Below are 121,785 nucleotides of genomic sequence, written 5' to 3'. Positions count from 1 at the left end.
TTACAGTGGAAAGACAATAAAAAGTTGTATTGTGTGAAATGGTATGAAATCAGTACTCAGGGTGAATTGTATTAGGAAAAGTATTGTAACACCTACACATTACACATACCGGAGCTTTTATCCCATTCTAAATCCAAAGACATTAATACGGAGTTGGTTCCCCTTTGAATAACATATATAACATCTTCCACTCTTCTGGGAAGGGTTTATACATTATTTTAGCGTGTTTAGCGAGCATTTATGGGTCAGACGTTAATGTAGAGAGACTGGCCTACAATCTCTGTTCTAGTTCAGCCCAAAAGCGTTTGACCACCACTCTAGTCAATGCTTGGCATTGTGCTTGGTGGTGTAAGGCTTGCATGCAGCTGCTTGTCAATGGGAACCCATGCCATGAAGCTCCCGATGCACAGTTGTGCTAATGCCAATACCAGGAGAGGTTTGGAAGTCTGCAGTTATTGAGTCAGCAGAGCGTTAGCAACTATGCACACTATGTGCTGAGCTTAGCACTCGACAACCCACTCTGTAACTTTACATGGTCTGCCACTTGTAGATCCTACAATTTTCCACTTTTCAATAATACCACTCACAGTTGTAACCAGCTTACTTGTTACAACGGTGATATCCCCAACCTTGAATGTAGCACTCCTTAAAAGGTGCACCATTAGACCTTTAAGTCCCTCACGTGCCTTTAGTGGGTACATTTACAGTGGACTGCAAATTCTGGGCACCTCTGGTCAAAGGTGTTGTTGCTGTGAATAGTTAAATGATTAGAAGATGATCTAATCTTCAAAAAGGAAATTAGTACCATGTATATATTTGGGCCCCCTAAGAGATTCCAGCTCTCAGAACAACTTTATTTAAGTTCTTTTGATTAGCTAACCTTGATTAGCTTTAGCAGACTCTGTAGCGACATCTATAAAAATATACCCTTCATTCAAGACATCAGAAAAAACGTTTGATCTCACCACAAGGTTTGAGTCAGGTTAAGGTTTCAAAGGAACATCTGAACATGCCTGTTTAGACGGATGAAGTTAATATAAATGATAAAATACGTGTTAGTATTAATAAATAGAAAAAGGTCCAGGTTTTCATGAAAATAGCACCTGTCTAACCGTAAAGCACGGGGTGGGATTGACCGTGCTTTGGATTTGTGCTGTAGCCAGTCACATAGGGAACATTTCTCTGGTAGAGAGAAGAATAATGAATTAATACCAGCAGATTCTCACACATATGTAAAAACGCTGATCATGAAAAGAGGATGGCTTGCACAGAAGAATGATGATCCTAAATGTAACAAAATTCATAAAAGCTCTAACAATCTGAAATGTCGAACAAACTGAAATGTTCTGAAACAAGCTTTGGTTAAAGTAAATATAGTAAATGTGTTGTGTTGGTTGTTGGTACATATTTTTCCCAAAATTAAGTAAAATTTTTTACATTTACTTAACACAGTGGCTTCAAGTAATGTTATCAAATATCTATTAAGCTAAATCCAATCAACTTTGCAGAGAGAGAGAGGGAACAGTTCTATCAACAGCCTGCTTTTACGGCATAGTTTAACTAATCTTTTGGTTACAGTAATTTCACCATAGTGTGTTTTTTCATATTTTTTAAAGCTACTTTATTATGTCTGTGCATTATGACAAATCAATCTGAGGAGTCTTTTAATAATAAGTACTGGCTAATAATAAAAGTCTTATTTTACTTTTTATACAACACAACCTCACAATACACATTTCAAGTACATTACAAGTTGTGCATTATAATTACATTATAATTTATACATACACTGTACAAATAGATTTGTGAATCAATAAGAAATGAAGCTGATTACTAATATTACTTTCTTTGTAAATTGTTGAAGTTTAAAAAAAAATCATTTTAAAAGCAAGGGACACGTGTCCACAAGCATTTTAGGCAGTGCAAGCCACAGTTTCTTTGTCTTTGAGTCATCCTGAGTAGCATGAAAATCTTCCATTGGGAATAAAGCCCGGGCTTCATCCTGGATTAGAGGTTTAGAGACTTGCTGACATGTGTTGCTCCTCAATCAGCTCCTCCACAGCCTGGACTGCAGCATGGCTGACCAGAACGGGATTAGAATCCAGAATATTAGGAATAAACTCACTTTCTATGGAATATTTTGACAGAGGAGTGCCAAAAAGCCAAACCAAAGAGACAGAATTGTTGGGGTTGGATGAAATCAGTCAGATGCCGATCTATAACACTGAGGTTTGTGATTCTGAACTAATGTTGGCTGACATCTTCTATAGTAGCATTAGTGCCACACATTAATTACAGATGTTCAAGTTTGATTTTAGTTTTAAGCTGCAGTTTTGCCAGGTATCCAAACTGTTTCATACAGGTCATAGCACCGTTTTAGTGTTGACACTGTGATAGTACAGTATCTATATTGTCAGATTTCTAGAGACATTTTGTTATGACAGTGATGACTTGTGATAAATGTGCTACTGCTTTTTATCATTATTGCTCAGAACTAGGCTAGACTATGGCTGGTTAAAGTGGTGGAGGATAATGACCTGACGAGCCAGCAGGTGGTTTTAAAGCTGTACAGTGATGAACACTTCTACAGCAATGGCACCGCTGTCTCCAGTCATTTTTTCACCCTCCTCTCAATCCTGGAGCCCCCATCGATCCCCCACCCCAGCCATAATGACCTCACCCAAACTCTGGCAGAAAGCTTCCATATCCCGCCTAGCTGAGGAGTTCTTCTGGATTGGTGGGAGCATTGTGGCGACGCCAAAATGGAGAATGGGCCAATTCGGTAAAGTTTTTGCATGTACCACACATTTTATAAAATTTATGTACGCTGTCCAAACGTACGCACCACTTTGAGCTAAATCCATTGCTGATGCAGACATTGCAGTCAATAAGTAATCATTGCCTGTTGTAGAACGTGATGGTTTAAAGCAGCCATGTGATAAGTTTGGGAAGAGTTGGAGTGGCGTTTGTGACCCAGAACTAATCATCTAGCATCCATACCTAAACTCAGTACTGCCCTTTTGGCTTACTTCTGTCAAATTCTTACAGCAGTGGTCCAACATCTAGTGTAAAACTTGCTGTACTCTGAATTATTCAGTAAACACTGAATTACTCAGCATCTATTCTTAATGGTTCAGTATGTACTCAAAATTATTCAGCATCTACTCTGATTTTTTTTAATATGTACTCTAATTGTTTCAGTGTCGACTGAATTATTCAGTACTACTATTCTAACTTGTTCAGCACATACTCTGAATTATTCAGTATCTATTCTGAATTACCCAGTATGTGCTGTGAAAGATTTATCTCTGAATTATTTAGTATCTATTCTGAATTACCCAGTATGTGCTGTGAAAGATTTATCTCTGAATTATTCAGTCACTACTCTGAATTATGCAGTATGTACTCTAAATTATTCAGTATCTATTCTGAATTGATCAGTACATACTCTGAATTATTCAGTATCTATTCTAAATTATTTAGTTTTGACTCATTATTCACTACCTTCTCTAAATGATTTAGTATCTATTGTAAACTATTTAGTAACTACTGTGCTATGCATTAATCAGTATCTACTACAAATTATTCAGTATGTATGAAGCTTCAGTGCACTCTCTAAACTCTCTTTACATGCATAAATAATGCAAAAGTTGATCCTGTTAAAAACAGCTTGTGTTTCTCCCCTGCGAATGCAGTGAGAAGCCTGTGGGCCGTTTAAATGGCATATGGACTCAGACACAATCCCCTCAGATTAGATGTGGGGAAACATCACATGACGTTCATGCCCCAGATCTACTCACACAGTGTCTGTAGCAAAGACAAGCTCATTTTCAGTGAAAATGTTGAAAAAAAATACTAACAAACTGCAGATATTATATGAATTATTTTCAGATTTCTGAAAAGTTGCTTTGCAAGAACAAAAGATGCAAAACCAAGACATTTGACCTGACTTAATAATTAATTTTAGTCAGTTAACGAACTGTTGTAGGCATTCCAATAAATATTGAGCCTAAACAAAAATAAATGGTTTGATTAGTAAAATTGCTTGGAGCATGTTTAGTGTGGGCATAGCTAAATGTAAATGAAAGACACTATTTTATAGACAAGTAGTCATTGCATCATTTACCCATGTATGTCTTTTAACCTTGTATATCTGTACTTTCTTATTCTGTATATGTTTCTTGACATAATTTGATGTTTCTTTCTTTTAATTGTTTTTTTAAAGAGCTAAGCTATACTAAAAAAAACATAATAATTATGAAAGAAAGAATAATTTCTGTCTATAACTTTGACCACAGTAGCCCATCTGTGGGTAGCCCAGGCAGGATAGCGTTCTTCATTGCTGCCCCTTCATTTCCATTTCTTTAACAGAGTAATACTGACTGCACTGCTGCACTGAATGTATCCAGATTAATCAAATATAGTTTCTATTTCTGTTTCTATTTATGTGTATATATATATATGTGTGTATATGAGAGAGGGAGAGAGAGAAAGAGAGATTTTTTAAAGTTGTGTGTTTGTTTTTACCAGAAATGTATGTAAAAGTAAAGGAACATAAAAGATTTCTCCAGCGCAGCATGCCAGAGTGCTCGTAAATACAATCACGACTGCTCCATCTGACGTAGCCATGTAATCTGATTGTCAGGTTAACCTGCACAAACAACGACACCAGAGGACTCAAGGACATGATATTTTGTACAGGAAATTACACAAACCCAAACAGCAACAACTGCAACTGCAACTTACATTGTATATGTAGAATATACAATGTAAAATGGTTTGTTAGTTCCACCTAAAAAACTATGTTTTTTGTTTTTTTTTACAATTTAGTTGGATTTGTTCTACGCAGATAAATACAATTTTCACATTTAACCAGATGTCCTAATATTTTGACTGGTACTGTACATCAACAAATCTCACTTTAAACTGTGAGTAAAATCTAAACTTCTGATGCTTATCAAAAAAAAACAAAAACGTAAGCAGTTGTAATTGCTAATCATGATTTGCTTTTGGCCTAAAAGACCATTCACTGTGGCTGGGTACATGCAGAGTGTTGTCGGGCAAAGTAGTCCCCAAACTTTTTTCTTCTTCCCACTATTGAACCCTTATCGATATTATATATAATAACTTTAATTTTAGTGAGGTCAGGAAGTTAAATGATCATACAATGACAAATGAAGAGGTTCAATGAATGAATGTATTTTACATCAATTCAAACCTTAAAGCCACTTCAAATCAACTTCTGCCCTGTCCTACTTTTTACAGTATACTTTCCTATCCTTCTTGGGGATTATGCCATTTTGTCACAAGCAAAGGTTCACAGTATAAAAAATACATAACAATTAGATCATTATTTTAATATTGACCTTTGTCACATTATTGTTTTGCCAATATGTTGTAAGACATATTGTGTATGTAGAAATATGTTGTTTGTCACAGTACAATGACTATCATGCCGTCAGTCATATATACCTGCAGTCACATTTGAATGTAGATAATTATGCAAGGTTTGGTTTGATTTTGTGTTCTGTATAGTGGAGAGATGCATGTGCACCATGCAGACTGGCACTCAGATGATTAAACTAAGAGGGAAATCAAAGACGCTTGTGCGATTTTTCTACCTGGACGAGCATAGGTCCTGCATCCGCTGGAGACCATCTAGAAAGCATGAGAAAGCCAAAAGTGAGTTTCTCTTTCTATTATTCTATTATTACTCTTATTAGTGTTAAATATTAGGATAGCAGTGGCATCCATTTTTGCAAGACTGGTTATCCTATACAGTTCTATGCAAAAGCTTTTGGAATGGTACCACACACCCCTTTCTTAACATCACAGAATTAGAGGATTTGAATTTGCACAGGCCACAATGATGTTTTACATTTGTTATGAAAGATAGAAGGTTTTACTGTATAAAAGTATTCTTATAGTCTTTTATGTTTGGTTAGTGTCATTTGGCCAAGGGTGTTCAAACTTTCACATACAACTATGTATTTCTACAGAAAAATCAACTACAAGAACAGTCATTGTAAAATTAGCTTTTGGAAAAAGCTACAAAACTAAAGAACAAAACTGCCTTGGGAAAAAATACCAAAGCCCATCTCCTTCTTGTCATTTACATTTGGCTGACACTCTCATCCAGAATGACTTACATTTTATGTTTATGTTCATGTTACACAGACAGTGTTAGCAGTCTTGCTGATGGTCTGTTATTTGGCATTTTGGCAAGGGAAACTTGCCATATGAAAGGCACTACACCATTTATTTAAAGCACAACTTAAACAGCTTCAAAGTCATTGCGATGCTCCACTGACATATAATATTACGAATAGCTTTGGTGTCGTTCCTACTCTGGGTTCAGCATGCCACAAACTGCACATTATAAATGTGTAATAAAGTGTTTCTTGTAGGGCTGGTTTAAAGCACAAATTACACTTTGTATGACTGTTGGTCCAGGAGCACGAAATACAAATTCTTGTATAATAATGATGCTTTAAACAATGTTTTAAAACAGCTTAATGCACATGAAGCTATATGTTGAAGCAAATTATCCCCACAGTATGTTTTTTTCATTAAAAAAAATCAGTAAAATAGATATTTTCAAAGCAAGGCAAGATGAACACAAAATTCTTGCTATCTGTGTGTAAATGTATATTCATTTTTTGCTTTCCTAATTCTCCAGTCTCCATAGATTCCATCCATGAGGTTTGTGAGGGAAAGAAAACTGAGATGTTTCAGCATTTCTCCAGCAGCAACTTTGATGAGAACTGCTGCTTCAGCATTTATCATGGATGCCACATGGAGTCCCTGGACCTGGTGACCACAAATGGAGAGGAGGCCAGGACCTGGATTACTGGCCTTAAGTACCTCTTGGCCGGCATCAGTGATGAGGACAGCCTGGCACGAAGACAGCGGACGAGGGACCAATATCCTTTACTTTCTGACATGCAGGACAAACACCACAGCAGTGCCCAGAATAATACAGGAAACATTTTTGGCCTGTCGAAGCAAACTTCAGAATAAAGATAGCAAAGAGTGGTGTATTCAGGATTAAATGAGTCATAGTGCAAAGCAAAAACAGCCTACCTCAAAAAAAAACAATGTATAGAATGCAAATTGCTTGTTTATGTACTACTGCTATGTCTCAACTAAGTTACTTCTGTAATGTAGGCTGATTGTTGAAGCACATTACGTTTCTGTAGCTATTTATAGGTCTAGGTAATAATATAAGGGGTTCAATAAAGATGTCAGAGGGCCCAGTATCCCAGCGTGAAAACCCCATCTACAGGATACTGCTAGTAGTCTCAAAAAATTATGTTTAAATTTTAAACATAGCTCATCACCCAAGACATGCTTGGTGTCTGAATTTTGATGATTCCAAAAGTAATGGAAGCTTTCAGTCACTTGCTTACATAGTTTCTGATACTGTTATCTATATTTTTTTGTCCATTGTGACAATGTAGGAAAAAAATTGTAAATTGTATTTTTGCAACCACTAGAACGTTATACCTTTTTTGTGTAGAACTGTCTATACCATTGTAATTATTCTGCAATAGAGTATCTTGGCAGTTGGCAACATTTTGGCCTTGACTCCTGCTGCAGGTGGTTGAGACAGACATTTTCAGAAGCGGATAAAAATGGAGATGGAAACCTGAGTATTGGAGAAGTTCTACAGCTTCTCCACAAATTAAACGTCAACCTACCCAGGCAAAAAGTCAGGGAACTATTTGAGGTTGGATGCATTTTCACTTTTTTACCTAAAAGCTAATCCAGTTACTGTGCTTTGTTTGTGAAAACTATTAAGGACCACCTGAACTCGAAAATGTGCTTTTTTAATGCAAACATTTTGTGGTTGGCTTATTATGAATATATAGATTGATAGTTCAACAATTACCCATACACCATGTTTTGAAAAATGCGTGAGTATAAAAATATTTATAAAGTTGAAGGTTTTAACTGTCACATAATGTAATGGTTAGGAATAGAACATAAAATGCTATCTTTACATTCTGTGTCTTTTTACAATAAAGGTTCTTTACACTTTGGGAACCAAAAGAGTTTTTATATGGCATCATTTATTTAAAAAGTGGTACTTAGCATTAATAATATATGGTATTTACTTTGTCTTTTCAGTAGTGTATGTCAGTAGTTGGAAGATTCTGAAGTGGTAGTCACAGTCGCCTGACTTAAACCCTATAGACAGTCTTTGGTGAGATTTGAAGAGGATGGTTGCAGCATGCAAACCCAAGAATGCTAATGAACTGGAGGCCATTGCCTATGAGGAATGGGCTAAGATACCTCAGGAACACTGCCAGAAGCTGGTGTCTGGCTATGCATCAAGTTTGCAGCAGATCGAAATAGGACTAAACAGATATTTTGTTAGTTATATTAGTTGTGTAGTTGTGTTGAGCTGTTTAAATTGTTCTTGTTGGATTGGTTGATTGCAAACAGCTGAAAGTTTGCATGATCTTGATTTTCGTCTCAAGCTAAGCAATGTTTAAATAGCTTTTGTCAACAGGAAAATGTTTCCATGCATGAAAATTAACCCAGATGTTGCCAATAAATCAGAAGCTTCCAAAGACATGACATCATCATATGGGCTGTCCCAAATTGTTTAAAGACATTGTAATCTTAGGGTATTTACTTTTGACTTTGAAGAAAGTAATAAAAATTGCCTCCTTTATTATTCTGGCATTTAGCAAATAGAAATCATTTTGGTAATCTTAATTTACCTAAAACGGGGAAAGTTTATTCTAAATTCATGACAGACAGTGAGAATAAATGGCAATATGTTTCTCCTCTAAGCTATCTTTCCATCTTCAGTGTCTTTTTTATTTTCCCATAGAAATCAGTGCTAGTGCTAGTCCAGCTGTCAGGCAGTTAGCTGGTTAATTATATTATTGTTTATCATTTCATACTGTACTGTTGTTCACATTAACAGACACTCTGAACAAAGGTCTTTGCCGTTTGGTAATTTCTAATTCTAATAAAATGGGCATAACATGGTAAATGTGGTCTAATTAATTGTTAGCTAGCCAGCTAACATTAGCTTAGGTAGACGTGCTGAACTCAGGAGTATTTGTACTTGGTCCCGCATAGAGCTCTCACCATTTCCTTTCTGGTTGGAAAAGGTTCTTTTCCTTGTAGTAACTTTGGTTCATCTCAGTGGCAAACAGAGCTGAGCTATGGTACTGTAGCTAATTTGATGGAAATGTAAATATTTTTTAGTACAAAATGTTTGTGAGGCCACAGTGGGAAATAACCTCTAACCTTGCTCCCTTCGAGTTCATTTGTTTTTGTTTTTTTTCACTGTACATTTAACTCGTTGTTCGTCTAATTGCAAACCCTGTAGGTTCTGTCATTTCTGCCAGTTCATGCAGTTTTAACTTTTTAACAAGTGGACTGATATTCATTCAGTTACATTTGAAGTAATTTGAAGCATGGATGAAATGTCTTCAGCTGAGACTATTTAAGCTGTGGACTGAAGAACTAAGGAGATTTTGAGAATGTGACCACATTAATCTGATTATTTCTACCACTGAACTACATCACTGGAAAGTAACAATCCAGTAACAATCATGATGAGCTTATATCAACATTTACAAATTGTTGTATCCTAATATTCTTGTGCACTGTGTACTAGTTAATGTACTTTTGCATAAGTATTTGGACAGTGACACAATTTTGTATCTCCATGATATGTTTTGGATTATTATCCATCTGTACTATGAAAGGGGCATCATATTAGGTTTGCAGCATTTTGCTGAATGTAAGCAGAAAGTATAGCTCTGTAAACTTCAGAACTCATCCTGTTACTTTTCTTAGCAGTCTGGCAGCCATACATGCCCATGCCACAACAGTGCTTCCATCATGTTTGACACATGCATCAACACCCATTTGGACCACATAAGGAGATTTTTCATGAACAGCCAAATGCAAATTTTTCTAATGTAAATTAAATACTTGGAATCAACTCTAGGTTGTTGACTTTTTTGCTAATGAAGAATGAGGTTAATGAGGAAACAACACATGCCTGACTATGACAATACTTATCAGTCAGTGATCAGTCTGATTACTTTTTGAGCTAATGAAAATAAAGGAAGGAGTCAGGTAGGAAGGATGTTTCAATTAACTAATCAGATTTCCTTTAGCATTTCTAAATTGGAAAGCAACTAACTCGCTGTAACCTTTTTTGAGAAATATAAAACATAAATATAAAATATCATTGTACACTTCAGTACAGTCTGCCTGTTTGTTTTACCTATTTGGGGTGAAAGCTGAATGATTGCTACATCTTAAAGTATAATTGTGAATTTTTTCCACAGGAGGCCGACACAGATGATAATCAGGGATGTTTAGCTTTTGAGGAGTTTTGCAACTTCTATAAGATGATCTCAACCCGACGGGACCTTTATTTAATAATGCTGACCTACAGCCACCGTAAAGAGCACATGGACTTAAACGACCTCTTACGATTCCTAGAGAGTGAACAGAAGGTGGGTAAAAACTAAAAACTGCTAACAACCGCATTCATTCAAAAACTATTCCAACCATCAAAATGTTCATCACATGCATTTGGATTATTTATGTATTTAATACTGTTGGCTATAAAAAAAAAAGTTAATCAGTTTTTTATTGGTGACTACTGGTTCAATGGTTACTGAACATGCCATAGCTGCACCCTTAAAGGGGCATTAGCCAAGATTTTAAAAACACAACCTCCAGCAGTTAGGTGGCAATGAACACAACACTGGAACATTTTCCCCTCTAGAGCATATTTCTCACTATGATATTCATTAACTATATTTTCTAATGCAATGTTTCTCTTTTTAAGATGGTAAATGTATCTCGAGAATACTGCCAGAAAATTATAAACCAGTTTGAGCCATGTCCTGAAAACAAAGCACATATGGTCCTGGGAATCGATGGTAAGATATAATCCTAAATTCACTGTATTTAGGAGCAGCATGAAGATGACTTGTTTTTACTTTGGCAATTTACATTCATTTACATAATGTCCACCTCAAATGCAGTCAGCTGATACATACACTACATAGCTAGAAGTATATGAACTTGTGCTTGTTAAATGTCTCCTTTCAAAACTATGGGCATTGATATAGAGTTGTTTGACCTTCACAATGCATACAACTTCCAATTTGATTCAATTCAATTCAAATGTATTTACATAGCACTTTTTACAACAAATGTCACGAAGCAGCTTTACAGAGATCCGGGTCCGAGTCTCTTTTGAGCAAGCTAGAGGCAACGGTGGCAAGGAAAAACCTCCTCAGGTTGAGAGGAAGAAACCTTGAGAGGAACCAAGACTCAAAAGAGGAACCCATCTTCCCAAGGTTGACACCGGATAATAACAATGATAAGCAAAACAGGAATAAAAACAACAATAAAACAAAACTAAATTAAGAAAAACTGGTAAATGTGGCATCAAGCTATACAAGCTGAAAATGTGAGTGAGATAATAAAGTCCATGCAGATAGACAATCAGAAGCATAGTCATGCAGTGAGGTGAGGATCAATCAACTTCTACACATCTCAACTTCCACACTTCTGACACCAATTATGTCTCCACTTATCAACTGCATTTAGGAAGTCAAGGGGGAATTTCATATTTGTGTATATTTGATTTTCCACTGAAATGTCCTTCAAAGCTTGAACGGTACAAAAATTCCTTATGCTTCCAAAGGGTTTACTAACTACATGCGAAGTCCAGCTGGGGACATTTTTAACTCAGAACATTACCAAGTTAATCAGGACATGATGCAGCCACTCACAAACTACTACATCGCCTCCTCACACAACACCTACCTGACTGGAGACCAGCTACTGTCTCAGTCCCGAGTTGACATGTACGCGTATGTCCTGCAGGCCGGCTGTCGCTGTGTGGAAGGTAAGTACTGCTTAATCTGTTATTAGTCTTCTATGAAGTATATGCTCTATAACGGGACCTCGTATCATTTATTTACATGATATGTAACTCAATATATATCTGTGTATATATCAACGTCAGTAACTTTACTGACAAAAAACACATCCTGACAACTGACCACTATGTTTAAAATCACTTGTCATATCAATCAAAAGTAAAACATAAAAAAATAAATATTACTCATAGTTATTATTCCTTTAACACATTTGTTAATTAAGTCTGTCTCTCTTTGCAGTGGACTGCTGGGATGGACCTGATGGAGAACCAATCGTTCATCATGGCTACACTTTAACCTCAAAAATCCTCTTCAAAGACGTTGTTGAGACGATCAACAAATATGCTTTTGCCAAAAGCCAGTAAGGTTATAAAGATAATAATAATAGTACTGTTGCAGTGAGACTCTTTAGTGAGAATATAAACCACTATTTGTGCAGACCACTATTATTAATATTTTTATAAATATTAATACGGACTCACTACAACCATGACCAGGAATAAGAAAATAATAATGAATATTTAATGAACACATTAAATAGAAAAAAAACTGTTTAGATGTAGCCATTTATTGTTGACAAAAACTGAACAAATTTGAGAAGTCCTCCTGCAAGGGGCTACCCACCACACCACACCCACCACCAGTCAGTCCTGCATAAAAAATTGTAGCTAATCTATGTGATTAGAATCATGTAATTACAGATGTTATGAATACAAAACTTTGAATCATTTTGAATCTGAAAGTGAATTCTGAATTAAAACTGAATTTTAAGGTTTGTAGAGCAATTTAAAATCTGAAACTGAGTTTTGTGGTTGGTCTGGTGCAATCAAACATTTTTAGATTAAACCTCAAAACAGACAGACTTGTCATTTTTAACTTGGCTACTACTTTTTAATGGCTTCCTGGCCATTGTTAGGTCACCGGCATGTAAGGCAGACTGGTACTTACTGAGGCCTGTGCGGACTGCCATTATTGTGAGATATTGGTACTCATAGCATGGTTGGGACCTAACCGTGGTATAATCAAAATGAAGTAGATTTTGTAGACACATATGTTTTTACTTTTACTTTTACTATTCTTTGTAAAAGCAATTTTACTTCTACTATAGTCAATATTTCACTAAAGTAAAAAAAAAAACTAATTAGGGAAAATAATTTAAATTTAGCCAATTTTATAATTAACAGCAAAATCTGCTCTTGATACCAATATGCATGAAGTGTACTTCATTGGAAAGTAACAGTAAAAATTAAGCTTTATCATTCACAAACAGAGATGAATTACTTTATTGAAGGGTTTCACAATGAATAGTGCTGATAGGATTTTTCATAGAAGAGTGTTAAAAGTGTGGCTAGACACTACTGATGTAATAATTTAATGATGTATTTTTTTTTCATTGCAGATATCCTGTAATCATCTCCATAGAGAATCATTGCTCAGTGCCTCAACAGAAAAAAATGGCTCAGTATCTCACTGAGGTGCTGCAAGACAAGCTGGACTTGTCCAATATTAACATTAATGAATCCCGACGACTTCCTTCGCCTGAGGTCCTTAGAGGGAAGATTCTTGTGAAGGTGAAAGTTAATGTGTAAATGCAATGTAAATGTTAAATTTAAACCCTAAAATGTATGTATGCAGTCAAATCGAAAAACAATCTATTGGATGTGTTGTGTGTTCTTCAGGGTAAGAAGCTGCCTGCTAATATAGACGAGGATGCAGAAGAAGGAGACGTGTCTGATGAAGATAGTGGAGAAGAGGATGATGATGATGAGGAGGAACAGCCAAATGAACAGGTGACCATAGACAGTGTTGATATAGTGATGAGCATAGCTGCCTTCTTAGCAGTTGACCCGATTCCTGGCCAACGCAGCGCTTTAGGGCAGTGGTAGCTCAGTGGTTAGAGCACTGTGCTATTGATGGCTATTGATGAGGATTTGGGTTCAACACCAGGACTTGGCAAACTGCCACTGTTGTGCCCTTGAGGCTGGTCTCACCCTCCCAACAATGGCTGCCCACCTCTCTTGGCACCTGTGCTTACTGTCACTGTGTGTGTTTGATCACTAGTGTGTATGTGTGTTTACTGCACGGATGGGTTAAAGGCAGAGGCTAAATTCCATCTGTGTCCAACACAAATGGTGAATATGATTGTCTTGTCTTGCTTCTTTTACATTAGTGTGACTGGTGAATTGGAAGTCACCAAATTCTCCCTCTAAATTTCCGAAATTCAAATCTGGGATTTGTTTTTAATTCATCTGTATATAAACAACATACATTTTTAGAATTTTAAAATGTATTTTTTAGAAACATCGTATTAGAATTCTGAATTTTGGGAAACAAGTGGTGAAGTAAATTAAAGAATAAATATTAAAATTCAGTACTTCAGGGTAAATGCAGACATTTATATGAATGTGAGACCTTTGTGAAGTATTTGTAAAAGGGGTATTCCTGATATGCAGTGGTCACCTAAAAAGTGATCCAAGAAAGGACAACAGGTGAACCAGTGACAGGGTCATGGATCTAATGCTTATTGATGTGATCCATGAAGGTTCCACTTTACGACTTACAGGATCTGTAGCTAACGCCTTGGTTCCAGATACCACGGAATGCCTTCAAAGGTCTTGTGGAGTTCATTTCTCCTATCAGTCAGATCTGTTATGGTGGCACAAGGGGGACCTACTCAATATTAGGCAGGTGGTGCTAATGTTATGGTCTTGCATCTAAATGTCCCAATAGATAAAATGTGATTTTATTTATCTCTGCAACAGAGCAGGGTCAATGGAGCCGAAGCTGGAGACGAAACGAAAAAACGCTCAAGGAGATTCTTGGGCAGCTTCAGACGAAAGGTCAGCAAAACTCCTACAGCCTTCAGGTTCTTCTCATTGTCTTAACTAATGTTGGACTTATTTACAAAGTTATTCACACATGTATGTTTGCAACTATTTTATTGCATACTTATTTTATATACTGTGATTATTTTATAAAATGTTTTGTCATAAATGATTGTATTGACTCCAAAATATATGTAATCTTTCTTTAGCTTGATGCATTTGAGCAATCTGAGAAGTACAGAAAAATATCTTAAAATCTCTAAGCATTTGTCTAACAATTGATATTTTAGAAAAAAATGGTGAAATTAAAGAAGCGGCCAATTCTAAGTGACTCAGACATGGATCAGGAAACTTCCAGTGGTAATCCCAACAAAGTTATCAACTATGGCAAGTGAGTACTCCAGAATATTTAGTAACAGTTAAAGCATATGCTTAAATGTTTGGAATTTGTTCCAAATAAAAAATGCTTTTAAGACCTACCTATGACTGCTGAAAAAAAAAAAAAATTAAAAAATATATATATTTCTTTTGCAAATGCACCTCTCCCCGACAGATAGCTTGTATTTAACATTTAGTGAACTGTATGCCTTGGATACATTTGAAAAAGCTAATCTTCCACACTAAAATATTGTTTTCCCTGACCAACATTAAAAAAAATTCTCTCCATAAATAGATTTGAAAATATTGTTTTTGGTGTATTTTTTAATAATATGGATGTTTGCTGTAGGACATGATTTAAGTGCTAATGTGGATTAAAAAAAACATATGACACAAAATCCTTATTTAATTATCTTTATTGAAAATATCTTTTTAGTGTGAATAAGGTGTTACAGTGGGAAAATGTTAAACCACAAGAATTGTATAATACCTTATTAAAAATAGTTGAATAGCTGAATGTGTGTCCTCATCAATGTGTTTAAGCCCAAAATATGGAAAATACTGATGGGAAAAAAACATGTTCCCAAATTCCTGATTGTGACTGTAGATAATGAAAAGTGGGGAAATGGTCTGAGCTCCTCGTTAAGCACCTGCTGAACTTACAGCAATAAGTATGTGTTTATGTGTTGTTTGTCATGAAAATCTGCAGAAGAAGGAAGACAATGAGACTTTCTCGGGCCCTCTCTGACCTGGTTAAATACACAAAATCAGTACGAGTCCATGATATTGAAACTCAGGGTAAGAGCAGAATTATTCTACTGCACTGTTCATTTTTCCCCTAGATAAAGAGATATATTTCTGTGTTCTACAATGAAAAAGTTAATTAATTAAAATTACAGCTACAATAAAAGTAACATTAATAATTAAGTTATAAACAAATTAATATCTAGACTTAAGCTAAGCCTTAATGGATTTTTGTGTGTGTTATAGCATACATGTCCAGCTGGCAGGTGTCTTCACTGAATGAAAGTATCTCCAACCAGATCCTGCAGTTTAAACCAGGTCAGTTAGTGCGATTCAACCAGCGACAACTTCTGCGAGTTTATCCTTCCAACTACCGTGTAGACTCCAGCAACTTCAACCCTCAGCCATTTTGGAATGCTGGATGTCATTTGGGTATGATTTATGTTTTATGTATTGATGCATAAACATTTTGATTATTTGTTTATTTTGCTTTCTAAAACCACTACTGATGCATATTGACAAGCCCTCAAAATTCAGCAGTCATGACCTACAATCAGTATGCTTGTATACAAAATGAAATCAAATTGATTGGATTATCTGTTTTTATCTAGCTTAAGTCTTGCCCAAGGACTCTTATTAGTTTAGCGCAGCACAGTCACCCAGACTGGGAACCGAACTCTGGTCTCCCGCATGGTGTAATAGCTCACGGGCAGGTAGTGGTGTTACCTGTTGTGCTACACCAACCACACAATAAGAGCAGGGCCATACTGAAGAGCTGAGTGAACATGGTATTCGCAGAGGATGCCACATTTCCTATGACTTAGTTTGAATTCAGTCATGCACTCCCAAACACTTGCAAACAAAAAAAATTGAAAAAGGTTTTTCAACATTCAACTGATCACACTGCACCACATTCATTTACCAGGACTAAATATACTCCCTTGTATTAAAATATACACTGTTAGTGGTTCTAGAGGAAACAATATAGAAAAAGCAATAGAGTTGGATAGAAGAGTGATGGTTACTATAGGGAAATCTTAATCCAACAACATGCAAGGGGCAACATCATGATGTCAGTTCTCCAGAACGGTCAGTTTGCATGTAGCATGTGCTGTGTGTAGCTACTATTTAATGGCCTCATAATTCAAATAACAGTAATATCAAGGGGGAAAGGTCTGGATGCTAATGATGAACTATAAAAGTATAACACATCCACATATGTCTATTTTGACTTTGCAGTTGCACTAAATTACCAAACAGAAGGTCGAATGCTGCAACTAAACAGAGCCAAATTTGCTGCCAATGGGAACTGCGGATACGTGCTAAAGCCTAAATGCATGTGCAAAAGTAAAACCTTCATTTACCTAAAATATTTTTCTTTAATTTCAAATTATTTTTCTGGAACACATATTTGCATAATGTATTACTGATATGGTTGATATATGTATGTTTTGCCCATCTGTGGGAACACTTTCAGGTGCCTTTAACCCCATGTTGAGTGACCCATTACCAGGACACAGAAAAACACAATTAGTGCTGAAAATTATCAGCGGCCAGCAGCTACCTAAGCCAAAAGATTCCATGTTAGGTGACAGAGGAGAGGTAAAGTAACAATACCTGGAGCAATATATTCATTATATACGTAAAGAATAAATATCAATATCTGCTGATACATTCTGTTACCTGCAGATTATAGATCCCTTTGTCGAAGTGGAGATTATTGGTCTGCCTGTAGACTGCAACAAGGAGCAGACAAGGGTAGTGGATGACAATGGTGAGTGTTGGACAAAGTTCACAATTAGTTGAATAAGTAAATCATGAAAATGTCACCTTTAGAATTTAGCATTTCTACATTTTGGCAGTAAGTCACACTGACTTTGTCACTTTGTGAACTATTCATCTCCTAGCTAGTCAGCTATCTCTGTTAGAATTTGCCCCTACTTCATATATAAAGAACTCACAACTCTTTCTAGTTCAAGCAAGCAAGTTTTTAAAGCAGAATGCACCTGGTAGTTCCTTGTGAAGTCTTATTTGCCTATTTATCATCAAGTTCTAAGCTGTCTTTGCTACTCTGCTTTTTCTTTTATCATTTGTCCTGTTCTATCGATTATCATATTTGGACTGTGTTTTGCGTTTTCTTGCCTGTCTCGACTTGGATTGTTTTACTTCCATTTTGGAATTAAAATCCCAGTCAAATCCTGTTTGACTCTAGTGTCTTTAAATTGCAAGCCCTTTGACTAAAACAGAAGTCTTTTAAATAATCAAATCAAATCTCATTTTTGCCACATTGAGTAGGTGCACATTCCCTCACAGTAGTAAAAACACAAATTTAATTTAAAAAGCACAGATTTAATCTGAAATGTTTTATTTACTATTTACATATAAACATTGGATAAGGATAATTGGATAATTGACCCTCTCCACAATGGTCCAATTGATGTGAGCTGTGCACTTTCTCCTGCTTTCTAAAGTCCACTACCAGCTCCTTGGTCTTGATGACATTTAGAGAGGTAATTTTCCTGTCACCAAATGTGTCAGGAAGCTAACCTCCTTGCTATACCCTCAGTTGTTGCGCCATCTGCAAATTTAATGATGACACTGGAGCTGTGTCTGATATTGCAGTAGGTGTACAGGGAGTACAGGAGTGGGCTGAGCACACAGCCCTAAGGGGCTTTGCTGTTGAGGGTCAGTGAGGAGGACATGATGCTGCCCATCCTTAGCACCATTAGGACGTACAGAATTCCACTGCACAGTGAGCTGTTCAGAACCAGATCCCCAGCAGGGTGGGCGGAACTTAGCAGTGGAGGGGCTCCCCTGGGAGTGCAGCTTGAAGTGCCTCGAAATGAGCTTGTCTGGAAGTGCAGAACTGGTGTTAACCACATTGTGGTTAAAGTCCATGATTGTGTATAACCATTGCCACATGCTTTTGACATTGGTGGAGTTGAACTGTGCATTTGCTCTGGCTCTGTACTTATGATGGGCTGCTTTCATGTTCTTACGGAAAACATAGCTGGCTTTTTATATTCCTCCTAAAGCCTGGATCTGAAAGCAGTGCTGTGTGCTCAGAGCTCTGCAGACTTTACAGCTGAGCCATGGCTTCTGATTGGGGTAAACACAAACTGTCTTTGTGGGCACAACATCCTCTACATAGTAAACTACAGGAGTATAGATTCTCCCATTTCAGATTCTTCCAAGGTTGGGGTTCTACCATGCTCTCTGGGATGCCTGTCTCATCACTGAAGAAAAAAAAGAGACCATTGTAGACCATTCAATTGGATAAAGTAGTAGATAGATTAAAGTGGATACTTTAATCTAAAGTGACTTGTTTAGGAGTGTACTAGTACACACAAAAAACATGGTTCAGTTCATATCACAGTTTGGACATTATGGTTCGATATGAGCTTGGTACAACAAATAAAAAAAAAACAATGCCCTCACTTGCAAACATAACAGTTAGTGATAAAGAAAAACAAAGAAAAAGAAAAGAAAAACAAATGTGAATCGACAGCGAGAGGGAGGAAGAGAAGGGGGGGAGCAGGGAAATAGCAATTTAAAACCATACTACACCATACAAACATTTACTACAAGTCAGACCATGTAGCACCATGTAAATCCAAAATTCACTTCCTAATGGCTTGCATCGTGTACCATTACACCCTTATTGTTGTAATTTTGTAACTGTTGGTCAGTAGAATAATACAGACATAGTGAAGAAATGTGTGAAGTATGAGCTCTCAGAAGTGATTGTGGTTCTTGTTTTTCTTTTAACAGGCTTTAACCCTATGTGGGAGGAAACCTTGGTGTTTACTTTACACATGCCTAAAATAGCACTGGTGCGCTTTATGGTTTGGGATCACGATCCAATTGGGCGAGATTTCATCGGACAAAGGACAATAGCTTTTACAAGCATAATGCCAGGTACTTTACAATTCGTTTATACCAGGTATTCCAGACAGGCTGTTGTATTTTGAATATGTTACATTTAGGATACACAGATGACTGGATTCATGTTGCAAAACAGTGTTAGGTTTGATGTACCGACTTATTCTATGCAGGTTATCGTCATGTCTATTTGGAAGGTATGGAAGAGGCCTCAATTTTTGTTCATGTTGCCATCAATGACATCACTGGAAAGGTAGATCTTGCCTTGATTTTTTTTATTATTATTTAGAAGGGAGGGGTTCAATGCTTGATGGTGCATGGATATTTGCTAACTACCCTGTTATACAATATTATCACAATACCTCAGCAATGACAGGATTCTACTGTGGAATGCCACATATTGCAAAATGACATACAGTCACGTTTAAAGTTAGAACACATCATGAAAACCTTTGGCTTATATTTAAACATATGAACATTTGATATCCATTTAAACAATATTTAGAGATGGATGTAATATAACTAAACCAATATCACTGAAGAAATGAAGAAATGTAAAAAATCATTTGTAAAATGCAATTAATAGAAATGTAATTTCCTTGTGAGGAAACACCCTATTTCCTAATAGCTGGTATTTGCCCTTTTAGTTAGTGTTTCTTATAATGATCTGCCAATCTCGCTGTGGTACTAACACTCACTTTTACAACTCAAGAGCAAACGAAACTTAATGTCTAAAGGCTCCTCCAAAATCATCTCTAACCATGTTCTAATCACCTGCAGCTAATGTGATCCACCTGATTCTAATCTTTGTCATTTTAAGTAGTAACTAACTTAAACCTAACTTTTTTCTCACAGGAAGATAAGTATTTGTATTTAATTATATTTCACAAATGTCTTCAGTTTTATATGTTTATGTGTAAAGATCAAATGTACATATGTTTAAATATATTTTAAAAAACAAAGGTTTCAATGGGGTGTCCCAAATTTGTCATGAAATATTGAAATGTATTACTTCTTGACTGCAAATCATGCCTCTTTTTTGACAGAACAAATCAAGTAATGCCATGAAACAGCTCATCCAGAAAAATTTAATGCAAACATCTGAGGATGGCACAAAAACATCATTTGCTCCAAATTTCCTAAGAAAATCTGGAGCCAGGAAAGATCAAGCAAAAGCCAAGCAAGGATCACAGGAATCCTATAGCCCAGAAGATCTCCTCAACAGACGTTACAGTGATGATGTAAATTCACAGGATAGCAGGACTGCATCTCAAAGTCAGTCTCTCTACAGAGGAGCTCAAAGTGAGCCTTTGAAAAGATCTCACAGGGTGTGCTTCCAAGAACCCCAAGAAAATCTGGGAGTATCCCAGAGCCGCTTGTCTTCTACTGACAGTTACGGAGAATCAGAAAGAACCTCAAACAATGTCAGTTTAGGGTTCAGTCCAAGAAGGAACCCAGAAATAAATCCACCAGCACAAACAGACCAAAGCAACTTGAGGGTTGAAGTAAGTAGGAGCCACCCATCCTCTACCAAGATATGTGAAGCGTCAGGAAAAAGAGAAAATTACATTAATTTAGGGTTTGATCCAAAGGAGAACCAAGAAGGGAGTCTACCAGTTCAAATGGACCAAAGAAAACTAATGACTGGGGAAAGCTTGTCAAATGCAGAAAGCTGTGTAGCACCAGGAAAAGCAAATTACATCAACTTAGGGTTTGATCCTAGGGATAAACCAGAATTAAGCCTAAACCAAGCCAATTTAAACCATCAAGAGAGTGTAATTTGTAAAGGCAGTGACTTGCCTCCATTAGCCCAACAAGAGGATACTGATTCTGACCCAGCAGACTCACCTGAACTTGACATCAAAATTCCAACTCCCCAACGACCTGACCGGCCTTCTCTGTCTAAACAATCTTCAATTACAGAAAAGGTCTCTCTGAGTCCTGAGCTTGAATGTGAGAAATACAAGCCAATACTGGCTCAAGCAGTGGATTCTTCCAGTAGACGTTGGACTTTTAAAGACCAAGGAATGTGTAAACCCTTCGAGTATCAACCTATATTGGCCCAAGAAGCCAAGACTTGCACTGAGATTTGGACTCCAAAAAGCCCTGGAAACAGCCCAGGACACCTCAAAGAGAAAAAGTCCTTCATATTTGACCCAAAACCTGACAGATATCATAAGCACCAAAGTGAGCAAGGGACTCCAACAAGCCCAAGGCTAACAACTGGCAAAAGTGAGTTTGAGCTAAGGGGTTCTGTTGACCATCAATCAAAACTTTCAAACCAGTCACTAGCCATTCCTGCAACTCCTGCAATGAACAGACGTCTCCTGCAGAGCCCAGGTGGTCCATCTTCCACAGACTTACAGCTTAGGCTACGCCGATCGTGCAGTGTCCCAAGAAGGCAGCCTCCTTCTCACCCAAATTCCCCACAAAAATTTAGGATTGATGCGGTCTGTAAAAATCCCATACCCAAAAACCACTTCAGCCCTGTTCTACAAGATAATACTGGTTTAAACATTGCCCATAACCATGGCCTTGCTGAAAGCGAGTCCAGCAGCCAGGACAGTCTGGAAAGCATCGATTTGAGCACCCTGCCCTCTAGGGTCCATGACACTCAACAACAGACTGTGGGAACATTGCAACGAGAAATGAACGCTCTGTTTGAGCAGAAAATGAGGGAGATCCGCTGTCACTCACCATTATTTTTCAGTGGTGAGTCTTACAGTTTTATTCTATACATATGTACACTAATCAGTTGTAACAATAATATCCTCTTTCTACACTCATTGTCCACTCTATCAGATCCACGTACTATATAGGAGAAGGTTGTGGTGACATAATTACAAAATATAGGTGTTATTTACACACGTGGACAAAATTGTTGGTACCTCTCGGGTACTGAAAGAAAAACCCACAATGGTCACAGAAGTAACTTGAATCAGACAAAATTAATAATAAATAGAAATTCTATGAAAATGAACAAATGCAAATCCAACATTGATTTTGAACCATGCTTCAACATGCTTGTCTATAATTTTCTTTTTTTATCTCCTAAAACAACTCTTTCCTTCACTTCCTCTGATCCATGTTGAGTGTGGTACACACCATGTCACCAAACAGAACGGTGACTACCTACAGGTACAGCCCTATATATAGCCCCTCTAACTGATTACAAGACACCTGTGATGCTAATTAGTGGACACACCTTGATTTAACATGTCCCTTTGGTCACATTATTTTCAGGGGTACCATCATTTTTGTCCAGGCCTGTTTCATGAGAAAAAATAATTATAATTCTGTAGAAGCATGGTTCAATATCAATGTCGGATTTTCATTTGTTTCATTTTCATTTCTTATTACTTTTGTCAGATTCAAGTTATTTCTGTGCCCATTGTGGGTTTTTCTTCCATTAACCAAGGGGTACCAACAATTTTGCCCACGTGTGTAGGTAGTGGGCTTTCTCAGCAATGCAGTGACGTGTTTGAGTGGATCAGACATAACAATGCTGCATCTGGTAAGTGCTCCTATTTGGTAAGGGGAGCTGATGAAATGGGCAATGCATGTATAAACAAGATGGTGGTGTGAATGTTATTGCTGATCAGTGAATATGTGGTCGGTCATGTGAATAGCTATATAATCATAATAACCATGGTACATATCAACATTGTCATATCAAAGCATTTTCACACCACTTTACTTTTACAACATCCACTGCTCTTTACATTGTGTATACATTTAATAACTGATACCAAGGCACAGTGCTCCACAATTTTTGCACATGCAATAAATTCTTGTAACATTAACACAAAGCTTGTGTCTTTAAAAGTTGCTGTGTCTTAGATGATAGAGGGTGTGACAAAGATAAATTGTACCCTCTGTTTGTTTTCATAAAACATTATAGTATTTTCTCATTTTTGTATATCCTATGATTTTTGTAAAATAGATATTTATGTAATTATGTGATACATATACATATGTGTATTTGTGTGTGTTTCAGATCACTCAACATTGTAGAAATGCATACAGGATGCAAAGAAATAGAAAGGTAATCCTGCAAAACTGCACCAACTGCCTGAAGAAAAGCAGTATTAAATACTTGGTTTAGGCATAAAAACTGGAAAACAACATTTTGTTTACATTTTAATGGTCTGGAATACAGTACGCCATTCTAATCCACTGTTGCTACTAATATAATACAGTGAACAGCAACTTGCAATTACGCATGTCACCAGTCTGCTTCAGTGATTGGTTCTACAAAGTTGAAGCTTTAGTGGTGTAATAGAAGTACATGTAACAGATTCACAGGTTTTTTGGTTAGATTCTGTTTATTAATTCATTTATAACAACGTGCCAGAATTGTTACTGTAAGGACTGAGGATTTCTCCTTATTTTTACATGATCTTGTGTGATGCAAATGTGCAAATGTTTTTAAATGAGGAGTTTAAAATGTTTTAGTTTCGAACTTAAGTTGAAAATTCACAAATGAACACATTAATTTATGAGTAATTTATACATTGTATATAGTCACTTTTGATAAAGGTCCAGACTTGTATAAAATTATTTGAATATACAATTTTACTGCTGAAGTGCATTATATTTGTCATTACAAAAATTAGGTAATAAGGATAGGCACACAAGATTAGAGCATGTGTTTTACTTCATTTTAGTAGCTCTTGAATGTTCATCCAGGTCTCAACGATTCTAATTAGCAGAAAAGCTCTTCACACAATGTAGTTTGCTTACAAAGGGTATAAACAGTGGTTAAAACTATACAGTTTGAGGTATATACTGTTAATATAATTCTATGCCAGAAAGTTAAGCTTTTACCTGGTATACAGTTTCCATTCTATACTGTACCTACTGGCTTGAACAACTGTACGTGATAGTGTTCATGTGTTTTCCATGGGAGAGATGCTACATAACTAGATAGGAGTTAGCACACTAAAGACACAATACCCTTCAAGCCTTGCTTTTTTCAGAGGTTTCTTGGTCTCTCTTGTTGTTCGCTCTCAAACGCTGATTTAGCTCCTGGGTCAGAACGGAGCAGCAAGATTTCTGTAAGGGACACAAAGGACAGGGAATCAGCATCATGATGGAAAAATGGTGTTGTGAAATGTGATTTTTAAACATTTGAGGCTAGATGTAAACCATACTCATATCAAAGACTTTACCAAGTACACTAAGCCAAAATAAAGAGGCAAGAAAAAAAAGAAAGATACTCATTGAAATATGAAAATCATTACAAATCATTTAGTCAGAAAGGAACATTCACGGGAGAGCAGCAAAGTAAAAAAAAACAAACAAATCCATATTTAAAAATACATAAAATGAAGCAAAACAAACAGTTCATGTTTGAAACACTATCAGTATACTATCTCCAAATTAAAGCAGATCTGCAATGAGAAATATGTACAAACTCTCAATGTGAAAGGCTGATATAAAATTACAGATAAAGTTTGCTCCTTGCTTGTGTTTGATATGATTCTGTTTAATACCAGAATCAATACAGCATGGGGGAAACAACATTTCTGAGGACAATGTACAACTGAACATTTGTGAAATCGCTGTGAGAATGTTTACATATTTTTATTTGCATGCACCTGGTGGCAAGTACCACACAATGTACCCGAAGTTTATAATTGTGGTTTGTGTGTGGCTCCTGGCGTGCTTCTTGCAGTATGTGGGTTATACAAAAGGCTACACTAATTAACATCTGAGTGCATCAGTACAGGAGGAATATGAGCATGTAACTCATGTGTAGCCCACTGATCCTGTTGTGTAGTTGTAGTGGTGCCGATAAGATTTAGGGTTCCAACCTCTTTGATATCTTTGAAAGTAGACTCAAGTTAAAGGGGGCAATAAAAACAGTGGCAACTGCACTTCTCAACTGATGAATCCTCTCAAATGAGCAATGCAACTTCTTATATATATTATACAATATATATATATATATACAAACTTATATATATATTATATTATATAAATAATATCAAAAAAACACACCACCATGACTAGTTTTCACTAATTAACAATGAGCTTTAGTGACTGAAAATCCTTTCATAATAAATCCTGCATGCGCTTGCCTTTTGCTCCTGAGCACTGCTCCGGGATTTGGAGGTGAGCTCTAGCAGAGCCAGCAGCACTCCGAGCCCCAGGCCCACAGCCAGCACCAGGAAGATTCCCTTCATGCCATGGGCCCTAAGTGATGAACCTTTTGCACTATGAGCCATGCAGCTGCTGGCCCACCATTTACTGCGCAGATAGGCCAGCTCACCAGCCTCACTCAGCTGCAGGATGGCCACACTCAGGTTCTTCAGCATGGGGGAGTCTGCAGGCATGCACAACATTCATATTCAACTAATTTCAATAGTTACACATTACATGTTTTTTTAAATGCATACCTCTGTGGTTTCTGACATTGTATGAGATACTGTTAAAATGGATAAAAGTAAATTGTAGAAATAAAACAAAATACACAAACATTGGTCTCCAAAGAAGCTCCAAAGAAGGTACTGTTGACTCACTCAGTGGGGTCACAATGCTGTAGCCTCTCATGCCAATCACCTCATGGGCTCGAATCAGCTCACAGTAACGAGCTACAGCGAGGTCCAAAGACACAGACTCCCCGATAAAGGCAAAGTTTCCTTCCCGTGCCTTTTGGACACCCTCATCCATTGAGGACACAAAACTCTTCCTTCTTTCCATGTGCTCATAGATGCGGCGGTAGGAAGGATTGTTTGAATTCTGTCAACCCAACACAAAAACAAGAGAATACAAAACCAAATAAAGTGGGGATATCACTGGAACGAAAGTGACTAAAGCACTACTGAAGCTGGATTAATTTTAGTAGTGGTAGTTGTGTAGTGTAAGGTAGTCATCCGGCCAGCTCAGAGATAAACCTTCCTGCAGGCTTCAGAAGTGACAGAAGTGTCTAAGAACTGCAGAAGGGCAAGTGTGCAGGAAGAGGGCTGGTGACAACTGGTTTAATGTAATGTGTGGGATTTGATAAGCGGACTGGTTTGCAAATCTGGGTAATTTCACAGGCTCAATAACAAGAACAAGAAGCATAACAGTGTCCAAGAGCAGGTTGTTAAACTGTGTTCACAAGATAGTTGATGCGTTTGGTGTGGCGCAACAGATAACACCACCACCTGCCATTGAGTTAGAACAACACCATGTGGGAGACCAGGGTTTGATTCCCGGTCAGGGTGACTATGCTGTGCTGCACCAATAAGAGTCCTTGGGCAAGACTCCTAACACTACATTGGCCCACCTCTGTAATACGAGTAACCTTGTAAGTCGCTCTGGATAAGAGCGTCTGCTAAAATGCCATAAATGTAAATGTAATGTGTGAGAAAAGGTTTGGGTTTGCGTTTAAGTTTGGTAGGTGTGTTTGTTGACAGAACACATGGAAAACTCCTTTAACCATGAAAGCTGATCAGCAAAAACTCCAAGCGATTGCTGATTTTTTCTTATCAGACAGATTATAATATTGATGTCTGCTGTACGTTGAAAAATGGCAAGTGGTGCATTTATGGCTACAAAAATCTGTGAGCACATCATTATCCTAGTAGTGTCAGGTGCACTAAAACAGAACTATTAGTGATAACACTTTTCTACTAACACCATGCTACTGCCAGTACCAAACTTTTAACCACAACACACCATTTCATCACAAATATTCCTCTAGACAAAGAAAACCGGGACAAGTATTCAAAGGGTGGGGCAAAGCCATCACAATGTAAAGTTTAAATGTTTCTACTATTTTTTGTAACAGTTTAGCAAATGTTAAACAAAAACAGTGAAAGCAACCATCAGGTTGTAAAAAGCACTATACAAAGAAAACTGACTTGACTAGTGCCTCCTCATGTAAAGCTACTTTATCCCCAACATGGATTATGGCTTAGTGACCCAGCTTGGATTCAGTAATGAGCATACAGACCTTAAAGAAAGCAAGTGTGGAAGAGCCAGACAGTGTTCCATATTCAATTATATCCTGATTGGCCAGGTCCTCAAAGCCTTTTATCATGAGATGAGAGGATTCTGAACTTTGGTTGGAGCTCAGGTTGGAGAAGTAGCAGGCCAACATCACCACAGCAAATAGCCACCACGTACAGCTGACCACACGGCCAGATGCAGATTTGGGGTGAGGGCCCGCACCTACAGGGATGAAGTTACAGATTATTTACTAAAACATATATACAGTGAGTGAAAGATTGATGTATCACTTAAAAAAACTTTTACACTTTCAAAATAAACATAGGGCAAGGGAAGCAAAAAGTTTGGTCACAAACCTTGATCATTCCCTTCCCTTATAATGGCTTAACAAGCTAGGGTTCCAGACTTGGTAAAAGTGATCAGAGTGCTCTTGGGATGCCCAAACTTTTGTATAGTGCGCTTTGCTGTTTTCACTTTAAAGTTGTAAAAAACATTAAGAATAAACTAGTTGTTTGAAACAAACTTTTTGTAAATCAGGTCACCTTTTACTTAACTATTTAAGTGACCAGTGGTGCCCAAACCATGGCAAATATGAGGTAAATAATTGTTGTTGACCTTGCAGGCTGAGTGCTCCAGCGATATACCACAGGCTGTGCAGGAGTGTAAAGTGGTTCTGTTCACTCTCAGGCTGGCTCCACTCACAAGGGCTCACTCTGAATACATAAACAAAACATTACAAATAAATGGTCACTTTAGTTTGAAATAGAGTAGATGATGACACATTTAAAAAAAATAACTAACTGATTAAAAAAAGGACTACGGTAACAAGATGTAGTAAGACAGCTGAAAGCAAAAGCAAAAAAACAAAGACAAAACCAGGCAACCCAATCCAACATGGGCTAAAGCAGCAATCAAAAAAGGATAGACAGCAGAGATCAATACACTAAGGCCACAGAGACTGCCTGCTCCATATGCAACTGCACATGCACATTTATTCAGTGGGAAAAATAATTATTTTACATTAAATCATGTGTGCCACAATTATTGGCACCCTTGATTATTCAAAGTTAATACTTTGAACATCCCCCTTTTGCCAAGATAGACAATTTCTCTAAATCACCCTGGGTCCTCTCTTACAAACTCCTTTTCAGTTCACCCCACAGGTTTTTAATCAGGTTGAGGACAGAAGACTGAGCTGGCCATAGGAGGAGCTTGATTATGTGTCTGGAGAACCATTTATGTGTAGATTTGGCCACATGTTTAGGGTCATTATTTTGTTGAAATACCCAGTGACGACCATCTAAGGCCAGCAGATTTTGACTTAAAATGTCCTGGTATTTCAAAGAGTTCATGATGCCATGCAATCTAACAAGGTTTCCGGGACCTTTGGAAGAGAAACAGGTACAGTCTTGTTTGCTACTGTTCCAGTTGTTTTAAACTTCTGGATAATTCCTCTGACTGCAGATATGGGCAGGTGTAGGCGAGTGGCCATTTTCTTGTAGCCGCTGCCTGACTTATGAAGGTAAACACACATTTGCCTTACTTGAATGGTGTGTTCTCTGATCTTTTCGATGTTGAAGAGTGTCAGCCCTGCGGCGCCGCGCCGCGCCCCCCCCCCAGGGGCGGCTTCGGGCCGCGGTCCACAGGCTCCTTGGGACTTTTCAGTCAATGTTGGGTTGATTTCAGTGTTCATGTACTTTCTGTTCCTCCCGTTGGTTTTCTCACTAGGGACTTTTATGTTGACAGCGGTCGAAGTAAGGCGCCATGTTTTCTGTTTATGTCTGATTTGTTTCACCTGAGTGCTGGGGTACAAAGGGAGCAAACGCAGATGCCTCTGGGCCGAGAATTACTCTTGCGATGCCAAGCTGTAAGGTTGGCTTCATGTTCTGGGGACTGGTCTACGAGTTCAAGTAGTATATGCTCTATCGGAGCGGTTTCACGTTCAGGAGTTCACTGTGTGGTTCACCGGTTGGTCGCCAGGGAGATTTGGCGTCCGGTTCCCTTGCACCCTAGTCGAGTAAGTTCATCAGCGCCTGACGAGCGTGGTTTTGGGGTGAGGCTTTTGTTTGTTAGTTTCATTGGTTCCTTTGCGTTCTAGCCTTCCTCCCCCCGTTTGATTTGTCCCCTCTCGCTTTGCTCCCGGGCTACTTTCCAGCCTCAGGTGGTTTTCCAGGTTAAGCCCCATTTCAGTTGTCACCTGTTTGTTTTCTGTTTCTGTTTATTGGACCCTGTACTTTGCTGCCTTGTTTTGGTTGTTTTGTTTGGTCATTAAAGACTATTCCCCTGCATTGCTCTGTCCCTGCGAGTGTTCCCTTGTCTCGCCTAGCCAGCATGACATAGAGTGGATATGAAAAATAAGCCCATCTGTCAGGTCATATACCCCAGGGAAACAGGAAGTGATGAATTACTAATTAACGGTTCCTAGATACTCTGATCAACTTTATAAACTGCAGTAGAACTGACAGAAATGTTTCACTTACATTTCTTTTCTAGGAATTGTTAAGGGTGCTAATAATTGTGGAACAGGTGATTTTATTAAAAAAAAAATATTTCTTAGTTTTTTATTATTCACTTGAGTTAAAGGTTAAATTGTTCTACAATTTTCTATTATGAGATCTCTGTGTGAGATTATACTTCTGCTATCAACTGTTCATGATTGGCTGAGGAGGGTTGTGTGACGGTGAGACATGAGTCATGAGACAGGGGATCATGGCATTTGTAGTTGCTGCTTTCCACAGAAGTGGAGGGAGAACACGGTGGTGTGTCATAACCACCATAACTGCTTATTTAGATAAACAGAACTTAAAGCTTTCCTGAGGTGTTCTGAGAACAATGGCTAACCATGCAAAAGAGGTTGCTATGAGAATAAGAGAAAAAATCCAAAAGCATGTTCAACCAGCTACCTAAAATCACCCCCCCCCCACCACACTTCTGTTAAAATGGTTGGATAAGATTCATTTTTAAACAGACATGTGTCCTCACCGTGCTACGATGTAGATGCAGACTGCAGTCAGGATGTAAGCGATGAGGATGCCGAACCAGGTCTCTCCAGAGAACGGGCTGAGGAAATCGAACAAGCCGGAGTCCTCTGAGATGATATCCCGCCGCATGAGGATGCTGATGCCCGTCTGCATGTATGGTTTAGTCATTCCCACTGCCTTTTCTCTGGCTGCTGTCAGGGTGAGAGGAGCTACAGCAAGGTCAGCCTCCTGGGGACCACAAATAATAAAACAATATATAATAATAATAAAATAACTGCACTGTTTTTTGTGCAGACTGCACTGTTGTGTCCAAATTTTCACACCATGTACAGTGTACACTAGGTTTGGGGACTCCTTGTTGTCTTTGTTTGACAATTTTCTCCTTTTGCCCATTTATAAAGTTTTATACAGTTAGACATAAACATATTAAATAATAATTTATGATTCTACAAAGTTACACATTACAGTTTCTTGTAATCGCATTTCAGATACTGACTGAATAGAAATTCCATTCCATTATTTTTTATTCAGGAACAGCACTGTAAGCGCTACAGCTCTATAAGCTATCCACAATACTACTACATGATAATATAATAAATTTTCTCTAATTTTTGCATTTTTATTTTATTTTTGATTCTATACAACCATACCCAACCTGTATATTCCTTATATTTTTGCCGTAGAAATAAAGGATCCCTCCTCTTCTTAATGCTAGTACACTAGAAACACTCTTGCAGATATAATATGGCACCTGGTTATTGGTGCCCTATGTACCACCTAAAGACCACCTAATATCCTACAATATGCTCTCATCTACCTGGAATACCACAGCAACTGCTTAGCAACTTCACAGCAACCATCTAGCAATTGCATAGCAACCACCTGGAATGCAATGCTGCTGCTTAGTAACTGCATAGCACCTACTTAAATCAGCATAGTAACTAGAGACAATTGGTGTTCTCTTAGTAGCTGTTCATATCTTTTTCTTATTGACAATGTCTGAGTTTTAGAAAGTAAGAAGTGAGAAGTAATAAGCAATTTTATAATGAAATAATGCCTTACCTTTTAAAGTAATACCCCAATATTGACATCTATCTATCAAGCTGTCAGTCTATCTACACTGATTAGCCATAATGTTATAAACACTGAGGTGAATTGAAAAACAATAAGGGGTGATACATCAAGGCAGCTAAACATATTAGGCAGCAAGTGAACAGTCAATTCTTGAAGTTGATAAGAAAATCTTTTATTAGTCCCACAATGGGAAAATTCACAATGATGTGTGATGTGTTGGAAGCAAGAAAAATGTGTAAGCATAAGAAACCGTGATTTTAAAGGGGCCAAATTGTGATGGCTAGATGGCAGGTTCAGGACGTCTTCAAAATATCAGGCAGATCTTGTGGGTTTTTTCTGGTATGCAGTGGTCAGTACTTACCAAAAGTATTTCAAGGAAGTACAAACAGTGAACAGACAACAGTGTCATGGACACTCTGTGCTCATTGATTTGAACCTATAGAATATTAGGCAGTTCGTTTTAATGTTATGGCTGATCTGTCTTTCTATCTACCTATTGCACTCACTTACCCCTCTTACGACTTCTCCAATCATTCCATTCCAGCTTCCACTCTCGTCCACCCTGCCATAGGCGCTGTCTTTCACCAGATGGACTTTATACTTGAAGCCCAGTTTTTTTGCTAACTCAGACAGCAGGTCCATGCAGTAGCCCTCTAACTGAGAGCCCTTCGCCATGGTATATGGATCTTGCTAAATTTGAAACATAAACATTACTTGTGAGAGAATACCTACAATGCCTAATGATAATACAATGTGTGTGTGTGGATGTATTCTTGACTTAAACTCACCTTTATTGTAGTTACTATCAACTCTGACTTTGCTGGAGTAAGAAACAAAGAACCACAGTAACAGTATCCAACCACAGTATCAAAGCTAACTTACAGTTTCATTATTCCACATGTGGAAGCTTGTACCTTGTATGTTCATGTTAAAAAATTATAAACTTTTTTAACACATTTGAATACAATTGTATACATACATTAGAATGTTTCTACATTTATTTATTTAATATTTTTAGATGATATAATATTTTTTTTATATTATGTTTCGATAATGTAGGCGGCAGTGTACTTTAAAAGTGGCCTTGTCAATCAGTATCACAACATCACTGGAAATAAAGATAAAAAATAAGAGCAATTACTTTTCTTTTTCTTAGATGATGCAACTTCCTTTTGAAAACATGCCTACAAAAGGGTGGATGTGTTTAGGTAACAGGGTTGACTGAACGAAAAATTACATTTTACATAATCTGTAATGGTGGTTTCACTAAAAACTAGCATGGGACGTTAAATTGATCCATGCTCTAAAGATGCATTATGTCGGAATTGGTCTTTTTTTGCTACTGCACTCCCCCTACAGGTGGGAATGTAGATCAGTTTTACACTACCTGTATCATTTTAAATCGCGCTTGGGGCTTCCTCCAAATGGACAGCTATTAACACGCATTTGTTGATAAGCTGAGAGATACAGACCCGAAATCTAAATTGACCAACATATGTTAAGTGATCAGTAATATTACCAGATTTTACACATATATGAATAAAGTTATCCAGTGTCATGCAGTTCTCACAAGAGGTTTCGTGCAGATCCACCATATTTCCATAGTACAATAGCAGAATTCCAGTGGCTAACTTCAAAAGTCAAGTTTCGGGTTTGCTAAAAGTATCTGGTGTAGTTTTTGATTCCGCTTATTAATGCTGCTTTTTGTTAGTTGTTGTGGTTTATGTCGAAATTGCTAGCTCTGTACAGGCAGTCACTAAGCATTCTTGCATTTGCGCTGATTGCATGTTTGTGTTAGGACAAATTTTGTTTAGTGGTAAAGTTAATGGGGGGGCCCACTTTCAAGTTCTCAGGGCACCACAGGACCAAGGGGGGAAGTCAAAACCATTCCTCCAGACACAAAGGTCTGAATTCAGCAAGGATAAATATTTTACACCAAAACAGAATGTATAGAAGTATGTTATTTATGTAAATCATTTATGTCAAAAACGGAAAATTAAAATCCCACTTAATACTGTAAAGGTTAAAGAAAGATTTCTTGTAATGACCTCAGAGTGAAAGACAGGTTAAAATCTCATGGATTGCTTTATGCATCTGCCAACTTAGTGCTGCTGCTATTTCTGGCTCTGTCCCATCACTTCCTGCTTATGCAAACACAAATAGAACCCCTAGCTCAAAGTAGGCTCAGCCAGCACAGGCCCTTTTTGTACATCATCCATAATAAGCCACATCATACTGTCACACGGAGATAGTAAGAGGGATGCCCTTTTTGACTGCATGGGTTTCCGGAACCAGTGGCTTCCTGCAGTCCCTGCCACATGCTAAATTGCTCAGAAACAGGGATTTATTTACCCGGGCTGGGCTGTGACTAATTCTGGTTGCTGTTGTTATTGAACGGATCATAAAAGTGGGGGTGGTGAGGGTAGAAGGGCAGTCAAAGACCATCAAAAGCCCAGAATTTGGCTCCTTGGAGTGATCTTGACACCCATCAGCTCCTCCTATTGAAAAGTATTATAGACATCAGTGTGGTCACTGCTTGGCCAGCCTTAAAAACACTGGCCCTCTTGTTCAAGGCATTTTGATTTTATAACTTTTTTATGTGAAAGAGGCAGTTGGCTAGCTTCCTCTCTGTCAGAAGTGTGCCAAGCAGGATGCAGTCTCCAACTTTGAAGCTCTGCCCAGTTGACAGTTTTGGCCATTTATTATATGACAAGCCTGTAAAACTTCGGCATGTCCTGCAGGGATAACAAGATGGACTGGCCGAGAGATGCTCGTAACCGCCGTTACTGAAAGTGCACATAGACATCTGCGGACGGACCAGAAATAAGTGTTTTGTATAGCCTAATTTATTGATGATGGCTTAGAATAATAATAAACATAATAATAATAATAATAATAATAATAATAATAATGCATTATTTTTACATTCACAATACATTTGGTTTACAGTGAGTCTTTTGGACTATTTTTTTATTATTATTTGTTTTTTTATAGAGTGACCTAGAGCTGTAATACATGATATAAATAACTATAACCCCTAAATTACACTTTGATGCAGCAGTGCTTATAGAAAAAAAAATTACCTGCAGTGCAAGAGTGTGATAGCAGGAGGACTGCAGTGGATGCAGTGAAGGCGAGTAGAGTCAACATGCTGTTAAAAATCACCTAGAATAAAAAAAATAAGAATGATTTTTTTGGAAAAATTAAGTAAATGATTTTCATAGCTTTCATAACTCAGGAATGTAAAAATACAAAGGGCAATGTACATACTCATACAGAATATATCAATGTTGATATTTTGACTTGATTTATTACTTCAATACAAATATTTATAGAAATAGTAAATTTATGTTTATCTTAAGCCTACATCAGTCTTCATTTCAAATATTTAAATACGAACAAATTAACAAATTAACGAATATAAAAGACTAGGACACACCACAACACTCACCATATTGCTCGTAGAGTTACTCCACACTGGGTCAGTCTCAAACTGGTCAAACTGCGAGAGAACACGACCACAGAGAATATAAGACTGATGAGGTTTACAGAAAGCCAATGATTTTAAGGGGGTGGAGTAAGTCAAATACAGTGAGAGAACAGAGGAGATCCCAGAAATGGACGTTTCACCTACAATGCTAAATTAACATTTTAGCTAAAAGACATATAGTGCAAAAAGCTAATAATCTTTACTGTATGTATTTTTCCATTGTTATTTTCTTGTGTAAGTGTTTGTTTGTTTCATTTTTATTTTTCAATGTGTTTTTTAACTTTTCTGTATTTTTTGTGATTGTGATTTTTGATTTTATTATCTTTTTTCAAGCGTAAATAAAACCCGGATCCTAAAAGGCGCGCGAACACAACAGGGAAGTATCGCGCGCTGTTTTTGTGCTCGCGCTTGCTCCGCATTGGCTGAGGGCGGAGTTCGGTAGAGGGTTCGACCAATCAGAATGCAGTGCGAGCGTGGCGCGCGGTGAGTCCGCGGCTCGAGCGGTAAAGGGGGCAGGGAGAGGGGTTTTCTCCCTTTTTTCACTGTCTTTATACCCTCCTTCTTCTCCTCTTTTAGCGCGGCATTGGGGGTGCCAATATTAATTCACGGCCCGGGTAACGTGCGTCCCGCACAAGTGATGCTGGTGCATAGGGACCCGCGCGCAGAAGCACGGCGTTTTCTAGGCGTTCAGACGAGAAAAGGAGAGACTGTGCATGTTGGACGTTGAAGAATGGCTGGATGGCACGAGCGGCTTTGCTTGGTGACCAAGACACAGTAAGTGTTATTCTGCTCTGGTGCAGCTTTTAAACGCTGTAGTGCAAATGCATTTTATGCAACTTGCACTTGCATTTGCATGGCGTTCAGTGCATTACACACACTTCCAGACACAGGCACAGGCGGTGTAAGTTACATGAACGGCCCCTTCTGCTCTTTTTTCTACATGCACTATCACAGACACGCCATCTACAAGAGCTGTGCACGAGCTGCGCTGATTATGCCTTTGTTTGCAGTATTCAAGGCCACTAACGGGTGGTTTGTTCTTGGTGATGATGTTCAGATAGCCACTGGCTCTCTGCGCCCTTAAAATGGCTGACTTTCACCCCGTCTTGCTCCTGGATTGGTATTTAGCGCTCTGCAACCAAACTACGTCAAATAGCAGGGGAAAATCAGACATCGCTACACCATGATTGGTTCACACGAGTCACATGCATCGTTCCCGATTGCGGATTGGTTGGCGCGGGAGGAAGCATAATTATTATGTTACTAGGACTACTGGCTGAGGGACATGGAGCTGGCCAGGTTTATGTGGAGATATGTGTTTCTCCAGCTCAGTAGTGAACATGTTATACATTTCATACATTGCAGCATTTCATGAAGTTTACATTTTACATTTGCATTTTGCAGACAAATTCACTGTAAACATTAAAGTAACAGCTACTGGCCAGTTATTTTCTGTCCCCCTTTCACAGGATGTTTTTTTTAATATGCACCAATATATCTAATATATGAAATCTAATATCTGCTGTCTATTAGCATGTTACTATATATCTAATTATGTACATTGTTTAATATGTATCTATGCATCTGTGTCATATGTCAAGTCATAAAATATAAATACAGTATATGTATTACAGAGTACACTCTCAGAAAAAGGTACTTCTATTATAAAACTGTGGTACACCTTAAGAATACTCCTAAAGATACGGTAACTTTTCTTTTTTTGTTAGAAAGTTACATTGCCATCATACACTCTGTCTCGGCTCCAGATACAGTACATATATTCACACTTTTCCTTGGAAATTATGTACCTCCAATTGTGAGCTGTGTTGTACCTCTGATTAGGGTTGGACGGTATGACTGTAATACTGTACGTGTCTAATGTGTCAGATTTCTGTTCTATGTCCGTCTAGTTCACAGCCAAATAAGCCTATTCCCCCATGTGCATTTAAAATAGCCACAGAGTGGAGGTGCTGTGGGAGCTCACTGATTGGTGATGTCATGCTTTAAAAAGTTGGGACCGTTGTTGTGAGTTAACAACGCTGTGAGTTTGTTTAAAAGGGAGAATCAAGCAAACCTGAATATCAAATGTGCCTAAAAACAATTGACAGCACTCCTAAAACCATTCCCTCGACTCTGCACTCTTAGCTATGCTGCTATATCCTCTAGCTGTCTGATATTTGGTGAAGCTGTAGCTGAGCTAGCTCAGCAAAGTGAGCTATACAATTTTCTGTCCTTTTAACAGCAGTCACTCAATCAGAAAGTTTATAAGTAGGCTTTCTGTCAGCCAGACCTGAATTTGTTCTGTAGGGAGACAATGACATTGTTATCCTGCTAACTGAGCTAATACTAACCAGCTTCTCTCTTCTGATTCAGAGCAGTTTAACACTCGCAGTTGTCAGACTGACGCTTTAACATTTGTTCAGTGACAAATAAAAAAATGTGCTTGTTTTTCACTCTGTGAGCAGACTCAACCTTGTATTTGATCATTGTCAGTTTTAAAATAAGGCAGGTTGTGGTGGTACAGAAGCCACATAAATGTAGACAGTATGATGGTATAAAAAAAGTGGATACGGCCCAACCCTACCTCTGATGGTACATTTACATCAGTTGTACTTTGGTGAACCAAAATATTTACAGTACCTTTTTACTGACAATGTAGGGCCAAACTGATGAACCATATTTTCAGCCTATGTATGTAAAGGACTTCCATTCTGTTTAGCTGTTAAAACTGTGAATTATTACAGGGCATAGCCCGTTAGGCTACAATAGAGTCAATTTTTACGGACAGTGCAGTGATGAGAGAAGGCCATCTTACCCATCCACAGAGTGCCCTTTCATGGTTTCCGTCCATGAACACCATTCTTGTCCAATGTTTATGTAATAGTTGACACATGAACAAAGGTTTTTGCAGTTTTCAATTTTGCAGACAATAGTTTATCATCATATCCATACACCAAATCTCACAGAATGTGATTTTAGAATGAGAAAAAAAACTTAGTTTTTGGGTTTTTAGTTTTATTTTACATATAAATAATATTAGCCCACTAAAATTGTGGTCTTACGGATCACTTTCAGCAGTTTGGGGTGCATGTGAACAGCAGATGTGAACAGCCAAAGTGTAACCATAATTATGTGGAATATAGTTTTACTGCCGCCTTTTCTTTATACAGTAATACTTTCCTAAATCTTGATGCAGAGCAGCAGAAAACATGAAAACATACAGGCTGAGTAGTTCTCTGTTAGGTGAACGAAGCACATGGATAGAACTGTTATGGTTTGTAAACATTGTGCCACGAGAGCAACACATTAAGCAAGGCTACACATCTGCAGTGACATTACTCTGGTGTGTAGGTGGAGAGCAGAGCTATATTTGTGTGACGTAAGGGAGTGAACACAGGCTGAAGTTTGAAGTATGTCAGCCTCCAATATGAATTTTTAAAGTGTAATGTAGTGAACAAAAAACAGTTCAGAGGCAATCTCTTTACTTATTTTGACCGTGTCAATTCAAACAGGCAGTGTTAAAATTAGTCACAAATACAGCAAACAGATTGTGTCAAAAAAGTCACTAATACAAAAGTATCAGTAACACAGATTGCCTTCAAACTGAAAGTTAAAATTACTGTCTCCCCCATTATTTTTCTAACCCAATTAATGACCTTTATGATAAGTTACAACAATACAAATTTTATTAGCCACACAATGTTTATATTGTCAGTCCCTAAAATATACTTCATTGATATAACAGTAACAGAATAACACAGAATGTGTGTATATATAGTTATTATATTCTATGTTCTTCTGCTACAGCAGCCAAATCAATAAAGACATTTTTTTTTCTTTCTTTTTTTTTTAGGTAGACAACAAGAAAAAAATTCAAATGAGGAAGCTAAAGAGACGTGGGGGTCAGGCTGCATCAAGCAGGGGCAGAGGAAGGGGCAGGGGCAGTGCTACAGCCTCAAGTCAATCAGAACTGGACATTCTACTTCGTCCACCATCCCCATGCAGGGTGAACTTCTCCGTGACTCGAGAAACGCTAACCTATGCTCAGTCTCAGAAGATGGTTGAGGTGGAACTGGAGGGGAGGATTCACCGAATCAATATTTTTGACCCACTCGTGGTCATTACTGAGGATGAAATGCTGGCACAGGAAGTGCAAGAGTGTAACAGTAACAAAGAAAACAGTGAGCATGACAACCGTGGCCGTCAAATGCACACTTCTTCTAACAAAGGTAGGAGGAAAGATGGCAAAAATGGAGGTGGCAGGGCAAGACGTTTTGGTTCTCAGCAGTTTTCTCACCCCCAGATCCACCAAACTCAGCTTGAAGGACCTTTGCCTAAGCCCACTTTTCGCAAACTAGACACTTTCACTTCTTCTGAGGCTCCGCCTCTTCCTGTGGCCTATTACCGATATGTGGAAAAGACATCAGAAGAGCTAGAGATGGAGGCAGAGTACGATATGGATGAGGAAGACATGGCCTGGCTGGAGATGGTCAATCAGAAGCGAGTTTCAGACGGCCATGCCTCTGTCCCACCCAACACTTTTGAGTTGCTGATTGACCGGCTGGAGCGGGAGTCTATTCTGGAATCCAGGAGCCAGGCCCTGTCTCAAAATACTATAGATGAGGATGCATACTGTTGTGTCTGCATGGATGACGAATGCCTCAACAGCAACGTTATACTATTCTGTGACATCTGCAACCTGGCAGTGCATCAGGTTAGAATAAATAAACGTTGTTTTCATATCAATTATTTTCCCCATTAAAGAATGCAGAGTTTCAGTTTCCGAGAGATTCAGAGTATGTTTCACTGACAAAAAGGTCCATATTTTTCCTTTTCATGATGTTGGTTCTGTACTATTTTATATGATTATATTTAACTTCTTTTGAACATGTTGTTTTACTCTGATATAACGGGTAAATCGTAACATAAAGTTTTTCCCTCAGCTTTTTCCAAGGGAAACCAGCTGCAGGTGTGTTGGCAAGGGATAGGGAACAAGAGCTGTCTTTAATGGCTGTTGTGGCTGTTGAGGTACAAATAATAGCAAGCGCATACTAGAAATATGCACTAATATAGTTAAAGTCAGGGATTTTTTGTGATCTAAAATTCTTTTTGTGTTTTTGTAAGTCGTCAAATTATGAAGATTAACAGGAATGTACAGAGTTACAATTATCATCAATTAGACCTGTATCAGTAAGAGAGTGCTCTTATTTAAATTACCGTGTGGAAAATTTACAGCATTTTTGCTAATGATAAAACTCACACTGTATTCCTTAGCTCCATGTTCTCTTCAAAGTTGGGGCTCATTTAAAAGGTTCCAGAAGTAGAAGTGTGTTGTTATCATTCTGTAAGTCTATCTCTGTAAGTAGGTATATATGCTGACTCTTTCAGAAACACCAGTGATGCAATAGCTGATGACTACTACAGCTAACCATAAATGCTGAATAATAAAATAAATAATAATATTAATAAAAATAAGTGCAAATCAAATGGTAAAGTATGAGGCCACTGATCAGCTTTTACTTTTAGTCTGCTGTGTGAATCCTGATGCTGAGGATGTCCTAAAATGTACTCTGTATCATAGGCGGCTCTTTTTATATCTGCCTTTAACCAGCCAGTGGAACTTAACAGCAATGTTTTAAAACCGTCTCATCTATTAGGTATGATAAATTTGGTAAATAGGGATGCACCGATCCGATACTAGGACTAGGATACCGATACTGTCCATTTACTGAACACAATTCCTGCTCCGCCGGTGTTCTAGGCTTCATAAATAAGGATCAGACAGATTGTGATAACACAAATATTGTAGTAGACAGCAGGACTTATCCTTGCTAACCAGTGTGCCCTCAATCTGTCATCAAATATTAGCAAGTAATCCTGATCGGAAAAAAACACTAAAATCCACACACCTCGCCTTTAGCAGCCTCCTCTGTTTACTCGAGCCTCGCAGGGAGGAGAGGCGAGAGGGGGGGGACTCTCTCACACACACACACGGGCACACATGCAGGCAACAGATTGTTTCTTTACTAAATATCAGTATATTTCAAATTTAAATCCCTTGTCCCCAATTTTTTTTTTAAAAGCAACAGCCTTACTGAATCAGAATTTTTCTGTGATTCAGAGAGACCAGAGCTAAACTGTTCGGTTGGAGACTTACGCTTGTAATGGAGGACAGCCGAAAGGGAGGAGGAGGGGTAATAATGTTAATAATGTTGCATATAAGAAGAACCGAAAAGGGAGGAGCTACTAGCTACTTTTTGGTCTCACAGATAACAAATTTCAGAATTAAAGTCCTGAGCCCAGACAACACTGTACCATGGTCCAGCATATTGTTAATTTACTAACAAATAAATAAAAATTGGGTTAATTTATATCTATGGTTATATTTTGTTTTACAAAAACATAATCTCTCCCACATGGTGGTATATGTTTTCTTTTTATTCAGTAGTGGTATTGGATCAGTATGGTATCAGCCGATATGCAGAAAAAGTCGGTGCATCCATAGTGGTAATGTGTAACATTATTTCACCCAGCATATATTAAACTTTATTTTTTGTTCATATTCTGAAACACTTTTAGTTTGAATGAAATTAATAAATAACAGGTTTGTGAATGAACAGTAAATTAGTTTCTACTGTCAGTGGCTGTTACCAAAGTAACTATTTAATTTAATTGCGTAAAGCTGCTTACTCACCCCAATTCAGTGACTTCTGTGATAGTAAGGCACATCCTCATATTCTCATACTCATTCTCATTTGCACCGTAGTGTTAGGTTGTTGACACTCTCCTTGTCTTATTGATTAAAGAAAGTGTTTTAACCAAGATAATAATACCTTGTTAAAACAATAATGTATGATTTCTTTTTACATTCTTTATGATTATATCTTTTTGAATGTTACAGTGTTTTTACCCTTGCACTTAAATATATCTGTCTAACATATTGATTCTGTTTCTGATCAGGAATGTTATGGAGTGCCCTATATTCCAGAGGGTCAGTGGCTGTGCCGTCGTTGCTTGCAGTCTCCATCCAGGCCTGTGGACTGTGTTCTCTGTCCAAACCGTGGCGGTGCCTTTAAACAAACAAGCGATGGGCGCTGGGCACATGTGGTGTGCGCCATCTGGATCCCTGAAGTGTGTTTCGCTAACACAGTGTTTCTAGAACCAATAGAGGGTGTTAATAACATTCCCCCTGCGAGGTGGAAGCTGACCTGCTACCTGTGCAAGCAGAGAGGGAGGGGGGCATCTATCCAGTGTCACAAAGCTAACTGCTACAGGGCATTTCATGTGACGTGTGCCCAGAGAGCTGGACTGTTCATGAAAATTGATCCAGTGCGTGAGACGGGCACCAATGGCACTACGTTTACGGTGAAAAAAACAGCCTACTGTGGTAGCCACTCTCCAGCTGCAGCTGAAGGGGATGAGGATGGAGGTTTTGCAGGGGGTAGGAATAACAGAGGTCAAAGGTCATACACACTAGGCCCTATAGTCCAGCAGAACCAGCGCGGGAACAAAAAGGCTCCACCCACACCACAGCAAAAGAAGACAAGGAAAAGTGCTGATGGAGTTTCACGTAAAACAGGAGTTCCGCTTCTCCTCGTTCCCCAAATTCCATCCTACAGGCAAGTTAAACTGATATTTTGGCCAAAAAAACACATTTACATTTACCTTTCAACAAAACTGTAGGCACCAACTGTAAGCTAGCAAACAAAATACATATTTCATGTCCTTCTGTATTTATTAAGGATTGCCCTCCCATCTGATACGAGTCTCTTAATCTCCTGAGTATCAGTTTCTATAATAAGGCATTCTCTACTGATTTATTTAGTTTAGTAGCAACGTTTCTTACAATGACTCCCACTCAAATTCGGTTAAGCTACCATACAGTGACATGCAAGCCTAGAGTGCCTGAGTGTTTTTGAATGAAACTTTGAAACTTCACTGGTAGAGGGCCCAATGCATCAGTTAGAAAATGAGGAGGTAACCACATTCAGATTTCCATTTGGTGGGTCAGATACATTTTCTTAGCCCCCGATCTGTTCCAAGTACCCTAACGCTGATTGTTAGCCAATATTAATCTGATCCGATCTTTGTGTTTAAATAAAAATAATATTACAGCCAAACAGCTTAAGTAAGATATTCTGTTAAGATTAGTAAACCCTAGTAAAATCACTGTATTTTAGAGAACAGTTTCTGTAATTAGGCATTCTAAAGTTAGTTATTTAAAGTTTTTTTAATCATTGTTTTAAACTTATAGTATGTTTAATATCTTATAATCCAGCCTGACCTCCCTGACTTTTCTGCTCCCAGTTCCCTTAAAATGCTTAGCTAAGCTAAGTTAAAGTAACTTTTTTGTTCTACCTTTCCACCTGCTGTAGGAAGAAACGTATTTTCCAACAAATAACTTAGACAGCGTTAATTTGTGATCTTATTGGTCAACAAAACAAAAAGGAGCTGATAAGAGTGGTGATGTTACCAGTTAACAGCTAGAACAAGGTTGAATTTAACCTCTTATTCTAACTCTTTATCCCACTTTACTGCTGCATCATTTATGGTAAAACGGAAAGATAGAGCAAGAGGACAACTTTAGCCTTGTTGTGGCTGCTAACTGGTAACTGGTTTCCTTCACTGCAATAAGGCCACAAGTGCTTAGGGTAGTTTTCGGGTTCTAAATCCAAGGATCAGAAGTTGATTGGGCTTTAAAAGCCAATACCCAATCCATTAAAAAATCACTGGATTGGGACATTCTTAGTGTACACCGCAAATGCTGTCCATGTACCCCTTTGCACAAAGCCAAGATCTATTTGAATAGAAAGTAGGAAAAAGATTTGTGCTCTGTATCCTTGCAGGCTGAATAAGATTTGCACTGGCGTGTCTGTTCAGAGGAAAAACCAGTTCATGCAGAGGCTTCATAATTACTGGCTTCTGAAGCGTCATTCCCGTAATGGAGTACCACTCATCCGCCGGCTCCACTCACACCTGCAAGCACAGAAAACTGAGCAGGTTTGTTACGCTTTAAAGGCTTTCAGGAAACATATAGCAAGTGTAAACAAAGTGTATAGCAACACCACACGAAAAATCTGATAGAACTATCATACTCAGTATCACTATACAGTAGGGGGGTTTAAATGTATGCAAAAGTCCCATTTATGTTTACACGTGGTTTGGAGACATGGTTCGGTACGTGTTTAATACAGTGGGGGGAAAAAGCTTAAAACCCATTAAACGATTTGCGTCAAACATCACTTAACTTTGTAAAAATGGCCAGTGAGTTGATGTTTCTGTTCTGCATTATTGTCTGTTTGGAATCACTTGACATAATAATTTTACTACCTTTATTAATTACATTTGATTTTTTTAATATTGTAGGAATTTACTTCATTTAATGAAAACAGAAGACTACACCAGAACATTTTTCTCATTTAATATTATGTTTAAAACCAAAAGCTTGCTTATTAAACTATTAAAATATGTCATCTATTTATCAGATTTCTGAACACAATTTATTTAAAATTTTACTGTAACGTCATTCTGCATATCAATAGTACTATGACTCCATGTTGGATAACTGATTTTTTAAAAATATTTTATTGTTATAACATATTTATGGTGTGTACTAGAGAGAGCCGGATGCAAGGCTGCAGGCTGTCAGGGAGGAGCTAAAGTACTGGCAGAAACTGCGGCAGGACCTGGAGAAAGCTCGCCTGCTCATCGAGTTAATCCGCAAGAGAGAGAGACTCAAGCGCGAGCAGGTACTTATTCTTTTGTTGAGTTGGAAAAATGTAGGTAGGTATTAGGCAATTTTCAGCCAAAATATTCAATCAGCTGACATTTCTTTTATTAGCCGATATGTAAAACTAACATGCCTTATTGGGTAAGCAGAGTAAAGACTTTTAACACCATTAACCGGATACACACTGAGAGTACATCACTCAACCCAGTATGGTGAATGTCAGAACACAGCACAGCTAACACACGATGATGAATGACCAAGTTTGCCTGGAATGATTAACATGGCATCACCCACCCTTGGGGCGTGCTGAAACACAATTGGCGATCATTCTCGACCCTAAAAACACTGTAATTATTACTATAATTACTATAATTATTTCCTGATAGTGTTTGTCATCTTGGTGTCCTGTCAGCACAGTGTGTGGTTAGTTAGCCTTAGCCAGTTGGCTGGCTTAACTTTCAGACTAGCACCCACTTGCTTCACCAGACACCCTCCCCGCCGCCCCTTTTGATTGATAGTTAACTTAGTCTGTGGTATTCTAGTTTGTTTTTCGAAGAAGTGGACCTTCACAGACAAACTTCTCATAGTCCCAGTCTGAGAAGATCTGGTTCATATTATTGTGCACTTTTGGGATTAGGACACATATTTAATACCAACCTATCCCTTTAACCCTATACTTCCACAGTTAATTTTTAGCATTTCTGATTTGGCACTGAATTATCTTTTTTGTCATCAATGTAGATGAAGCTGCAACAGGCGGCAATGGAGTTCCAGTTGACTCCTGCTCTGGTGCTGCTGCGCTCTACACTTGAGCAACTGCAGGAGAAAGATACTGCCCATATCTTCACTTCACCTGTCAACCTGAAGGAGGTAAGGAGTTCCAAAACAATCATCTGTATTGAACCAGAAACAAGTTTTCTTCGATTTCATCAAATAAAACAGTTCAGAATAGTATGTGAACATTATTATACTTTGAAAACACAAACACCAGTTCAGACTGGTAAATATAGAGGTTTCTGACTAAGAAAAGTGTTGCTTGTTTTTGTTTTTTTAGGTTCCAGATTATCTGGAGTTTGTTTCTGAACCTATGGACTTTTCCACTATGCGAGACAAGCTGGAGGCCCATAAGTACTGCTCAGTTTTGGACCTTGAGGCAGATTTTAACCTCATGGTGTCCAACTGCCTGAAGTACAACTCCACGGACACCGTGTTCCACAAGGCCGCCACACAGCTACAGGAGGTAGGGAGCGTTATCCTGCAGCACGCCCAGCGCCAGGCCGTTTCTGTTGGATTGGACCCCAAAACAGGAATGCATTTGCCAGACACAGCCGGAAAACCGAACACAAGCCAGTCCTGTTGGGACGAGGGTGAGTCTCAGACCACAAGTGAAAAATCTTTCTTTGATCTAAGGATGGGCGATGAAGCCAAAAAATGTTTTTTCATGTGATGTTCAGTGTGGATAGATAATAGCAATAGATGTTTAAATGTATATATATTTTTACTTTGCATTAATTTACTTTTACTTACCCATATTGCGAGGAATTATTATGTACATATTCTGATGCTGAAGTGTAGGTCTGAATAGTATTTTATACTTTAAGGGAAGAGATTAGGAGAAATAAGAAGGCAAGAAGTATGTTGCACTTAATTGCTCTCTGGTTGATCTGACCGTAGAAACCGAAACTGAATCATTTATCTACTGCAGAGAATATATTTGAAAGGCAACACCGTATATCACCTCTAACACTATAGCGATCTGCTAGATACACTAAAAAAAAAAAAAAAGTATTAGGACACACCTCTTCATCATTGCATTCAAGTGTTTTATTCAGTCCCATTGCCACAGGTGTATAAAATCAAGCCCCTAGCCGTGCAATCTGCCTTTGTGTACATTTGAAAAAGCATGGGTCTGTCTAAAGAGCTCACTGAAATTGAGTGGGGTACTGTAATAGGATGCCACCGTTGCAACAAGTCAGTTGGTTTAATTTCTGGTGAATAGCTTATAAAAGTCACCAACATTCTGCTGACTCAGTAACTGCCGAGTTCCAAAACTCATTGGCATTAAGATCAGTACAAAAGCTGGGCCGGGAGCTTCATGGCATGGGTTTTCATGGCCAAGCAGCTGCATGTAAGCCTGGCATCACAAAGCACAATGCCAAGTGTTGGATGGAGTGGTGTAATACACACAACCACTAGGTTCTGGAGCAGTGGAAACATGTTCACTGGGAAACCAACTCCATATAATGCCTATTGATGCCTTTAGGTGTCCCAATACTTTTGTCCATATAGCATACCATACCATAGCTACCACCTAACAACATACTAGCAACTGGAGCAACCACTCCAATCTACTCACCCTATTAAATAACATATGAACTGCTTAGCAACACCCTATCAATACCATATCATAATAATCACCCTAGCAACAATCTAGCCACTATCAGCATAACAATCACAGAGCAACAACATAGCAGTTACCTTAGCAGCTACTTGGAAATATGCTAACAACCACTAAAGATTCCATAAAAAAGTGCATAGAAACACCAAAGCAACCCAAGGGAACACTGTATCAGCCACCTAACAACTTCTGGGTTTGCAACCCAGAACACCATAAAAACCAATTTGCAAGCACCTGGCAACCACCTAGAACATCATATACAGTGGTTTAATAACACCCTAGCATTACTAGAAAACTGCCTAAGCAGCACACTCTGTGTTTCCTTCACGAAATCTGTATCCTCTTGTTCTGATATGTTTTCTTCAAACTCCAGATGTCATTGTCCACCGTTAAAAGCCACTGAAAGAGTTAGTTGTTTAAGCTTTTATATTATACCAAATTCACCATGGACATGCATTGTTCGTCCGGCAGTTGTCTGTGTTCTTTGCAGTTACAGTTCTCTGTGACCTCTTTGTGTAGTGGACCAGCTGCTGGACCCAGCAAGTAGAGTCCACATGTCTTCAGAGGACCAACTGAAAGAGCTGCTGAACAAACTAGAAACAGTAACGTCCATGCGCACCAGTGGGGGCCGCACTAAACGCATGCGGCTGCTGCGACGGGAAATCAACAGCATCCGCCACAAACTCAGCCACCAGCGAAGAAGATCAGGACTGCTCAACAGCAACACCAAGGAAAAAAGGGAGGGGGAGAAGAAAGGACACAATGAGAAAATGGATTATACAGCCATTCCAGGTGATTAATTTTATTATTACCAAAGTAAGCAGTTTTTGTTCCTTTTAATTACAGGGAAACGTGCATTGAACATGCCAACTTTTACAAACTGTACTTTTACAAACTGTGGAACAAACTGTAACTTGCACATCTGTCTGATCAAATGAAAAGAAACCTGGTGTTATGCATTTGAGGGTATATGTTTAGGTTTTTTTTTTCCCGTTGTGTCAGACTTGTGTAAATTGTGTAAATTGTGTAAAAAGTTGTGTAAATTGTGTAAAATAGGCTAGACATATTTTTTAGCATTGGTCAAACAAAATATTGTTAATTTCACATAACAGTATTTTTTGTTCCTCTTCCTTTTTTAGAACCTACAAAATCCTTGTCACAGAAACCTCCAGAGCCCACATGTCCCACTTCCTCACCTTTACCTGGCGATGCCCCACCAAATGCTCCAATATTCTGTCTGGAGACAGGGGGGACCACTACGCCCAGCCAGTCCAGGAAACGTCAGGGGGGCAAGGGCCGGGGGCGTGCAAGGGGGAGAGGAAGGGGTCACAGTGAAGCTGCTGGACTGATGAACATGGAAGACGATACGTCAAAAGAAAATGGACAGACTATGGACGCAGGACCTGTTAACGGGGTTTCCTCTTTAGAGAGCCCCCCTGCCTCACCCAAGCACGGGGTGGGACGCCGCACCTCTATTCTCTTCAAAAAAGCTAAAAACGGAGCTAGACTGTCTAAAAGCAAGCCGGTTTCACTCCAAAACAGAGGAAATGCTGGAGAAGCAGCTGAAAAACGTCTTCATCCAAGTTTACTGTCTGCTCCGCCCACCCCAAAATCCTCCCCTCCCTCACCGCATCACCTACACTTCAGAGGCATCAGCTCTGACAGCGAAACAGAGCAGTCCCACTCACCCCTTAAACAAAATGGTACAAGAATGTCTGCAATTTAAAGGAGTCATAACATGCCTAAGTGAAACCGTATTGAGTTGTTAGTCTCAAATAGACCTGAAATAGACTGTATAATTCTTCCTCAGGAGTGAATTTTACATAATGTTCTAGTAGCATAGTATGACTGTGCTCAGTACCAAACAACGGTATGGCAGAAAATAAAAATCGTTATTGTCTGAAAGAACTAATGTGCAGTGTGAATCACCAGTGACGTGTCACCAGAAACGTTAATTAAAAAAAGTCTGTTTGAGATTATGATGATTTAGAGATGTTTACATTGGGCTAATTAGTGGGTTATACATTTGCATATTACTTGTAGGCTATATTTGTGCCGAAGCTCCAGTGCAAAAGGAAAGGAGTGTGAAGTACATTTATTAATATTTCTTCTTATTATTATTATTATTCATCATAATAATAATAGTAGTAACCGCAGTGTTAAATAATTTTTCTAAATACTGTTTTATTTTAGGCTTGACAAATGGTCTTAAAAAAAGGGATAGCTCACCAGACTCTGAAAGTTCCTCTCCTACTTGTCAAAGCCTCTGGTAAGGACACTTAACATTGGTTTGGTCAATGCATATACATGAAGATATCCTAACTGTCATCTGCATTTTTTTGTTTACAATTTTGTTACAATTTCAATAGTTCTTCGCCTCCCAAACGCAGTCGTGGAAAGCCAGCCCTAAGCAAAGTCCCAGCAGCAGAGGGGGAAAACACAGAGGCTGATTCAGGTGGGTACAGAATAAAAAAAAAAAGCTTAATTAAGTCCTGAGGACCTGTCCCTAGTCCATCAAATATTTACATTAAATAAAATTTATTATTAATAAATAAATTATTTTTATCTCAATTTTATTCAAATTTGAATGATATCAAATATCAGTACCATAAGAAAATACATATACGTATGTTTTGTTTCCTCATTAATAAATTATTAAAATATTTTTTTAAACTGTGGATAAAGTGGATTAATAATATAGATTTTTAACATTATTTAAAAGGTTTTAGGTTGTGCTGTTAATATAATGTAGAATAACGTATTCTACATATTAGGCATGTGCATTCTAACTCATTTTAAAAAATAGAGTAAGAATTTAGCAGCAAGCTGATAGATACATTTGAAAATAAAAATTAAGATTTTTACCTGCTGCAAAAAACATGTGATGTCTGCTAAAGTGGATGCAAATCCTGACATTGTATGGTGCCTAAACATTTGCATAAACCACATTGATGATTTTGATTCTAATTACTCATTTTGGTATTAGAAAACTGGCACCTTAAAGCAATAATCATAAAAAAAAAAAAAAAAAAAGATCTTATAATCTCAGATATTTCATTAATAATCTCAGAGTTCATTTGATGTCTAGGAAAGAACAGTTCCCTGCAAGGTGACAACCTGGAGCCTCTAAGTTTGGTTTGGGCAAAATGCAGAGGGTATCCCTCATACCCTGCGATGGTAGGATTAATTATGACCCACTCTTACAGTAAAAATAATTGTAGTCTTTTACACATAAACTAATGCTACTTTTCTGTAGACGGTAGACCCAGATATGCCTAAGGAAGGAATTCTTCATAATGGCATCCCAATCCCAGTGCCACCTAAAGAAGTGCTGAAACTGGGTGAACGCCGGCGAGCTGAGACTGAAGATAAACTGTTCCTTGTGTTGTTTTTTGACACAAAGCGAACTTGGTAAGAAAAACAATTTTTATTTATTGCTGAATGTAGGGGTACAAGCTTTTATTACTTGTCCACTATGTTAGCCTCGAAACTATCACTAAAAACTAACAAAGCACATATTCAGACATCAAATATCTTCACTTTTGAACTACATTTGGGGTAAATTGGGGAAAGTGTAAATTGTTTTTTTAGATTTGACTCATTGTCAGGTATTTAACTCAACAGGCAGTGGCTACCGCTGGATAAACTCCATCCGATGGGAATCGATGACACCGTTGATAAGCTCCGTTTGATGGAGGGAAAGAAACGGAATGTCCGTAAATCTGTGCACATGGCTTACGAGCGTGCAATGACACACCTCAGCCATATAAGAGAAAACGCGGACTTCAGCCCGTCGTCTTTCATGTAAATCGCTTCAGGGTGAGACACAGCTGCATAACAGTGAAGCGAATGTTGATAAATGATTGGTAAACTAATTACAATAATGATGACAAAGTAATTTGAGCTCTATTATCTATTAATAACAAACATGATGGATTTATTACCATTAAATTTTTGACTCATTTATATAGACATTTTATTCTGTATTTGTCAGTATGATTGTAAACGTTTCATTTTTCATGTGAATGAAGGCACACAGAGGTACATTAAATGGTGCAGAGTTAGTTGTTGCAGTTTAAAAAACCTCACCAGTATCCATACGCTATCCCTAGCATTACTATTTATTTATTATTTATTAGTCATAGCACTATACATTGCTGTATCAAAACAGGTTTCACCATACAAATAGTTTTATGTTAATCTCATGACCAATATCGAACCTACCCTAACCTGCTGAACATATGGCCCGATAAAGGTTGTCATCTGGCCCCCCTGTGCATGTGGCTGCCTAAAAAATTACGAACAGCTAATTAAAGCACTATAGTCCCAACACTCAGTGACTGAGCTGGGGACAAAAAAAAACTTTCCCTAAACTGCACAGATTACTGGCATACAGGCATGAACAGACAGTCAATCTTAGAATCAGTTCAGTTACTCTTCTAATGGAACCCACCAAAGTTTCTATCTTTAGATGGTTGGCAAGGCATTTCGCAAACTGTAAACCTGCATGCTTTTGGGTTCAGTTAGAGGAACTGAAGCCCACTAATAATATTGCAGTTTTTATCTTAATAAAAAGTTAATGATGATTATGGGATGTTGATTCAGTGGATCAGAGGTGTAATATGATGTAGTTAATCCTTGATCCATACAGATTCCCCCCATGGTTTCGTGTGCATGTAAACCCGATGTTAACCCAAAGTTTACCCATAATAGTGTGGAGTATAGTTTTACTGTCACTGTTACTTTTTAAGGTAATAATTCCCTAAATGTTGATGCAGTGTGGGTCAGTATATGTATCATTATTGAATAATTTTCAGCCAAAATATGCGATCCCTGATTGGATATTTCTCTTAACTGTTTCTGATAGCTTATCAGTTACGTAAAATATATGAGGCATATTTCACGATTTAAAGATTGCTGCAGCTCGGTGTAAGGCCCCGGTTACAGGACCCAACACCAGACGTTCAAATGCCAGATAGAAATCCAGACCTTTTGGCTACAGTGCTTATAAAAAGTGTTTACCACCTTGGGATATTTTCCCCCGTTATTGCTGTTATTTTTTACAGTACTTTGTCTTCATACTAAGGTGTCTTTATACTACAATCACTTAAGACACATTTACTTCACTTCAGGTGATCTCCATTTCACTAACTGTGAGACTATTACAATCAGTTGCCTGGACCTCCATTTAATTAGTTCAGTCACAGTCACAGTCAAGAGATTTATTATATATATATATATATATATATAGGCATACTTAAAAGTATACAAAAATGTTTTCTTGTTGTCATTTATAAGAGATACAAGGGGAACTTTTTATAGGCACTGTATGGTACTGAAAGTACTAGCCTTACACAAGGCTGCGGAAACCCTGTATTGGATTTTGCTTGTGCTGAAAGTTTTAGTAGCCCTTTGTCAAAATAAATTCAGTTGTTCAGGCAGTCAGCCCCTGTTTCACAAGAACCCTTTTATCAAAATGATTGATGTTCCATTAACAAGCTTAGCTTATTCAAAAATAATTAAAAAATAAGAAGAGATGAGGTATTGAGCTGGTCCATGTTGAGCTGTGTGTCATGTGTCCTTTCACCTAAAACACCCCTGTTCTAGACTGTTGTTGCTGCTGTGTTTAGACAAAAAATGTTGAAAGAAAATATAAGACAATATTCAGTTATATTCAATTTAAAAAATAATACACCAGCCATCAGCCATAACATTAAAACCCTATGACTAAAATGGTGTCTGTTTACCTTGTGCCTCCAAAACAGCTCTGACTCATGTAGGCGTGGGCACCACAAGACCTCGGAAGGCACCAATACATTAGCAGCAGATATATAAGTTGCAAGGTGGGGACTTCATGGACTGCATTTGTGAGCCATGTGTGTTTGTCCAGCTGTTGTCCTTTTTTTGGGCCACTTTTAGTAGGTACTAACTAGTGCGTACCAGGAACACTCCACAAGACCTGCTGTTTTGAAGATGACCTAGCAATCACAATTTGGCTTTTGCTGCTTAGTCGCTCAGATCTTTATCTTTTCTGCCTAATATTTCCAACCCCTAGACAGGTGCTATTATAACAAGGACATGTTATTTACATCACTTGTCAGTTCTGTTCAATGTAGTTTTTCTTTTCTGTCTTTGAAGCTGATTGTTAGGAGTTTTACATTGTCACTACAACTACTGTGCCTACTCCCTGTATAGGATACAACAAAAGGTATGTTTTGCACTGTGTGTCTTACAGAAAGCCATTTAGGATTCAGCATTCAGAGTTATTAGCTAAATTTTAATTGTGGACTTGTCATAATTGAACTGAATAAAATAATAATTTGACTAATTTACTTGGACTAAATAAAAAGGTCATATAACCAGTAAAAAAAAATATAATTTGCAACTCGTGTAACAGGAGCCTTTACAAAAAAATGGAAGGTAGGTACTGTTTGTGAAACAACTGGGTCACTGAAGTGCATGTTGAAGCTATAATGTGTATGTGTGCTTTTACTGTTCCTTATGTTTTACCTGCTGTTTTATTTTTTATTTATTTATTTTTTTAAAATGTAAATTATGGACCTTATGGATCTTACTTATTAGGCAGATTGTTCTTATGGTTCTATTGTGTGAAAACACCCAAACACTTGCTTTTATTTTCTGAATGTAACAAAAGTTTATTTACTGGAAGGGTCTGGTGAACGTTACAGATGTTACAGATGCTAGATTTTGGGGGCACCCCCTACTTTTGTACATATGAATGCATGTATGTAGAACATATGCACATGTGGTTTTTGAAAACTAAAATGTAAATTAAGTAATGCCAAGATTTGTACATTTCATTTTAATTTATATTGTGTGGTTATAGAATTGTTATTTAATAGTAATTAAGGAGATTTAATTTATCAATGCTTTGCTGAGCATTATAAGTTAAGTTCAGAAAGTATCACTGCATATATACAGTTTAAAGTGGAAAAGTAATGAAGTAGTCCCTTGGATAATACATACACAGTAATGCAGAAAAAAAGATATGGTTTTTGATTTTTTTTTTTTTTTTAACCTGTGAAAACAGCTGATTGTACCAAAAACATGTCTAAAACAGTATTTTCTCAGAAGGGAAATAAATACACTGTTGAGTCTATAATGTATTCTGATTTTGTCTTACTGTATCCTAGCTTCTGTTTAAGTAACGAAATGAAACATTACAATTAATTGCAATTAGTTGTTAGATTTACACTTTAATTAACTGTGTGGCAAATTACGTTTGTAAAAATTGTAACATACAAATGGCACCATCAAAACAAATTACAAAAGAAATTACTAAAACTGAAACTCTGAAACTAAAATAAGATAATTGCACAATGTAGTGCCATTCAGACAGCTGATTGTTATGAGCCCAATTAAAGGAAAAGTACTTAAGAAGGACATTCTACATTATTATAGTTTACTGGTGAGTGCTGTGCAACCCTGGGTGGTCCAGTTGTGAGTTGTGGATGGTTGTTAGGCTGGAATCATGGGGAAAGAGCTGGTAGGCCCCTTTAGGGTCCCTGAAGATGTGAAAATGGCTGTGTCTTCCGTCACAGCTTCATACACCATCTCATGCTGCGAAGAATACCAAAGTGTCATTGTGGAAAATAAAAGGAGAGAGACTTGGCCACCATTCTTCTCTGACCTGAACCCTGAGAATCTTTGGAGTATCCTGAAACGAAAGCTGTATGAGGGTGGAAGGCAGTTCACATTAAAATAGCAGTATATATATATATGTATATATATCAGTATATATATCGTCCAAAATGTCATGTGACTCATTAGTGTTACTAGGTCTTAGGAGTGCATAGGGAGCAGGTGTGTTCAGTTTTGTAGTACAGCTCTCAAACTCTCATACTGGTCACTGAAAGTTCCAACATGGCACCTCATGGCAAAGAACTCTGAGGATCTTGAAAGACAAATTGTTGTGCTACTTGAAGATGGCCAAGGCTACAAGACGATTGCCAACACAATGAAACTGAGCTGCAGCACAGTGGCCAAGATCATCCAGCGTTTTAAAAGAGCAAGGTCCACTTAGAACAGACCTCGCATTGGTTGTCCAAATAAGCTGTGTACACGTGCTCAGCGTCACATCCAAATGCTGTCTTTGAAAGATAGGCACAAAAGTGCTGTCAGCATTGCTGCAGAGATTGAAGAGGTGGGGGGTCAGCCTGTCAATGCTCAGACCATACGCCGCACACTACATGGCTGTAACCCCAGAAAGAAGCCTCTTCTGAAGTCTGTACACAAGAAAGCCCGCAAAGAGTTTGCAGAAGACATGTCAACAAAGGACATGGATTACTGGAACCATGTCATATGGTCTGATGAGACCCAGATTAATTTGTTTGGTTCAGATGGTCTCAAGCATGTGTGGTGGCAATTAGGTGAGTACAAAGATAAGTGTGTCATGCTTACAGTCAAGCATGGTGGTGGGAATGCCATGGTCTGGGGCTGCATGAGTGCAGCAGGTGTTGGGGAGTTACAATTCATTAAGGGACACATGAACTCCAATATGTACTGTGAAATACTGAAGCACACCTCTAAGATGACCACTGCTTAATTGCAGAGGCTGAGGGTAAAGGTGATGGATTGGCCAAGCATGTCTCCAGACCTAAATCCAATAGAACACCTTTGGGGCATCCTCAAGCGGAAGGTGGAGGAGCGCAAAGTCTCGAATATCCGCCAGCTCCGTGATGTCGTCATGGAGGAGTGGAAAAGCATTCCAGTGGCAACCTGTGAAGCTCTGGTAAACTCCATGCCCAGGAGAGTTAAGGCAGTTCTGGAAAATAATGGTGGCCACACAAAATATTGACACTTCAGGAACTTTCACTAAGGGGTGTACTCACTTTTGTGATACACTGTACACATTATATATATATATGTATATATATATATATATATATATATATATATATATATATATATATATATATATATATATATACACATACAGTGGGGAAAAAAAGTATTGTCACCAATTGTGCAAGTTCTCCCACTTAAAAAAATGAGAGAGGCCTGTAATTGACATCATTGGTACACCTCAACTATGAGAGACAAAATGAGAAAAGAATTCTGAAAAAATCACATTGTCTGATTTTAAGAGAATTTATTTGCAAATAATGGTGGAAAATAAGTATCGGTCACCTACAAACAAGCAAGATTTCTGGCTGTCACAGACCTGTAACTTCTTCTTTAAGAGGCTTCTCTGTCCTCCACTCATTACCTGTATTAATGGCACCTGTTTGAACTCGTTAACAGTATAAAAGACACCTGCCCACAACCTCAAACAGTCACACTCCAAACTCCACTATGGTGAAGACCAAAAGGCTGTCGAAGGACACCAGAAACAAAATTGTATACCTGCACCAGGCTGGGAAGACTGAATCTGCAATAGGCAAGCAGCTTGGTGTGAAGAAATCTACTGTGGGAGCAATAATCAGAAAATGGGAGACCTACAAGACCACTGCTAATCAGCCTCGATCAGGGGCTCCACGCAAGATCTCAGCCCGTGGGGTCAAAATGATCACAAGAGCGGTGAGCAAAAATCCCAGAACCACATGGGGGGACCTAGTGAATGACCTGCAGAAAGCTGGGACCAACGTTACAAAGGCTACCATCAGTAACACACTACACCGCCAGGGACTCAGATCTTGCAGTGCCAGACGTGTTCCCCTGCTTAAGCCAGTACATATCCGGGCGCGTCTGAAGTTTGCTAGAGAGCATTTGGATGTTCCGGAAGAGTATTGGGAGAGTATTGGGAGAATGTCTTGTGATGAAACCCAAGTAGAACTGTTTGGTACAAACACAACTCTTGTTTGGAGGAGAGTGAATGCTGAGTTGCATCTAAAGAACACCATACCAACTGTGAAGCATGGGGCTGTTTCTCTGCAAAGGGACTGGGACGACTGGTCCGTGTACATGAAAGAATGAATGGGGCCATGTATTTTGAGTGCAAACCTTCCATCAACAAGGGCATTGAAGATGAAACGTGGCTGGGTCTTTCAGCATGACAATGATCCCAAGCACACTGCCAGGGCAACAAACGAGTGGCTTCGTAAGAAGGTCAAGGTCCTGGAGTGGCCTAGCCAGTCTCTAGATCTCAACCCCATAGAAAACCTTTGGAGGGAGTTGAAAGTCCGTGTTGCCCGCTGACAGCCCCAAAACATCACTGCTCTAGAGGAGATCTGCATGGAGGAATGACAGAGCCCACAGCGTAGCACTCGCTGCATGTCACTGGAGAGAAGCATCAGTCGAACATCCCTTCGGCGGATATTAGCTACTCACAAATGGCACCCTATACAAACTCCAGCTGCTGCAGCATCTCAACGAGGATGACCCAGATCGGTGTACTGAATTTGCAGAATGGGCAAAACAAAAATTGTAACAGAACCCTCAGTTTACACAGAACATTTTGTTCAGTGATGAGGCAAACTTTTATGTGAATGGTGAAGTTAACAAACAAAACCACCGCTATTGGTCTGACACTAGCCCACATTGGATAGATCCCTCCAAGACTGTTGGAACACAAAAATTGATGGTATGGTGTGGTATATGGGGTACAAAGATAGTGGGGCCATTCTTCATCAATGGAAACCTCAAGGCCACTGGATATTTAAAATTGCTACATGATGATGTGTTTCCCTCTTTATGCACTGAAACTGAAGAGTTTTTCCAGCAAGATGGTACACCACCACATTATGGGTGTCAGGTCCGAGCAGTCCTAGATGAACAGTTTCCTGGAAAGTGGATTGGTCATCGTGGGCCAGTTGAATGGCCCCCAAGGTCTCCCGATCTGACCCCCTTTGACTTTTATCTTTGGGGTCATCTGAAGGCAATGGTCTATGCTGTGAAGATAAGAGATGTGCAGCACCTAAAACTACGGATACTGGAAGCCTGTGCTTGCATTTCTTCTGCGGTGTTGCTATCAGCGTGTAAAGAGTGGGAGAAGAGGGTTGCATTGACAATCCTACACAATAGGCAGCACCTTGAACACATTTTATAAGTGGTCAGAAACTTGTAAATATGAAAGAATAAAGTTACGTTGTAACTGTAACACCAGGTAACACCTCTAGTTTGAATAGGTAACATAACATCAATGCAGCACATTGCACTGGAACTGCTATAGTGGAAATACATCATATTTTACTAAAAAGCCATTAATTGAATAAAGTGGAAAACAGGCCTGTTTATGAGTGATAACTAGTAACTAGTGATAACTTGTTAGCTAGTTACCAGGAAAATTAGTTAGACAAGGACACTCTCTTTTAAAGAAGTGCAGAGTTGCCAGTATTTTTGGGCATGATTGTGTGATTATGTACCCCACAATGTTTAATTCATGAATACGCCTTGGCTTATGTCATAGCATATAACAAATGTAACAAAACATGTAACAACAATAACAGTAATCTTTTAAGCTTAAAATGACTTTAAACTTTACACCTTTTGGACATGTGATTATCCTTTACTCGCTTTGCTGTTCTGAGTAACATTTTTTGATCAGGTTGCCCAAACCTTTGCATGCTATTCAGTCAATCTATATTTTAAGTTTAAGGTTAGAGTTACATTCAAAAGACATAAATGACCATATACATTCAACCTAGAGTTCGGTTGCATTTAATAAATATTGAGTTAGGACTACTTTGGAGAGTAAGAGAATGTGTAGGAGAGTATGTTACATTTACATGGGAACACTTTTAAAAAACAATTAACAAAGTATCATTGATGTGAAGCAACAAAAGCTAGTTTAGTATTAATAACATTCCCTTTTGAAAAATGTTTAGCCTGGTCCATGAGGTGCTTAGCGTCTAAAAACAAATCTACTACATAAAAAAACACTCATAGCCCAGCTGCCTAAACAAATTTTTAACTTAATGTGTGAATGCTTAGTACTGTAAGCTTTCCAGTTGTCCATTATTTCTGAACCTTGCCTTAGAGTGCAGTCAACACCAGTATATACCAAACGTAATTAATTTTAAAGAGTACAGCCATCCTCAAACACATGCACGTTAGGGGCTTTTCCGGTTCATATGACGCTATGGCGCGAACATTCAGAGGACACCGCCCACTGCTACGTAGAAGAGAAAACAGACAGCAGAACTGAAAGTGTACTTTGTAATTCAAATATTAATAAATATTGTATAATTAAAATAGACCATTATCACACTTCTGCATTTATTAATGTGGAAGCATGAACAGCAGAGTCAAAAGGTTTGCTAACTACAATATAAGTCAACCAAACACACAAATCACAAAATTTACTTGCACTTGAAAGTCCCCTTCTATTGGTATATATAGTGTGTTGTTTTTTTTTTTTAAAAGTGACTGACCTAATTCAACAGAGGCCTAGGCAGTCAGTACTAGTAGTCTCACAGTGACTGTCCAGCATAAACGGCAAGCGTCAGATATAGTGATGTAAGGCACATTGTGTTCTGTGGATTGACGAATCACGTTTCTCTATCTGGTGGTCTGATGGATGAGTCTGGTGGTCTGATGGATGAGTCTCACGAGTTTGGTGACTATCAGAAGAACTTTACAGTTAGCACACTGCAGTCAGGCAGGTAAAGTTTGGTGGAAGAGGGATAATGCTATGTGGTTGTTTCTTTAAGGGTTGGCCTAGGTTTCTTAGATTCAGTAAAGTGAAATCTTAATGCTTCAGCATACCAAGATGTTTTGGACATTGTATGCTTCCAACTCTGTGTAAACAGTTTGAGGATGGCCCTCTGTTCCAGCATGACTGTGTCCTCGTGTACAAAGTCCATAAAGGCTGCATGCATTTGGTGTGGGAGAACCTGACTGACCTGCACAGAGCAGAGTTTTATAAAAAACTATGAAAGATTAGGACGGTCATATTTTTCAGGATTTGTATGCAAACTTAATGACATTCCTTTTTAGAACAACTCAGAAATCAATCATCTTGAAAGTTTTTGTCATTTTTGGATTATTCAATTTTGTTCATTGTGAAAGTACAGTTGATGCTTCTGGTCCAACATATTCTTCTTTATTTGTAATTCATAGTGTAACATTTCCTCATTGCAGTAACCAACAAACCGGACACATGTCACTTCTTTCTATATTGGATTATATATAATATTGGATAAATATCAAATAACATCTCTGAAACTGAGATACCAAAATATTTATTTCAGCACCTTTCTTTATTATAGAAGTGTTGGGAACAGAATTAGGAGTTTCCAAAAGAAAAAAAAAAAGCAATGGAAAAAAAAATGATCTTACATCACTGTTTCCATGGTTTCTTATCTTTGTTTTAGTTTTGTTTTGTTACATATCCAGCCAGTGGTTATCAAGTACATAATAATATTCTTTTAGCCACACATCATCATGGCTTGATATAGTAAACGTTATAATCAGGTTTTGCCTATTTGTACATGCAAGGCGTGTAATGTAACTGCAGTAAATGACAGACTGAGCAACTGCTAGCAATTTACACTAGCAAAAACACCTCATAGTGCTAGATCAAAAATAATGTAATTGCCTGCAAACCCATAAGACTGAGATGAAGAGACAAATCAGTTAAGTCAGAAAATGTATTTAAATACATTTGATACCATATAACAACTTCAAATGGAAATAAGCCAGTTCTTAAAGTTGTCAGACCCGTTTCAACTGCACAGTAGGATAAAGAAAACAAAACAAACAAACAAAAAAAAAAAAACACACTACGGTTCTTAAAGACGCGAGTACCAAGGTAGTCTAACTAAATACCTTTAGCTGATTAAGACAGTTTGATCTAGCAATCTGTTTATGCTACAAGATTTGTCTTTGGTTTGGAACTGGGCACACAAATTTCTGTTTATGAACTACTGGTCTCATCTAGTGCCTAATATGACGCTATAAAACATTTTCAATTACAAATACATTATACCCAGAAACCCCTTCGAATTAGCTTCTTTAAAGTGCATCCATCACAATGTGCCTTGTATAATCCCCACAGAAAAGCAGTATAGAATTGGGCATAGGAGCAGCCATTTAGGATTAGTTGGAGTGGAGTTTGTGATCCAGAACTAATCACTATGTGGCTGAATGCAACCAAATTGTATAGCAATTTCCAAGTGTTAAGATATCTGAGCATAACTGTTACTGCAAAAAAACACCCTTGATTTAGAAACAGAGCAGGTGTCTAAACATACAGCGTATATAGTTCAGACAATCTCATTGGGCTGGTTTCCTAAATAGGGATTGAGTTTAGTCTCATACTATGCTGAATTCTTATTGGTATTTCTGATTCTTAAAGGAAAATATCTAAGACTAGGCTAAATCCCTGTCCAAGAAACCAGGCCAATGAGTTTGGGCAGGGGCACTAATTCAATTAAATTGACTAAATAATATGAATCTGAAAAGAGAATACATATTCTCAAGAAAAATCATGATGTGAAATAGTAAGAAAAGTTATACATAGCATGTATAAACTAAGTACAAATATATGACCACACTAAGGCTATTCCAAGTGTTTGCATGATTTTTGTACAACTGAACAAATCCATGTGAAGTCCTTTCCAGTACAACTCATTCAGTCACTAACTCTTATCTTGAGCTAAAACACATCTCTTAAAATCTTTTGCATCTGCAGCCTGCAATGGCTTACCTCAATATTTCTTTTGAAAAGCAACAGACTGTTATCACTGTTGAATCAAAATGTTCCTAATAGAAGCCACTGGACAGTGCTGTGTAATGGAAAATGTATTTTTGTATGTTATATAATTTTAGAGATCCAAGTTTTCCAGAGAAGAATTCATAATAACTTACATATAATGGCCTGGGCACCATTTTTTTTCTGCTCTAGTGTTTGAATGATAAAACATCAGCATTGGTATAAACTAAAAATCTTGCATGTTTGGTTTATATAAGATTTGCAGTTTTAATCTGTGTCACAGTCACATATTTTAAATGTTTATTTACAGAATTTATTAAGTGTAATTTGAAGATTTAATTCATAAATTAGTTGCGAGATGAGTTGCGAGATAAAACTTTAAAATTATTGTCTGTTGCAATTGACTGTATGCTACAGATGCAGGAGAGAGAGTTGAAGTTAAAAAATGCTGGAGTACTCTTTTAATCACCCAGTCATTTGAGATGGCGCAGGCTGTTTTTACGGATATGAAGGATGCAAGTCTTCCACAGTGTTGCTGAGGATTTGGGCACAGTTAGGGCATAGATTTGCGACAGTCAGGCTGGCCCATATGTATCTGAAATGCAGACAGTGCAGGAAGTCCATAGGTGGTGATTGAGGTCACTGGGGATGATTTGGGTCAGACAGGCCTATGCCTCTGTTCAGAGGGCAGGCAGGAAGCCATTATCTGTGGAGTCCGCCTGACCGCTCTTACCTCCTCTGGAGCTTTTAGGGTTGGGGGTAGTGGAGTATTTTGGTGGGTAACGGATAAACAGCCGGTCTTCCTCTTTCTTCACCCACCGCAGCAGCTTTGTGATGGCATTAATGGCGCAGGCCTTAGTCACAAGTGGACTAAAGCATGTATACAACTCAAACTTGCTTGTGACCTGCATTGGACAGATTCAACAAATGACTCAATTACTTTATGACAACCAAACACTAGTTATTACATCAAAATTTCAGCAAAAAAGCAATTCTCTATATACAGTGGTATGAAAACGTTTTGGCACCCCTGATAATTTTGATGATTTTCCTTTATAAATCATTGGTTGTTCAGATCAGCAATTCCAGTTAAATATATCATGAAGTTTAATGAAGTGAAGTTTATAGGATTTACAGAAAGTGTGCAATAATTATTTAAACGAAATTTGGGCACTTATTGTTTTATTGATTTGAATACCTTTAGCACTAATTATTGGAACACAAAATTTGTTTTGTAAGCTCATTGACCCTTGACCTACATTCACAGGTGAATCCAATTATGAGAAAGAGGTTAAGGTGGCCAATTGCAAGTTTATCTCCTTGCATCTTCTCTGAAGAGTGGCAACATGGGAGCCTCAAAACAACTCACAAATGACCTGAAAACAAAGATTGTTTAACATCATGGTTTAGGGGAAGGATACAAAAAGCTATCTCAGAGATTTCAGCAGTCAGTTTTCACTGTAAGGAACATAGTGAGGAAATGGAAGACCAAAGGCACAGTTCTAGTTAAGGTCAGGAGTGGCAGAGGTGAAGGATGGTGAGAACAGTCAGTCAACCCACAGACCAGCTCCTAAGACCTACAACATCATCTTGCTGCAGATGGTGTCATTGTGCATCGTTCCAACTATTCAGTGCACTTTGCACAAGGAGAGGCTGTATGAGACAGTAATGCAAAAGAAGCCTTTTCTGTGCACATGCCACAAACAGAGTTGCTTGAGGTATGCTAAAGCACATTTGGACAAGCCAGCTTCATTTTGGAATAAGGTGCTGTGAACCGATTAAACTAAAATTTAGTTATTTGGACATAACAAGGTGCGGTATGCATGGCGGAAAGAGAACCAAGCATTCCAAGACAAACACTTGCTATCCACAGTACAATTTGGTGGTGGTTCCATCACGCTGTGGGCCAGTGCAGGTACTGGGAATGTTGTTAAAGTTGAGGGTCGCATGGATTCCAGTCAATATCAGCAGATTCTTGAGAACAATGTTCAAGAATCAGTGACAAAGTTGAAGTTGCACTGAGGGTTGGATACTTCAACAAGACAACAACCCTAAACACTGCTCAAAATCTACTAAGGCATTCACACAGAGGAACAAATACAACATTCTGGAATGGCCATCTCAGTCCCCAGACCTGAATATTATTGAAAATCTGTGGTGTGATTTAAAGCGGGCTGTCCATGCACGGAAACAATCAAACCTGACTGAACTGGAGATGTTTTGTAAAGAATGGTCCAAAATACCTTCAACCAGAATCCAGACTCTCATTGGAAGCTATAGTAAGCGTTTAGAGGCTGTTATTTCTGCAAAAGGAGAATCTACTTAATATTGATGTAATTTTTCCTGTTGGGGTGCCCAAATTGTGTACCTGCCTAATTTAGTTTAAATAATTACTGCACACTTTCTGTAAATCCTATAAATTTAATTTCACTTAAATATCACTGTTTGTCTGCTATATGATATATTTAATTGAAATTGCTGATCCAAACAACCAATGATTTATAAAAGAAAATCATCTAAATTATCAGGGGTGCCCAAACTTACCACTGTACAGACACCAACTGGTCAGACACTTAAAGTTACCTCCTTGTTTCTACACTGACTGTTGTACACTGGCTCCATATATGAGAACTTTGTAGTTCTGCAATTTCATGTTCATATGTTTTATGTTTTATGTCCTCTAGTCTTTGATTAATGGTTGATAAACAGACCGTTGCCCACAGAATGCTGTTGGCTGAATATTTCTGGCTGGTGCACTATTCTCAGTCCAGCAGTAACACTAAGGTGCTTATAAACTCCAGCATCACTGAGGTGTCTGATCCACTTGTACCAGCGCAACACATACTAACATCCCACCACCATGTCAGTGTCACTGCAGTGCTGAGAATGATCTACCAGCCTTGCAGTGCTAAAAAACAACCCACCTCCGTGGAGCTCTTCTGCAAGGAAAAGAGTGTTATTTCTCCAGTGTTGTGAGACATTAACAACTAAATAAAGCGTTTGGTTGCAGATATTGCTGCTAAGAGAAGTGTAGCCAGCTATTAAAAAAGGAAGGCAGCAATTGGGTGTTGAATAAATAAATTTTGCATCAACCCATCTTCTTCTGTTCCACATGATACATAAACTTACCGTTCCGATATGTTAATGGATCAGCTCTGTGGATCGGCCTAATTATGCAATACCTGATCCAGCTATTTTTGTCAGTATCAGGATTGTTGCACACCTAAATACTACAAATACTAAAGTAGTATTGGTAGTTTGCAAGTATTGGTATGGCCTCTATTGTTTCATAACATTAGAAAAGACAGATTTGCTGGTGGGACAGATGGAATTTGAAATGATTCCTGCAGCAAATTGAAATTTATTAAATAAGACAATAGTTAGACTAGCCAATTAATTGAATAACAGTTAATAAGTAAAAAAAATAATATTGTCAGTTGCAGTATTGCAGGTCAGCAGTTAGTAAATCCTTACCCACGCCAGCAGTGTCTCTTTCTCAGCAACATGATATATGAGTTTGAGTGGCCGTGAGGTGCTGTGTATTCGGCTGTGTAAATCTCTGTACAAGTCCAGGAGCCTCAGCTTCTCTACATCAGTGTTGTATGGGGCCTCCATTTCCGGGCTGAAAGAAACAAAAACATCCACAAATAAACTCATCCAAAAGAACACTCCAGCCAAGTTTAAAATAATGCAGCTAAATGTTGTTTTTTTTGTCAAATTTTGTCAAATTTTTTTGTTTCATAACCTGCACCGTATTTTTTTGTTTTTTTGTGCGACATGTTAAATGTGAATTCACACATGACCAAATAAAATATTATTTTGTCATTATTATATTATATAATTGTAGTTAACTGGCTGGCTAACAACTAATTCAATCACACTGGCCATTTCACACCAACAGCAGACTTACTGAAAAAACTAGTACAGAAATGTGTGATAATACTAGCATAGGGAAAACTAAATGTCGGAATTATACACTACAGGTAGAAAGACCGTTTAAAGGAGAAAAATAAAATGGAATGGAAAATGGCTGCCACTGAAACATATGTGGATCTGCCATATCGCCATGTGTGTGTTTTATTATATGCAAAGAAATAAAATAAATAAAATAACAAGGAATATATAAAACAAGTCTAAACACATCTAAAATAAATTGAACATCATTTAACACACTCTGTTAGCTTTACCTGGAAAACTGTGTTAGCTGGCGGTGATTGTCTGGAACGTCAAAGGGTTTGTACATAAAATGCTTTAGATCAGATACCCCGACCTGGCTGACGCTGTAGGACTGAGCTTTGGCTATGGAACTCAAAGCATTCTGGGCCAGCATTGCCTCTTCTATCTTCCTTTTACATTCGGCCACAGCGTAAAATGCCTCTTTGTCTGTGGACAGTAGCAGCAGGCAGACTGTACAGTAGGGTGGGTCCAAGTACGAAATGTAGGCATAAAAGTAACAGTCTGGGTTGAAGCTAGGGAGACAGATTGGGGTCCAGATTTCTCCAGCCTGAAAGGCCGAAGAGGCACCAATGAGGTTAAGCAGAAGGTGGAGGTCAGCAGGGTCAAGGCGGGCATCTTCAATGACCATTTTCTCCTGGACAATGGTCAGTAGCTGGTTTTTAGCTATGAGGATGGAGAAGACCAGGTTTGGAGTAATGGCCTTTTGCAGAATCTGGCTAAGCGAGTCCCTAAAAGATGAGGAAATGGGCAAGCAGTGCACAGCTGAGAGCAAAAAGCTCGGGTCAGAGTCCACCAGGTTGAGCAGGCCATCCAGAATCTTCTCCGAGCCTGCCAGCAGGCGACGCAAATCATAATTCTTCTTGTGCTCAAAGATGCGTGCAATGCTAGCCTGTGTTAACATGCTAACAATCTGGTTATAGACATAAAGCAGCTCGTCCCGCAGCTGTTGCTCAGACTGACGACTGCTGGAGACGGACACCAACACCAGCGGGCCCTGCTGCATAAACACCACTGTGTGCTCATCTACAACCAGAAAGGTAAAAAAATTCAGTCAAGAAAGGAACCACTGATGAACATAAACAAACATAAAAAGAATGCCTCTGGTCTTAACCTGTCCATTTTTGGTACCTTAAAATTTACTTTGATATTTGTTTTATGCACCTTCACAAAGAACAACTTTAGATACATGCTTGTGCATCTAATGAAAGAAAATGTAGAAATTAGACAACAAAGCAAATCAGTCATCAGTGATTTGGATTATCACCAATCCAACACAGTACTGGTATCAGGTCGATACCAAATCTGTGCAGCTGGACAGTTTTGCTCACATTTGTGCTTACAAAGAAAATTCTGTGCATTTACAACAATCAATGCACTTTTTTTTTTTTGCATTATCAGCTTTCTAGTTGAAGTGCTGTAACAAGAGAGCAAAAATATAAAGTTTGAGTAGGAAGCTAGTTAAAAAGCCAACTTTAAAACTGCCTTTAAAACTTTAGAACTTTTTTACTGACTGGTAACTAGTAACTTCAAACAACTGGAGTATCAAATCAACTGGAGTACCATTGTGTTTCCATTAGGGCTGGACCTGAATATTCAGATATTCACTCATTGAGTAGGTATTCAGTTTTGAATTTTGGTATTCAGATTTTTTTTTTTTCTTCCTTAGTTTCACCTCGCTCCGACATCACATTTCAGTCTAGGTTAAGGACAGTATAAGAGAGGAAAAATGCTGAGAATCTCAGCTGTTAGGAAGTATTTCAAATTGCGTTCAGACAAGACCAAAGCTGTGTGCCAAATACGTGAACTCGCATATCATAGTGGCACAATAAGCTTGAGGAACCATCTAAACGCAATGTGTATTACTATTTGACTAAAAAAAAATTATTATTTGATGTTTTCTCACAAAAAAAAAAAAAAGGTGGTTTTTAAAAGACACAACAAAAGTCAAAAGTCTGGTTCACTTGCTGCCCCAAACTAGCTTTTGCAGCTAAATACTGCCTTTGCGAACCGGCCACATCAACCCTGTCAGAGAACATTTTGTCCCAAAGCTCAATTTTACCAGAAAATGTGAACAAACATGTATTTCTTGAAAACAACCTGAAGGTGTCGGTTACCCTCTGTTTAATTAATATTTTATTTGAAGTGTGTTACATTGCTATATGTGCTATTATGTAAAATGTATTACAATACAAGACGTGTGGCATTTTGTAAAAATATATTACAGGTTTTTTGTATGAAATATTTTAGAAGCAATACGCTTATTAGCTTATTACATAATTAAATTTCGTATTACTGTTTTTAAAATAATTATTTCTATTGTGTTCAATGAGTTCGCATTATTCTGTTTATGCATTTTTTTTCCTGGACTTAATATTAATTTTAAATGTGTGCTCCGCTGCTACTCCTGTTCCATTGTTAAATTTCTTACAGTTGTTTTTTTTTGTTTGTTTGTTTGGCATTTGTTTAAACTTCTCTGTAATCCATAATAATTTAATAGTGATTCTATTAAAAGTTTGTTGCTTACAGGCGTTTTTCTTTTGTAAATAGTTTAATAATGAAAGTAACTGTTCTTTGTTTCTACGTAAGTTTTTTTTTTTCTTGTTTAAAATCACTAGTTGTCACTACCTGCTACTCCCTGCAATTTATTAAATTTTTTGTACTTTAATCCGTTTTGTAAAAAACAAAACAAAACGAAGCTTCGAATATCAGTGTCAAACATCCGGAGCTCAAAAAAATAGTATTCGGTCAAGCCCTGATGATACAGCCACATACCTTAAGTAAGATTTAGTGGTGCTGCCTACAAAGATCAAGTATATTTAGCAGACGATTTACATAATGTGCACCCAGGAGAATCTAGCACAGTGGAGATAAGTGCATTAAGGTGTATAGTTTAGTAAGTCAAATAATATTCAGTATCAAATGAATATTGTAGTTTGATTAAGCAATATCAGTCGCCGTCTCTTCTCTGACATCAAGAAATAGAAAATTCCTAAATCCTATTTATCAAAACCCAGGCAATGCCCAAGATCTTACCGGAGTATACAGAACGAATGACGTTGTCTCCGCTCTGAACGAAGGACACTAGAGCCATCATAACGCCCATGGTGGAAGACAGGGCCTCTTCGCTGCCGTAGCGAGAGTAGATTGGTTTCCCAGCTTCGCTAAGCACAAACACATGCTTGCGGTGCTGCCGCCAGCTCTCCGTGGTAACGTCTTCATCACGGTGAGATGAAGCCCCCAGAGCAGTACCCGTTTCAGAGAGTGGTGAGGATGTGCCCTTTAACCCCATGCCCTGCTCCTCCAGCTTCCCGCGAGCTAACATAGCCACTACAAACTCGCTAGAGTCATCATGGCCGTTGTCAGTCACAGCAGAGTCCTCGGACGCTTTCCCAGAATCAGTTTCGGACATCCCAGCACATCTGTCCAATTCTGTTGCCTCTTCTTTTTGGACACTCAAAGGACGTTCCTGAGGTTGTGTGGTGTCCCCTGAGGTAGTGTCAGCCAAATGCACCTCTGTGCGTCCTTCCAGATTTACGGCGGTATCGTCCTTTCCCCCACTGGGAAAAATATCCTCTACAATATGATCTGCATGATCATCTGATGGGGCGAAATCCTCTGAAACCTGCAAACCTGGAAAACCACAACACAATGACACGCATCGTTATTTCTAATTTAATTTCACCACAGTTAAATTACATTAACAACGTACATTTCGGTATGTAGTCATTTGCTTACTTAATCATATACACTTTTTATGATGGATGTAAAGAGGTATTCAGGTTTTAACCGCAACACATTCTAGCAAAAACAATGCAAGGCGTGTTCAAAACATATCTACCCGTCTGAGCAGGCTGAGTAGAGGGTAACGAATCCATCTTCTCTCTCTTCCGATGTCCTTTATTTATGTCAACATAACATACGAGTTACTAAAGTGACTAAACAAAAGGAGAAATATTTGGAAACTGAAAGAGAAAGCTGTAAAGATGGATATAACACTAGAGGCAGGTAGGATTAATCTGAGCCGTTTTTAAACACAGCTGTTAAAGCGGTTAATCCCAATGGATTAAAGATCTTTAGTATCTGGTATCTGGTTAATGCCTCAAGACAACGCGTTTTTCTTAATTTCAGAAAACATGTTGCTAGGCCTTAAGGAACCAAAGGATTTGAAAAATCCTGAACCCGGTTACCAGTGACAGCTCCAGTTTCTGCCGAGCTTTAGCTAAACCCTGCTAGCTTTCCGAATGACATCCCGCATCTAGCTGCGTTATCCACGCACAGACGCTATACTTTCCCCTAATAACACTACTTGTAAATCAGTCGTTTGTCCGTTTCAATCATACCCAGAACATAGTTTTTTTTTTTTACAGGTGGACAGAGAATCTAAAATAACCTCATTAGCTAACTCTGTCCGGCAACAACAAGCATCTGTTAAATCACATCCGGAAGCATGATTATAAAATAAAAGTCATTACTACAATATATTCGCACACTCGAGAAATACTTGTGTTGATATTTTGTCAACTTAGTCAACAAGTGATTTATAGAATGTCTAATGACTCCAAAAATGTAAATGTCTTGGCGTCTTCGTTCCAGGGTGATTTTTTTTTCTTCCAAAATTAGCAAGAAAAACATATCGAAAGTGGAGAAGCACTAATCGGCTGCTTAATAACATACAAGAACTGACCATGTAGCTAATGCATTCATTTCGGTACTTCTAAAACATCCGGTGTCGATTTGTGATCTTGTGTCGATCTTGTCAACGCGCCCTATCATAATGTAGATATGATATGTATGTACAGATGTGTGTAAATGTGATGTTCTGCAGAAACAGTAGCTAGGTAAAATAAGATATTTTGAGAAGCACATTTTAAAAATCGCCTCCGACGTATAGGCAGGCTATTTGGATTGGGATAGCCAAAATCACTGTATCACAGGGTAAAAATAACGTACATTTGGTAAAAAAAACAATCGTTTTGTTGTTGTTTGTTTGCAAACACTTATATGCAAATAATAACAGTGAGAAAAGCAATGTAATTGCATCCGAAGAATTAACAAAACATGCGCATGCGCAGACATGCGAAGTAGCACATATCGGTAGAAGTATATATACTCCAAGACCCTGATTTACCGAAGTCCCACATAAAGACTGATTTGCGTGAACCGTACAGTGCGCAGGTTTTGGTTTAGTTCTTGGTGCAGCACATCAGATTGTTCGGGTTGTATAATCCTAAACATATTTTAAAACAGGATACAACCCTCAACCTTAATTCACATCGAGGACAACCATTAAGGATAACCCTGAAACGTAGTAGCTTTTTCAGCATTATGTGGCATTCTGTGAGATATCACAAAGTCCTTACACTGTAACATAATATATTTACTCTGAACAAGAACTGGAACAATTCGTCAGTGGTAATTTTTAGGCTTTTATTGGTAAATGTCTTAATATTCATTTTTCACCCTGTATAGCTCTGCTGATTAATGCAGCACATCACTGTTTGAAACACTACAAATGATTTATGCTGGTTTATACAACAGTTAGTTCCGGTCACGCAAGCTGGGGGGTTGAGAAGCATTCTAACCGTGCTGTTATTTCGGTATATTTTTCTGTTTAACCAAGAAGTAACAGTGATATACAGTCAGGTCCATAGGTATTCAGACAGTGATCATTTTTACTGTTTTGTCTCTATCCACTTATAATGGACTTAAAGCAATCAATATGTGACTTAAGTGCAGAATTTAATCCTAAATGTAAACATTGTTATTGTTGCTAAACTCATCAGTGTGCCTTTCAAAATATGTACTGGATGGTTAATTTGACCACTTCTATTACTTATGCCACCAGACTGTTTTTTGTTTTTCCATCTTAACAAAGGCCTCCTTCAATTACATTGACACCTTTTTATACTGCATGTTGAAAGTTCCCATAAATCCCATAAAGCGCAAATCCCACACTTTAAGTTATCTATTGAATTTTTATATTCTTAATTCGCCACAAAATAACAAGGTCAAATAAAAGGCCACTGCTCAGCGGTCAGGTTTACTTTAGAGTCTGTGAAAACTATGTGACTACATAATGTCAATTTGTAAACCACTTGGACTAAAGGCTACACTTCATTGCATCATTTTAAAATAGTGTACATATTCAATTTAGGCTGATTTAGGCTGCCAGCTGCTTTAGGATGTGCCGGGTGGTGTGCAAGCTGCTTTAAGATGTGCCAGTTAAAGTGCCAGCTGCTGATGTGCCCAACACGCAGGGATCCAACCCCTACTAAAAAAAAACTTATGGAGTGTTACTTACTGTAACTGTGTTCAGTTACACTGCTTCCCACAAAGACCCCACTCACACCACACTTGAATTTACATATAATCCAGTGTCTATACATAAACAGTAAACATTTCAAAGATAAAATATTAAACCTGTAAACAGTGCAATAGTGTATGCATAGTGTAGGATAATGTGTATATATTCTGTAATGTGTATATTCTGTACATATTCGTGTTTTTACTACTATGAGGGACTATGCACCTATGCTTTTCACTCACCTTTACACTTGTGTCAATGTGATGTAACAATAAATCTGATTCTTCTCAGATGCTCCATGCACATTCTGATGACATTTAATGAAACATTTTAAACATTTCATTTAATTTCAAGAATTAAGTTTACTATCAAGTAGTTTTATTTATTTATTCTTGTTTTATTTTTTCTTTTTGTGAATTACTCTGTATTTCCTAACAGAAAATGTGATAGAAAAAGCTTTAATGTGTTACATTATGTGTAACAAATACAACTTTTGTTTGTTATTAGATCTGCTTATGTACATTTCACATTCTCTTTTAGCTACCTTTATAATAGACTTCTCTCTAGTAGTTATAGTGTATAATTTTCTTCTTCAGATTCTGAAAAAGGCTTTAGTGGCCCATTTGAGTAAATATGTCACCTATTATTCTATGATCAGGATCCTATTTAAATAGCAATTTCTTTTTTTCCTTTTTAGAAGTTTATTAACCGTATGTCATGTAGCTATTAAAATAGAATTTTACAGGCATCAATGATCCACATTATAAATTAATTAGCTGTGGGGAATGACATTTGAGGCTTTAATTGGACACTGCTCAATAAGACCTATTCTTACTTATATTAGAATTTCTGGAGGGCTTATAGAAAGTTATAATTATAGTGATAATTGGTTATAATTCTAAAATCTCACCTTATTGTATTTTTGTTTAAAACCTTTAAGAACTCCAATTACTATTTCATTCAAAGAAAAGTGCAATAATTTTTGTTATCCCCAAAAGGCAAAATACCATTTAAAAATGATAATAATTAACAATTACAAGGATATGTAAAATAGTAGTTTTACAATGTTTATTTTAACATGCACCTAACTATGTTCATGGGGTTTGTATAATAATGGACAGGGAGGAAGTAGGAAGATCAGGTTATAATGGTGAAAATGAGAGGGGTGAAAAGAGAAGAAATGTATATTGTGTGCCAAATCTGTAAATTAATATGGAAACGTTCCTTTTTCTTCCATATTTCACTCTGCCAGCTCTGCAGTTCTCTGCATCAACTACTGTCTGGAGAGGCTTCTCTGTGCATTGTGTTTTTTTTCATACTGTCGAGGTATTCTTGTTGTGAAACAGCCAAAACAGATGCCAAGATTTCATCATCTTCCCAGTCTGTTAGACCTACAAGGGTATGATAACAAATAGGTTAAGAGGAGGTTAGGAATATGACACAAAACTCAAAATGACACAGATCTGTATCCTAAAAAGCCATGCACAAAGACTAGCATTTTTTGATATTTATATTGCTGAAACTTCTTGTTCTTATGCAAATGCTAGATTGCATGCAGTGGTTGGTGTGGCACAACAGATACCACCACTACCTGCCAGTAAGCTACCACACCTGGTCTGGGTGACTATGCTGAGCTATACCAATAAGAGTCCTTGGGCAAGACTTCCATCACTACATTGGCCCACCTATAAGTAAACTCGTAAGTCGCTCTGGAGAAGAGCGTCAGTTAAATGCCGCAAATGTACACTTTGCCTTCTGTACATCACTTTGTTACAACAGAACAAAACTGGATTAATATTTTATATATATATATATATATATATACACACACACACACACACAGTGGGGAAAAAAGTATTTAGTCAGTCGCCAATTGTGCAAGTTCTCCAACTTAAAAAAGATGAGAGAGGCCTGTAATTGACATCATAGGAGGGCCTCAACTATGAGAGACAAAATGAGAAAAACAATTCAGAAAATCACATTGTCTGATTTTTAAAGCATTTATTTGCACAATTAACTTGCACAATTGGTGACTGACTAAATACTCTCCCCCTGTGTGTGTGTGTGTATATACAGTCATGCCCGAAAGTATTCATACCCCTGGCAAAGTTTGACTTAAATTTACTTTTATTTAACCAGAAGTTATATTTTTGCCTTGAAACGACACAGGCATCTCCCAGGAGATAACACGATGATGTACAAGAGGCATCATTGTGGGAAAAAGTATTTCTCAGCTTTTATACACATTTGAACAAAAAGTGGCATGTCCAAAATTATTCATACCCTTTGAAAACTGTCACAGTATATGGGAAAATCCAAAGTTCTATACCATTCCAAATAGTCCAAGCTGTTTTAAAGCATCCTAATTACCCTGATTCATTGGGAACAGCTGTTTTAATCAACTCAACAGGAGAAAAACAGCAGCTCTCTGCAGTTGGTTTGTGGACAGTCATGGCTAAGACAAAGGAGCTCACTAAGGACCTGCGGCTGTGCATTGTGGCCGCTCACAAGTCAGGAAAGGGCTATAAAGCCATATCAAAATGTTTTCAAGTTCCAGTGGCTACAGTGCAAAGTATTATTAAAAAATACAAGAAGTATTTCTTGTCTCAGAAGATGTGGTCGGAAGCCAAAAGTGACACCTGTGCTGGCCAGGAGAATAGTGAGAGAGGTGAAGAAAAATCCAAGGATCACCACCAAGGCCATCCTGGTGAATCTGGACTCTGCTGGTGGCGACATCTCAAGGCAGACAGTTCAACGGACACTGCACACTGCTGGGTTCCACGGACGCAGGCCAAGGAGGACACCACTTCTCCAGAAAAGGCACACAAAAGCCCGCTTGACCTTTGCAAATGCTCATCTGGACAAAGAAGAAGACTTCTGGTGTTCTGTTTTATGGTCAGATGAAACAAAAATTGAATTGTTTGGCCACAATGATGTGTGCACCATTTGGCGTAAAAAAGGAGAAGCCTTCAACCCTAAGAACACCATCCCCACTGTCAAACATGGTGGTGGGAACCTAATGTTTTGGGGGTGTTTTTCAGCCAATGGACCAGGGAACTTGATCGCAGTAAATGGCACCATGAAAAAAGAGCAATACATCAAGATTCTCAACAACAACATCAGGCAGTCTGCAGAGAAACTTGGCCTTGGGAACCGGTGGACATTTCAGCACGACAACGACCCAAAACACACAGCCAAAGTGGTGAAGAAATGGTTAGCAGACAAAAACATTAATGTTTTGCAGTGGCCCAGCCAGAGTCCTGACTTGAATCCAATTGAGAATCTGTGGAGGGAGCTAAAGATCAGGGTGATGGCAAGGAGACCCTCGAACCTCAAAGAGTTGGAGCTCATCACTAAAGATGAATGGGCAAAAATACCAGTGGAGACATGCAAAAAGCTGGTCAGCAATTACAGGAAGCGTTTGATTGCTGTAATAGCCAATAAAGGCTTTTCTATTAATTATTGAGAAGGGTATGAATAATTTTGGACATGCCACTTTTTGTTCAAATGTGTATAAAAGCTGAGAAATATTTTTTCCCACAATGATGCCTCTTGTACATCATCGTGTTATCTCCTGGGAGATGCCTGTGTCATTTCCAGGCAAAAATATAATTTCTGGTTAAATAAAAGTAAATTTAAGTCAAACTTTGACAGGGGTATGAATACTTTCGGGCATGACTGTATATATATATATATATATATATATATATATATATATATTTATTTTTTTATTATTTTTTTTTTTTCTTCTTTTTTTTCCCCTACTGGTTATTGCTCCGATACTGGGTGTTAGATTGATGCATTGTCATGTTATTGCCTTACCGAAGGCAGTAGGAGACATTTCCTGCATTACTGTTTGATATCCAAGGCTTGGGTAGAGAAATACAAGAGAAGACTGAGGTGAACAATCCTGTGCAAAGCATGTCTGCCTGCTAGGACCTAAAAGCAAAAAGCAAAAAAAAAAAAGTTCTGTTTCTGTTCTGTGTCTGTTTAGTACATGGCCAAATAACCTCATTCACCATGAGAGCCACAGGGTGGGGGCACTGTGGGAGCTCACTGATGTCACACATTTAGTTTCGAGTTTAGCGACATGTGTTAGATTAAAAGGGACAGCAAGCAAACCTGTATAAACACACCTAACACTCCTAAGACCAGTCACTCGACTTTGTGCTCTCATTGTGCTTTGTCATTGACGAGCGGGCTACAGATTCGAAACCACAAGAAGAAAAAACTAAATCAAAAGTCATTCTAGTCTAATTTCCGTTTATAAGTGGAAAAAAAAATGGTTGTTTCTTCAAAGGAGGCTATGTTAACAGCCAAGCAGTTTTTTTTAGTTTTGGTGATCTATGTTCTTTAACTAGAACTAGTTTTTAAAAAGTAGTCAGTTGTGATAAACGCACCCTACAGTGCTAGAGCTAGTGTTGTGAGGGTTTTTTGATCGTTTTTGTTTTTCACATTATTAATTAATATTCTTATTTTAGTTTTGTGTTGTCTCATTACCACAAAGGGTACATTTTTGGTTCATCAATTCCAGTAATAGAACAAAAACACATCGACAAAATAAGACAGACTAAGGCATCTGAACAAATTTTACAAAATTTACACCAGCTGCTCCAGATGTTTCAGATTCGAATAGTTTGATCCCGCTTTCAAACTATATAGGCTATTTAGCAACTACAATAACATGAAATTTGAAGAAGCATTTTAAAATGTATATGTATGTATAATAATAATAATGTAATGTAGGTATGTATAATAATTATACAGATATATTATTTATAATGACTGGATACTTAAATATTAGACTATATAAAAATAAAAATTAAATAATAATAATAATAATAATGAGTAGTCTAGCTGCAAGTCAGAAGCCTTTTCTGTGATAACCTATATGATATTCCTCAATATGATATAATCCAATTCCTGTTATGATCAGTTATACTGTTTCAGCCATTGCAGACTACTGCAGACTATATTTCTTTATATTTGCAAGATATATTGTTTTATTTTTTTACAAAAAACACATATACCCATAGATTGTTACAGTACATTTTGTTGAACCAGTACTGCACACCATATTTCATCAATAAATAATGATCAAAACATATAAAACCTATTTTAGTATTTTTGACATTTTCTATCTATATATCTATTTTAACATGAGAAATGTAATTGTTTTTTTCTGTAACAAGCAATTTCAGGTCTGATTTATGAAATGCATCAATCAAAAGTGTAGTGTTTTTATGTCTTTTTAATACTAATAATTTAAATACTTATTACTAGTTTTTACAATAATTCAATAATGATTAAAGTACACTCTATCCTTTGACAGTGCAACTGATAAGAATTTCTGTATCTAACACTGTTCATTAGACTCAGTAAATTAGATCTTACAGCTGTAACTATCCATTTTATAAATAATAAATGCGGTCAACACTTTGATATTGCAGTAATATGGTTATAGTCAAAGCCCTACCACTGTGAAAACTGAAATTTGTATTTTTTGGTTTTATTTTACTTGTATCCAGTAATACCGTATACCACAGTGATATTTTCAGAAGGTACGTAAAAAGTGGACAGCACCCAACCTAAAAATTAGCATGCCCACAGACCCTACAATGCTGACACAACCTCCTCCTCTAATCCACTATGATTTCATGAGTTAAAATAAGATGGCAAAAGAAAAAATATTGGTGAAATACTACAGTTGTTTCAAATCCATAAGGTAAGAACAGTGAGAGATAAAGAAGAGGGATAAAAAAAAAAAAAAATCACGTTTGAAACTCTTTTGTTTAAAGCAGTGAGGGACAGAGACGAGAAAGAAGAAGTAGGGGCAGGGGGGACAAACAAGACTACTGTTACCATACCATAGCAATACTCCTAGACCCCTACAATTCTCACAATACCATGCAAATCCAATAGCTTGCAGTTTAAGCTTTCTGGGTGACACGCTTGTAGCTGCCCTAATAGTGTGTATGCTCAGTGTGACAGTGTGCAGTGAACAGTGAGCCCTGTACCATGACAGTTTGGTATGAATACTAGTATCGGCACAACCCTACCACAGACACAAACCTGGAGCACATGGTGATGGGGGTTTGGAAAGGGTGCAGAGGAATGCAGGGGAGGGTGATTTGGCTGGATTTTCAGGCAGTGCTGGACCTGGGTGTTCCGGAGAAGAGGCAGAGTTTCGCTGACATGGAGAGCAACTCCAATTATCCAAACAGCTGGTTGTAGCAACAGTAGCTGAGCTGCAGGTTGCACTGGCTTTACGTGGCTTAAAGGAAGAGGACAGAGAGTATAAATTATTCAAACACGTTTACCTTTGCATAGAACAGAACAGAACATCAAATAAGTGATGCAAAAAAAAATGCATGAAGGGCATAGTGAATAGGGCAGTTTTTTTTAACACAGCTACAGATAAACCAATTGTATTGGAAAATGTCCCAGTGTTTAAGCATTTCACCCCTGGCTCGAAACTGCTATCAAGTGTCCAGTTTAATTTCCTACAATTTTCACTGAAGCTATTCCTTCACAAATACCTTTACTTCAAATGTGACAATTTGATCTTTTAAACATTAAATATATATACCACTTACATATAATTTGTAATTTATATTAATCATCAAGTTTCCACTCAGGTTTGGTTTTGTTTCACACACTTTTAAACTCCCTGGATAAGTGAGCGTCAATCGGTTCAGACAAAATATACAATAATAAAACATGTCTTTGTACTATACAAACAATGCATAAAAAGGTATACAATATGTAAAATATAAAAATGACAGCGTCTTGAGAGAGTATGAGAGACTGAATCTAACTTACTTGTAGATACTTGATAGTTTTATATTATAAGCACATTTCAAAAACTCTATCAAACTACATGATTTGTATCTGTTGTTCTCCTGCAGCAATGACAACATAAATTCTGAATTCACTTAATGGGCTGGATTATAAAATGTATCAGGTCACAGCATGTGTATTTGTCTATTCTTAATGTGTAACCTTGCCTTCTTGCCTTAAGCTGCAAATTCCAACAAAATGATGTTCCACCGACAAAAGTTTAACATTTAGCAGATTTTATTAGATTAATGGTTTACAATGAGTATTTTAAAAATAATCATATTTTAAATGTAAAAAAAAACCCCTAAATATTATGTTAATGGTTAATAAATTGCAAACAGCACTTGCATTTTTCCCTTTTAGCAAGTGGTTCTATGAGCAGTTTTGTACAGTGCTTTTAGTGTACACTGCCAGCAACCTTCACTACTAAGAAGTTTTCAAATGTTTAGACCTCCAGTGCTCTTTATTTCCCCCCCTTTCACACTTTTTTTCAATGTTCAATTCAATGTAGTCCAGAATTAAGCTCAAAAACAGTAATGCATGTCAGTAGAAGTGTTCAAACCTGTCTGCCTTTTTCCTGGTCCTGAAGCCACTGTAAGTAAGATTCACGTGCCACCTGTTCCTCGATAGCCTCGTTGGTGGCCTCCCAGTCAGTGGCCCTCTTTTTATCTTCCAACATCTGCTGCTCAATCCAGGACTCTTCTGAGGTCTTGATAGCATGCTTCATTAAGGACTGGTCAGCATACTGCCCACAACAAGATCACATTGGAGTCAAAACAAAAGACGCAGATTCAGAATTTAAGGGCTAATTTTGCAGACCCAGATCAAGACCAACAAACGGTGGTATTTAATGATGAATGTAAATGTAAGCGTAATCCATGTGACAAACTAGTTGATGGAAATCCATACAGTAAATGAAAGGGGTGTTAGATAATCAATATTAAGGTTCCACAGATTTATTGGTAAACCTCAACCATAACCCAAAGATAACATGTTTACAAGATTTTAAAAAGATGTTTACATGAATTGTATTTACAGAAAAATAGCAATAAAAACTAACAACAAAGCTACAAATTTGCTGGAAAGTTCCTTCCCTGTATTTGTTTAAAATCTAATCATATGCAATATTATCAGTAACTGGAGTTTTGATTCCTTACAGTCTGTATCAGTGATCAAATAATCAGATCAGTAAATCAGCTAATTACACATGCACCACTTTCAATATCTGATTAGTTAACTAATTTGCAATCGCATGTACTCACCCCTGGTTTGAAAGAGGGAAGCCCCAGCCCTACTCCAATAGTGGCTTTATTGGGATTTATTACTGAATTATAATGAATGTTCCGATGGTAGCTAACACGTATAGGCTCATCATTGTTTTGATGGATACTGTGGAACGTGTTGATTGGCTCTAGAAATGAAACAGAAATCAGCATTTCTGATAATAGAGCACAACATTAAAGGAGATGGTTCCTACAAGATGTAGGACTGTGGAGGATTACCTATGTCATATTGGTAAACCTCCACAGGCCTGTTGTACATCTCTGCCATGGCTTGCATCTCGATGTGGTTTCCATGGCAATTGTTCTTCCTCTTGCGGTTTATGTATGTGGTAAAGTCCTCTGTGACATAATTGGAGAAATAATCTGCATTTTTCACCTGAAAGCAAGACAAAAGAGCCACATTAACAATAATAATATAACAGTGGATGGCAATATGACATATACAATATTCAACACTTCTCCCCTAGGAACCCACCATCAACTGGCATCAACTGCAGCAACTTTATCTTGTAGCATGCACTTGCTCAATACATCTTTTATATTGTCTCTTTGTTTCTGGACAGGAAACATTCTGAGATTTTTGGCCAAGGCAATTTTTCTGAAGTTTGATTTGAGCGTTGTTACAGCAGACTTTCTTAAAGCAGGCTAATTATACATGCTTGAACTTCCAGCATATTCAGCACTCAAAGACAATCATATTGTAAAGTAATGGACCAAACTATTAACAAAAGTGAAAAAAGTGATGACTTAATTATCTAAAAAAAAAAAAAAAAGGAGGTGACATTTATATTATATTAATATGATATGGGCAGTAAGCATTTATTTGTTCATAAAAAAATAATTTAACATTAAAATAATTACACAAACACTCCAATATCTACAAACCGGATTCCAAAAAAGTTGGGACACTAAACAAATTGTGAATTAAAACTGAATGCAATGATGTGGAGATGGCAAATGTCAATATTTTATTCGTAATAGAACATAGATGACAGATCAAAAGTTTAATCTGAGTAAATGTAACATTTTAAAGGAGAAATATGTTGACTCAAAATTTCATGGTGTCAACAAATCCCCAAAAAGTTGGGACAAGTAGCAATAAGTGGCTGGAAAACGAACAGCTGGAAGACCAATTAACACTAAATAGGTCAATTGATAACATGATTGGGTATAAAAAGAGTGTCAGTGTCTCTCTGAAGCCAAGATGGTAAGAGGATCACCAATTACACCATTGTTGCGCAGAAAGATAGTGCAGCAATACCAGATTGGTGTTACCCAGCGTAAAATAACAAAGACTTTTAAGTTATCCTCATCAACCTTGCTTAACATCATCAAAAGATTCAGAGAATCTGGAACAATCACTGTGCGTAAGGGTCAAGGCCGTATAAAACTCTACTGGATGCTCGTGATCTCGGGCCCTTAAACGCCACTGCACCACAAACATGAATGCCACGGTCAAGGAAATAACAGAATGGGCTCAGGAATACTTCAAGAAATCATTGTCAGAGAACACAATCTGCCATAACACAGTGCCATCCGCCGTTGCCAGGTGAAACTCTACAGTGCAAAGAGGAAGCCATTTCTAAGCAAGCTCCACAAGCTCAGACGTTTGCACTGGGCCAGGGGTCTTTTAAAATGGAGTGTGGCAAAATGGAAGACTGTTCTGTGGTCAGATGAGTCACGATTTGAAGTTCTTTATGGAACACTGGGACGCCATGTCATCCGGACCAGAGAGGACAAGGAAAACCCAAGTTGTTATCAACGCTTCACTGCATCACTGATGGTATGGGGTTGCATGAGTGATTGTGGCATGGGCAGCTTGCATGTCTGGAAAGGCACCATTAATGCAGAGAACTATGTTCAGGTTCTAGAACAACATATGCTCCCATCTAGACGTCATCTCTTTCAGGGAAGACCCTGCATTTTTCAACAAGATAATGCCAGACCACATTCTGTAGCAATCACAACATCATGGCTACGTAGGAGAAGGATCCAGGTACTGAAATGGCCAGCCTGCAGTCCAGATCTTTCACCTATAGAGAACATTTGGCGCATCATAAAGAGAAAGGTGCGACAAAGAAGGCCCAAGACGATTGAACAGTTAGAGGCCTGTATTAGACATGAATGGGAGAGCATTCCTATTTCTAAACTTGAGAAACTGGTCTCCTCTGTACCCAGACGTCTGTTGAGTGTTGTAAGAAGAAGGGGGGATGCCACACAGTGGTAAAAATGGCCTTGTCCCAACTTTTTTGGGATTTGTTGACGCCATGAAATTTTGAATCAACATATTTCTCCTGTTACATTTACTCAGATTAAACTTTTGATCTGTCATCTATGTTCTATTACGAATAAAATATTGACATTTGCCAGCTCCACATCATTGCATTCAGTTTTTATTCACAATTTGTTTAGTGTCCCAACTTTTTTGGAATCCGGTTTGTAGTTTAACAAACCAATCCCTTAATAAAGGAAATAAAGTGTGCTGCTCGTAGAATCAAACAAGCTGATGCAATAAAGAACCAAACCTGTGTGCTCTTAACAAGACATTAATTAATCTTTACAGACAACAAGGACTTTCCGATGTTTAATCTGTATTTATTCTACTACAGACAATAACACAATGCACTGATAAATATACTGCTCAAAAATAATGGGAAAACTAAAATAACATCTTTGATCTCAATAAATGAAATATTCCAGTTCAAAATCTTTATTCATTACATAGAGTAATGCGTTGAGAACAAAATAACATAAAAATGATCAATGTAAATCTAAATTATTATCCCATGGAGGTCTGGATTTGGAATCATACTCAAAATAAAAGTGGAAAATGTAATTACAGGCTGATCCAACTTCAGTGGAATTTTCTCAAGGCAAGTTAAAATGAGGCTCAGTAGTGTGTGTGGCCTTAATGTGCCTGTGTGACCTCCCTACAACGCCTGGGCATGCTCCTGATGAGGCGTTGAATGTTCTCCTGAGGGATCTCCTCCCATACCTGGAGTAAAGTATCAGTCAACTCCTAGACAGTCTGTGGTGCAATGTGGCGTTGGGTGGATGGAAGGAGACATGATATCCCAAATGTGCTCCGATTGGATTCAGGTCTGGGGAACGGGCAGGCCAGTCCATAGCATAAATGCCTATATCATGCAGGAACTGCTGACAAACTTCAGCCACATGAGACCTGGCATTGTCATGCATCAGAAGGAACCCAGGGCCCACTGCACCAGCATATGGTCTCACAATGGGTCTGAGGATCTTATCCCGGTACCTAATGTCAGTCAGAGTACCTCTGGCTAGCATATGGAGGGCTGTGTGCCCCCCCCAAAGAAATGCCTCCCCACACCATTACTGACCCACTGCCAAACCGGTCATGCTGGAGGATGTTGCAGGCAGCAGAACATTCTCCACAGCGTTTCTAGAATCCACCACATCGGTCACATATGCGAAGTGAGAACCTGCTCACATCCGTCAAGAGCACAGTGCACCAATGGCAAATCTGCAAATCTTGGTGTTCTCTGGCAGTTTGAGCAGAAACATGGGTATTAATGGCCTGCTGGAGATCATTTTGGACTCTGGCACTGCTCCTTCTGTTCCTCCTGCTGCTGGTTGTGGCCCTCCTACGGCCCCCTCCACGTCTCCTGGTGTACTGACCTGTCTCCTGGTATCTGCTCCATGCTCTGGACACTGTGCTGATAGACACAGCAAACCTTCTTTACACAGCTCGCATTGATCTGCTATCCTGAATGAGCTGAGCAACTTCTGTGGGTGGTAGACACTGCCTCATACTACTTCTAGGGGTGAGAGCACTAACAAAATGCAAAAGTGATGAAACATCAGCCAGAAAGGAAAAGAACAGAGAAATGGTCTGTGGTCACCACCTGCAGAACCACTCCTTTATAGGGGATGTCTTGCTAATAGTCTCTCATTTCTACCTGTTATGTTCCATTTGCACAACATCAGGTGAAATTGATTCACAATCACTGTTGCTTCCTAAATGGACAGGTTGATTTCAAAGAATTGTGATTGACTTGGAGTTAAATTTTCCCTTTGTTTTTTATGTATTTTTCGCTATTTCCATTGCCAACAGACTTTTACAGCACAAGTTCTACAGATTCATGTTGGCATTTTCCTGTAGCAAAAGTAAGTAGTAAAGGATTGTAGTGCAGGGTATTTTTTTAGACATTTAAGGTTTCTTTCACCTGGAACTGTGTTTTTATTTTTAGTTTAAGTATCAACTGAATCATCCTCATAGCCCTTAATTGCTAACTAAAAAACAACCAGAGAAACTGGTATTAGCTGGGGTATTTCAGGATCAGGAAACACTTAATATATATGGAATAGAAACTGTGGTTGTGAACTTAGCAATGATGGTACATTAGTGTACCAAAGCCATCCAAAACAATGTTAAATTATACAGAATAATATAGGATATAATAGTAGGGGTTTAGTACTTAAACCTCTTACTACAAAGACAAAATCACATAGAAGAGTGATGGTATCCCATCCCTCCAATACGGTTTGTGTGGATTCTATGCTAAAATGCACAGAATATGTTCTGGTGGTTCATGGCCCGTCACCTTAATAGAATATTGTAACTTTGTTTTTGTATCTGTGTAATCAGTTGTTCCTAAAGGCATTTTCTTAAGACAAGAGAATAGTAATAATACTAATATTAATAACAGTAATAAATAAACATTAATTCAGAAACCTTTTAATACCATTTTATCAAACACAGTGTGTGCAGCCCACTAAGTACGTGCATTGCCTAGTGCTTTTACCAGGTTAAATATTTCTCTTTTTTCAGATAGATTCCTACTTATTACCTAGGTATAAAGGAGTGGCAGAGAATGTAGTTATTTACCAAATAATCCATACAGTGTTTCCGTACCACATCGTGCATGTCTTGGTCCCCATATACTTGATCAGCTGCAGAAACAGTATACATTTGGATTCAGACACAGTGGTAAAATGCTCATAACACTAGCAGATATGCATTATAATCTAAAGTAACTACTGCAGAATATATCAGGTAGAGAAAAACAAGGATAGTTACCAACTGCTCTGAAAAGACATGCTCCATCCTCTTTCATCTTTTTGATGACAAATCCTTTCTTTTCTTCAAGTGCTTTCTCAAAACATTGTTCTTCCTATACGGGAACAAGAAGATACTATGATATATCTACATATTTAAAACATAATAACAGAATACAAAATATTTGTATATTTTCCTTTATATATATATATATATATATATATATATATATATATATATATATATATATATATATATGTGTCACGGTTCATATAAACAATTGGATTTCTGAACAGTAAAACACATGCGAAGTCAGTGAAAAATACAGCAACACTTGACTTTATCAGTCTTTGACTAGTCATATGAGTCAAACTCCAGTCTAAGGCCACATTTACAGGTGAGTGCATAAAGCCCATTCATACACAGAGCAATCTAGTAAAGTCTGGCTGCGTAAAGATTCAGCCTCACTTCCCATCTTGGCAGCATTACATAGAACGCTTTTGTTTACATGGTTCAAAGAAAAGAGATGACATACATGCAAAATCCAGAATGGGTTTAAATAAGACCAAAATCATTAGTGTATGAAACTAAATGAAAACAGTGAAACTAAATGAAAACTTTGGCACAAAAATTAAATAATCAAATTTATTGCCGCTATAATTGACTGACAAACAGTATACAAACTATTAGTTTTTATGTAGTATATTGCAAAACAATTTTCCCAATTGTGATGAGAAATAAATCTCCCACCCCATACAAATGCTAATAGAGACTGTATTTTTCTATGTACAAGCAGAATACTTGTTAGATATGTAATATAAAAATGGTCTTGATTTACCACATCATTGCTGACTACTGATGCTTTATTTACTGACTGCTAGCATTCTGCATTATTACTGACCCCCTATTTACTGAAATAGTGGGTCAGTAATAAGGCAGAATGCCAGCATATTACTGACTCTTTTCTTGAGCTCTGGTTTTAAGCACTATCACTCTAATATCTACTATTACTCTAATTTTCACGGTTATTACCTGCTCCGCCGTAGTGGGGTCTACCGCCTGTAGTCCAAGCGAGTTTTCGTATTCATCCTCGCTGTTGTTGCCTGCAGCGCCTTCCTCAGTTTCCGGAACCGCCATCCCTCCGGCGCACACTGCCTGTCGCCTCCGTTTACTCAGCCCAGGTCCCGAGCAACAAGGCAGTTCTACCAGAACTTCGCACGGGACCCCTGGTACTGCAGACGCTGACGCGCTGCAGGGCTTAGCAGGGGCCTCGACGGCGCCCCGCCGGTCTTCGGTCGCTTGGTAGGAGGACCACGGCGGCGGGGAAGCCCGGGGCCTCGCGCCACCGCGGCCGCCCAGCGAATGCGTGTGTGGGTGCCCGTGCCCGTGCTGGTGCGCGTGCGGTTCCGCGTCCTCCGAGCGCTCGGTTGCGCCGCCTGCCGCACTTGGCTTCTTCTTCGGCAGGATTGTCATTGTAGCTCCGGTTACCTGGTAACGCGGATACGAGCCGGTACAGCCCGACGAATTAACAGCCTTTTAGTAGTTTTTCAGCTCCGTTTACAAGGGATTGGGTGCGCTGAGATGCATGCATTAACCCCCCTACGCTAAATGCGCGCGTGTATTCGGGAAGGCAATGGGGCGGGGGGCTGCTTCTGTTCACAAACATCAACAAACACAGCGCCGAATCACTTCCGCACAAGGCAACGTCACCTCCGCCCTGCCCTTGATCTTTCCTCACTTCTCTGTCGATAGGCACGATCAATACCTTATTTGTACTGATTTATTATTGATATAATCATCTCATATGCCCTAGCTAAATGTGGGAACTTTAAAGGTTATACCCTTATATACAGAAGACTCTTAAAAAAGTGTAAAAGTGATTTAGTGAAACCAAAACGAAACTTATATAAAGTAAAGTTTTAAATAGTTTTTATTGATAGATTTTCTGAACAGCAACATGTATAAATGACAAATTCAACAAGAAATATAATAATATAAAAAAAACGAAAGAAGGGGAAGAGGGTGACTTAAATAATTATTATAATTATCATATTATAATTATTATAATAATTAATATGCATATAATAAAATACAATAAGAATTCCAAAGATTCCAAAGACATATAAACCAAAAAACATTTCAGTACTCAACACATATGAATGTAATGTAGCCAAATAACGGCAATACTGGAATTTACATCCTTACATCCTGGAATTTACATTCTGTATTGCAACATAAAACCAGCATATAAACAAATTAATATATAAAAAAAGATTTGTTAAAGTTTGAAAAAATACTGTGATTTCTCTCCAAAGTTTTTCTTTAACTTGTATTGAAGGGTTCAACACTAAAAACTTTTACAACCTGTGCATATTAATGTCACTTTGTGGACAAAATGACAAAGAGCAGCTGTAAATGTTCTATGTCATGGGTATGCTACACTGGGTTTTTAGGCTAAATGGGCAAACTCTGTCTCATATAACAATAAAACTGGCAGTACACAAAGGTAAAGGTAAAGTAAAATTATAATACGATAACTTTAGGTTTGTTATACACCCCTTTGACCAGAAGGTAGTGCCAGTGTGCTGCGTTTCAGAGTAACATTGTGGCAATAATGCGGTTTTGGACAAAAGCTGAACAGTGGAGGACAGCAGAGCTGTAAGAGACATTGGTCCACTCTCTAAAATTAATGTGCATAGATTTGTGTTTCTTAATTTCGCATATTTATTAAAACAATTTGATCTTGTTCTGCTTTTTGATGCCCATCTGCCCTCACAGTACAGGTTAGCACTCAGAGCAAATTAATGTGTAGAGCTTCCATAAAACACCAGAGCTGTGTCTGAAACGATGTCCTATTCACTATATTGTGCACTACTTTTGGGTTCTGCCCATTTTGTTGTAGTGTCTGAAACTGTAACAATCCCATAATGCATGTAATGTATAGCGTACAAATGATGTACACTAAACAGACGTGGAATACCAATAATCCTTTGTGTTGTTTGATTTAAAGATTCACACAGCCTGTCTGAGAAGGCCTGTTAGATTATTTATGCAACACACTCCGTGTTGCACAGCAGCACTACCTTCTGTTCTCTTGCCATTTCCTTCTAGAACTCACTGGTCACTCCATCTGCAGAAGCACAAAGCCTTGGTGTAGTCATGGATGATCATTCTAAACTCATGCTGACAATTTGAGTCGGTCATGCAGAGTTTCTTTACAACATCCAGATTATTCAGTCTTTCCTCTCTAGAGAGGCCACTCAAGTGCTTGTTCAGTTTCTTGTCTTTTCAAGAGTTGACTACTGCATCTACCTTCTAACTGGTCTTTATTTGTGCATCACGCCCCTGCAGTTGATCCAGAATGGTGGCATGTTGAGCCATGTAACTGTACTGCTCTATATAGTATATTTCAAGTCTATATCTGGATTTTCGCTCCTTTGCTCCTGTGGAGTAAAATGATATGAAATGCAATTTTTAAAATGTTTTTTTTTTCTTGAGATAGTTAGACACAAAGGAACCATTCCTGATCATGACCTTACTTTTTCTAACTTTTCATTGAACTGAGATGCAGGATTTGTATTTCAGTTTCCAAACATACTTGAAAGCAGCATTGTTACATTCATAGTCACTGTGGTGGTCACTGTGGTGGTCAGCAGCATGCCAGTCTTTTCTTACCATTGCAATATTTGAACATGTCTCCAAAGTAAATTCAGATATTAATAACTAATAGCTCTTACTGGGTGCCATAATGGTAAGGCTACATCAATGGAGGCTGTGTCGACAGTGCCAGTGCCACAAGTAATTTCAGAGCTGTGTGCGCTGGATCCGCCATATATACATGCCAACGGGTCCTGGGGCACTAAAACGTTTCTGAACATAAAAAAGATCATATTTCGATTTTTTTAAACTATTAATTTAATTAAACTATCAAAACACATTAGACTAGTCTAATAATACACCCATAAATATCCAGTTTTTGTAGCCTTGAGCTAAACTCTTCTGTGACCTGAAATGAAGTGTGTGCTCACATACTCCATGCCCCTGCATTGAGTATATATGGTTATAAAACATCTAAACCCAAAGTAGTGAACTAGTAATCCACACAGCTTGGAGCCATCTAGTACTTGTGTCATGTAGACTCCCCCCCCCCCCAACACACATATACACACACTCTCACCACTGCTAGTCCAGTCTAGAATGTGGGAGCCTATAAAAAACACACACAACTAAGTTCATCTGTTAAAATGGAAAAACAATTATGAAATATTTTATTTCAAACATGCATACAATAGATGTTTCTCCATGGTGTTCTTTTTTCTCATGAGGAACAAACAAGACATTCACAAAACACACCTAGGCTAGGCTAGCCCACTTAAAACCTGAGTTTTACTGGCCATTATGAAAAGAAAAAATGCATAATGTGTTGAAAGAATGAACCTGCTCAATGAAATGACTAATGTCAAAACTACAGCTAGGTCATTAAATACAACATAATCAATTAACTTTGCACCCAGAGATTTTTTACATTGCCTGTGTTGATCTAAAAGTAAAGTGTAAATGGAAAAAAGTAGGTTTTAATTACAGTCATGTAGACTGTGAATATTCACAATATACTTAACTGTTTTCAGTATCCTTCATTTAAAAGTGTATAGTATTTCCACATGAATAAAATATATTAATAACTAAAATCTGATATATTTTATTATTTGTGAAAAATTACACATTTAATGTGAATAAAATTTAACATTTAATGCATTACTTTTTTCTTCCTGACTGACACATGTAACCACAAAATCCCCCACACAATGTACCTATTAAATAATTTTAAATCAAACCTAATAAATATAAGAGATAAAGTAAAAATGGAAAAACATCTACTATAGGTTTGACTGCCAGTCAGTAATTGTTATAATGTTTTCAATTTGAACCAGTAGAGCGCTATTCTTACTGCACTGAGGTAGATACTAGTGTAGGGTACTAGTGCACATTCTGTTACAGTTGTGTGAAATGCACATCAGCATTTTAAAATATGTTTTTCCTTACTGGAAAGTGTTTATAAGACCATTTTAAATGCATGCTTTTATTGTGCTGACATGAAACATCTGTGAAGTAAACACATTTTAACAGTATTAATCAATCAGTTTAATCAGCCAAAACATGTTTAGTGTGTAAAGTTTAAAAAATAATTTTGCACAGTGGAGCTACCATGCTAACAGGTAATATAGGCTTATATGCCAATCTGCATTGTGCAAACTGCATTAGTAAATTATCACAGATATTGCCTTACTGTGGTGAATTGTTTAGTAGTCTCTAATAGGCTTACTTATATGGTTTTGGACACTTTGACATATTATAATCTATAAAAGTGGGCAAAAGTATAACCAAACATCTACGCTTCAAGGTGGCATCTTCTGATTTTAGTTACGTAATGTGGTTTTGTCCATTTTCATAGTATGTTGTCAACTATATTAACCTAAAACCAAAGAATCTGCTAAACATCTCTAATAGGGGTGAACAATAATATAAAACATTTTGTATTGGTAGTTATTTACTTAAGCATTTTTTGCATTTATACAAATATGTTATACACTTTATAAATGTTTATGCATTGTGAGATTCTTCAGCAAATTGCTTCAGTATTTGCCCACAATTACCATATAGGTCCCTCATAGACTATAAGAGTGGGGGCCCTCAATAGATTTGATGTTTGTCCAAAATATTCATTAAAGCCTTTAATCAGAAAAGTACCTAGCAGCTTGAGAGATGTTTTAAACTCATTGGTGTTAAACTCAGGAAACATTTCTAGAGGGTTTATTTATTGTTAAGAAAATGACATAGAAAAGGGTTCACATTCTCAAATCTGAAATACACATACATCATCTCCTTTCTTTCAACAAAGAATTGGTTAGTCCAATAGCCATTCAGCTATTTTCAGTCTGTAACGTATCCTGAAGTAAATAATATTTTTTCCTCTTAGATGTGCCTTGAAAGTTCTCCGGTCTCATGAAAGCTGTTTCCATTCAATAGATTATCATTAGGTAGAATAAAGAAGATTTTTACCAAAAGAATACTGACAATTTCTTTCACCAATCAATGACCCATGATTCAGTGTTGATTTGAGTGCAGTTTCTTCAAAACAATTTACCTACAAAAGAAAGAAAAGATTATTTACAATTGTGCTTCATTTTTGTGCTTTTAAACTGTGGTTTGTTTAAAAAACTTTATATCAGAAAGAAAATCAACAAACGTAAATCCAAGGTAAGTCCAAGTGCATGATATGGATAAAATTGCATTACATACTGATGATATTTAAGATATTTGAGATATTGAACACTTGTCTTATTGAACACTGTTTTGATAATTTACTTTTGTTAGATTGTACGGGTATGCTGATAACACCATATGTTATTGAATTTGTGATAATTTCTTGGTCCATCATGGGTAAGGTCAGTAGTCCTAGAACACTGAACAACTGCACTAATAATAATAAAAAAACATTTAAAGGAGTGTATATTAACCAGTGTATATTAACTACATAGTAACAACTGTCTTGGACGGCAGCACATTATAGTATTTTATCAATTGCATGATTTTCCTACTGTCCTATTTTACATGTATAAATACTTACGTATGATATACGTATATATATATATATATATATATTAATATTATATATATTATATATACTAATATTATTTGCACACAGCAATTGCCTTTATCCAATCCCACCAAAGATTTTCTAGTGGGTTCAAGTCAGGGGACACACCTAAATATTCCAGGACTTCTTCTGAAACCAAGCCTTGGTAGACTTTTAACAGAGCTGACCTTTCTTGTGCTTTTGGGTCAGCAAAGGTATACAGGCATGGAGACATTCAGCTCTTAGTGTGTCTTAGTAACAGTAAGGTTACTGTGCAAACTAAAACTTCAGTGCCTGCTGCAACCAAATCTTGCAGGTCGATTGCAGGTTTTTTTGACCACCTGCCGTTCAGGAATCTGGTGGCAGCCTGTTGATAGCTTTCTATTTCTGCCATATAGTGTAGTCAATGTTCCTTTAACTTTAAGGAATATTCAGTGATCTAAATATCTCTCAATCTCTCTTTTTGGATACCTCTTTTGCCATTCTAGCATGTAATCAAATGTCACAGTCAACAAACCCCTAGTCAGTCCATGTATTTACTGAGTTTATCTCAGACACACCTGATGCAACTAATATTTCCCTTGATTTGCCACCTGACTTGTGTGTTCTGATGTGTGCTTTTATTAGCGATTCTGTTCATGGGGTTAAATAATTCAGAAACTGCAGTTGTCATTAAAAGAAGCATTTTGTGTTGAGTTTAGAGAAACCACGTATATTAGTTGTTTTTAGCTAATTAAATAGTTATTGTTTGATTGATTTATTGCAAACAACCAGTCTGAAATTGTGCTAATAAACCTTATTTGCAATGGGTGTTGAATGATTTTGAGTGTGACTGTGAGTTCTGAGTACTGAATAATACTAAATAACTTAAAACTGTGGAACATCTTAAGGCATTCAGTGTTAGAATAGAAACTGAACCTTAAGCTGTGAGCGGTTAAGAAGTCAGACCAGAGTGGGGTCTGACTAGAGTGAGTGCTAATGACACACAGAATCAAGAAGACGATGTGTGTAAATAAGATGTGTTTGAAAATTCCCAGACAGCAATGGAGAGAGGGTGAAGGATTGGACAAGGACGGTGTGTTTTCAAATCTCACGGTTAGGTGTGTAGTAACACATAGAACAGTGTCTACACACTACAGGCTGCATACCTCGGCAGGGCTACACAACAGTTAGTGGAACAAACTGTAACTTGCACCACTGTCTGTATAAATTAAATAAACAGAAACCTGGTTACCCTTATGATTAGAGGGCTTATGTTGCTTTTATCAGAATTTGTACTAAACTGTGACTCCTGTATACGGTTACATTCCTAGTAAATGTTAAAGTAAATGTAAAAGTTAATACATTTTATTTATCAAAAAATTATTACATGAGAAATTCAATCTGGTGTGAGTTAGTTTAATATGAGTTTCGGTTTTAGTAGGTGAAGAAAGACCCAAAAACTTAAACCTTTCTCACTGTGACCGATCAGGTTCGACTTTGGTTTCTCCATTTTGCTTGTCGCTGGACTTCTGTGAGAGTCGTGAGGAGGCAGCAGCCGCCTGTGCCACAGCTTTAAAGCTGCGCTTGCGCTTCTGCACGTTCTGCTCTGGGTGGAAGATGATGACGTAGACTTTGGGGATGTAGAGCATACCGAGTGAGACGGTGGCACTCAGACTCATGGACACAGTCAGTGTGGTCGTCTGGATGAACATCTGGCTCAGGAAAAAAAAAAAAAAACAGATTAAAAAGCACTACAGTCAGTTTTAGCAGTCTGTGGCCCTGTGTCGCATGACATTAGCGAAACAGCAATCTGAGCTTGATTTACTGTTCATTTCTCTTTCTGTGTTATCATTATAACAGCTATGTCCCAGTTTTTGAGGCTATGCTGAAAAACCAATTAATCAGCAAGGTGGATAGGTTATAATCATTACTCCTGATTGATAAAGGCCTGTGAAACAAACCATTCACTAAGCGATTCAATCAGCTTAGTACATATTACTGCATAAGCACCAGATCAAAGTTACATTTTGGTGTATGCAGAGTGCATAGTACAGTGCTCTGTGTGTATTATGTATTAAGTGTATTAGCAAGTAGGCATGTCAAGGCTTCCAACTGTCATGTATTAGCTGAGACTTAGGGTACAGTTAGGTTAAATGTTTTACGTTATCACGTCACACTTTTTTAGTCATTTTTAATTAACCTCTTTGAACCATTAATTTGAATACTGGTCATTTCCTTCTACAACTGCTGTTCCAGCTTTATGCTGATTAAACACAAACTGGACAATAGTGGCGACCCTTCTGAACGAGTGAACAGTGTGATAACTAGTCAATTATACACCAGACGCTGGACCCTAGTCATGTGTGTCGCATTAATATAGTGAAGAACATTTTTGTTCATTTTCCTGTTCATTATCACCAGAATACTTTCACTTTCACTTACACACAACTCACTTTGTGATGCATTGCCACCACTCCCTTTGCATGCTAATTGGCTGCTTACACTTGTATTCCTGAGTTACAAACATTGGTTTCTTCTTGTCAGTTTGTCCCTTTGTTTGGAAGCCTGGTTGTTTGCTCATTTTGACTTTTGACTCTTGTTCTCTTTATGGATTATGGTTCTGGTTTGCCCATGTCTGTTTTGTTTGCCACTGTATTACTGTTCTAACTTTCTCTCTGTCCTGTTAACTTGTGTAGGATCTTGCTTAGACTGCTTTATTTTGATTCTTCAGTAGTCCATTGGTCAATTTGTGAACAGACCAAATAGATGCAATGCAGATTCTACAAACTAATTTTTGTTTTTGCTGCTTTGATTAAGAGCCTAGACACTGAATTTTGGACAGTTAAAAAAAAAACCCTCTCATGACACATTATATATGTGATTAAATAAGCTGATTAGATACCTGATGCGATTCATGTGTATTGTGCAAAATAACTTCTATATCCTATTAGTATAATACCTATTCTAATAGGATATGGTCTTCCAAAAAAAAACAAAATAAAATTGTGTTCTGGTAGAAAACAGGTTTGTTGATTGGCATATGTAGCCTGGTATTCATACAGTTCATACAGATAGTAGTTAATTTTCCTCTTCAGCGGCTCAGTATCATTTAAAGGAACATACACAATTCTGAACAGAGTTATTTAGACAGGGTAAGAATGTGTGATGCGGTGATTGATCATTGTGGTATTTTAAAGCATATCACAGACATTTCATTAGCATCTAAGGGAACTGTGCTAACTTGTGAAACAGGGATATTATACAGCTCTGGAAAATATTAAGAGACCACCATACATTATCAGTTTCTCTAGTTTTACTATTTATATAGTGTGTTTAGGGAAATTACCAGTTACGTAACTATGGACAACATTTCCCCTAAATTTCAAATAAAAATATTGCTATTTAGAGCATTTATTTGCAGAAATGACAACTGCTCAAAAACAACTGCTCAAATAATGTAAAGAAACTATTATAATAATTATAATGCAAATAATTTATTATTCAAATTTAAACAGTGTTAATACTTTGAGAGCATTCCGAAATCACTATGGTGAAATAACCTTGACTGCCAATCACACCTTTCATGTCTTTGCAGGCTTTCACATTGCTGTTGGGTGACTTTATGCTATTCATAGTATGCATATTCAGGTAACTCAACTTTTTTTGTTGAAATGCCTGGAATAAAATGGCTGCCATACAGATGCAAATTAAAAAAAACAAATGAAGTGGTCTTCTATTTATTCCAGAGCTGTATGTTAACTTAAATCATATTTGGATTGCACTAGTTTATTAGGGGAATGTCTGAAATAAAAGGAATTCTCCTCAATAAAAATACTTCCTTAGTGATGAAATGACATCTCGACATTTTGAAAAGAATTTAATATCTAGTGGAAGATGGATAGGTGTGCTTGCAGACTAAACAATGCATGTAGAAAATGTTTTAGAAAATCACAGAGATATGTATTCAGATGGAAATCACACCACAGATGAATTCAGTGGACAAAAGTGGACAAAGTAGGTAATTCAGCCTGTAAATCTAGTAGAAAAACCTAGATGGCCATTCTGGATGAAAGTAAAATATATGAGAGAGGAAAATTACCAAAATTACCCAAAACCCCATGTAAATTGCAGCCTGTCAAAATGGGTTTTTGGCAAATAGATTCGAAGTTCACTTGTCCATGTGAAAAGCTAGGTACATTTTAAATAAGATAATAATAAACATAATTTTCATGAAAATTTCCAAAAATGTTGCAAAACAAATAATAAGAATTAAAAATGTAATTTTGACAGTTTTTTAGTTTCTGCACACAGCATTTTTTAAACAGGTGGGATGGGTCTTACAATATTTTATCTACTGTATAAATTGGTTACCTAATTTTAGAGTGAATCTGTCTCTAAACCTAAGCTATAGCAATTTAACTAAATGTGATACGTATCCGTGAATTAGATTCTATCTAAAATTTAAAACTGCTCTTTAACTGGAATTCCTTCTAGTATACATTAGCATGTGTGATGTTATCTCTAGCTAAACACAAAGCTGCTATACTCATACTGCACTACATCTTGTTAAGATATGTGTTTCTGTTTACAGCACCAGACTGGTCTACGTCAGCATACAATCCTGACCTTCCTGCCCTTTTTCATTTTCACACACAACACATTGCTGGACTACGTATTTATTTTTTTACATTAGTATACTAACTTTGCTTTAATTAATGATATAATTTTATTGATTGACATTTTATTGATTTCACTGTACATTTTATTGATCATTTTATTATTTTTAAAACTTTATTTCTGGAACTTTGACTCATAACATTTAAATTATTTCCATATTTGAGATTCTCAAAGAGAGCATACAGAAAGAGGCATTTACTGGATTCAGATTAGTTTGGAATTTTTCCCTGAGTGTTCAATACTCATGGTATTTTGAAATCTGTTCTGATGACTTATGATAATTAAACTAGCATGTGAATAAATATCACTGTATTACTTTCATAGACTTGAATACAGTGTCTCACGAAGAGCTTCTCGTTAACACCATATATAAACACTGTTTACGTACCTCTGAAATGGCATTTACTGATCTTTTTTTAGACTAAACTTATTTTTAGAGTTTACTCTAAATCACTTAAAATATAAATGAGTTAGTGATCTCGACTGTTGAATGATCACCACCCAACCTCATCCTGAACTCCTCAAGTCATCCCAAAAGAATTGGATGGAACGCCATCATCCCAGAGAACACAGTTCCACTGCTCTTAACCTCAATGATGGGGGGCTTTATACCTCTCTAGTCCATGCCTGACATTAGACATGGTGCCAATAGGTTTATGTTTATCTGCTCAGCAGAGTCATTTCTATTGGCAATAATTCTCTACAGGGACTAGACAAGCTGTGTGTGTGCATTTGCACATCTGTGTCAACATTGGATGTAATGTACAATAGCTGAATTAATTTATTAGAAGGGGAGTCTACAAACATTTGGACATATTGTGTAACATCTAATAATGTGTTTTGCTGTATAGACATATTACAGTAAACAACTTGAGTAATTAAACATGTACTTAAATGTGTAATAGGGTAAGTATTGAGATACATTTTTGTCATTACAATTGAAAGACAAAGACATATGTATTTATACAAGCTGTGCTATTGTAATCCATCTGCAATGGTGCATAAGTTATCAGTAGTTACATTGTTGTTGTGTGCATCATTTACATTACTCAGTTATAAGAGACATTTACAAAGTGAGATCATATACTCAAAACTATAAGCTTAATGGGTTGTCTAAACTATATTTTTAAACTTGTATAATAACGACTTAGACAATGTATAGATACTTTATTACAAGTAATGTTTAACCATTTCTGTTCATTCATACACAATGTCAACTACTAGATTAAAATAGTCAAAAAAAATGGAGGCAACAATCTATTGGTCATTCTCTAGAAATCGATGCAAATTCAGTATAATTCAGTTACAGTTAATTAATGCTATTAATTAATTCACTCAATATTTACACCCAGGGCACTGTAAGGACACTACGGAAACTATAAAAAAAGATAACGTTTTTTTTATTGGTCCACATTGAATAGGTCCTTTTGCACTGAAACCCATTTGAGCCCTTTTTCTCTCGCTTTTACTCTGCTCCTTTCATTTCTAACTTAAAAGACTTAAAGTGCACCTAAGGCAGAGAGGCTTTGTGACCGTCCGCCTCTTAACACACACATACACACCCACTCTCTCTCCCTCTGTGTCTCTCTCTCTCATTCACAATACACTCTCCTTTCTAAAAACTACTTTAGGAGTCCAAACGTCTCCCACAGGATGAAAAGAAAGAAGGCGAACAGTGTGTAAATCCACTGAGAATACCACCATCATGTGCATTAGGTTTTGCAGTATAAAATTGCTTAGTACAAATTCCTTTGACATTGGTCTATGCCCTTATGGAAGTGTCTTTATTCAAATGCAGAAGAGATAGACTGTTGTGTAATCTGTAACAATAAGCAAAAGCAAGAGATGTTCAGCTAATACTAATAAAATAAAAATAAAAACTCTCCTTAATACAGACCAACATTTTTTTTTTTTAATTAATTATTAATTATTCTTGCTTCCTTTGGATGCACAGTGGAAGAGAGCTTGTCAAGGCCTTTCTGATGACTTGGATTGGAACACTATATGGTCAAATGTGCGAAAGGCTTCTTGCAACCCAGATCTTCAGTTGATTCATACATAGAGTTTACCTTACTCCACGGAAATGCCATGCAATGGAAATTTCTGGCAGCACATTATGCTCTTTGTGTAGGACAGGCACATGCAGCACTTTCCTTCATATGTTCTGGGAATTTTTCTTTTATTTATTTGTTTTGTTGCACTATTTGTTTTGTCGATAATAATATTTGTGATATTGAGATGTCACTCAAGTTTTATTACTGTGTCTTTGTACTGTACTTTTTGTACAAGAAAATAATGATCACATTAATTTTTTATATATTTTCCATGCTAATTTTAACACACTCCTCTGTACCTTTTCTGTGGATTGCGCTGTTCCGAAGAAGATGGGTACGAATGCCAGCCAGATGATACAGGTGGTATACATGGTGAAGCCAATGGGTTTAGCCTCGTTGAAGGTTTCGGGAACACCACGGCTCTTTATGGCATAAACTGTGCATGTGACCATCAGCACCATGCTGTAACTTAGACAGCCAATGAGAGACAGGTCAGACATGTCACACTTTAAGATCCCTCGGGCCAGCTCAGGGTTTGGGGGGCGCAGCTCCTCAAAGTCGATAATAGTGTGAGGGGGAACCACACCAAACCAGATAAAAATACCTAACAGCTGGAAGAGAAAAAGAAAACGTTTGAGAATTTATGCTCACAGTGTTTTATTAGGTCCATATTAGGTCTGCTGCACTAAAAAAGTGCAAAAGTCATTTAACCTGTAAGTGATTTGTGCTATATGAAAGTAATATAGTTATATAATGATAACTAATTGAAAACAGTAATAAATAACAATATAAAGCACATACTTGTTAAATTCTGCAAGCAACCCACTTGGTTTAATGTGATAAAGAACTGCCTTGATAAACGAAGATTGTAACTTAAAATATACATCTTCTTCGCATGTTTAGAAATGGTTAAGCCAACACAATGACAGACATAAAATCACAATATATTTTTATTCTAATATTAATATTTTTTTCTACACCCAATACATAGTTTAAAATATAATTTTGTCAGATGGCCTAAGACAATTCCACAATACTCTAAAAAGGTTTCTGACCACAAAAACAGTGTTACTAGATACTATTTGCAATACACAATCTCTGAATGCAAGCTCTGGGAGAAAGACAAGTTTCCCTGACTGATATTCTGGTGTAAAATTGATGTTAGGTATTTCTTCCTTTCTTTGTGCTGACTAGTGGAGGACAGGCACCCCAATTTGGGTATTGTTTTTTTCATTTCATTTCATTGGTACTGTTGCTGTACTGGGACCTGGACTCTGATCTCTCTAACTCTGTGGCTTTGTGACAACCATTGTCACATTTGTGTGTACCATTCCCTGTTAGCTTATATACAGTTTCATGAAAATCATGACCAATCAGACATTTAATTCATTTTGATTCTCAGATGTATGCGATGCGAATATGGGCAATTTCAAATCAATTTACAAATTTACAAATGTAATTTTCTAAATGTTAGTGTATTAAATAATGTTGACGGAAAAGGTGTAATCCAGAGGACCATCAAGCAAGTAATATCAAGGATTTGCATCTGTATACAGTCACTGAGACTCAGGGCTTTTGCACTATGCTGCACACTTTGGACCTGACATACAGCTCCTGTCTCAAAGATCTTTCAGCGATCTCCACACTCTACAACTAAACCAAAACTCACAAAAGTCATGGAATCACAGAAGAAAACAGGTATGATAGCTGTAACATGTGATGTGTGGACATCAATTGCCACAGAGACTTATGTCCCTGCATATTTTATCATCAATAAGTGTCCGCTAACATCTCATGACACAGCCAACATGATTGTTGCTTCTGAATTGGGTAAATTCCTACATGTGAAATGCTATGCCCACACACTGAACCTGGCCTCTCAGTACATGCTTTACCTGCCCACTACTAGGGTGAGGCCAACACATACTATGCATTATGTTTTTCAGTGCTACTGCAAAACCTTTCAGTTGACTTGCCGCATCACTCATTTGTTTTCATTAATAAAAGATATTGGAAGTAAATTCATCTATTCATTACAAATACTTTGTAAGTAAGTAGTGAAAAAAAGAAATCCTGTAAAAAAACAGATCATTAAGATCATTTTGCTCACCCCAACTGGGGGTGAGCAAACAGTGGACAGAGAGTGTGTTGTTCATAGTGTGACCTGAATAGAAAGAGATCACTTTCACTTCCAATTCCCAGATCCTGAGAATGGATGGGAGCATTGTAAGGACTTTTACAGATTCTGGGAATTCTATCGTACATACACCAGGTCCTTGCAGCATAAGAACTGGTGATGATATTGGCGAACAGAGATTCACCATTGGCCCAAGTGGATCTGACCTTTTGAGAAAATTAATAAAGGCTTGCACCAGGAAATGGCTGTTCCATTATTGAATGGGGGGGGGGTGTCCCACGGATTGAGTCATAATTCTTAGTAAACCATCTGGATGCTCAACCCTGCTGTCAGTCCAGGGGGATTGTCTTTATGTCAGCAGGCTCAAATGAAGTGGCTTTTTGAGAGTTGAAGGAAAATGTAGGAACAAATTGCAATGGCCTTATATGAACTTGTTTTACAAGTCTCACAATGGCTTCACCACATAAACTACTACATACTCCATTTGCATCATTGTTGGCTTCCTTTTTAAGGGGGATCTGCTTTAATCCAACCAATTTTTAATTACATCACCAGGTACCATAAAGTCACCTCTCTATATATATGGCCATCCTAAAAGCTGTTACACAAAATTTCCACTATAGACAATAGATCTCCTGAAGAACCTGGGAACAGGTCATGGCTAATCCCTGCCGGTTTCTGTGGGAAAGCTGCTGGTACTACCATAACACTATGGTATACAATAACACTGTTTATGCACACACAGGACATATGCCAACACAGGATCGAAAGCCACTCTCCATAGTGTATTGGTATTGGAGGTGATTCTATACTCAGTCCTTTCTTTTTGTGTTTTTACTTTCATAGTTGATAATAAATGATGCCTTTGGATGGCTATTTAATTTTACTCTTAGCATGCCTGCACCTCAGTGGACTTCTCCACCTAATCTTTTGAGCCATGAAACCTGCAGTCTGATTTAACTCAGACTAAGAGGGCATCTCTCCAAAGATAAACTGTAATTACAATTTTTTTTCTGGCTGACCATATTCTCTGAATTCAAGAACAGAATAGCCACATTAGACTTTGTTAGAAAACATCTAAATAAAACCTTGCCAGTTCTAGTACAAGTTTGTTTGGACAGATGAAACCAAGACTAAATTGTACCAGAATAATGGAAAGGGAAGAGTGCAATAAAGGAAAGAACGGGTTCATTATAAGCATACCACAATATATGTTAAACAGGGTGGAGGCAGTGTTATGGTATGGGCATGTATGGCTGCCAATGGAACTGGGTCACTGGTGTTTACTGATGACGCCTCTGGTAATAGAAATAGCAAAATAATTTATGCAGTGTATAGAATTACACTTTCTGCTCAGATGCTTCATGTTAGTTACCTGATCTGTACATGCTTTTCAGTTAGAGTTAGCAGTTAAAGGTAGCTGTAAAGGCCTGAAAATGCCACAAGAAAGGAAAGCATTTAGGGTTGTCAATGAGTTTTACTGTCTTCAGTCCGTCAAAACTGCAAAGGATTTGTGAAGTATAATTTATACAATGTTTTTGTTAATTCTCTTGAATAATGCTGAAAGACCACATTTCAGTCACAGCTGTATTGCTTTATGTCAAATCCACTGCCATAATCCACCAAATAGGGATTTAAAATTACTGTCCAAATACTTATGGACACAACTATAAATTTGTGTATATAGTCAGGCCCCTTTGAGCCCTTTGAGGGTAAAAATGATGACCAGCATGGCCAGTGTTAAATGTTATAGTAAAAGCATTTTAGTGACTGCACTCAGTTCTTTACAGTTAGCAGTTCCTTAATAAAATATTCAAACGGAACCTATCAAAAATCTCTGATCTCAGATATTACAAGTTTATTTTGTATTTATTTTATGGACTAAAAAAAATTTGTTTTTCTATGTAATGGGTTACGAGTGTACGTCAAACTATACAAACTATACAAACAAAATGTCGTATTCAGTATGGAATTACGACACATCACTGTACCTGGACTGAGATGAGGATGAAGGTAATAATGAGCTGGGACGTGGGGCTGATGAATTTGGGAGGAGTCACAGACTTCTTGCCCTGTTCAAAAATGCGGTAGATGCGGTTGGTTTTGGTCAGCATAGCAGAGTAGCTGATGCACATGCCGAGTCCAAGCAGCAGGCGGCGGAATGCGCATACCACTGCACCAGGTTCTGCAATCATTAAGAAGGTGATGAGGTAGATGAGGAAGATTCCAGTCAGCAGGACATAGCTGAGCTCGCGGCCAGATGCACGGACAATCGGTGTGTCGTTAAAGCGGATGAATGTAACAATGACACCGGTGGTTGCCAGGATACCCAGGACGGCCAGGAAAACCGGAATAATGGCCCAGGGAGAGCTCCACTCCAGCTTGATGATGGGCGTAGGCCTGCAGCCAGTGCGATTGGGTGTGGGTCGCATGTCAAATGGACATGTGTCACAGTTAAACTCATCCAACAGGAACTGATACCCATCACACAGCTCACAGTGCCAGCAACACGGAACACCCTTTACCATTCGCTTCCGCTCGCCTGGTTCACATGGAAAACTGCAGACCGAGTCTGGAACTTGTGTATCTCCTCCTGACCACTGCATGTCTTCCGCCTTATAGAGACACAAACAAAAAAGAGAAGATTTTTCCCACAAATGGAAAAAATTCTTATACCACTCTTCATTTATAGAATTACCACTCAAAACATCCATTAACTACAAGTTGCTATTTTTTTTTCCAGCATTAGGTCCAGATTCTTGAGCAGTCAGCTTACTTTTCTCAGAAAACCAGATCTTTTTTGATTGCAAATGTTCTCTTTTACCTATTGCCTTTTTCTAAGTAAAAGCTTATTGACAGTTAAACATCCAAATATGTTATATATCTTGGGCGTCCTGTCCAAGGTAGTCAGTACTTAGTAACTCCCTACTGGCAAGTATCATAGCATCATCAGCTTTTTATGGACTGTGTGATGTCCATAAAAAGCTGTCCATAGAATTTGCAGGTATTTACATGAATTCTTTACCAGTAAAACACCTGGGCCACTGGCTGCAAAACAAGCCCAAAGCATGTCATATCCTCCCAGTGCTTAACAGTTGGAGAAGTCTTTTCATTATATTTTTTTCTCCATAAATTTGCTCACTGTGGCCATAAAACAATTTTATACTTTATTAGTCCACACAAAAGCAGATGTTTTCAAAATGCATTATCCTTAAGATAAGTTAAGATGTTTGTTAAAAAATTTTGATGCTAAATTTAGTGGTAAAAACTTACAAACTGGCTGTTTCTGCACAGTAGAACAGTTATATTTAGGGCTACTTGTTAGCTACATTAGCCTCAAAGCTGCAGTCAAAAAATAAAAAAAGAAACTTCAAAATATGTCACAATTTTGTGAATTTGGTTGAACTATTCCTTTAAAAATACATTATCTTTGACATGTGACTGCACATTAGATTCATACACTGAGTCGCAGGTGGTTGGTCCACTGGCCAATGATTTTGTATCCCGGGTTGGTAGTGTTGGAGAGCTGGTACTGGAAGATATCATAACGCCCAGGGGCATCTCCATCCTCATTAAACATCACTCCTGTACCTGCACTGCCTGTGGAGCCAAGAGAGACGGGGTACAGGAAAGAAGCTTATTTAGTTAAAATACAGCAAACTCTCTCTCTCTCTTTCTCTCTTTCTCTATCTCTCTCTCTCACACACACCCACACACACACACATACACATACAAACTGTCCTGAATTAGAGAGTTAGCCCATTTTTATAAAAGACTAGTCCATTCTGTCTGCTTCAAATATGTTATGTATGTAATTAATGTAAGTACCTTTTACATTTACATGTGTTTTCTGTAAAGGATTGTTCCTTTATTTTTACTTGGAAAAGGTAGGGTGAGCTTTAAGTTTATTGTGCCCACCCAAATCTAAAACCTTGGTAAAACTTGGTAATAAAGCAAAGCCTTAGAATTTAGCATAAGGAAAGTTCTACCCGTACATTCAGGTGCATCTTCTTAAAAGTAATTGCGTGATTCACCCCAACCACCCTGAGGCATTCACAGTTGAGCAGAGATCCATACAAGTGTAAGAAGGGACAACCATGGCCAGGACCAGAAACGCAATGGCACCAGCTTTTCATTGAAAGCTCCTTGCACACAAGGGTGGGCGATGGAGAGAAAAAAGAAACAGAGCGATGCCGCTGAAAAGGGGAAAGACATATCCTGAGGGAGATGAAAAAGGAAGAGAGACAGAGAGAAAGAAAAAAAGAAAGAGAGAGAGAGAATGAGAGAGAGAGAGAGAGAGAGAGAGAAAGTGCAAGAGGTGTATTTAAGGAAAGGCCATGCAGCATTAGTGCATTAGCAGCGTTCTTCAGGCTAAAAGTGAGTCAGTCCATCTCTTCTTCATGCTGATCTCTCCATCCTCCACTTTGTGCTGACCCCTGGGACACACACAGCCCTTCTTCACAAAAAAAATCCTGTACAGGTTTTACTTTCTTAAGTCGTATCTATCTGGGATTTGTCTTATGTGGGGAGGTAGGGTAATGTGATTTGTCAACAGCATGTCCATAGAAATATTACTGACCAGTTTGCATGAGTTTGAAATATCTGTATGAGTTACATAAATGGAATAGGCTACATGATTTATTTATTGCCTTCAACTCTGAAAACAATTTTACAGAATAATATTCAGCTGCTCACAAGTACAAACCCTCATAAGAAACATATTAAATATGATCCATAGACTGGAAAGACCACTGAAAAACACTGAATTATTTGTCACTAACTAATTGTCATGTCTATAAATCCAGTTTCCAATGAATTATACAATATTCAAATTAACTGGCCCAAAATGCACCAAATAAATGATTCCAAACACCATTACACCTCTATACCATTACACCCTGACATAATTACCTCACTTAGCCTGGACTGTTGACAAGGCTGGTTGGGTTCATGGTGTGACAGTTAAGGTTTTAAATATAAATTCAATATAAGGTTTTAAAATGTACAAGACACCTACAATTACAATCACAGTAAATTACATTTTGTAATGAAAATGCTGTCCTGCAATGTGACTTGGATACTCAGGTTTTTTAAACAGGCAGTTTGATGGACATCTATAAAAGTACTTTTGTCAAGCAAGAATCAGGAAACCCTTCAGATATCTGGCTATGGTGTGGTGTTTAGATAGCAATTTTAAATCTTCTATTATTTTAACACATTTTATTCCATCTGTCAAATGATTCACATGTCCATTTCTGTTAGTCTGTTAGCTGCATGATCTTTAGTTATTTACCATCAGTATACAACATTCCGCACAGTTTAGTACAACACAGAATCTAGGCTATCAAAAGAGCTCAGCAAGTAAGTAAGTAATAAGTGTGTTTTATCTTACTGTTACTGAGCTCTTTTGATGGATGAGTGAACTGAACAATCACCTCAGCATATCGGTCTATTCATGCTGTAGCATGCTGAAAAGCCTTCATTCAACCATCCCTTTAAAATGCATGTTAACAAATTTAATTCAAGTTCCCAGAACACAAACTAAAGCAAATTAAAATCCTGCTGAATGTATTGGATTTTTAATTCTTCATAAAGATTGTGTCTGTCTTACTCGCAGAATGGTGTTCTGTTCTATTGAAATGTTAATCAAGTCAAACAAGGACAATAGACAGATCACTACATTGTCACATGAAGTGTCAAATGAAAAAAAAGTATTTGTGTGACACAACCGTGGCCTAGCAAAAGATTTGTACTGACCATTGAAGTTGACGGCACGGATGTATTTGAGTAGAAGTCTACCCTCTACTGGGTCCATCTTGTCACAAATGCCAATTGCTCCAGGGCACAGGTCAATGTGCATGCTGTGGAGGGCGTGGGCCATGGCATAAACTGCATCAATCACAAACTGCACTTTTCCCTCCTGCTCATATGGGGAATGCTTGCTGATCCGCTCATCTCCTGCAGAAAATCAACAGTGCATACAACAAGAATCAGTTAATTTAGCTTCAGTTATAAACATTAACATACTACTGAGTTAATTTGATGAAAAATAACTCAAATAATATGTTAATGTTATGTTTAATAATGTGTAATTGTTTAAATTCCTACCAGAGGACCAAACCTATTAAAAACTGCTTTAACTATACAAAAAAACATTTTGGGTTCCCCAAAGAACTATGCTTGTAAATGGTATTGGAATGTGAAGTTTTTTGGTATTGGAACTTTTTACGTTTTTTAAAGGAAGATTTACTTTTATCTTTACTTGATATAATGGTCTTCACCATTCAACATTTTAGTATTTAATAATTTTGTATGCTTTTATTTTATTGAGTGGAAGTTAAGATATGCATGTTTCTTGTTATAATACCAAAAGTTAAGTCAAACAATGGATAGAGCCTTGTGATCTTATGAGAGTAATAGTGTCAAACCTAAAATTATTTTTTCTCTGCTGTGTACTGTAGGGAGATCCTGACTGCTGAACACTTCATGATTGCAGTAGACCAGACTATCATGAATGACAGTATTAAAAATTTTGGCATTGCCCTTGTACTGATGTTTGCAACATACATCTGTCATATCCAGTAGCAGAACTGGCAACAAATCTGGAATTGCAGAGGTAAGACTAATTCTATCCTGAACTAAAGAGCATATATTTTTTCGCACATTTCTGACATGCGATAAGTATTTCCAGTTTTTATGAAAATGACAAAGTTAAATCAATTCAGCAAATACAGCAAATATTATGTAAAATTTGCAACATTGGAAAGTCTTAATCTTAGCTGACACAACTTCTGCTGACCTGTACATTTTCTCTGGCCACTGTCCAGTTTAATGCCTGGGCGAGTCAGCTTGCATTTAAAATCATCTTCCCAGAATTCTGCAAACCAGATGTTTCTCCTGTTGTTCTCCAGAGAACGTGAGGTAAAGTACTGGTCAAAGCCTATAAAATAGAAAAAACACTTAATTACTAGTTCACTAGTAAATGAACTGATTTACTTGTTTTCATCATTTCCTGAAAAAAATCTGTGTAGTCATAGAGCTCCAGTTTGATCTGCTTCTTTAATTAAGTGCACACGGCCCTATTGTATTTCCGCTGCAAATGCTAGCTGTCCGTTGTATTGTGTGAACATTTAGTGACTAATGGAACAAGAGAAATTGTTTTAAAATTACACAATTTACCTCTTATCCCAAATGTAATTGGTCAGTGAAGATAATTGGCTAAAATAAATCCTACATAAATCATATAAGTAAATCTTAGATCATTTAAACGTTGTCATTATCAACAAATCATTGGTATATGATTTCAGTTTTCATACCCTCTATAGATGCTCTTTTGGGCAGGATGGTGACAGCTCCCTCTGCCACATCCTCCTGGTTCAAAATAGGAGCAATTTTGGACCCCCAGCTATCAGAGCCCACAAACAGGAAGTGCCCTGTGAGATTTGCTCTCTTCGCTGCCTCAAGAACCCGCCTACAACAGATATATTATTATTAACAAAAAACATATATAATTTTAGCTGTCAATGAACTCCAGACTTACTAATTACTGGTTTATTAAAATAATTATTTTGAAACCTACAGAGACAGTACCAACCACCTTATACAAAAGAGAATTGAGAGAATAGATTTTTAATAAGTGTTCATTTTCAGGAAAGAAAGTTATAAAATAAACTAATTTTGTAGAATTCCAAGAAGTAACTCACTTGATATCATCTTCATTAGCGAAGATAATAACTCCTCTCGCATTAGACGTCTCCATTAACCTCTTAATGATTTTGTCAAATTCTCCTGGTCTTGGCTCTCTAGGAATTTTAATAGATTGGGCTATACATAGACCACCTGGAAAGACACAATTGACAAACAACATCCAGTGATGATTCACATTTTCCAAATTAAGATTGAAAAATAAGTCAGTCAGATGAACAAGTATATCTCTGTTAGAGTAAAGGCCTTGTATTCTACATTTGTTTAGCATTTTTACTTTTTAAAAATCCATTGAATGGTGTGTTTTCTTTTATATTTTTAGACTAATGAATCACACACAGCTAGTACAAGTATTGCCATATAGAATAGAACTCAGGTAATGAACAGGTACACATAAACCAATTTGCACCCTCCTAATGTCAGGCATGGACTAGATAAGTCCACATAAAGCCCCCGCATTGAGCTGTGGAGCAGTGGAACTGTGCTCTTTGGAATGATGGTGTTCCATCCAATACTTTTGGGATGAGTGGAGGAGTTGGGTGAAGTGATTCTTACCTCATAAACAAATTCTCCCAGAAATGCTCCAAGATCTAGTAGAAGGGCACCCCCTGTCCATATAGTGTATCTTTATCTTAAAGTATATTGCATTTTCTATTTGCTATGACAATATCTACAATATCCACAGTAAAGCACACTGTAATAATGTTTTAATACTGCTTTAACAGTGTTTAACTCTCCCACACAAATAATATCAATGCAAGACTAATCTGCTGTAGGCTGTGGGCAGACAGCAGATACAGTTTCAAATGTGAATTGTAAGTAATTAAGTTTTTTTATAGAAAAAAAGAACGTTTTATTTAAATACTGGTTTCTGTACCTGCTTCTCTGGAGATCTGAAGGAAAGCATCCACTCCACTCTCCCCATAGTTTCCCTCTGAAGCCAGGGTGGAGACATAGTTCCAGCCCATGGCTTTCACAATGTCCACCATAGCCTGGGCCTGGAAGGAGTCTGGGGGCACCACACGGGAGAAGAAGTCATAGCGGGTGTTATCGCTCAGCTCTGGAGCCGTGGAAGCATAACTGATCTGGGGCACCTGAAAAAACACATTAAACATTCACTGTATGAACATGCAGGAAGTTAAGGTGTCATAATCAAAGATTTCAAAAGTTTTCAAAATACTACTTTTAGCATTGTCATATCCCCAGGCAGTTCCACAAACTTTTTCTAGGGGATTCACCTCAGCTGTTTCCTCTCAGTGTGAAGGAAGAGCAGCTCTACTCCTACTACTATTGTGAAGAGCCCAGCCACCAGATGTGGGAAATGTATTTCAGCCACTTGTATCAACAATCTCATTTTATTGGTTATTACAGCTTTGTTAACAAATCACCTCTACTCCCATGACCCCTCAAATATCTGAGAGATTGTGAGTAGTTGCTTCTCTTGAATCAGGTTTTCATCTGTCAGACAGATTTGCCTTTCCAGTATCCATAGACTTTCATTGGAAGGCTGAGAAGTGTGATGCACAGACTGGTCCAGAGGCACTGTTTCAGTCCATGCAACATTGCAGAGGCATGTCAAGCAATCCTTCAGCAACTCCAGGTGAATCTCATCGACTCCCAGTACTGTTGGTTGCTGTCATCACGGGTGCAAACAATTTTCTGCGACAGCTATGAACAGCTGCTTTCACGATGGGGGTGTCCATTTGGACACCATGTCTGCAACCTCCTCTGGAACATGCAAAATGCTCTCTCGAAGATGGCAGTTGAAATAATTCCATATGGGGTCCTCTGCCAGCCTCACTACTTATTTGGGCCCACCAGGTCTTCTCCAAATGTTTTCATACAATTTAGTTACTCTACATTCAGGTGTTAGGACTTGTGTTTTGCTTGTAAAGTATCTTTAAACTGGCATTGCATTTCTGGCAGTGTCATAGTTCAAACCTAAACTCTGGGTCTATAATCATTCAAGATGCATAAAATAATGTTAATGTTCATGGGATATTTTGTCCGATAAATGAAATACTCCTAAAGTGATGCCTGCTAAACTTGGGGGCATGGTGACATAACCAAATAATTTTTTCTGAATTTTTGTCCTGTTACAATATTATCTGAGTACAAATATATTACATTACAAAACAAGTTAATTGATAAAGAATTAGATCACAATCACAATGACCATGTGTTGTGTAGGGATGTGTGGCTATAGATCGGCTTTAACAGGGCAACTTTCAGTTGAATCCACATGCAAAGTTTTAGGGTTTGTTTACCTAAACTACCTACACCTTTATTCCAAAAAAAAAAATCCTGTAAGTCTGATGCTTTGTGAGAAATACATTAAGGTATATCAATAAAACCATTGTTCAAATGAAAGCACATTACACATTTTACACATTGTTTCACTTCATTCTGGATATATAATTTATTATAGCTTCATTCTGGATATTATGTTATTCATTTTTCTGTTTGTTCTCAGCCTTCTCAGATACTTTAGAATGTTTTGTAGCTTCATTTCATAGTTTCCTGTGCATAATTTGAACCCAGTGAAGCTTCAACTGTAATAAAAAAGTTGGATGTAGCTGTATAAATACAGTAGTGTATTGGAACAGTAGTGTGTTCCAGCAGAACCATTTTGCTGAAACTGTAACCACTGATCAGTATATTCTCTTCAGCTGCAGATGGATACTAGGCTGTAAAAGCATTTGTTTTGGGGATGAGAAGATTATTTAGTGCTGTGCTAGTTTCTTAATGACCCAGTTCATGTTAGCTGGAGCTGTTTTTTGCGTTGGCTAATGTCTGTCATGCCAGCGGTTTAATGAGGGGGGGGGGAGGCAAAGGGATGGGAAGGGAAAGGTAGACACAGAGAGCAGGAGAAGGAGAGAGGAGGGAGAGGACCATTTGACAGATTATCTGAAAGGATTATAGGGGTTTTAGTCAAATTACGTTAAGCAAAGAGGGAGAGAGACAGATCAAGAGACAAGGTTGCATTTCTCAGCAGTAAGCCATACAATATATTTAATTCTGCGCTTACTTATATGTACTGTATGCAAAATTTAACCATTTCGAAACTATCTGAGATAATGCATGTATCTGGGTTACAATATTTTTATTGATTAAGTGTTATACTTCTTTTATAGGCAGCCAGGTAATTCAGAAAAAAGAAAATAATTCACTAGTCTACACTGGGAAAACTGCTTTTATCACCAAAGAGTCTAAAAGTTTTCAGTGCTCAGCATAGAAAAGACATATCTGCTTTAACAGCAAAAAGTCTCATGACTGGCACTCACCAACTTTAAATATTTAAAACAAAAACACACCCACAAAAAAACAAAGTAGTATTCCAATGGCAACCGCAGATATTTATTAACTGCCTCTATTTGCTGCTGTACATCCCTGTGAAATTCCAGGTCAGGACTACAATAACATCTGCAGAGACATCTTTATTGCTTTTCCCAAGAAATATATTATATACTAAATTGACATTCTAGAATTCAATTAATTGGCAGGGAATCAGAGAAACGAATTACACTATCCTTTTCATCCAATCAAAGCAGGGATGTGACATCGACTTTGATTTGAGAGAACTTCCCATACCACATGTCATTGTGAGTATCAACATTGTGTTACCTTAATACAGCACATGTGTGGGTTCCCCAAACAGTGACACTGTTGTTCCAGCAGCTTTCAGTTAACCACCCAAAACATGTGCATCAAACTATTTTAGTTTTTATTAAAGATGTCTGCTGTACACTCTGCAGCAGAAAAAGAACACTCATGTCCATGATGAGTGTATGTAAATGACTGACCACAACTTTAACAGAGTGTATCTCTGTTGCGCTACATGAAGATGGCCAAGGCTACAAGAAGATTGCCAACACCCTGAAACTGAGGTGCAGCACAGTGGCCAAGATCATCCAGTGTTTTAAAAGAGCAGGGTCCATTCAGAACAGACCTCGCGTTGGTCGTCCAAATAAGCTGAGTGCATGTGCTCAGCGTCACATTCAAATTATGTCTTTAAAAGATAGGCGCAAAAGTGCTGTCAGCATTGCTGCAGAGATTGAAGAGGTGGGGGGTCAGCCTGTCAGTGCTCAGACCATACGCCGTACACTACATCAAATTGGTCTGCATGGCTGTCACCCCAGAAAGAAGCCTCTTCTGAAGTCTGTACACAAGAAAGCCCGCAAAGAGTTTGCTGAAGACATGTCAACAAAGGACATGGATTACTGGAACCATGTCCTATGGTCTGATGAAACCAAGATTAATTTGTTTGGTTCAGATGGTCTCAAGCATGTGTGGCGGCAATTAGGTGAGGAGTACAAAGATAAGTGTGTCATGCCTACAGTCAAGCATGGTGGTATGAATGCCATGGTCTGGGGCTGCATGAGTGCAGCAGGTGTTGGGGAATTACATTTCATTGAGGGACACATGAACTCCAAATGTACTGTGAAATACTGAAGCAGAGCATAATCCCCTCCCTCCGGAAACAGGGTCGCAGGGCAGTGTTCCAGCATGATAATGACCCCAAACACACCTCTAAGATGACCACTGCTTTATTGAAGAGGCTGAGGGTAAAGGTGATGGACTGGCCAAGCATGTCTTCAGACTTAAATCCAATATAACATTTTTGGGGCATCCTTAAGCGGAAAGTGGAGGTCTTGAATATCCGCCAGCTTCGTGATGTCGTCATGTAGGAGTGGAAAAGCATTCCAGTGGCAACCTGTGAAGCTCTGGTAAACTCCATGCCCAGGAGAGTTAAGGCAGTTCTGGAAAATAATTGAGGCCACACAAAATATTGACACTTCAGGAACTTTCAAGAAGGGGTGTATTTCACTTTCGTTGCCAGTGGTTTAGACATTTATGGCTGTATATTGAGTTATTTTGAGGGAAGAATAAATTTACACTGTTATATACGCTGCGCACAGGCTACTTTTCATTGTGTCAAAGTGTCATTTTGTCAGTGTTGTCCCATGGGAAGATATACTTAAATATCTACAGAAAAGGGGTGTACTCACTTTTGTGATCACTGTAAATAAAAAACAGCTGCAGCTCTGGATTACTTAGCTTAAACAATTTATGGACCAGCTACCGCAAGTGTCTAACAGTCTACTTTCCAAGAGACAGAAGATTAAAAGTTAAACATTTATTACATAATTTTTATTTATAGGTATTCCCTATGAACACCACAATTTGCAAAAGCACTTTACTGTGTATTATAAAATGCAGCATCACAATCACAGAATACTCCCTGCATTACATATTTTAGTTTTCTTCTGCTCTCATTTTATCAAGAAGAGTTAATTACAAAAACAGTTGAAATCATTGTAAATTAACACACGCACAGTCCAGTTCAGGCAGGTGATGCAGATTATACTTACTTTGTGACTTATTTGGAGTGGTTTTGTGCAAGCTGATAAACTGCTCTATCACATGGCTTATATATTTATTGATTACGCAACACTATGATTTTCTGTTAAACATGCTGCTTGCTGCATGCATGCTGAATTTGTTTATGGAGGCAGTGTCACTGGCATTATTCGAGTTTCATGCTCTGCACGGTCAGCAATTACACTGTGTACCATGAGTCATTCTGAACTCATTCTGAACTTCTGGTGCCCATTTTTCAAAAAGGCCTGGGCTTAGTACAGAGTGATCTCATTAGTCAAGCAAACTGGACTTTAGGAAGAAAATGTGCACAGACAAGGTACAGATCACCCTAAAATGTAAAAATTTGTGATTTAAGTTAACTCAAATACACTCATTGTAATCAGTTCCTTTATCAATTTAGGTTGACCTGACTTCAATAATTTACAGGGAAGAAAATTGTAAAGGCCCTGACTCTTGTAGTTAGCTTTTAACTCAGCTTTTTTTTCCTACATTGCTACAACCGAGGTTCGTACCTTGTCTATCTGTCTAGCTTCACATTAACCACTTAAACACGCCTTCCAGTGGGCCGAAAGTGTTATTACAAACTTCTATTTCCAAAGAATAGCCCCACTAGTTTGTACAGAAGTCCCTATAGCTAATGAATTATATGCATTTAATAAGTAAAATAAATGTACTTTCAAACCATACCGGTTTGCAATAAAAAATCTAGGTAAGTCTCATTTGTAAATCTGATGAATATGATTTGAATAAGGGGTTAAATAATATTGCAAGGCACTGTATATATGTACATTGTACTTATTTGTATAAATACAGCACAGTTCTGTGCACATATTCTGTATTGTTCATGTATATAAGCATCAATTTCCACAAGACAAATTCCTCATTTAAGCAAATGGACTTGCCATGCACTTTATATAGATGTAAATACTTTGAAACACTGAACTGTCATTAAACAACACTGAATATCCCCACTGAGTGACATCAGTTTTCTGATCCAGCACTGATAAAGTAATTTAATAAAACAGTGATTACGAACCATTTCAATAAATTATTCAGCTCAGCATTTTCAAAGGATTTGCTGATTCTCCAGAAAGCACAGCATGTAACTCATCTGCTGAGTGTGATGAATTACTGAAATGTCATGATCAAGTGTTACCCAAATAATGGTGTTTGTACAGTGGCCTGAAAAACAAGTTCATTCTGTGATTTGAGGATTGACTGGGTTATATATATATATATGTATATGTGTATGTATATATATATATATTTTTATTTATTTATTTATTTATTTATTTATTTATTTATTATTTTTATATATATATATTTTGGTCCACAAACAAGCCTGTAATGAAATGAATGTAATGGTGGGTAATTTAACAATATGTGGCATTACAGTTATGCTGGTGCATTATGGTGCAGACTTGTTTTCAAACCACAGAAAAAAACAAAACAAAATATTGTGATACATACTCTTTGTCATGAAAATGTCTTTAGGGGTTGGGTTGCTTTGCCAAACTTTCACATACAGCTTTTCAATGCAGATTTTAAACCGATGCACAAGATACTCTAAAGATTCCAGTGGTCATACTGGAACAGCTGAGCTCTACATGCTGTAATGTTTTTAACTTTGGGAACTTGGTGGAATATCGGGGTATCTGCTGTCCTTCTCACTCATACGTTCCTGCTGCTTTGTATTAAACCATTTTGAGTGCACTAGTCCACTGTACTTTTACACATGGATTTCTAATCTAATTACTATTGAATGACTAGGTTGTCAAAAGTAAGTCTTCAGGAATATAATTTTTGTGCCAGCCATTTTGTAACTAAAGTATCACAGTTTAGTCACACTCAGAAAAAAGATAATCAGTTAATCAAAGATTATCTAAATAAAATGAGAAATAAATAATGGAAAGTGAAAGCACAGTCTTTTGAAGAAGCCCTTGCTGTAGAGGCCAGTGAGCTGAAACACTATCCAAACCTTTTAGCAGCTCAGAACAGAATTAGTTCCACCTCCTGTACCGCTATCTACAGCACTGCAGCCTGGAATCTGCCAGCAGCAGCATGCAGCCCAATACAGCTCAGAGCAGCAGAGGAAATTGAGTAACACACACGCAGGGTTGAAATGTCTCTTAACTTTTCTACATAGAGAATGTGCATACAATTATAGGAATATATATAAATTAATTGGAAGTATTGGATCATTTTAAGGAACTAGATCATACACTATCATCAATGTACCTTTTTTGTCAACAGCAGACATGACGGTATAAGAATACAAATAATAACTGACATAGTAAATTGCAAGCAGAACTGTATAAATGCTTAATTCTTTCCTTGAACAATCAAAAGGTTAATCAAAAACAATCAAAAGAACACAACTGTTAGCCTTGGTAAACTAGTCCCAAATTAAATTGCTAACCTTTTTCTGATTTACCAGATAACAGATATAAATATAAATATTAACCTCCTCAAAATATTACCTAACTTTAGGAAGTCCAAATGTGTGCTTTCAGTAGTAGTTTTTTGGAAATCATCTGGATATGCTGTACATGTGATGTGAACAGTAAATGCAGGGAGTGTGGTCTCAAAAGCCCTTCAGTGTGTAATGTGCCATGTACCTGGGATTGAGCAGCATCTTTGCTTTTCAACTGTTTGGTATCATCTCTAATTATTTTAGCCAAGATTATGCTTCAGTATATATGTAGGTTTCGCATCTTTAGCTTTGAATATTCCCATTTTATTCCCATTCATACCCATTCATCCCATTTAATGACATAGTTCATGTATTCTCAGTGCCATCCATGTGGATTATTAAAACAAAATAATGGTGTTGACTGAAATGTTGGATGAGGATGATTCTAAGGGTCTGTTACTGACAGGGGCAGGTCTTTTATTTTACAATTTGAAATTACTAACTCATTTACACTCTACTTGCTACTGTAGCTTCTGTGGACCACAGTGTTTAAACTTCCTAAAGTAATATCTGGAAAGATACAAAGAAAGAAAACAAAGACAGTCTGCTCCCGTCCACACACCCCTACCAACGAACCAGCTCTGCCCCTCTATCTCCATACCCCTACTAATGAACCATCACCGTCTCCCTATCCCCATACCCTTACCAGTGAACCAGCCATGTTTCACCATCCCCCTACCAGTGCAAGCAGCATTTTGTTGAATGATCTGTTAGTTGGTGTTAGATCTGTTATCTCCTTCCTGCTCACGATTCACGGCACCTGGGTTTCTTAAGCTCAGTCCACAGACTGGTAAGTGCTGTGAATTAGCCCTGTCGCAACAATGTTGTTCAATGTGTTCCATGGTCTGCTCTAGGAAAACCATCTGGTTTGCTTGCTCCTTGCCTTGCCTTGTTTCTCTTACCTTGCTCCTTGTTCCCCCTCTTGTTACTTTGTTGGTTTTGTTTGGTTTGCCCTGCTTCTGCCTAAGCTCTGCTTAATGTTATTCTCCCTTGCCCTTTTTGAAGCTCAGCTTCGTGTTTTGCTTTCCCTTTGGGCCCTTTCCTGTTTTTACACCCAAGCTCGGCTTGTGTTTTTTTGTTCTCCTTATTCCCTTGTCCCTCCTGTGCACTGCTCTGTTACCTTGGATTTACTTATCCTGTTTAGTTCCTAGCACCCTGTTCCAAGCTCTGTATTCCTCCCAGTTCCCTGGTTTGTTTTGCTTAGTCCTGTTTCAGTTGTTACCTCTACCAATAAACCGGTCCTTTCTCTCTATCTCATACCCCTACCAATGAACCAGCCCTGTCACTCCTTTCCAGTTTCCCTACCAATGAATTAGCCCTGTCTCTACATCACCATAACCCTTATCAATGAACCATCACTGTCTCCCCCTCTACATACCCTTACCAGTGAACCAGCCCTGTTTCACCATCCCCCTACCAGTCCAAGCAGCATTTTGTTGAATGATCTGTTAGTTGGTATAATTGCAGGTGGTTATTATGGGGTACATATTTACCCCTTTTCCCTGCTCAGCCCATTCAGGACTGGTCCAACCAAAATGTCAATCCAAGAAAACTGTAAAAGTTGGCAGCCCAGTGTCACATTAGTTCCAAGCTAGCAATGGTGTATATTTACTATTTAACTTCAATAACTATATTTTATACTACTGACATTCCAATGACATTTTTTTATGTTATACTGTATGTTCCATACAAAATGTTACAGAAAATACTTCAGCAAACACTAAAAAATAATAGCCCGTTAGCTATTGTGTTGATCAGTTAGTTAAAAATAAGCCTTCGTCATCACCTCTGTTTAAAAGGAAACTGTGTTCTTACGAGAGATGAAAAGATGCCACTTTTTCTTTTCTAATATTGAGCTGATATTTTTTCTTTAAAAATGACTAGTGTATCTCAAATAATTTGAATATTGTGAAACAGTTCATTCTTATTATTTAATTCAAAAAGGTAAACTGAAAGTTGTCTAGAAGGAGAAAATATGGTAGGAAAAGGTGCACAAGCAACAGGGAACCTAGACTGAGGCTGGTGTCAGTGCATCAAGAGCTACTACACACAGACATCTCCAGGAAAGGGGCTACAATTGCTGCATTCCTAATGTCAAGTCACTTCTGAAGCAGAGACAACATCAGAAGTGCCAAATCTGGGCAAAGAAAATTAAAAGAACTGGACTGTTCCTCAATGGTCCAAAGTCCTATTTTCAGATGAAAGTCATTTGGAATTTAGGGTCTTAGAGTCTGGAGGAAGACTGGAAAGAAACATAATCCAAAATATCTAAAGTCCAGTGTGGTTTCAGGTAGTGTGAACAGTATATCAATGGGATCCTTGTGGTGAAATAATTTCAATGTGAATGAATTCTTTTCAGTGTATTTTAACAATACAATAATACTTTAAATGTGTGGCAGTTGCAGTGCAATTCTGGTTGCATATTTGATCATGCTTCTCATTTAGGTTTAGAGTTCAATTAATTTTGCTGGTTTCCTGGTACAGACCCAGACTTTAAGCACAGTATACACAGGTCTGGACTGTGGGAAGGCCATTCCACCTTAATGCTAGCCAGCATTATCCAGTCCACAAAAGTTTTCAACGTGTGTTTGAACTAAATGTTGTTTTTTTTTTTGTAAAACCAGGAGTGTTTCAAACCTCTAGGTGATGAATTTCAAATATGCTGAATTCTGATGTAGTCCTCTTTCTTCTTTATTGCATCCACTTTCTGCAATGTACTAATTCCAAAACAACCCCAGAGAATGTTCCTGCCAAACAGCTGGTACAGTGTTTTATGAATGCTCATCTATAGCCCCCAAAGTCAATGGACTTTCACACTGTACTCTTGGCCGATCCAGTGAGTGCTGGCATCCAGACTCTTTTTATGTCTCTTATTTTTATCAGCTGTAGTCATCATGATTACTAACAGTTAAGGCCTTGCTCGTGGCAAGTTAAGACATTTTGGAACTTTTAGCACCACTTAACAGATAATTTCAGTGGATGTATATATAAATTTGACCCTGTGTTGATTTTGGAAAATTGACACAAATTATTCTTTTTAAAAATGTTTTTTAAACAAATGTTGTTGTTTTTTTTATTAAAGTTGTGAACAAGAACAGAAATACCAATATTGCCTGTTATGATGTTATTTTGGCCTTGGCAAGAAAGCTATTGCAATTAAATTATGGTTACCAGGCTTAAATAAAACTGCAAAATGAAATTTCTTTTATATAATAAATCTTAATTTAATCTTTTTTGTCTCTGAGCTGTGAACCTTTACTCTAATGATCAGCACAGTTATTTGCCATTTTGGTTACAAAGGAGATATACATCTTTATCAGCAACCAGTATAGAAACGTATATAATAGCTTTAGTAGAGGAAATAGGCATATTTCAGTCAATGTTGATTTCTGTTATTTACAAGTGGAATGCTTCAAAACAACCAGAACAAATCAGGATATAAAATACCTCATGCCCACTAGAAGCTCAAACTAGTCAGCAATGTGTCAAAACATATACACATAGACCAAGGTGTAAAACACCTATATATTTGATCTACATAAATACTAATCCCATAAATACCCTTACTTGTACATATAAAACACATTCTTATTAAGTAGTTGCCAGAATGGCTTTCAAATACTTATTAGTGATGTGCCATGCTGTTCTAACCCTGCTCTGTACTTAGTACAGAGAAACAAGTACAATAGTTGTACTCTGTACAATAGTTTTCCTTTCTGCTGACTGATATCAGTAGTTAACAAATCTTTTTGGATACTGCGATACATTTAGAAAATAGTCACAAACACACACACACACACACACACACACAAACACACACACACACATACAAACACACACACACACACACACACACACACACACACACACACACACAGTGTTCCTTTCCACAAACAACTGCATTTTCAGATTTGTTCAATTGGGCAAGAAAACCACAATAAGAACATAAGCAACTGAGACACAAGCATGCATAAAACAGCATAGTGCTATCTTTTTGCCTCGTCTTGACTTGCCTTGACTTGTTTCCAACTGCTCTACATTGTTTCACAACTGTGGCTTTTTACAGGCTTGGTGCTATAATTGTAGAATAATTGTCCACCCCAACTTTGATCCACTTTATAATCTCTACATATCACATTAAAGTAGTTTTTTGAAGAAAAAAACAAACAAAAAAAACAAAAACAAGTGAAATTCAGTTTTGAAGCGATATGGGCACTTTAGAAGAATAGCTTGACTAAATACAAATGGAAGCTAGTCACATATTAGCATGATGTCACTGGCATTATGCTGCCTGGTGGCTATAGAATAAGTCATTCAATGCTAGTAACATTATCATCTATGACAGATGTACTTGTTTTAACCATCAAAAAGCACACTTACTGCAAAAAGGCGTAACACGTTGGCTACCATGATGGACACAGAGCTGGCTGAGGCTCCAATAACCCCGACCACTCGCTCAGGTTTGGGAATGATTGGTGGCTCGCCATTGGAGCAGCGGACGTCCGAGTTGTCCTTCTGGATGAGCGCCTGGACAAAGGTCAGTGACTGCTCCAGAGCATAAGTGTCCCTTGAGCAGGTGTCCAGAATTCGTGCTCCAAGTGTAATATTGGGCAGAAGGTCTGGGTCACTGTTGATTTGGTCCAGAGCATACAACATGGCCTCCATACGGTGGATTCCTTTCTCTTTCTTAATATCTCCACAGGGGACACCTGCTGGTCCCCGTGAGTGGACAGGGAACAGGCCGCCCAGCGTAATATCACCCTCTATCTTTATAGAATGTGGCTGTGTGCCTGAAGAAGCTGAAGATGCACGGGACCCTGCATCCAGCCCCAGCAGCAGGATGCAGAGGAAATGGACCAGAAAGAAAGCTACAAAACATGGGCATGGTCCAGATGTGCCCAGATGAGGCATCATGGCTGATTCCAGGGCAGTTCACACACTACTCTGATGTGCAGGAGTTTTTTTTGGCACTTTACCTGTCAGAAACATCACACCTAGATTAGTAGTGTGAAAATACATACAAATGTCCATAAATACATTGAACTGAAGATGATAAATCAACTTAATCAAAAGTGTTTTTTAATTTTTGCATAATAATAATAACAACAACAATAAAAGCACACCTTAAATTATAATACAATATGGGTACATTTCCCAGACAGAGATTAAGCCTATTCCTAGACAACATTTCCCTTTCAATGGACAATCTGTTCAGAATGCTGTATAATCCATGACTAAGATTAATCCCTTTTGAGGACACTGATTAATTATTCCCTCATTATGTACATCATTACAGTAAATATTGATCAACAGGTGTGTTTTCTATTTTTAGA

General features: G+C 37.7%; 6 protein-coding genes across 10 annotated transcripts; 2 read left to right on the top strand and 4 right to left on the bottom strand.

The window, feature by feature from the left end:
- Nucleotides 1-2,574: 2,574 nt before the first annotated feature.
- Nucleotides 2,575-23,779, top strand: plch2b (phospholipase C, eta 2b). The gene is made up of 21 exons (XM_072666524.1): nt 2,575-2,782; nt 5,536-5,682; nt 6,680-6,923; nt 7,600-7,729; nt 10,323-10,493; nt 10,832-10,925; nt 11,699-11,902; nt 12,177-12,297; nt 13,336-13,507; nt 13,616-13,726; nt 14,699-14,776; nt 15,052-15,152; nt 15,849-15,937; nt 16,130-16,315; nt 17,123-17,230; nt 17,361-17,485; nt 17,573-17,657; nt 19,655-19,801; nt 19,939-20,018; nt 20,812-22,489; nt 23,763-23,779. Exons 1-21 carry the CDS (start codon nt 2,575-2,577, stop codon nt 23,777-23,779), a joined length of 4,296 nt encoding a protein of 1,431 aa, XP_072522625.1.
- A 139-nt stretch (nt 23,780-23,918) lies between these two features.
- Nucleotides 23,919-35,897, bottom strand: LOC140543404 (probable glutamate receptor). Its single transcript, XM_072666523.1, has 9 exons — nt 35,856-35,897; nt 35,210-35,260; nt 32,269-32,448; nt 30,686-30,912; nt 28,319-28,416; nt 27,708-27,925; nt 26,290-26,509; nt 25,849-26,093; nt 23,919-24,820 (listed from the first exon to the last, which is right to left on the bottom strand). The coding sequence occupies exons 1-9, from the start codon at nt 35,895-35,897 to the stop codon at nt 24,725-24,727; spliced, it is 1,377 nt and encodes a 458-aa protein (XP_072522624.1). The 3' UTR covers nt 23,919-24,724.
- brpf3a (bromodomain and PHD finger containing, 3a) lies at nt 35,887-54,499 on the top strand. 4 transcript variants are annotated; one of them, XM_072665535.1, is made up of 15 exons: nt 35,887-36,022; nt 39,102-39,962; nt 42,209-42,867; nt 44,095-44,248; nt 44,866-44,997; nt 45,720-45,848; nt 46,033-46,345; nt 47,896-48,168; nt 48,516-49,079; nt 49,570-49,645; nt 49,746-49,831; nt 50,465-50,553; nt 50,633-50,787; nt 51,001-51,195; nt 53,142-54,499. In XM_072665535.1, exons 1-14 carry the CDS (start codon nt 35,987-35,989, stop codon nt 51,182-51,184), a joined length of 3,711 nt encoding a protein of 1,236 aa, XP_072521636.1. In that variant the 5' UTR covers nt 35,887-35,986; the 3' UTR covers nt 51,185-51,195; nt 53,142-54,499. The 4 variants fall into 4 exon arrangements, with proteins under 4 accessions (XP_072521636.1, XP_072521635.1, XP_072521638.1 ...); XM_072665534.1 differs by having other exon boundaries at nt 51,001-54,499; XM_072665536.1 differs by lacking the exon at nt 35,887-36,022 and having other exon boundaries at nt 39,400-39,477; nt 39,552-39,962; nt 51,001-54,499.
- A 5,864-nt stretch (nt 54,500-60,363) lies between these two features.
- On the bottom strand, nt 60,364-70,379 carry mon1bb (MON1 secretory trafficking family member Bb). The gene is made up of 5 exons (XM_072666203.1): nt 69,786-70,379; nt 68,981-69,577; nt 66,178-66,970; nt 65,465-65,612; nt 60,364-62,895 (listed from the first exon to the last, which is right to left on the bottom strand). The coding sequence occupies exons 1-5, from the start codon at nt 69,820-69,822 to the stop codon at nt 62,671-62,673; spliced, it is 1,800 nt and encodes a 599-aa protein (XP_072522304.1). The 5' UTR covers nt 69,823-70,379; the 3' UTR covers nt 60,364-62,670.
- A 2,916-nt stretch (nt 70,380-73,295) lies between these two features.
- On the bottom strand, nt 73,296-87,071 carry otud5b (OTU deubiquitinase 5b). Of its 2 annotated transcripts, XM_072666079.1 has the most exons (9): nt 86,439-87,071; nt 85,428-85,521; nt 85,236-85,300; nt 80,594-80,750; nt 80,354-80,502; nt 79,654-79,836; nt 78,324-78,525; nt 76,074-76,190; nt 73,296-73,642 (listed from the first exon to the last, which is right to left on the bottom strand). In XM_072666079.1, exons 1-9 carry the CDS (start codon nt 86,877-86,879, stop codon nt 73,521-73,523), a joined length of 1,530 nt encoding a protein of 509 aa, XP_072522180.1. In that variant the 5' UTR covers nt 86,880-87,071; the 3' UTR covers nt 73,296-73,520. The 2 variants fall into 2 exon arrangements, with proteins under 2 accessions (XP_072522180.1, XP_072522181.1); XM_072666080.1 differs by lacking the exon at nt 76,074-76,190.
- Nucleotides 87,072-91,120: 4,049 nt separating this feature from the next.
- grm6b (glutamate receptor, metabotropic 6b) lies at nt 91,121-121,366 on the bottom strand. The gene is made up of 11 exons (XM_072665513.1): nt 120,833-121,366; nt 109,475-109,691; nt 108,597-108,732; nt 108,210-108,364; nt 107,693-107,833; nt 106,651-106,851; nt 104,354-104,493; nt 102,885-103,508; nt 99,056-99,367; nt 93,493-93,737; nt 91,121-91,551 (listed from the first exon to the last, which is right to left on the bottom strand). The coding sequence occupies exons 1-10, from the start codon at nt 121,364-121,366 to the stop codon at nt 93,498-93,500; spliced, it is 2,700 nt and encodes an 899-aa protein (XP_072521614.1). The 3' UTR covers nt 91,121-91,551; nt 93,493-93,497.
- Between the last annotated feature and the right edge of the window lie 419 nt (nt 121,367-121,785).

The sequence above is a fragment of the Salminus brasiliensis genome, chromosome 21, assembly GCF_030463535.1.
Source record: "Salminus brasiliensis chromosome 21, fSalBra1.hap2, whole genome shotgun sequence".
Lineage (NCBI taxonomy): Eukaryota > Metazoa > Chordata > Actinopteri > Characiformes > Bryconidae > Salminus > Salminus brasiliensis.
Note: the sequence above shows the minus strand (reverse complement) of the source record. Positions and strands in the feature narration are given on the sequence as shown.

What these genes read in the sequence shown, in the direction of transcription:
- mon1bb (XM_072666203.1), bottom strand. Translation starts at nt 69,822, where the DNA reads ATGGATTCGTTACCCTCTACTCAGCCTGCTCAGACGG. An exon ending in CATTCGTTCTGTATACTCCG is followed by an intron (nt 66,971 to 68,980) that starts GTAAGATCTTGG and finishes TTCTGGTTGTAG; the next exon opens with ATGAGCACACAGTGGTGTTT. An exon ending in CAGCTAACACAGTTTTCCAG is followed by an intron (nt 65,613 to 66,177) that starts GTAAAGCTAACA and finishes TGTTTCTTTCAG; the next exon opens with CCCGGAAATGGAGGCCCCAT.
- brpf3a (XM_072665535.1), top strand. Translation starts at nt 35,987, where the DNA reads ATGGCACGAGCGGCTTTGCTTGGTGACCAAGACACA. An exon ending in AGAGACTCAAGCGCGAGCAG is followed by an intron (nt 44,998 to 45,719) that starts GTACTTATTCTT and finishes TCATCAATGTAG; the next exon opens with ATGAAGCTGCAACAGGCGGC. An exon ending in TTTGACACAAAGCGAACTTG is followed by an intron (nt 50,788 to 51,000) that starts GTAAGAAAAACA and finishes TTAACTCAACAG; the next exon opens with GCAGTGGCTACCGCTGGATA.
- plch2b (XM_072666524.1), top strand. Translation starts at nt 2,575, where the DNA reads ATGAACACTTCTACAGCAATGGCACCGCTGTCTCCAGTCATTTTTTCA. An exon ending in AGACAGCGGACGAGGGACCA is followed by an intron (nt 6,924 to 7,599) that starts ATATCCTTTACT and finishes CTCCTGCTGCAG; the next exon opens with GTGGTTGAGACAGACATTTT. An exon ending in AGGAACAGCCAAATGAACAG is followed by an intron (nt 13,727 to 14,698) that starts GTGACCATAGAC and finishes TCTCTGCAACAG; the next exon opens with AGCAGGGTCAATGGAGCCGA.
- grm6b (XM_072665513.1), bottom strand. Translation starts at nt 121,366, where the DNA reads ATGATGCCTCATCTGGGCACATCTGGACCATGCCCATGTTTTGTAGCT. An exon ending in TCAGATCTCCAGAGAAGCAG is followed by an intron (nt 108,733 to 109,474) that starts GTACAGAAACCA and finishes GTGTCTTTCCAG; the next exon opens with GTGGTCTATGTATAGCCCAA. An exon ending in TCATCCTCATCTCAGTCCAG is followed by an intron (nt 99,368 to 102,884) that starts GTACAGTGATGT and finishes TTTCTCTTCCAG; the next exon opens with CTGTTAGGTATTTTTATCTG.
- LOC140543404 (XM_072666523.1), bottom strand. Translation starts at nt 35,897, where the DNA reads ATGCACCAGCATCACTTGTGCGGGACGCACGTTACCCGGGCC. An exon ending in GGACGCACGTTACCCGGGCC is followed by an intron (nt 35,261 to 35,855) that starts GTGAATTAATAT and finishes GTTCTCTCGCAG; the next exon opens with TTTGACCAGTTTGAGACTGA. An exon ending in GCAGTGCTCAGGAGCAAAAG is followed by an intron (nt 24,821 to 25,848) that starts GCAAGCGCATGC and finishes TGTCCCTTACAG; the next exon opens with AAATCTTGCTGCTCCGTTCT.
- otud5b (XM_072666079.1), bottom strand. Translation starts at nt 86,879, where the DNA reads ATGACAATCCTGCCGAAGAAGAAGCCAAGTGCGGCAGGCGGCGCAACC. An exon ending in ACCCCACTACGGCGGAGCAG is followed by an intron (nt 85,522 to 86,438) that starts GTAATAACCGTG and finishes GTTCCCGTATAG; the next exon opens with GAAGAACAATGTTTTGAGAA. An exon ending in CCCATCACCATGTGCTCCAG is followed by an intron (nt 76,191 to 78,323) that starts GTTTGTGTCTGT and finishes TTTTGCTTTTAG; the next exon opens with GTCCTAGCAGGCAGACATGC.